Consider the following 142471-nt stretch of genomic DNA (forward strand, 5'->3'; position numbering starts at 1 on the left):
GCAAGATCCTGCCCTTGGAGAGAAGCAGAGCAAAGAAGAAAGGGAACCTCAAGGAGTGAACAGTGCAAGAGTCTTAACAGTGTATGAGACAGGTAGCAGAACTCGAGATTGAGTGAATCCACTCAAAAGAGTGAATATATAATGGATGAAGTCACCCTTGCTCTTCGTTGTTGCAATTCATCAGACCAAAGATAGACTTTCCTAGCACAGATATCTCCATCTGAGCAAGTCACCCTGGGTTCCCTTTAAAGTCAACACAGAAGATCAGAGACTTTGCGGGCATGCTTCATCTCATCCTAAAATAGAGATCTAAAACAGATCAGCTGACTCATGCCCTAAAAGAGTATGATTTTTCCCCACAGATTATCAAGGGAGTTTACACACCTGAGTTCAGATTGGAAGTCTGCACTGCAGGAATATAACTTACTTAAGTGCCATGCTGCCTGTCCACCCCAAACACTGCGGTCTGAACACGGGAGCAGGGAACTGGTATCAGAGATGAGCTAAGACTGGGCAACCTTGCTGTGGGAAAGAAGGGCAGAAGGGTCAAAGGTAGAAGAGACTGAAGAGTGGAGACAAGACAGAGGTGAGATGACTGAGCACAGAAGACAATTCATTAATACTGGTCACCTGGACTGTGGGTTTATGGCCAATGCTGAGGGAGAGCAGGCTGCTTCAGAAATTGTCATCAGAGAAAACACAGAAAACTCTCGAGAGTACTGAGTGTGCGGCTCCTCTCGAGAGTGCGAAAGTTGACTAAGGGTTGCAAGTACGAGACTGGGGCTCCTGAAACAGGAGCATGTGAACATGTGAACACCTGCATCTGAATGAGGTGTCTAAGCTCCCTTTAGGGTCAACTAAAATCTGAGGATCAGTTCTGCTGCCCAAACATAGGCATCGAGTGTTACTTGAGATGCCCAGTGGTATCACATCTCCATTTCCATCAGGGCACAGGTCTCCCATAGGTCTGGTGTCGAATTTACCAGCTCTGCACGGATGTCTTGGGCACTCTGCTACATCTCAGGTGGCACTAGATGTACCTACTACTGCGGGTAGGTAACAAGAGTTGAGTCCAGTGAAGTGTAGGAGTGATTCAACTGACCCTGGAGTCGATACCCATGTGTCGGCAGTTGAATGCATCAGGAATCACTGAAAGCTGCTATTGCAGAAGGGTGAGGGACCTCCCCCACCAGCTCCAGGCAGATGTGGAAGTCCTCGGACTGAACTAGGTGCTATTTTTAGGCAACTGGATCCCATCCTGCATTGTCACCAATTGCAGAGGGGTGTAAACACACAACCCACATGTAGGAACCTCTGTGGAGAGATTTAACCTCAGGTTTAAGTCATCTGTCAGCTGAACTTCACCCTTGGTCTGTAATTCAGATACCCTGAATGCCAAGGCATGAGGGCATTGGCGTGACGGATGGACTCAGGAGTCTGCTACAGAAGAAGACAGATTGAAACAGACTCCTCAATATTTCAAGCATAAAACAGATGTCTTGGCTTCCACAGGCACAGCCTCAGAGCCCTGATGCTACTGCAGATTTTATCAGGGCAATCAGTCTGAAGAACTAGGTAGCCCTAGCACAACCAGGTCCAAAGTGCTGAATGTATTTCTGGCAGCCCTGTGCAGCCCAGAAAGTGCGGACTGAATGGGTGATGGAGTGCGAGCGATTGTGCTGTCAGGGCAGAAGCACGCTGATGGGATGGCACAGACAGAAAGTGTACTGCAGGAGCTATTCTGAACCTGTGGGTAAAAGAAAGACTCCAGTTTCCAGCACTGCCAGTTTGTAATTTTTCATCCCCCACTAAATTCACTTATTTATTTTCTTGTTTAAACTTAGCACATAACTTGAAGAACGTACCATTTTAGCTTGACAAGTGGTTTATTCAGGCAGCTGATTTACCAATTCAAAGGCTACTCCCTACAGACTCCTACCAGAAATGTAAGCGTTCAGTCGTAAACCTCTGATTTAATTAAAGAAAGACTTAGACCGCCAAACATTATCGCAGCTGGAAAATCCATAATTAGTTGTACATTTTTCCGAAGGAACTTTCCCCTGATTTGCCTGAAACCTGGGGAAGGGCTCCATACATCTATCATAATTTCCTACCACTTTCAGCTCAGGCATTAGAGACGCTGTGTGGGCAGATTTAATAGGTTCTTTCTCGCTTCCTGGTGAGGAGAAGGATTGCATAAGATATGAGTCAAGACACCAGTCCTGAATCTGTGACTGTGATACTTGCAGGAGCTGCACTGTCTGCTTGCTGGTTGGGATGGCAATAAACAGCACACTTTGCAGCAGCGGTATCAGCCTACTTTGGGTCACTGAAGAAAGGTTGACTAAAATGTTCTCTTTTTGCTTGAAATCGGGGGCTCGGCATGACCCACTCTTTGGGAGGAAGGCACTGGGTTTCCTTTTCTCACCCCAGCTTAGCCTTTCACACTCCTAGCTGCATCCTAAGCTTTCCGACCTCTGAGATAAGCTAAAATAAGCTAAGATAAAGCGTTCTTTGGTGAGGGGCCTCTTGATCACTCTCTCAGGGTCCCTGTTTATTCCCAGTCGCCTCTTTGAGGTTGTTTTCCACCCAGGTCCAGAGCCTTTCGACACAGGGTTTTTCCCCCTGTATGTGGAATAAAATTTTAAACATCTCATGCACCACCGACAAAGAAATGTTAAGCTTTCTCCATGTTCAGGTCCCCAAAACCTGGGTCTATTTAACCTAATTTTGGGCATCTTCCCACAATACCTAACTTATGTGCTTAGTTATCCTAGGCACCTTCTGATACTGGAAGGAACCATGTACCCTCAGAGAGTCCATCTTAGGCACGCCGAATCTTTTTTTTTATTGTGAAGGTGGTGAGACACTGGCCCAGGTTGCCCAGAGAAGCTGTGGCTGTCCCCTCCCTGGAAGGGTTCAAGGCCAGGTTGGATGGGCCTTTGGGCAACCTGGGCTAGTGGAAGGTGTCCCTGCCCATGGCAGGGGGTTGAACTAGATGATCTTATAGGTCACTTCCAACCCAAACCATGTTATGACCCTGTAACTCGTTAGGGACTGTGAGGCAACTGTTGTCCCAACTTAAATAGCCCAGTTAGGTGCCTGAGGTTTCGCAGAGTGATGCTGGGCCCAAGTTCCTCAGATAATTTTATCTCATTAAACAGTTTTCTCGGTTTAATCCCGATTTGCTCTTTTGAGATCGGAAACGGCAGTTAAGCCCAGATTCTGTTTATCCCTCAATCTGATTTAGACAGAATCAGCTAATAAACACTCCTGCTTTCTCCGATGGTATTTCAGTAATTATGGCAGATTGTTAGCGCTAGCGCAGACAGCAACGAGAAAAATCTTTTTTCAGCTTTCCTCAAAGTCATGTTGACCTACGCCGGTTCTCTTCCACCCGTTCCAGCTCCTATTTCTCCAGCCTAGTAAACCATGGCACATAGCGCAGCCTCCCCATTCATACATTTATTTCCATCATCCCCGAGCAGCACTGACTCTTTGGTGCCTGTGTCTAGTCATGAGCTCTAACTCGTTATTATCATCGTCATGCTAATACCTGGTTTCATGTCCTGCATCCGCAGTTTGAACTCCTTCACTTGCACTAATACATACACATTTCAGCTCCTCTTTTAACAGAGCACTCCCACTGTCCTTTCACTAATCGAATCACCTACTTAAATCAGTCTTCTTGTGTATAAGCACTTTCTTTCTCCTTGCTGCCCACCCTTCTGCCCACTGACACACTTTATCTTCACTTACTTGCTTTTTCCCTCTGTTTTTTTTTTTTTTTAATCAAGACTACATGTAGATTACCTCGGTCTCTCCCACTAAACCGCATAAATTTTTTCAATCACAAACCAAGAAAAAACAGAGTGGAGTTGGCTCTGTCGGGTATAAATGTTCTTGAGATGATACCCAAAACACGCAAACACTAAAACAACTGAGATTTTCCAGAACAGCTGAATAATCCTGTTGACCAGATCCCAACAATTATGGGTTTCCAACTACCTCAATGCATGCAAGCCTAAAAACTCAACTAGATCTTCAGCAAAATACTTAAAACTAATTTAGTATTTTGCTGGCGTGCCAAGAGGTTGGTTAAAAAGTGCAGTAGCTGGGGTATCACAACCATTCGTAGATCACTTTTTATCCTCTCAGGCTGCCTAGTACCATCGGTTGTGGTAAGGACAGGGACTCTTAATTAACAGGCCATTATATTCACAGTATTGTAGATCTGCTTTTATGAAACACATCCAGTGAGGTCACATCCAGAGTCCTCTCCCGCCTGGGTGCTTTTGCGCTAGATAGAAAGAATCCCCACGTTAGAAGCTTTGCAATGAATGTGTTATTGGCACAAGTCAGGACCTGATTTTTAAATATTCCTTTTTCCAAGATATTCGCAGTCAGGAGGGCCACCTGTATTTTATATTCTCCTCTGGAATCAGCACATTAATCAATCGCTGTATTTTAATACGTTATATTTCACCTTTAAAGGACTTTACATGGGGGAAGCTGAACTGGTCAGGCCTGGCTCGCTCTGAAAATCTTCCACAACGATGGCCTTTTTTAAAACTCCTCTCTGATTTTTATTTCAGGTGACATTTTATTGGAAAGGATTTTAGCATATTACATCTCAGACTGAGTAAGTCTCTGGATATTGTTAGAAAATTAATAAAGAATGTGAACAGCTTCCTGTATGATGTGTAAGCGATAAACATTCAGAAAACCCTTCCTCCTCCCCTCTCTGCCTGTGAATTGCTCTTCTAAAAATAAAGGGAATGACAGAATTTCTGTATTGTATGACAAGAGGAGCCCTTCAGTCACTTGCAGCAGAGAAAAGCAAATGGCAAGCTTTCTCACAGATGACATTTGGAACTGTTATTAGCGCTACAACGTACGGGCTGAATTCTGCTCTCCCTCGCACCGCTGTAATTAGGGGAAAATGGCACTGAAATCAAGCAGGCTATTCCTCCTACTTCCCAGGGAAAGCAAGCACGGGAGCGCTGCCTCTTGCAGCAGTTATTTACTTTTTTATTGCTGCCTCTTCTCTTCCTCACCCAGTCACCCCAGGCACGCACCCTGACACATGTTATTTTCTTAAGCCTCACTCATAAATTATAAGGTGATGATTTTTGGGGATGTGCATAAACTAGGATAGGCTGAGACCAGGAAATTTAATTGCATTTGTAATAGGAGATGGGTTCAGATACAAAGCTGCCTTTTCTTGTCATCATTTTAATTATTTTAAGGAATGTTTGCCTTGACGTACTTTAGCATTCTGATTTATCTAGCGCTGAAAAATAACACCCAATTCACTGCAGAATCAACGCAGACAAAAATGAACATACACTGCCTTTTGGGAGATGTTACGTTGGATACATGGCAGATAACTGCTACGAGGAGAATAAATAACTCAGGAGACAGAAAATGTTATGGAGGCGCCTTTATTTTTTCAGTCTACTTCTTCCCTCTACTTAGTAGAGAATGAAAACTGGTGCAGTTATTTATTTTCTTATATCCAGAGAGGTGGACAGTCTGGAGCTATATTCATACGGACAGCTGGATATATTGCTTATACCAACACCAGAAAAGCTTAATTGCTTTTGAGAAGGAGCTCAATAACTTGATGAAAGATTAAACGATGTTCTGTCTGTGAAACATGGATCGTGAAGCTGCAGTCAATGACCCTGGAGACTCCTCTCACTCCTCCGTACCTCTGGAGCGGTGGGGGAAGGACTGTCAATCCCTTCCCAGATCAATGACCTGCATCTTCTGCTGCTCCAGCTTCAACTGTACCTGCTCTTGGTGCTTTAGAGGAAGAGTAAGTAAATAAAACACAGCTGGACGATTGTGATTTTAGGGGGAGATTTCTTTCTTGCTCTTGCTGACACCCAGCTGCAACATGCTGCTCCATACTTGCACTGAATGCCTCAGGGAGTGCATTATGGCTGTCTCTGGGGAAAAGCGGAGCTCCTTCTTCCTTCATGGCACCCAGAGGGAAGCAGTGAACGACTGCAGGGAGCCCACTGACACCCACACCTAAAAGAGTCCTTGCAGAGGTTCATCTCAACTTCTCTGTCTGCCCAGGCAGCAGAGCATCTCCCCAAACAGAAGGCCTGTCCTTTTGCTGACTGGGAATACAGTCCCTGATCGACCATCACAGACAGACCACCTCTCCTGGGGGAGAGTTTTGAGCAAGCTGAATGGACTTCTTACCTAGGAAAATCACATCTCAGCCCCTGGTAACACCGCCACTATCTCAAAATGTCTGCCGCCAGATTTTAATGTATGCTCACCACCAAGCCCCAACGCTCACTACGATCAGGTATCAGCTCTCTACAAGTGGACTCTAGCATAGAAGAGCAAGGAAAACAGTTCCCTGTCACAGGAAAAGCAGGCAGCCACCCCACTCATTTGAAAAACCCCTCACGTACAGAAATTTCCCCTCAGCACGCACCTACTTCCAGATCACCCGATGCCTGCTAGCTGATGCCTGCAAGTTGAGGCCTGTAACAATTAGTGATCCATTATACCTTAAATATTAAGAAATTATTTTGCCAAACAATGTTTAACTTTGTATTTAACAGGGCCTGAGTGATTAAAATGTAGAGAAAATATCCTAACCTTGAGAATAGATACATCCTGGCAGAAATGGTCAAACAAGGCGGATAAGAAAGAACATCTTGGCCGGACAACAGAGTTGGGAAACATCCATGGAGAAGAAAATGTCCTCAAAAGACTTGTGACCATAAAAGGGAAAAAGGGGCTAATTCCCCAAACGACCACCTGAGACCCCTGTGCACGCATAGTGTAATTTTGCAACGCCAGCATTATGTAGATGTAATAGATACGCAGAACGGTGGAGAATTCTTAGCAAATGTATGAATATTCATGTGTTTAAGGTATATAAAGGATGAACTTTTGTTTTAGCGTATGCACATTAGGTGGAACGATCCCCCATGCACCCAGCGCTGCAATAAAGAATATCTGCTTACTAAAAACTTCAAACTAAGTCTTAGAGGGTTCTTTTGAGACTTTCCGGTAACACACCCTGACTCAGCAAGCGGCTGCGGAGAGCCGGGAGGGAAAAGGTTGGGGTTGGAGGTTGGTTGATGTGCGTGGAGACGCACCCGCCCCCCTCAGCGCTCCCATCCGGGCCCTCAGAGCCGCTCTGCCCGCCAAAACGCCGGCGCGCGCTCCCTCAGCCGCCGCTCGGCGGCGCCCGCCCCGCCCCGCCCCGTCCCGCCCTCCAATGGCCGCTGGCGGCGCGCGCAGGGGGCGGTTCCCGCGCATGCGCCGCGCGGGAGCGAGTCCCTAGCGACGGAGTGGGTTGGTAGGGCGGCGGCGCACGCGCAGTAGGGCGGGGCGGGTTGGCGCCGCGGCCCCGGGGCGGCCACCGTGAGGGGAAGGGGGCGGCCGGGCGGCCGCTATGGAGCCGGGAGAGGGGGAAGCGGAGGAGGAGGAGGAGGAGCGGGTTCCTGTGAGTACGGGGTCTGCGGAGGGGTTCGGGCAGGCGGCCTGTGGGGCCAATGTGGCAGGGAGGCGGTAGCAGCTCTGAGCAGCCCCTCAGCCCGTCTCCGGCCTTGGGGAGGGGGGTGTGACAGGCTGGTTGGTTCACTCGTGTCTCTCTTTCCCTCTCCCCGGGCAGGGGGAACTGTCCTGATCTCACTGCCCCGGAAAGGGGATATCACTGGCTGATTCCCCCCAGAAAAAGGGGGGATGCAACTGACCTGAGGCCCCCCCCTTCTCCTGTCCCGGAGAAAAAGGGGGCTGTGACCGGCCTGATCCCTCTCCATCCCCTGCATTCATCCCTGGGAGAAGGGTGGCTGTAACTGGCCTGATTCCTCCTCCCCTCCTGGGAGGAGGGTGTGTGTGTGTAATTGTCTTCTTTCCTTTGTGCCTTATTCTGCCCTGGAGAGGGGTGGGTGCAGTTGGCTTGGTCGCTAACCCCCCCTGGGAAGCCAGAGCCAGTGGGGCTGGAGTGGCCTCAGGGAGCCATTCATGCCCTAGACGGGCTCATACATGGCTCTGTGCTCTTTGCTGTGTTCGTATCAATGCTAGAGATGAGGAGGAGGAGATCTCGGGAGATCGTGGATGTCCCATCACGTCCTGCCACCTCCATGTACTGGAATCAATGTTTTTCTGAAGTTGCCCCTTGTGAGAGCATTGGGAAGCTTCCTTCCAGTGGTGTTGCGCTGTTCTGGCACCTCGTCTTAGCTGTCCCGCTGTTCTCATGGTGGTTTCCAGAAGTGTAAAGGGCTTGTAGCACCTACACAAGTTCTCACTCTTGCAAACTGTTGGGAGGCATCTTTGTGCAGGGTGCTTGAACAGCTCATGTTGGCCACTGGAGTCTGGAGAGGTTTATGGATATCACATCCACCATTCTGTGTTAGGAAAAGTGTAAGAATACAACCCAAAATGAAAAGTTACAAGGTGGTGATCACTCCAGAGCTTTGTTCCAGAGCTCTGAAGGAGGTCAGAGGCGCAACAGCCAAATGGCAACCAGTGGTAGATGCCATACCAATTCTACAAACGTTCCCTGGGAAGAACCATGGATTGGTACAGGTTTCAGTCTGATCAGGAAAAATGATAGAAACTAAATCAAAGAATGGAAACGACCATGTGAATAAATATGGCATGTTAAACACCTAACAAATATGTGAATATGGGAACTTGGATAGTGTAATCTTAATTCATTTTCCAAAAGCCTTGTGCTGAAGGACCTTTACCATATGTTTTCAGGAAGGCTAATTTGCCACAGAAGGGGCAGTTCTTGCACTACTGTGTAGTCTTGTAACTAGAAATGAATTGCATTTGAATGCTGATTTACAGACAAATTTCACAGTTAACTTTATGATTCCAAACTGTATGTGATGTTACAGACCAATGAACTTGCCTCCTGCTCCTTGTTTTACCTTCACAGTGTTCATCACAGGTCAGTTTGTTTTGATCCTTTCTGGGTGTCAAGTTTTGTTGTTTTATGGCAGCTATTCCTCCCTTTGCTGTGTTTGTTTTGCCTGGTGGTTTAACTGCTGCTCTGACAACCAGAGATCAGCTCTGGGAATACCAGATGGAGCTGAGCCAAGCTTGTTGCTAGTGTACTGCTGCTCTTCTGGGTCAAGGGGGTGCAGGTGCAGATAGATAGTAGGCCAGGCGGATCTTCTGTCTGTTGTAGAATGGCTGCTCTTACACCTTTAGTGTATGTTTCTGTTGCAGGAGACTATTTTAGCTATAATCTCAATTGACAGAGAATAACATTGAAAACGGATGTTTGTAACTTGTAACATGCAGGACTGTAGCTTCACCAGTGCCTTATAAACCACGAAGCCCCAGCTCACCTCTCTGAAGTGACCTGTGCTGCTGTGTCCTGGTTACTTTTTGTTGCCTCTGTGTTGTTTTGTCACTTACTCCAACAGAGAGAAAACCAGCGCAGCTAGGCACTGGACTGTTAACCGCGCTTAAAGCTGGCTTAAGAAACATCTACTCAACTCTTACCTCAAGTTTTTGCTTACTGAAGAGAGAGTGGGACTGTATCTTCCACCAAAGTGCCAGTTTATGATCATTTAAAGGCATTATGGAACTTCTGGCATCAGACTGTTAAGAGTGGGAAGAAATTCTGTAACCAGCATAGTGATACTTTTTACTGTTTATACTATCTCTTGTTTTATCAGTGAATATACTTTGTCCATTTCCTCTTTTAGTTTATTTTTGATTTTGAGGATGATTTAAGCCCTGTCCTGCAAACTTTTTGATTTTGCATTTAGCTAAGTGTAGGTATTACAAATAAGATCCAGGAGGATCAAGTTTTTGTTTCTTATTCTTAAATGCTCAAATTGATGGCTGCATTCCAGAAAGCCCATCATTAATAGAATCCTTTTCTTTTTTAAAGCTAAGTAGAAACATCAAACTAAGGTACCTAATGACAGGAGTGCCTTTTATTTCAATGGTAATTTAGTGTGGTAAAGATAAAGGAATGAGCATTTTCTTAAAACTCAGAGGACAGTATAATACAAATTACAGATCTTGTAAGTATGATCTAACCAAACAAAAAAAAATATCAGGGGATACTCAGTGCTTTTTCAGTGGTCCAAACCCAAGAATTTAAAGAAGTAGTTGACCTTCAGGAACGCTGTTAAATGTTCGTATTGGAGTTATGATTTGGACAGCAACCAGTTAAGGGATTTTTGCACAGGAATGAAAATAAGCTGCCTTGTGTGAAACTAAATTTTTTGTCTTTATTTGTAATAAGTAGACAAGAGGTTGATGCTTGAGGGAAGCTAATGGTTTTGATTAATAACTGTTAGGTTGCTGAAGGTGCTGAAGCAGTGTTAACGTATTAGGAATTTAGTATGTTCTTATAATTGGAAATTAGGTGCTCGTCTAGGTTCCATGTCCCACAAGAGGTTGGACCAGATGATCTTTTGAGGTCCCTTCTAACTGACCTATTCTATGAAACCCAAAATGATTAGTTCTGAATCAATAGAAGGAGGAATCCAGCTTCAGTTGCAAAGAAATGGGATAAACCCATAGTTTCATTTAGATTTTCCTTACTCCGTGTGCCCAGTAGAAGAGCTTGTGGGTGAGAGGTAGTGCCTGGGGTGGTGGAGGCTTAGGTAAACGACATATGCAAGTCCAGAGGGCTGGACAGGGTGGATCTAAGGGGGGTGGTGGAGCTCGCTGATGTCATGAAAGGCCTGTCTCTATTGTCTTTGAAAGGTTGTGATGACTGTGAGATATCTGTAATAACTGCAAAAAGGTTGGTTACACTCTTTTTCAAGAAGGGCAGGAAAGAGGCCCTGAAGAACTACCACACAGTTAGCCTAGTCAGCTGTTCAAAATCGAACTGGTGGTATTCCTCCGGGGTCAATCCTTGGGCTAACGCTGCGTAATGTCATCAATGGTGACCCAGGGAGACAGGGTGAATGCACTCGCATCGAATTTGTGGATGACAGCAAGTTGGAGGGAGTGAATGATATGCTGAAGGACAGGGCTGCCATTCAGAGGCACCTTGGCAAGCTGGATTAATGGCCCAAGAGGAATCTCGTAACCTTTAGCTGTGAAAAATGTAGAGTCTTTCTCACTGAGGAAGAAAATCCCCGTACATCAGTACTGACTGGTGGCCCTTCAGAGAAGAACCTGAGGACCTGGTGGATGGCAAATTGAATGTGAGTTGACAGCTCACCCTTTGCAGCCATGAAGGCCTGCCATGCATTGGGCTGCGTTAATAAGAGCAGAACAGGCAGCTGGAGGGAGCTGAATATTCCCTTTTCCTGGCCACAGCTGGATCCTGTGTCCTGTTCTGGGCTGTCAATGAAGTGGCCCGAGGCTGGTGGAGGCCACCAAGACACTCAGGGGGCTGGAGCATGTGGTGGATGAGGAGAAGCTGTGGAGCCTGGGTTGGTTTGGCCTGGGGAGGAGGAGGAGGAGGCTGAAGGTTGTTTGGCCTGGGAAGGAGGAGGAGGAGGCTGAAGGTGAGGATCTGGCAGTGGCACTTCCCTGCCAGAAGGAGGGTTTAGAGAAGGCAGAGGAAGACTCTTCTTGGAGGTGCACGGTGCCAGGCCAAGCAGCAGCGATGTGTTACAGGCAGGAGAAATCCGAAGAGGAGAGGAGGAAGCCAGTTCTTCAGGAGGAGGGTGGTGAAGTGGTGGACCAGGGCCCTGCAGAGGTGGTAGAGCCGGCCTCCTTGGGAAGAGTCACAGGTTGAGAGGCTGAGGCCTGAGCAACCTGATCTAGCCTTGAAGTTATCCCTGCGTCGAGCAGGAGGTTGGTCTAGGTGACCTCAGGAGGTGCCTTCCAACCTCCGTTACGCTGTGATTACACGGGTAAAACTCTGCTCCAGGCATTAATGTGTATTACAGTAATCAGCTTTCAGGTTGCCTTACAATGCCCACGGCCGAGGCGTGACTGAACAGAGCGCTGCCAGCCTTGGAAGCTTTACCTTCCTAGGAAACTGAGCAAAAAATAGGCAGATGTGGTGCAGATCAGCAATGATTAATTTTCCGCTCGTTTTAGGACATTCCATAAAGTTACTGATGTTATAATCTTGACAGTGGAAACAACTATTTTTGAGAGAATCAAAACGATGCGCTGACAATCTTTGAAATGTCAGTGTATGTTGTGTAAATACACGTTACCCTCCTGGAACCCTTTCAGCACATCCGCCCCAGTTTACTGTGTCATGAATCTTCCCTTGTTACAGTTGAGCTTTGCTGTGCTGGTTCTAATCTCTCGTGGCCATTCGAAAGCCCAATATTTGTCACACAAAAGTAATAAAATAGTTCAGAATTTACACAGCACCTGGTGTACGGGTTGGTGGTGCCTTTGTGCCCCGAGTGGTGTGGGTCTGGAAAGTACTGCTAGCATGCCAGTCCTTACTGGAAAAACAAGGTACGGCTTAAATAATTTGTGTTTCTCATACCTGACAGCACCAAATCATTGTTACATTCTTCTGAATAATATTTTTGATATCAATATTATTTACTGGTACGTTCATAGATGATCTTCCAGTGCTGAATTATTTGCAGATAATGAGAATTTTGTTATTCATTTCACTAGCTGGACTTAAATGCTAAAAATTTTCATGTGATTCGTGGTACTGGGCTTCTGGCCAAAAAAAAAATCTCTGATGTCAAAAACTTACTCTTCATTTGAATGAGACTTTTTTTGTTTGTTTTTTTTTTTTTTTTCACTTTGTCTTCTGACACACAAAGTAGGGTTGACACAGACTATAAAGCCACAATAAATGAAATTGTTGGTTTATTGTGAAATGCAATCGCGTTTATGTAGCGTTAAGGGAATTCTGAGTTTGTGTGTAGCCTCTGACGTGCTGCACAACAGTTGCTTTGCCTGTTCATTACAAGCTGATAATTGTGCCATGAAATGAGCAGCTAGGTATAAGACAGTGTGACCTACATTCGTAGTGTTCTGGCAAAATCGTTTCTTTAATCTGCAGGGACACAGTGGTCAATTCCGTGTTTTAACAGGTAAATATGTGCCTGTTTCTCCCCGTTCCTTTGTTCCTTCCGCACAGCTGGGGAAGACCTTGCCCTGCAGCAGCGGGTTGCTGACTCCAAGTGGCACGAGGCTTGCACTGCACATCAGGTGATGGGAGCTGCTCTCACCTTGGCTTGCTTCAGTCAAATTCATGCTTGTCTGAAATATAAAATGTTTATTTAATTATTCATTAATTGTGGTTTTTATATTGTATGTGTGTTTATCCACTAGGAGTAGGCGATAAAAGCACAGAAATGCAAGAATTTAGAACAAACTATTTGAAACCACTCGAAGTAAATTGTTAAGAAAATACCCAGTGTGACTGTTAAGGACAATAGATTTCAAACCTGTTTAATTATTATCTCTGAGGGGATAAGTGATCTAGTAGTCAAAGGGGTGGTGGAGTGTGATTGTATCGTGATCTCTGAAGAGTTTTTGATCTTGGGACAAACTAATCAAATATACAGCAAGTTTGGAAGGCATTTCAGCTACAGTTTTTGATGTATTTTCCTGGCTTGCTCCTGTTAAGTATTTTCATTGATGAATCTCATAATTAGTAGATGGTGAGACTCAGAAAATAAGTAGATAAGGCTGGACTGGGGAAAGTGATAAATGCTCTGGAAAACGATACTGGAATCAGGAATGTTCTTGACAGAATGGGGAAAAATAAGCCCTGAAATTAGCAAGAGGGAATCCAGCAAAGGCAAATTCTGGGTGGGATCTGCCTCTAGCGCTGTTATGACCTGATCACCTTAATTTGGTGTGAATGCTTTCTGATGTTGGAAGAGTTGGTCCTGAACTCCACTGCCTGTTTTTGCAGAGCTGATGATTTTGCAGCTGCCTGTTCAGCTGGATAAGGAAACTGAAACACCGTTTTAGACTGAATTAACCTGGCCAGGTACCTCTGATTTTTAGGAGGGAGAAATGAGATGAAATGAAGGGTTTGGAATAAATGATGGTCTCTTTCTGATGTTTTGGGGAGATCAGATTGTTAGAATTACACATCTAGGGAGCTCTCTTTCCCATATCTCTCTACATCTTTGTTGTGCTGTGTTCTATTGTATGATATTTTTACTGGGATATTTTCGGTGTTTTGTGGGTCAGAATAAAGTAAGGAGAGCTAAGCCTGGATATTCAAACTTCCATAGTTCAAAACTGAGAAATGTTCCTATTTCATTATGAAATGCAGCATCAGTTAAGAATGCCAACAGGAGCTGCTGTTCCTACCATTTAAATTAATGGCACTGTGTTGTGTGGAGGTGGTTGTAGTTTTTCAGCTTTATTTTTGTCTTTTCCTCTCATTATGTATTTAGCAGCAAAAGCTAACTTTTGATGTATTGGATTTCAGGAAGAAAAACCTTGTTAAATTCTCTTCATTTGAGTTTAATTATATGGAAGCCCTCAGAGATGATTATACTAATTTAGTAAATCCTAACTTATTTCTCGCTTGCAACTGCTTTGTTATGTACCCTGTACCCTGGTACACACAGTGCTAATATGTGCCAGATTTCTTCCATTGTGCTATTTCTTTAATATTGCTCTTCGGTATGAGGATTAAAAATGAAATAATGAAGCAGAACGTGCTGTTGCCCATTTGCTTCCTTCCAGCTGCTAACCCATGAGGTCCTAGTGACTTGGCTGTCTTTGAAAAGGAGAGATTATTTCCTTTATGGTGTTTTGTTAATGCCGTGTCAGGTTTCTTTAAAGAGCGATGCTAAATGCATTGCACAGCCTTATGTATGCAAGCATGAGCAGCTACAGCTGGTGAGTGTGTGGGCCTTAAGCCTTGCCTTTGAGCTGGGGCATTTGTTATGTGAAAACACAAATCGAGCTCGGATGCTAGCAGGAGAATCCTACTGGTGTGGGAAGTATTTGACTGCAGGGAGTGATCATCTTTCCTTAAGGTCTTCCTATTACTTAAGCATCTCAAGTTTTTGATTCGCTTTGATTTAGAGCATAACATTTGGATATACGCAGTCATAGATACAGGCAGTTGTATAAAACTTTGCATTTTTTTCTTTTCTTTGAAGGAAATTTTGAAAGAGCAAACTCCAAAGAAGTCTTAGGTTTTTCTGGGAAGATTTTCTGAAATGTATTGGTTTAACTAATACAGTTTGAGAGAAACACAGACATGGTTCTTGTGATGCTGAGCGAGAGATGAATGATTTAATTAGTGGGATTGGAATGGGTAACTGTGTTGGTTTTGCTGAGCGTTTGCTGGGTGGGCTGCTCTGAAGCTGGGGTGGTAGGATTGCTTCTGGATTTGTAGAGCTTCTGGCTTGTTTTGAGTGTCTGGTTTTTCAGGATAGTTGCCTTCCTGGGAGAATCAGTCATTGATGGCAAAGCTTTCTTTCACATGAGATTTCTTGGGTTGAACATTACTGATGTTTTCTGAGGAGCATGATTCACTAATTATAAGTGTATTCCTTTCTCAGGGTTCCTGCTTCATCTCCCACCCCCCGATTCCAATCCTCTTCCCCTCCCACCCCGCAATAGCGTTGCAGACAGATCAGAAGTTTATGGGTATTTTGATAAGAAACGCTGACAGCGAACTAGAAATTGGAACTGGTAAACCTGGATGGAGTTGGGAGACTAACAATGAGTGTTTCTTGCTTTTCTGTCATATTTTTTTCTGCTTGCTTAAGCAAAAAAGAAGTATGTTTCTTGTTTAGATCAGGGAGGTGTGCGCTGCAAAATCATTTGAATTATGTTTTAACAGGAATTGACTCTAAATATCTTTTCTCTACAGTTCTGCCCCTTTCTTCTACAGTCTGCCAGTGTGCAGACCACCTTTCCTGGTCATGATGCTATAGCATCACTGTGACAATGACAGCAGCTACTTACATGAAATATTAAAATAGGTAAAGGCTATCACATTATCTAATTGTGATACAAACATTTATTTCATATCTTATTTCACGTTCTCATTCATTCTTTAATCTCCCTGGCTTATGATGCTGTAGGTGTTCTTCTTTTTGACTTTCTCTCATAACCTACAGGCAAAGACAGATGAAATTTTAGAGCATCAAATAAGAGATGTGCATTATGGTCAGATCAGACTACTTGGGGAATCGGCTCCACCGCTGATTTGCCATATTGTTGTACACTAAGTTCTCTGTGCCTAGTAAAAGGAGGATAAATATTTATCATGCACATTCTAAAGCAGTGCTGTGAATCAGTGTTTATGAAAAAAAGGCGCTATGTAAGTACTCTTAGCAATAGTAATACTACTTTGATTCCTTCCTGCTCTTCTGGGTGACTGAGTATTTGAGCCTTTGGTAGCTCTGGATATAATTATACTCTGAATCTTCTAGAATATTGCTATTTGTAGTAATCGCATCATAACTCATTAGCATTTCTTCACCAATTTCTTCTTGAGAAATCTGCATATGATATGTCTTTGGCTCTGTTTTCCCAAAATAAGACTGGTCGAACCTATTCCAAATTCTAATGCAAAATGAATGGGTTTTGAAAACTGTAAGTGCTAAGGGAGCATTTGGGAGGATGAAGTACTTCTGGGAAAGAAATTTTCACAAAGTAAAAACTCAGTTGTACTTTATCCTTCTGTACTCTCATTTTACCCCCATTTGTCCAAGACTTGTTCAAGGTAAATTCTCTCTCCAAGGAAGTTTCTTGCTGACTTCAGGTGACAGTGAATTCTGCTTTTTTTTTTCTTTTTTTTCCATTCTGTGATAAAATATTTTGGTAAAAGATTAAGATATGAAGCTACAGGTAGAAGAAACCTGTTCAGATTATGTTCTTCATGTTATTTTTCTTGCAGTGTTGTGACAAAGAATATGTCACTTCAGGTGCATTGAAACTCTACGGGAAAAGGCTGAAATTCCAAGTTTGTCTGTAAGGTTTAATGAAATTATTATCTTGGTGATATTTTGTTTAGGTTGCCAGTCAACTTTTTTTTTTTTTTTTCCTGAAAGCAAGTTAATCAGTAGGCTTTGGGAACTGAAGAATTGTCTTCATGTGAAGTGGTTCCTCTGGCATGCTGGTGGGTAGTGAGGGAAGTCTGCGATGCAGCTGCTGGCGGCGTAGAAAAAGGATTATAGTTAAGTGGCTGACAGGTATACGAGTAATGAAATGATTATGAGAGGAATTGCTCATCATAGGCTAAAGAAGGTCATTTTAAAGGGGAGAACGAAGAATAACACGTGCAGTTTGGTTGTTTAGTCTTTTGTTCATTGTGTGCATCTTGAATGCTGTCATTACTCATCCCTTCTGATGCCGTCTAGAACACCCACTTAATTAGCTGTGCTCAGCATATCTAAATAAAATCAGTACCTTTTTTTTGGAATTAGTTTTCTAATCACACGATAGGTCCCTTACCTAACGCTATTAATTTCCAGTACCTAATGCTATTAATTTCCAGTTGGATTAATAAAATTGCCCTTTTCTGAAGATGCATATTGTACAACCAAATTTTCAATAATGGGCCGTAATTAAATTACCAGCTTTGCCTTCAGAGTTATTGTCACATACACTTCAGTGCTGCTTCTTTTGATGACTTGATTAATATGAACAATAGGAACTAGGGGAATGCAATAGGCGTTGAATATATGCATACAGGCTATAGTTATTTAGTCCTGATACAAAGCCCAAATGAACTTATTTTGTGCAGGGAATTAATTTGGAAGAGTAGTTTCTGCCTGGTTGAATCCTGGTTTCATAGATGTGATTTGCACGTGATCAGTAATAAACATCTTCCTTTTGAGTGCTATAGCTTTTTTTAAACTTGGACAAAAATATTCTTGTCATTCCGAGTTAATTTACTTGGCAGTGCTGACCTGTATAGAAAGCTACGTCATGTTTTTATTTCAGTGATGCTATTTTGTGGAAGGATTTAAGATGGCATATGGTACTGAAATTCTGGAAATTGTTGTCCTTCCAAAAGCTAAAATTTGTGAGATTACTATGTAGAGTTGAGGTTTTTGTAACTGTGCCTGAAAAACGCAGAGGTGTTGCCCCGGTGGTGTTCTTTAGTTTGCAACTGGACATTTGAGCAAGTGGCTTATTTTAAAGGAAAAACTGGGCATTTAAGGGGTAAAAGGACAAATCTTGAATTGGAACTCCATCTTGCAAGTGAAGTGGGCTGCAGTTTCCAGGGAGGAAGAGTTTAAGGGTTACCTGTTGTTCACGGGCAGAATTTGGGCTTTGCCAGTGGGTCTTGGCAGTCTCCTGACCTAATGCTCTTTAAAGGCAGGAGAAGTTCAGCTTATCTTCAGCTCTGCATGTTCTCAGACTTAGTAAGGCTGAAAATAAGCTCTTCACTGGAAGCTTGGATGCCTGGTAATTGGGAATTAGAGGGAAGGCCCAAACTCTCTCTCCGTAGGTGACAACCCAGCCACTGTGGTGGTGATTATTTCAGGTGTCTCCTCAACACGTGAGTCAGAATTGAAGGGGTTTTCCTCAGCTTATCTCTGAAATTTGTAAATTCACTGTCTCCGTGGTAGAATTAATGGCTTCTTAGGAACATAAGAGATGGATAAAGATTCATTTGTGATGGCTGTAATTTATATTTTTGTAGATGGTTTGAAGATGTTGTTATATTTTGTAGAAGAATCACATTCGACTGAGGTGCCATAAATAGTCAAGAGTGAACTCACCTTTCTGAAGTTCCAATATGGACTAGCAGTCTTACAATAAATTAAAAAAAATACCAAGCTTTTATTCACATCTTTCCAGCTTTTTAGGGCATAAGAAGAATGAAACAGAATTCATGTGTCAACTTAGCTAATGTAGTAAGTAATATTCACATTTAAAGAAACCGATCTCAAATGTGGAATTTTGCGTGTTTCTTTTACATTGAAACAGGTCTGTATTCTGGACTTTTCTCTAAGTTTGTGTCCGATCTCCTTTTTTTTTTTTTAGAATGTAATTAATATTGTCATGAAAACTCTCATGGCTTGCGGTGTTTGTTTTTGTTTTTTTTTTTTTTGTGATAAAGGTTGCAAATGGTATGCTCAGTCCATCAAGGTAGATCTGTGCTACTGAATGGAAGTTTCTAAATGAATGTTAGACTGATTTATCAGAAAATCTATTTAAAAAAAAAGGTAGTTGTCCCTGGAGGACTTCATAACTGAAGGCACACATCCAACAGTATTACAGTTATTCATGTAGAAGACAAGCTTCTGGGAAATCATTTGCTGCTTTCTCACTGACCCTCTCCTTTTCTCAGTCTGTGACCTTTTACTCCTGCCCTTCACGCGTCGCTTGCCCACATGATGGGCAGTTGTATTTCTCATGGCAGGCAGATACCACCAGACAGCAGATACAGAATTCACAGTACAGGAGGAGGTCGCAGGGAGCTTCCTCCTGCCCCTGCTTCCGTCACATACCCCCATTTGCTGCCATGGCCACTGAAAAATATACCTCCAAGGCTAGCCTGGCTTTTTAAAATATTATTATTAGTGGGTTAAATTTGAACTAGAGTTGACATGAGGAAGAGGATGAGGGCATGGAGGGGTATTAAAGAGGTGGGGGAGCTACAAGTCTTTCTTCTGGCTAAGGCTTCATGTTAAATTACTGCATTAATAATACTACCTGATATTCTCCAGTGCTAGTCTCCAGGTTTTTGGTTTTTTTTTTTAAACTACTTTCCTGGAACACTTTTGTTTGGGCTGAACCTTGGTGTTCCAGAAATGTCTATTTTCACAATTATATACCATTATGTTTGAACCTGGCTGTCTGTCTTGTCTGGGGAAAGCTGTTAGAGTCTCTGTGACCTCAGGCATGGGATATTATAGAACAGAAATTTCATTCTGACTTCAGAACAGCTTCCTCTGTTACCTCGTGGGAAAAAAATGTTACAGCTGCTTTTCTAGGCAGAAGTCCAATTTAACTTCAAGTCATGCCCTCAAAGTATGTCAGGTATTGCTAAATTATAATATAGAAATCAACCTAGACTTTCTTTAAGTTACATACATGAGACGGCTTTTAAAATTTAGTTTACAACATTGATAAATAAAAACCTTCTGTTTTTAGTAAAATAATAAGTACAAAAAAATAAACAAAAAAATTACTATTAAAAGATCCAGCAACCACTGTTAATAAACCAGATGCCTGACTTTGATCAAGGTGATGAGTCTTTTCGGTATTTTGTGATTTACTTGGAGCTGTATGTACATGGGTTGGAAATGAGAAATAAATTTCTGGCCCTCACAAATGATTGGCTAATGTGCAGAAAATCACGCTCACTGTTTTTTGGGATCTAAAGTGACAAAAAAACCCTGCCTCTTTTAGTTAAGTTTGGCTCACTGAATGGAATTTAGGTCACTGCCTAAGTATGTTGAGGTAGATGCCCAACTTTCGGCGTTGGGGGTGGCTGGAGTTTTTTATATATTTCATTGTCTGTTACTTAAATATACACACATGTTGAAATATCAAGACATTATTTTCTTTTTTTAAAACACATATTGTTTCTTTTAGCCTATTGCAACAACTCCACCATGTCATGGCTGGAAGGAGGAATCCTTAAGCCGCAGCAGTAGCGAAACGCAGGCGTCGGTGACCAGCGGGATCTCCCTAGGAGAAGCGATACGTCAGAAAACTGCCATTAACTGGGTATTTCTACTGTGCTTTGTTTTGCTTGTGGTTGAAGGTTAATTATGCGATTGCAAATAATATGAAGTGCTTTATCTGTATAATTTAAACCTCCACCGTCCTTGCCCTGTAAAGGTATGCGTTTCTGTATCCTGGAACTGCAGAAAAATAGGACTGTTGTGAACTCTGACAGGTCATCTAGTCTAGTCTTGATCCAAGTGCTACAAAGCTTTTTGATATTTATCATTCAAAACTGAATCCCCAGTAGTTCAGCGTGGTTTTATTTATTTGTTTATTTTTCGCTGCCTTTCTGTTTTCTTGTTAGAAACCTGTTATATTTTCCAGTGTAATGTTTTCTTCTTTGCAACAGTATCTTTGATCTGTATTCAGTTTCTAATGTGCTATAATCCTGGTCCTGCTACTGCCTCTTAGACTGTCAGATCTGTCTGCCTCTTAAATTGTCAGATCTGTCTACCTCAAAATAGCCGATTTACATGTTAGCACAGAGCCATGCTTCAGTTCACGTGAAATCTGACTACTTTTAGACCTTGGTTTTAATGACGTGTTCCATATGTGATTAAGACAAACTGTACTGACATCATGGTACAGTCATAGTAGTTCTAACTGATGGATATGCTGCTAAATATTTACTCTGAGAATTGCATAAGATCACAGGTGTTTTGATAAGATTGAGTTGATCAAATATTTTATTTCCAAATGATTATAAGAATCTTGTGCAAAAATTATAGTTCACATAGCAAAATTCTGATGTGAAAAGTAGCTTTTAATACCTTAGTAATATTTCAAAATCTAGAAGAGCTTGCAGTATTAAGTAGGGTTTGTACTGTACTTCTGCCAATTCACCGGGATGCTTTCTTGCTTATATTAATGTATATGTAATTATAGGTTATATATGCTGCTGATAATGGTTTGCCATATAAATGATTGATATTCTTAATTCTCTGCACTCAAGACTGGTCTGTGCCTTTTCCATAATTAAAATTTATCTGTTTAATTACTCCCCCAGTAATCCCAGTGCAAATTCTTTAATGAATTGTGTGAACTAAAGATGCTTCTTTTCATTTGAACATGATCTGAAAGTCTTTTTCTTAAAATATACCAAAGAGTTGGCTAAGATTCTCAGGCATTATCTGTGTGAACTCAGAATTTATGTAACTAGAAACTTTCTTTAAAGACAAATCAAACTGTTCTGCTTGTTGCTCTGCAGTTGTACAATGCAAACCATCTTTACTATGCAGTGTCAGGAACTGGGTTGGCCCAGCATCCTACTAAAGCATTTGTCCTTAACAAGATTTTTCTAAGTGACAAATTTCATTCTGTTTGGAAAAAGTCTTCTGGGGTGGATATCTCCAGGATTTGGAGATGGAGCTCAATTTCAGTCAAGTGGTGGAAGGCTGGTCATCAGATAGTAAGCGGTGACAACTTAGGCAGTAAGGACAACTGATTTGTGGACTTCAGCAGTTCATAGAGCATCGTAATTCATCTACATTAAAAACTGAGTATTTGTATAGGATATACAATTTAGAAGCAATAATTCCATTGTTTCACAACTTAGTCCTTATTTCCTTTGTAAACATGGCTTATAAAACTTTCTTGATGCTTGAGCACTTTTTTTTTTCCCCTCCTTACCTTTTCTTAGGGAATTGACTCATGGTATCAACTTCCACCAGAAGTGGATGCCAGCCATTTAACTGCTGCCTCAGAGACTAAGCTTGGCCTGACTTGTGACAGAAATGACCTGACAGAGTTCCCTACACTGGAGGAAGGACTGTTGCCTTCAGCAGAAGCATCTAGAAGGCAGTCTCATGGAGACAGAGCACATGACTTACTGCTGGGTATGTTCAAAGCTGCCTTTTGTTTAACTGCTTTACTTTTCTTTTTAAATCAATTCCTGGATTGTATCAGCACTAGCGTGGCCAGCAGGGACAGGGAAGGGATCTTACCCCTGTGCTCGGCACTGGTGAGGCCGCCCCTCGATTCCTGGGTTCAGTTTTGGGCCCCTCACTCCAAAAGGGCCATTGAATGACTCGAGCGTGTCCAGAGAAGGGTAACGGAGCTGGTGCAGGGTCTGGAGCACAGGTCTGATGGGAGCGGCTGAGGTAACTGGGGGGGTTTAGTGTGGAGAAGAGGAGGCTGAGGGGAGACCTCATGGCCCTCTGCAACTGCCTGAAAGGAGGGTGCAGAGAGGGGGGATGAGTCTCTTGAGCCAAGGAACCAGCGGCAGGCCAAGAGGGAATGGCCTCAAGCTGCGCCAGGGCAGGGTCAGACTGGCTCTTAGGAAGGATTTCTTTGCAGAAGGGGTTGTTGGGCGTTGGAATGGGCTGCCCAGGGCAGGGGGGGAGTCCCCATCCCTGGAGGGGTTGAAGAGTCGGGTCGACATAGCGCTGAGGGACGTGGTGTAGTTGGGAGCTGTCAGTGCTAGGTTAACGGTTGGACTAGATGATCTTCAAGGTCCTTTCCAACCTCGATGATTCTGTGTAATCCCTAACCTGGATTTGACTTCTTTTAGTGAGAACTGGTGTCTACAAAATACGTTCTGTGTCATTTTATTGTCAAAGCCCATCTTCAAAATGAGATAGAGGGCTTGTGTACCTGCCCTGCATCTTTTAACAGGGAAACCGATTAGCTTGTGTTCCTTCAGAATTAATAGTAAGTAGGGTGCTCTCTAGGTGAGGTGATAGTTCTCTGTGTCCTTAAAATCTGTATTAATTTCTTAGTCAAAAATATTTTTAATAGTAAAGGAGATACAGTTGCATTGATAACATAAAAAACTATTTGATAAGAGTGTGTGCATGCTTGCACCCCTTTTCTCATGTATTCAAACTACTGTGTACTGCTTCTGTGTTTCACTGCTTTTTATAGGATTTCTTTATAGACAAAGTAATCTTCAAATACAGTTTTCAAGGTATTCAAGGTATTGAATACCTTTCTCAAGGTATTGAAAAAGAGGTTTTCAATAGCCCTTTACAAAGGTATCTTATAAGTGTTAGTGTTCTTTAATCAGTATATGTATTCCTTTTCAGATAAGAGGAAAAACTGAGAAATTATAGCTAGAAGTACTGTACTACTGCAAGATTTAACCCAAACTATCCAGATAAAGGGAATTACTTATGTGGAAGTTAGCGTAACAAAGGCTACATGAAAGGGGAAGGTGGTGATTATTTACAAAATGTCTTAAGTAAGTTGATGTTTACCTACTTTCCCTGTTGCACTCACAAGCACCAACTCTTTTTTGTGGGTTTTTTTTGTTTGTTTTTTTTTGTTTCCCCCCCTCCAAGTGGTGTAGCTTGCCTGTAACACCACAGCCTATCTATACTAGTGATCAGGTCCTGGGGTGGTGCTTTGCGGTAGCCGGCTGTGCTGTTGGGCTAACAGAAGGAGGAGCTGTGTATGTGAAATGCAGCAATCTTGTTGTCATCCTCCCGTTGTCAGAGCACAGGACCTTCTGCTGATGAGTGTTCTGGTGCTTAAACACAAGTTTATACACACATTCTTAATTCAGTCACATCAATATTAATATCTTTGTTACACGTCCTTACATTTTTCTCCGGGTTTGGACAATACCCATATTGACATGTACCACATGAATGTGGATATTGATCATCTGGGCCTCAGGATGTTTTTTCAATTGCTGTGTTATCTTCAGTGGTGTTAATCATAGCGCTAAGAAGTGAAGGTCTGTGTGTGGTCTATTACAAATTTTATCATTGACAATGCAATTTGAAATGCAAAAAACCCCAACCTGTGGGGTGTTAAAAAGCTAATTGTAATACAGCTGTGAGCATCCTTTAAGAATAATACACCGATGGTGAATAGTTACGGTTTCTTCATCACTTAAGTGTCATAGTGGTTGGTTTTCTAACATAATACAGAGTTTTCTGACTTGATGTTTCCTTGTACTTTAACTCCTTGTTCTATTTATTGTGATTCACCAGTAACTTTGTTCCAGCCGTACCAATCCCAGTGTAGCACTCTTCCACGTTATATAATTCTGATATATAATATCAGAATATGTAATTCTGATACAATATCTGATGCATGATAGGGGTGGACACCGTATATGTTTCAGCCTGGATATATACAGGAAGGACGTTACTGTTTTTTCCACATGGGGTTCAGTTTTCTGATGTGATTCCCACCAGGCTGAGTACAGGGAAAGAATGTGCATGCAGCCATTTCCAGTCTCAAAGGTGAGAGAAACATTAACTGCTAATTGCAGGGAGTTGTTGCTGCATTCAAGGCCAGCATTCTTCAGGCTGTATTCATGTAGGACAGATGAATTTGTTCTAACTATTTTTCATAACATGTTTTTAGCTCTATTAATACACCATTAGTGATGCATCAAGCTCTCACTTTAGGTATCCAAAGCGACTGATGGATTATTTTTGGTAATGCTAGTGGGGATTGTGCATCTATTATTTGGCAGTCATCTTTATTTTTGACATAAAATATGCTGGGTTTTATTTCTCCTAATGACATGGTTGTATTCTGTTTCGTGCCTGGAATTTACACCAATCTAGGCACTTGGGTTTTGGTTTTCTCTGCTCCCTCTCCCCCTGCCCTATGACTGTTCAGTTTATTTATATTTTTGTGACAATAAACCACTACTTATAGTGTTTAATATTCTATTAGTAGTCTTTATTTCTACCACTTGCATTTCAGTGCAATTTATATTCCTGCCAGTAATACTTTCCAGTTCTAACACCTCTACTTTAGAAAAACTAAGCGTTTCTATTGCTTCTTTTCACATCTAATCATCACAGCTTAGCTGAAGATTGGTTTGAGAAGTTCCAAGATTTAATATTTCACCTGTTCACCTTGGTTACATTCCTTTTCATCTGTGTGGACTCAGAGTGTTCTGGTCAGTTCTGGTGGTATCATTTTTAGTCTGCTGGTAGTAGTACATCTTTGAAAAAGAAAACTTCTCTTTATAACCCAGCGTTATTCTCTGCATTTTAAGACACAAATCATATTACTGATTCTTTGTAATAATTTCTAATAATCCTCAAAAATGGTGCAAATGGAGATGCCCACTTTTTTCACTCATTGCTGTTAATCATAGGAAACACATCTGTGCCCAACAAGATAAATCTGTTTCTCTTGGAAATAAAGCCAACTTTTATCAGATCCATTTTTCTTTATTACCTTTATTTGCTCGTATTTTCCTCTTGCTTTTTAACTTCAAGCTTCAGCTGTGGCAGTTAATCTCTAAAGAATTCTTTCTCTTTTTGTACATGCACATTTAACAGCGCCAAAATCAGCAAAAGCAGAACTAAGCAATGCATAGTTAATAATACTCATGGCTGAAGTGGTTTACTTTCTCTTCTGTGCTATCTGTGGAAGACAAAACTAGCCAAAATGTTATCAATAGCTGTTTTAGTTACCCAGGCTAGAACACTTCCCTTACTTGCCTTACTGCAGTTGCGTTATTTCCATTTATTGCATTTCTGCTTCCTTACACATCCAAGCTACTGTGCTAAACAACTGTTCACCAGACCCCCAGACGTGACTGTTATTCACTGATTCCACTCTTAAATTAGCAGTTGTTGCATTTAGGCATAGATTTCTTTTTTTTTTTAAACTCTTAAAAGCTAGTTCTGACATCAGATTCAGTCATACACTGTATGTTAACTTTGGCTTTCAAAGTTACCTCTGTCAATTCCAATTGTGAACTTTTCCTGCCCAAACCTTTGTGTATGTATACTGTAACTTACTGTTAAATCATCTGTTAACTTCTTACCTCCTGATAACACTTGTTTTTCTTTCTTCTTTACTTTTATCACATTGCACCTAGACTCCTTTTATGTATATATTTGCAGACACTTCCTTGGAAACACGTAACTTAACAATGCTGTTACTAAGCCCAAAGTGTTTCTTTTTTGTATTGATATCCCTTAGAGGATCACTCTGCAAAATCAAGTGTTACCCCACCCATTAGGTTATTATATTTGTGACTCACTTTTCCAGGACGTAACTGAAATTGCTGAATAAAGATGCTTCAAAAGCTGCTTTCACTTCACCATTAGGCTAGATTATTTCACAAACAAACAAAATCATTGCAGGCAAATAACATGATTGCTTGTGATACTTTAAAATAAACCTGTGTTGCTTCCAGTTCAACTTGCAGTTTATCATTCCTGTACCTGCTTGTGTAATCTTACTTGTATGTAGGTTGCTTTTTGGGTTTTTTTTTGTTCTGAAGTTAAGCAACTGCTTAAGGGGATGGAGTTGAAATTGCCTTGGGAATAACCTGGGAGACATTCATGACAACTCCTCAGGGTTTTATGAGTTTGGCTGTTACTACAATGTGCAGCTCTTACTCCTTTTCATCAGTTTTTGTGGTTATTTTGATAATGCTTTGATCCATCCTTTGTGAAAGAGTCTGTAAGGGGAGAGAGAACGTTTCTGGTGGATCTGGATCCAGAGGTTCCATTTCATAAGGAACCCCTCTGAGGGCCAAGGCTCAGTGCCTTCCACTGTAGGTCCTGCACTGATGGCTACAACTATTCCTTGTGTCTCCTGTTAGGCTTTCTTCAAAGATTGAATTTGGGATTGGTAACTTGGATTATCTGGTTCAAAAAATTGCCATTTCTCTGCTTGAACCTCATGTTTTACTCATTCAGGGATTCTCTTGTATATGGTGGTGAATATACATGGATTTCTGTGAAGGAAAACAAGACAGGAGATGACTTCTATCTGTAAAGGCAGAATCTGGGACAAGATTAGCTTTGGTAGAAGTAACACTTCTGCTGAAGAAACTTTTAAAATCCTGTGGGTGATACGGAAGCATTAAAGGAAAGACCAGCACTTTTTCTTGTTTCTTAGAAACTTTGGATAATGTACTGGAAATCCCAAATATTTTCCAATACAGAGTTAATAGACTGCTTTGAGTCTACACTGGACACTAAGCCCAGTCCCTTGCTGCCCTAAGCCTTTTCTTTTTTTTTTTTTTTTTTTTTTTTTCCTTTTCATGTTAGGAAGATTAAGTGAAGTTCTGTATTCCAGCATAAGAACACAGGCTGACAAGCTTGGTATGGCTGAATTAATTGCTGGCTGCTGTGGATTTGAAACTATTTCTGAGATGTTTTTGAAGAGGTTTTCTCCTTTATGAAATAAAAAGCACTCTTGACTCTCTCATGTTTGGGCCTACAGACAGCTTTGTAATTAAAAGCCATGTGTGCATCACAGTGAGCTCCTATCTGGCTAGAGTTGGTTAATATTGAATAAAACCCCATTTTTTATGTTTTGCCATGTAGGAAATTCAGGTTTAAGACATACCAAAAAGTGGAAGGACATGGCAGGTTGGGCATGCTTTGGTTTTGCCTACGTCCTCTGTATAGGATTGCTGTATTTAGTATATTTTATAGCATTTTGTCCACATTATTGTGGTTTGCAAAACTGGAATCCCTTTCATCAAGAAAAATTTCCTGTTATTTGTCAAGGTTTGCGTTTTAAATGCAACTGGAATTAAAGAGAAAGCATAAGGCTTTTTAGTATGATACAAAGATGTAAGAATTCTGTATCCTGTTGATATTTTATTTGTTGCTCTCTAGCAAGTGTGCCAGTAGCTACAGCCTTTTTGTATATGCACTAAAATTTCCAGATATGGGAGAAAAGGTGAGAGGGAAGGGAGAAACATAAGCTATAATACTAATTTATTCCTTCTCTTCAAAAAGTGTTTTGAATTTCATTTAGGGAGGGGGGGAAATCACAATGACAGTTGTATTGAAATTGCTCCTGCTACATTGTGGAACAGATTGACAAAGCCAAGAAGGTTTTGTTTTTGTTTTGCCTTCCTTTTTTATCTCCACAAATGGTAATTTGACTCTGGCATTCAGAATTGTCAGCAGGCTGTAAGATAAAGTAGCATGCCCAGCTTTGCTTGTTCAGTGAATTCAACTGTGAGGAAGCTTTTGACCTTCAGAGCGACAGCGGGAAGAATTACTGTTTTGACACAAGATGCTCGAAGAGTGTTGTACTGACGTCACTTGCTGCTTTAAGCCTCGAGCACCTGCTTCTCTGCCTGCAAAACCTAGGTTATGTCTGAGCATAATGAGCCCCTAAATCATCGTAAGCATCCGAAATATGATAGTGATGATCTTTCTGCCTCCTGAAGAAAATAAGTTACTGAAAACATCAGAGTTCATGCGCTGTAAGATTCAAAAAAAAACTGGAGGAGGTAGAACAGGTGACATGGCTGAAGTTATATTTTATATATATATATAAAAAAATCAGTTTTGTATTCCCAGTTAAATGTCATCTATTGAACTCCATAAGGGTGCTTTTACAGGTCGTCTCTGCAGGTGCTGCGGGGTGCAAGCTGGAAGAGAGGTGTTCTACCGAGGATGTGGCTGCAGTGAATCTTGACTATTCTCTTTCCTCCTTTTTTTTTTTTTTTTCTGTTCCCTTTTTTTGTCTCACTCTTCTTTCCTGGCCTTGTCAGTCATTTGCTTCAAGTCAGTGATCACCACCACAGTTCTTCTGACTGGAAACCTCTGGGGAGGGTCGGGTACTGTCAGATTTCTGCTACATGGCAAAACCAGAACGCTCTTTGGAGAAGTCAGGGGAGCAAGATTGCCTGAAATGGAGGCTAGGCTGAAGGTACAGTTTCACAGTGTATTTAGTCAGCTAAACTGCTACTGAAAAGCAGGAGTCTGGCTTTTCCTTGTTCTGCTGTATCCCCTCTGCTAAACCCACTATGTGAATCGGTGCAATCAGATCAGCTTGCTGTTCAGACTGGTTGGAAATGGAGATGGTTACGCTTCAGCTGGATCAGAGTCCCTTGCCTGTGCAACAAAAGGAGAGGGAAAAACATCTCTGGGCTGGGGTGGAGAGATTGGGGCTGTCCCTTCTTGCTGAGGTGTAGTCTTACTGCTTCAAGCGGAGACGGAGAATGCGGAGGCTTTTGTTCAGGACTACATCTAAGAGGCTGAGGAGGGAGGGAAGAGATTTATTTGTGCTGTTCAAATAACTGTTGAAGCCATTAATGATCTATCTAAACTGCCTTGCACGTTTTGTAGAGAGCCAGCTATGTTGTTGTATCGTATCAGCGCACTCAGAAATGTCACCTAGGCTTGCATAGCTTCAGTGTTTTACATTGGATTCTTGTTATATATTATCTAAACTGAAATGCTGTTAATGACCAAATTTCTGTTCTTGCATACGTACATACAAATGTAATCAAGTCACCCTTAATCTTCTCTTTGATTATATTACACAGATTTAGTTCTAGGAGGCTCTTGAGATGAGGCATGTTTCTTCAATCTTTTCTCTGATCCTCCTGCGATGTTTGCAGATACAGAGTTATGGTCATCAGATACCATTTCAATAGTAGTTTCAGTACAAGGTTGGAAAGGCTAGTCCTACTTACTACTAATTCACTATTCTTCTTCTTATATGTATGAAAAATTTGCTTGCCATTTGGGATGCAGTATTGCACTGGCCTATCGGTGGTTTGTTTGTCATGACCCCAAGTCCTCATCCGAATTGTTGCTTTCTGAGGTAGCCCTTGACTCTGTTAGGTTTGCTGGGCTGCTTTATTCCCCTCAGCGTGTGACTGGACTTCAGTTGCACTAAAACTTGTATCTTTTGCCATGCTGTGATGCCAGGGGACTCAAACTGCCCCTTATCAGTGGTCTGTGCAGGGAGATAGTTCTTGCTTGGCAAATAATCTGCCTCATCCATGTGCCTTCACTGTAAGAACTTGGCTGTAAAATCCTTATTTCTGAAGTTTCCAATAGGGCAGGGACAAGAATGGCTCTTGCAGGGGCTGCCTAGATGTGTACCCATGCAGTGAGGATTTCCTGTTTATAATTCTGCTTGGAGAATGCTAAATCATTTTTCATCTGTTGTAAGTGCTGGGTTGACTTTTCTTAATACAAACGTTGAGTGGTACTTAAATTTTTGTTGATATATCTTTAAAACTGATTTATCAGCCAAATGTTGTGACTTCTGGGGGGGGTGTGTGTGTATATGCATATATGCACATTTATTTTATCAATACATGCGTAGTTACATTAAAAAATTGTTTGGCAAGATCTGTTTTTGACAGCGTTTGACAGCTTTCTTTTTTTTTTTTTTTCAATTATTTTTGGTTCTCTCTGTCAGTCTTTTTTATTTCTTCATTTACAAAGACAGCACCCAGTCTTTATTGTGCAGAAAAGCTTTTTCTTTAATGAGTCCTGATTTTCAGTTTAGCTTGAAAACACATTTTCATTCAAAGTGAAGAAGTTAAGCTGAAAATCAGGAAAGCTTATTTTCCTCTAATATTGTATGAATAAAAATGAGATGCCAGTTCTGAAAACTTGAAGTGTATCATGATGTGAGATGACAAGTCTAATTTGATAACTGCAATTACTATTGCCTTTATTCACTAATATAATTTTAAATGTAAAACAAGATTTGGGAGGATAAAAAGTACATCTAACACAACTGAGATAGTTTAGATTCCAACTTGCTTGATGTTTCTCAAAATACGTTTTTGCATCTTTAATGCAGTTCTGTATCCAAGCTAACTATAGTTAATCTACTCAGTATTTTCAAGTATAATGACAAAAAATTTGAGTGAATGCACACTAAACAGAATAAATGCACTGTAAATACTGTCTACTCCCAGTTAGTGGTTGGGAATAAGGAATCTAATGTGCAAGTTCTATTTGGTTCTAAGTCAGTATAAGCTACTGAAAACAAACCTCTTTGTTTTCTGTAAAGTACATTTTAAAAAAATGCTAAGGAGATTACAGTGAATTAGATCAGTCTCCTGTTCCATGATTTTTAAATCATGATTCTAATTGTGATTTAAATCACGTAAGTACTAATCAGTCTGGTACATTAGACCATAATTGTCGTTGTGCCCTGTAATATAACAGAGCCCTGAGGCAGTGTTGTATTATAAATGAGACATCCCTGACCTTGTTCCTTATTTTCTTGGCTCCTGCTCCCCCTGTGCTGATGTTGCCGTTTTCTTCTCTATGTTTTTTTACACTTCCACGTGTGTTATCATTATTCTTTCATCCAGCTTTGCACAGGTGCTTACCAGTCTACGTTGGAGCCTCTTCTGAATGCCTCCTCTTGTCAAGTTGCTCAGGAGTAGCTATTTGTACCTGGTTTTTTTAAGATACATATAATTTCTTTTCCTAGAAACTTCCAAAAAAGCAGGTGACTTTTAAAACTTTTCATTCATGTTTGGTATTGCACATAGTTAAGACGAAAGTGAAATGGAGTGGTGATTAGTGCAATGCCTTTAATAAAGTAAGAGGGAGAGTTTAGCTTCAAAGAGGTACTGGGTGCTAGAAAAACTAAGACTCCCCACTTAAGTTGCTACAGTGTGTTTGTGCCATCTGTACTACAGATGCTAAAGTATAAATTTGGCTTCCTCTAGGAGACATTAGGCTGGCCATGTGGTGGAGACAGCTGCCCAGATAGGATGGAATCCTTGAAACTGTATCACAGTCGCATTATGAGTTTTCTAGCTGCTGCTGAGGTGGGACTAGGGGGCATCCAAATTTCGAGCCTGTGTCATGTAGAATTATTTCTATCCATATAAATATCCTCTTACTACACAGTGTTCTAAGTAATTTAAAAAATGTTGATTGGAAATATTAAATTAAAAATGAAGCAGAAAGGTCATCTTGTGGTTGGATACCACTCATCGGCTGATCTAATACAGGCCGTAGAAAGCCTCGGGATAAAGCTGACGTAAGGTAAATCTGATTTTTTTGTATGAAATGGTCATCTTATCTGATGTGATCATGCTTCTGTAAGTGATGCAGAGTATAGCTTGGCTGAGATGGTTGAAAACTAATGAACCTAAATTAAATGAATATGAATTCTGGTTCTGAAAGTCATACTCTTGATGGCAAATAGCTTTTTTGCTTTAAAAAAAAAAGCTTACGTAGCAAAGTATTGGAAGTAATTTTTTTTGCATCCATCAAAGGTGTATGTAATCATTTACACTTATCAGATACCAGCTTATAGTTGTGTTTATTCTTGTGGTATAAAACATTTCTGTTTGTTTTTGTAAGCAGTGAACTGGGAAAAGAAGTGCCAACGACCTCAAAGAACAAACAAATATATGATCGAAATTAAAATTTACTGCTACAGTAGTAGACAGTGGTACTAGTATAATTGTGATGACTAAGTTTTATTGTTATTATGGAAATATTTATTTTTAAATAGTATTAGTTTTACTATTATTATTGAAATATTTATTATTGAAACACTAAAGAAAAAAAACCTATGCAGCCTTTGCTATAATCAAAATTTATGGAAAAATGGAGACTGGAGAAGGCATCAGTGGGGATTCTTGGTTTTTAAAGAGGTAAACGGTGATCTGGGTAGAAGCCCTGTGGACATTCTCCAACATGTACAGACCACACAGAAATCACATGGGGAGGTGCTGACTAGTGAGTGGAAAAGGACAGGGATGTGCGCAGAAAGAAGTTTAAGGATGAGAGGGTAAGTTGGGGATGTCAGTGTCATGTAACGTTTTGGGATTGACGAGAAGAAACCTGAATTCGATACGTGGTAAGAAAGCTGAATTTAATACATGAGGGAATATGCTTCAGCAGAGGATTTAATTGATGGGATTTACATCATTTTCACTGCAGTTGGCATGTTTTTGAATTTTGAAGGCTGTATTAGTTGGCAGAGCAGTTGAAAGAGGGATTGCCTGGAAAGCTTTTATTACTGTGTTATTGTTATTTTTAACAGATATTCAGGACAGTCAATTCTCTCCCCATCTTCCGCTGCTGGTGTATTCAACACAAGGCCAAAGATTGTCAGATGAGATGCTTCTCCAGCAATCAGAAATGGATTTTTTTCCCTTAAGGTAGGATAAAGTTTCCTGGTGTCATGACAGAATGCAAACCTTTTTTCCTGAGTGGCCATGAATTGTCCTACATTTGAGAATTAAATAATTACAGTTTTATGGTCACAGAAATAAGACAAAGGTGTGGTTTACTCTTTGTTTTGAATAGACAGAAGGCATTGTCAGAGTTCTACTAATCTTTTTATTTTGCCTTCAAAAGAGTTTGAACAAGAGAAAACCAGAACAAGCCTCTTCTGAACTTGTTATCCTAATGTAGCTGAAGAAAATGGGAAAATGAGGAACTCCACCCTCTGACATCTTTTTAGCTTTCTTAAACTCTGACATAAACTTCGTGAAATTTTGGGGACAAAAATCAGATACTACTTCTATTTACAGTAGTAAATACATTCATACATATACATTTAATAATACTGTAGTTTGTATGTACTGGAGTAATATATATTATGTGTAATTTAAAATACATATTTTTATATAAAGTATGAATACATAAAGAAATAGCTATTTCAGTAAAAGTCTTTGTCCAAGCCTTCATTTCAAGGTGTGATAAATGATTCCTTTTGTGCAAAGAAGAGGAAAAAAAGAAAGTGTGCATATAAACACACATATTTACAGTGTCATTGATGTTTAGGCTTCCTTGTACTTTTTTTTTTTTTGTGTGACAGGAGGCAGATTTGTTACCTAAGGGGATAAACTGTGACTTCACTTTGTGGATCAGAACTTAGTTGCACCAGAGCTGGTGGTCTACTTGCATGAAGTAATATAATTGGGGTTTGATGATCATTTTCATATAAAATAACTATGATTTCAAAATCCACAATAAAAATATTAGAAGTTTATAGGAATTTGTTACTTGTCTTCATCTGGGACCTGGCTTATTTTATATCCTTTAAAGAAATAATTGATATAATGAAACTGAAGTAGGTGATTTATATTAAAAAAAAAACCAACACAGACAAATTTCCATATGTAAGTAACTCCTGTATTTTATTTAATAATAAACATCCTGTTAGTAAAAAATACTTGCAGTTCTAAATAGGTAGAAAAATACTGACATACTAAGTAGAAACTAGTATTATTTTCAAACCTTTATTTTAAAGGGCTTTTTTATATTGTTTGGACTTTCTTTACATTTCTTCATTTTGGCCTGTTTAGGGGATGTATATATGTGTATGTTATTAAACCCCAGTTATTTCTTTGAGTGAAATTCTACTTTTGCCCCTTATATTAAAGCAGAGAATATGGCTGTTAAAATAAAAAATATGATCAGAAATTCACTTACTTTTCTTGCCTCTTACAGAGGAGTCCCTGATGTTTCTGGTGTGTCTGAGGAGCATTCAAAGCCTTTGCACACCTGTGAAGCTGTGTCACTGACAGACTCTCCCTCTGATGCACCCAGCGACTGCTTTACTTTGTCCCAGCATCCTTTTTCGTTCAGACTTGTGGAACCTTGTGGTGCCAGATGCAGTGGTGGTTTGTCTCAACAAACCTCTTTTTCTGGACAGCTACTTGTGAGCAAGGAGGCAAATGAAGACTGTAAAAATGTAACTAATGAGGAGGCATTGATTCCCCCAACAAGTGACAGTTTAGCAAACTCCACCTCCCAGGTGATGCTAACCAAGGCATTTAGACTGAGCGTAATGGAAGCCTCTCTTCCAGTGCAGACCTGTAGCACGTCTGTGAAAGATGAACAGTTCTTCCGTGACAGCACTGTACCAGCTACTGGTTTTGAGCTTCCAGAGAAAGAAGAAGGGTTGCTGAGGCATGATGAGTTCTCATCTTCAGGAAACTCCTCTTGTAAAACAGCACTGACTAAGAATTCAGAAAAAAGTGAAAGAGAGGTGCAAAAAGAAAAGGTAAAAATGGCTGAGAGTGAGTCAGAAGGGTGCATGAGGCAACTAGAGAAGCTGGAAAAAGCAAAGAACATTCCTGAGATTGATTTGTCTGATAATTTATCTGATGGTTTGAGGAAAGACAATTGTAAAAATTCAGATGCACAAGATGATTTTTCTGCAAAGACTTCCGAAATAGCCAAACTGCCGAAGGAACGTGAAGTGGATTTAAATGGCTCTGAAAGCTTGAAATTCGCGGCTGCTACTGAGGAACTCCGGGGAGTTTTCCTAGATCACCAGCAGAAACAACTACCTCCTGCTGTGAGATTTGAGAAGGGGGAGTTTATCCCTACCGTGACAAGCACCAGTGATTGTGCATCTAAACAACTAGTTGTGACTGACATGGAAGCTCCTTCTTCATGCAGTGAGGATGCCCCAGTGGAAGTAGAACCTGGAGTGAGCAGGAGTGAATTAACTATTTCAGATTTTTCCATAGAGAGGGGCCATAAAGTTACAGGCATTTCCCCTTCCTTAAATCTTGTAGGTGATGGCTCATTCTCTATACACTTTGCTCATCCAAGCTATCAGTCTACTCCAGGGATACTTCTACAGAAAAATGTTAAGGCAGAAGAACTTGGTGTCCTTGTGATCAAACCAGATATTCAGGCCTCTCCTTCCTGCTTAAATGAAGAAACTTCAGGGAACTTGTCTACCAGGACACCTGTATCTGTTGAGAAGCAACATGCACTCCAATGTGCTCGGAAAGAAAACAATGAATATTTTGAGTCCTTAAAATTGAAATATCCCCACACTGGAAGAATTCAGTCTCTCCCATCGCTTAGCTTCATGGAGAAGGTAGGGGCTTGGAACATGAGCCAGCCAGAGGAGGCAGCTGATGCAGTGATTTCATGTGACCCAGGTGGAGTTTCTCCTAGAAGGAAAGCCTACAGCGCAATTGCCAGTTCTTCAAACAATATTTCGTCGATACAAAAAAGTGGTAGAGATCCCAAAGATTATGTTGCTGCTTCCTCAGGAGAGACAGGTTCCCTGGGAAGTTTGCATTTTCATAATAAAAACTTACTCCTTGTCCACCCTCTTACTAGATCTCAGTCTGACAACGCGGTAAATGTTTGCAGTAACAATATGTCCTTGGTTGAAGTTACTCCGCCAGCAAACTCAACAGAGGCAGTGCAGCCTCTAGAAGAAAAAAGTAATGTTTTAGTATCTGAAAATAGCTTAGGAGGCTCTGTGATACAAAAGTTTATAGCTGAAATTGTTTCTGGATCTAGTGATGAAGATTCAGAAATTAGTAGTAGAGGACAAAGTTCACACCCAAATGTTTTTATGGCCAGTGCAGGAGTTGCTCAACTCCTTAGAGAGGACAGAAACTCTCCAACTGATGACTGGAAGAATTGTGATGCTCTTGAAAATCAGTCTTGCACCCTAAATATTCCTACTGGCCGTGTCAGCATGGACAATTTCAGTGATATTTCCCCAGATAGTTTGAATCTTCCTGTTAGTTCTGGAGAAAGTAGCCACGGGGGCTTGGGCTCTGCAGGGTGCTCTTCAGTGGTTTCCAGGCACCACTTCACCACTGCAAAAGATGACAACTTCATCCCCGTTGGAGCAACTTCTTTGGAAACTCCAGAGAAAGAAGAGCTTAATATTGAAGAAAGGATCCCAGTAAGTTAGTTTTTAATAAAAATTTCTAACTCTTTTTTTACCTTTTGGTTATGAAGAGATCAGAGTACTCTTGGCTGTCATAGAGTGAGGGACAGAAGTGCAGAAGGTACCGCAGGAACGAGACACTGGCATGGTTATAGTTTGCTTCCAATATCCAGTCACGTTGGGAGCCTGTCAGGCAGTAGTTCATCTTCTAGAAATATTAGCAAATACATCTTTTATGTAAGCCTAAAAAAATCTTAAAGGACCCTTCAGAACAGATTCTAATTTGAACTCTCATTTCAGAGTTAGGCCATTTTTTTTCCCCCATTGTTCTTTTAGAAGATTTTGGTAAGATCTACATCACTACAGACTAAATTAAATGGTTTTACAGTGGTCTGTGCTACTGGTGAATTTCATCCATGATACTAGTTCAGCTTATCTTAAACACAGAGGTGGAAAAAATAACTTTTAGGTAATATTTAACATGGGCAAAGCAAGCATTGGATATGGGAAAGTTTTTTGTGTTTTTTTCCAGGTATAGACGATAGTATCATGGTAACAGAATGCAAGAAAAATGTAAAGATTGGTGCTCTTTTAGCAGAGCATTGATAAGCCATTTCTGATCTTCCAGATTCTTTCAAAAGATCAGGTTATAATTATCCAAACATGAGGTTGAGACTCAACTGCTGACTAAGGAAATGCTAGGCTGCAGAAAAGAGAGATGAACTTCACACACCCACGGATCTGCAATAATAGCAAAACCAACACAGAACTCCTTGGCAAATCAAATTGCTTTTTTTTCTATAAATACTGGTTTTGCTTGTTCACTTTGTTCCAGTATCTAAGGCATAAATTCTTGATTCTTTGTATATTGCTCATAAAAGATGTTTGAAGCCTCTATATACCTTTCCTCCTTTATATCTCATTTGGCTAATGCAGATTTCTTTCTTCCATTCCCCATTTTAGGATGGTTGGTGAGAATGGAGGGCAGACTGTGGCAGCCATGTTAACTATACTAATAGCTGTTGAGTGTTAGAGAAGATTAAATGCAGATTTATGTTAATGATAAACATGTAATTATCTTCTGAGTAAGTGGCTGTTCCTCTCACAAGATGACTCCTATAATCATTAGATCTTTGGAACTGTGTTTCAGAAGCACTCTTCTCTCAGTTGTCTTTGCAAATACGTGTTGAAACAAATATAAATATTGTAGGGAGGATATCTTAAATGAAATTCATGAGATGTAAAGGTTGTCTGTTACCTCCTTTTTTTTTTTTTTTTTTAAGATGGCTATAATTAGGCATGTTCTCCAGCCCTAGTTCTGAGGAATTATGCTCTCATAAATCACTGACAAGGTAAAAGAGATTAGGTCACATATATGGCTGTTAATATGTAGGTTTATAATAAAATAATAGGAAGTAGATTTGGCTAAGATCTATAAGGTAATTTATTTCCTTTTGTTGGCTAGTTTAAGACATACTATAGATGAGTTGAAATTAACTTGCTCCTACAGGTTATTAAGTCAAGGCTAATTTTGTTTTTTTTTTTTTTTTCTTCATATAATGTCTGTATATAAACTTAGATGCTCTGTGAAAAGGGAAGGAGTTACTTTCACAGGAGATCTTAAACAGTCTTTGGTAGGCTCTTACCTCCATGAGACTCCTCCAGCTTTCAAAATATATTAATACAGGGAATGATGCTCTGTGTGTCTGAACCGACCATCTCCTGGGTGTTGCACAGAGAGAGTTGGTCTCATCCACATAACATTTTTCTCTAGTATGTCGCAGAGTTTTAGGTTTTGAGTATGATTTTTGTTTGGCTTCTCTAAACTAACTGCTTTGTTTAATGTTAATGAAGTTATACTTGGATAGTGATTTTTATAGATAGATATATATGTGATATATAAATAGTGCTTGTGTGTATTTGTTCTGTACTTATGGAAAAGGGAAAAAGACATGCATTTTGTGCCATCTTTACTAAGAAGGGGTTATTGCTTTAGCTGCACTAGTAAAACTAAGTCTTGGTTGTACATAGAATTTGTACTCTTGAGTATCCTATGGTTTATAGACTTAAACCAGTGCAATAGGTGGTTTCTAGAAGTGGTTTCATAGCCCAGGAGTTTTTTGAGGTACTGCTGAAATTTGTTCATTGCATGCTAGGCCACTGAGTAGACGGGCCATTACATATTAGACTACTTGTGTTCCTTGGCCAGTACGAGTTTATTCCCTACAGCAACATCACAAAAGCTGTTTCATGATGTTTTTTAACCAACTCTGATAAAAGGGTTCCCAATTATTTGCCTTGAAGACTAGCCCATAATAAATTTGTTCTGAAGAGTGAGGAATTTTCCTGCTGCCTAGCTGGAATTTCAAGTTCTGACAATGTTTTCTGTGCAGCTATCATTTGGGGAGGAAAAAGGTTTTTAAACCAAATATTTGTGTTCTCCTTCCAGCTGGCAAATGTCATTTTAGACAGGTGAGGCTGAAGTTTACCAATCTCCTCTGAAGTATCAGACTTGTTGCTCATGCAGTGTACAGAGCGTGCATTTGAGTAAAAAGACTATAAGCAGTCGACTCTTGTCACAAGAACAGGATATGTTGCTGCTTCTTTGACCTTTTCCATCGTTTCTGGATCCTGTGGAAAGGGCTGTGCACTGGTTTGGTGGTAGCATGCTACTGCGAGTTGCTATCTTTGACATGTGATGAAGAAAATGTCAGGAAAGCCCCAGGAAGAAAACTGTTGGTGAGCGCAAGCACAAGGAATCACCAGCAGAAACAGTTCTTGCCGCTTCTGTCCGAATTGCTGCCAAACATAAATGAATGAGGACTAGATTGGAAGATGTGTCAGTTGTTCTGCTGGGCTGCCCGTGGCTTGTGAGGTGCCCATTATGTAGACCTAGTCATACTAGCTAGAAAAAAGGCTTGTCACTCACGGTCCAAAGACTAGAATAAGCTGGAGATGATGTCTCATATGTGACTGCTTTAGTATTTTGGGTGAACTGTTAGCGCGAGTTGAACACGATGGAGGCTTAAGATGTTTTAAAGCAAGTTGTTTGCATTTAAGATGACATGGAAAATGAATGCGACTTCAGAATCCATTGACATTCTGTGAGAGTGCCATATGTCTTACTTATTTCTTCTCTTGGCAGCTTTATCTTCGCAACCTTGGCATTGATCAGTCACCTGGAACTATACTGATGCCGTTTGTACCCCGAGGACCCATCAGGGAGGTTGAATTTTCCCCTTCAGAGCTTAGAACGCTGAAGGACTCTACTGACATGCTGACGAGGGCCGCTCCGCAGCCACAGGGTATGGGCAAGGAAGACCTTGTGCTTAGAGTGCACAGAACTTCAGACTCACCTGTGAGGTTGCTCTTGACCTGGTAGTGTCAAGAGTGTTTCTGCTCATGCGATGCTCTGTTTCATTCATATGAGTTGATCTTCTTCCATCTCAAATGTAAAATGTTTGGCATTGGAAAAGTGAGCCTTTTAAGGCTTTTAAGCCTTCTCGCTGAGGGCTCATGGCTATGTGGCATGTTCTAGCCAGTGCAGTGGCATTTTATCTTTTTTTTCTTTATTTTTCTTTTTATAAGAGTTCTTAAGAAGGAAGTGTGTTGTATCTGAAGATTAAAGAAATGTTACCAGACTTTTTCTTTCTGTGAGAGAAATGTCTCAGTTTCTCTTTCTTTCTGATACTTATTGGTGTGTTCAGTGTGACAAAAAGTCATACACATTTTATAACTGTGACCAGATCAGTTCATAAATCCATCCATCTCAAAACATAAAAAAAAAAAAAATCAATATGACCTTAACAAGTGTTGAGTCATTTCTATATGAAGAACTGAGTGTGCTCAGTTAGGGTTAAGATGTTCTTTGGTGGCATGCCCATGCAGTATGTCATTAAAATGTGAAAATGTGCATTGCAACTATCTAAAATACGTATTTTCCTGAGCATATTCTGTTTTGGCATTTGAATCTTGTACCCAGTGGGGAAGAGCAGATCTGAAGGCTCTTCCCAACAAGTGCCTGTCTAACCCTTTGAATATCTGTGGCTTCAGGAATCCTGCACTGACCTGTTTTTCTGACCAGAAGTGATTAAATGCACCTCTTCTTATGCCTGTTGGGCTTATTTTCTTTTATTATTTTTTCCTTCTTTAAGCAAGGTGGGAGACTTGGCAACTGAAACAACTTGGCAATCAATACAGGGGCAGAGCTGTCCTCAGTAGAGAGATTATTCAGCTGAGCTCCTGACTACTTAATGTACTTGAAAATATATCAGAGTTGGGCCATGAAACAAAATTGTGTTTGAAACAAATAAAATTACTGTTGGCAGGCCTACCTGGGAGCTGGCTCTTCACTGTTGTGTGTACCTGCCAACATGGATTTAAGAACAGCATTTGCACTTAAGTTTGGCTGCTTTTTTTTTTTTTTTTTAATAGAAACAATTAGGTGTTATATATCCAAATTCTGTAAGTGCATCTTGTCTGCTTTTGGACTTTTCTAACCAGTAGTGGGAAGCAAGCTTATCCATAGTGTGTCCTTTGCCTTATTCCAAAAGGATATTTTGGAAATACCCTCAGCCCTTCTGTTTCTTGCATGGATACTTTTATAATCCAAGTGTTCATTTGGATATTCAAGCACCACTGTGTCCTTTATCTAAGAACATTTATTTCTAGTTTAAGCATTTATTTAAAAGCAAGTTATTTAAGTCAAGATCTGTAGTTTCTTTGATATTCCCTATTTATCCAAAATGGTCTAAGAGATTTCTTTCAGTAGACAATTCTCATGCAAATCTTAGTTCAAGTCTCATTCTGAAAACAGTTTCCTAAATGTTTTTTGATATTTTAATTCTTCCCTTCCTTTACAAGCCCTGTAGTACAAGAAAAAGTAGTCTTTATTGATGCAGCTGTTTTCTGGAGCCCCAAACTTAACGAATCTTCTGTTTCTTCGTAGATAAATTGCTGTCAGCAGTTGAAATTATGCAAACAAGTTTTAACTCCGGCACTTCTACTCTCAGTATGTCTATACCAATGAATTCAGAAGTTGGCTCTGATATTCTGTCACCCCGTGAACTCTCTCCCCGCTTCTCAAGATCTTTTGGAGACAAACCAGTGAGTCAGTGCAGTATGTCATGCCACCAACTGGAGATCACTGCTCCGCTTTCCCTGCAACGGGCGGCAGAATGTTCAGCTGTCTCCAAAGCAGCTGAACCAAACCAGCAGCCGCAGACTGTTTCACCTGACTGCCATTCCGACAGAGAGAGTCCCATGCTTGTTGCAAAAAGTGTTCAGGATCTGCTAGCTAAAAATGAGTCAAAAGATGTGAATAGCAGCCCGCAGAGATGGACTGCCAGATCTTTGGCTGGAGTTACAAATAAGGTGGAAGTTGACAGAGGATCACAGACTTCAAGTGTAGGTAGTAAGAGGAATAAGGGTCAAGAAAGTGGTTCTTCAATTGCATCTGGTGTTTTGCAAGAAATATGTAAGCTTTTGGCAGAGGCAGACGATATATCTGGCAGGTGGCATGATCCTGTCTTTTCCACTGCCTCTTCTAGTGAAACTGGTGAGTCTTCCCCAGCGCTGATTAGAAAGGAGGATGGCACCAAAGATTCCAGGTTAGTGAAAGACAGAGTCCCTCAGTTTCAGAAGATACCGTCATGGGATGAGACTATGACCAGGAGAAGTATGCAAGAGGAGGGGTTGGTAATAAAGCCTCTGAATTATAACACATGCAATTTAAGATGGGAGAATTCTTTTGATATTAATTTGCACAATAGTGAAGAGACGATGAAGGAAATGACCAAAGAATTTAGGACAGGTAAATCTGTAGGAAGGTCTGAGCCAGAAGGTTGTAGTAGTGTAACTACAGACAGAAATCAACCTGGTTTTGTGGGTCTTGAACAAAGTGGTGGAAGTAGTGAAGTCAGCACTGGAAGAACCTCAGAGTTGGGGAATCCTTCTTCCTCAGAGCCTCTAGGCAGTGTCACCAGTGTCGCAGGAGGCTTCCAGAGCATGTTGTCTAAGGGTAGTGCAGCCAGAAGCAAGGCAGGAGGCATGCGAGAGCGCGATGATAATAGCAGTGGGGATTCAATAGCTGCCTATGTCAGAACCCTTCTGGGGAATCCTTCTTCCTCAGAGCCTCTAGGAAGTGTTGATGTCGCAGGGGACTTCCAGAGCATGTTGTCTAAGGGTAGTGCAGCCAGAAGCAAAGTAGGAGGGATGCGAGAGAGCGATGATAGTAGCAGTGGAGACTCACTAGCTGCCCGTGTCAAAAACCTCCTGAGGAATCCTCCTTCCTCAGAGGCTTTAGGCAGTGCCACAGATGTTTCAGGAGGCTTCCAGAGCATGTTGTCTAAGGATAGTGCAGCCAGAAGCAAGGCAGGAGGGATGCGAGAGAGCGATGACAGTAGCAGTGGGGATTCACTAGCTGCCCGTGTCAAAAACCTCCTGAGAAATGGATCACCTGTTGCACACACAACACAAATTCTGAAGAGCACAGATGAAGAGGAGAGGAAAGCACGAGGTAATGAAGCATCTCAGTTGGGTGTTATCAAGTGATGTGTTAGAATGGCAAATCTTTAGGTATATGTTTAAGGGATTACTTTGAAATGAAGGGGTATGGATGTATGAGGACCTCTGAGGTCATCTGAGTCTGCTCCCCTGATTTTAAAGGTGTTTATATTAATTTATTAACGATAAGCTTTAACAGGACAGGGCTTAAATGTTCAAAGTTTTTTAGTCATCTTACGTAGTATGGGACAGAATTGAACTTTCTCAGTTTGAATACCTTCTTCTGCTTAACATTGACACAAAGAAGTGTTTTGTCCACATAGCTATTAAGCATGTGCTAGGGATTAGGGACTGTGTGAAAGAGTGTTGACTTGAGTCTGAGACTGTAAAGATGACAGAACCGGGCAGTGGGTCTTGGATTCATCTTTCCAAAGAATGAAGGTGGCTGGTAAGATATAAATGTATTTTTCACTCCAAGCAAAACAATGTGTCACTGAAGAATACAGATTGTTGAAAACTATGTAACTGAAAAAAATGCAGCCAGTTTTATTGTTGACAAAACAATGTACTATAAATTTAATAGAAACTGTTCTGTAAAATACCTGTTGAATTTATAGAGCTGGCCATTTTTAAATTGTATTCCTGGTCAGTCTGTCAGCTCTGGTATTTGATAGTGGTCTTTGTTCCCTCAGTCACAGTAGCTAGAAATGCATAGTAAAGTTTTGATTATAAGTTATAAAACTGTTATCATACATGATGTGAGAAAATGGAAAAGGAACTACTTTCTGGTTTATGTTCTTTGTGTAGCATGGGTGAAGCTAAAACTGGCCAGCCGATCTCAGGAATCTGTGTCAGACTCGAATGAAGAGGACCAACAAAGACTAGAGGAAATAAAGGCAGAGCTGCTTCTGAGTGCCAAGAAATCTGCACTAGCCAAGGTACAAAACAGACAAACTACCTGCTCTGGAGAAAATTTTTGAAGTGGGAGATAAATGCTACTGTCTTGCTTGTGATCTTAAAATGATGAATTATATTCCTGCAATAATTTTGAAGATTGGTAGCTAGACAGGGAGAGGGGGATGCAAACTCATGAGAGCTGCTTGTTTCAGCTTAGTCAGTTCCTACACATGTTTTAGGACCAGCCATGGCACATGCTATTGTGGGTGTTTTGGGTTTTTTTTGTTTTCCTCAGGCAGTAGTTAGGTCTCTTGGGTGAGGGGGGGTGGTTTGGGGTGCAGGGGGTGGCACACAACTGAAGATATTCTGACGGAAGGTATGAAGGACAGAGATGAGGTCAGCAATGATGTGATGGGAGAACTGGTGTTACTATGGGGAGAAAGTGCACACAGCTCATGATTCTTAATTGGCTTAATGAGTTCTGCTTTTCACAAAGTATTTATGCATATGCTGATTGTGCCTTGTAAACTCCTTCTGTGGAGTTTACAAGGCAATATCATCTAGGTAATAGCTGTATTTGTTGTGTTACTTCCAATGTGTTCTGAAATGTTTACAAAGGAGTGTGATATTTATTTTTGCAAGGGTGTTTCAGGGAAGGAGGGAGTAAATTGTTCCTCCTTTGTGTTGACTGGATCAAAGATAATGGGCTTCGAGTTCGAGGAATAGTCATCTTAGGAGAGAAACTCCTTAATGGTAAGGATGATGAGAGGAAGATTATGGAGTGTTAGTCATAGTATGTTTTTAAGAAGAGCTTGGGTAAGTATCTGTAAAGAATAAGTGTAGTTAATGCTGGTTTGGGGCAGGGATATGGACTAGATGAGCTTTCAGACTCTTACAGCTCTATTTTTCTGTGAAAACTTGACATTGAATTGTAGTCATGTGTTGCATATCTCCTTTGGAACACTTCTAGTTCATTTATTAACATATAATATATCTGGATTGGAGTTTGTCTAAGTAGGAGTATATTACCTTTGATTTGACTTTAAATATCCATTTTCAGCATTCATCTGATGGCCAGTCTAATTGTGTCATGAATTCTAGGGGCTGTCTGTGTGTCCCAAGATAGGGCACAATTCATAGAGAGTATTTTGATTAAAAGAACAGGCTGGAAAAATGTGGAGATGCTTATATACCACGAGTGGTGGATGGATGAGTTGGTGGAAGAGAGACTGGATAATTAAGCAGAGCTAAAGGTTGGGGCAGTTTCTGAGGAGAATGTAGAAAACTTGCATTTGAAAATACAATCTTGATCTGTCCTTAATCAGGTGTTTCCGAAAAATGTCCTTAGCTTTAGCAATATATTCCTTTTTTTTTTTTTTTTTTTTTCTGTAGACTGCCTGCCTCCTAGGAAAAGCAGTAGGGTTTTGTTTGTTTGTTTGTTTGTTTTAAAAGCCTTGCATCATCAAGAATGAAAAATAGTGTTTCAAGAGTAGTCCGTGTTCACAGAATCACACAATCATCTAAGTTGGAAAGCACCTTGAAGATCATCCAGTCCAACCATTAACCTATCACTGACAGTTCCCAACTACACCATATCCCTCAGCACTATGTCGACCCTGTTTGTGTTATGGTTTCTTGGGCATGAACAGTGTTGGTAATACAGACATTAGCTTCCAAAAACCATCAGACTAACTTTTCAGTTATTCATGTATTGATGTAATCTCAGTGGGGAGCCTGGGAAAAAAAAAAAAGGTAATTTTATTTAATTTTAGAAATTCAGACAATTCTTAAAAAAGAGAAACAAAACACAAATACATTTTTTCTTCAATCTACTCAATGAAAAACTAGAGGCCCTGAAGCTTTTTTCCCCCCAACTTTTAGATTTTTGTTAGATCACAGCTTTGTCCCTAACACTGACTTGTTACAGCCTGGAACCAAGTATCCTACCTTTATGTGATTCAGTGTCAGCTATGAATTGTTTTATCCCAATTTAGAGTAAGAAAAAATTAATCATAGTTTTGCAAACCACGATTCCAAGAAATTGCTTTAGGTCAACCACAGCATTTTTTGCTCTGATCTTGATAGTATTTTACTCTATGATGGCTTTAATTTCAGATAAAAAATGGCTTTGAATTTGCAGAATGAAGGTGGCTGGTAAGATATAAATGTATTTTTCACTCCAAGCAAAACAATGTGTCACTGAAGAATACAGATTGTTGAAAACTATGTAACTGAAAAAAATGCAGCCAGTTTTGTTGCTGACAAAATAACGTGCTATAAATTTAATAGAAACTGTTCTGTAAAATACCTGTTGAATTTATAGAGCTGGCCATGTGCTGACTTAGAACAGAACAAAGATTATGAAAAGATATTTTCCTTCTACTAAACTTTAAAGACTGAGAAAGACAAACTGTTCCTAGCACTCAAGCAAACAATTCTTTCGTCAGACCATCATCTTTATTTAGTGCTTCTGATGCAGGCTTATGATGAGTGTTCTTTCTGGAAAGTTTAGACTCTGCCTCTTGTTTTTATAGGTGACAACTCAAGAAATATAATGTACCACTGTGATATTTTATTGTTTCCAACAGGAAGCATGTGAAACTTGTCTATAAAAAAAAAAACAAAATGCAACAAAGGAGCAGGACAGCTTGGGAGAGTTCTTCTCAGTGATCTTTAATCCAAAGATTGTTCCATCTTTTGAGATAGTCAAGTATCAGTTTGATAGCTGTTTGTCACTGGTGATGTGTTAACAGACGCGCTAAAAAAGAAGCATCATAATGATTTCTCAAGTTCTAGCTGAGCAGAGTGTTTAAGGAGGTGATTGGGACATATGCACATAAATGGGCTCCAAACATGTACTCAAGCGCTCAGCTGAATAGTGGCCCAAAAACGAGAACATTCAGTATGAAAATTTAATTTTGAAGATGTATCTCTAATAGCAAACAATGCTCATGAGTGTAACTCAGAATTGTATTTTCTTTACTTTCTCTTTGGTAAGATGGACAAACCTTGAGCAGTGAATCTGTTCTCTGTACACTTCATCTGTGGAGTCTTTCTGTTGATTTATCGCTCTTCCCTTACACAAGGAGAGAAATACTTACGCTGTTATGCTTTTCTAGTAAACACTTAAAGTTTGACAGAAATGCTTAGGAATAGATGGCAAACATGGAACTTTTTTTTTTAAATTTCATACTGATTCCGTTTGATACTGACTCTTCCTAAAGGTCTTAACTGGCCATTCATGGAAAGAGAAAAGTACAGTGCCTTGGCCTTGCTTAGGAGGAAAAGGAAACAAAGGCTGTGGATTTATTAACTGCAAATATTTTGTAAATGGGCAAAAAAAAATGTCAAATTTCAGATTGTCCAGAGATGGGTCTTGTGAAACTTATGATAAATTGATGGCACTCTCCTATAAACCTGTTTGTGATGAAGAGAGGCAAAGAGTTGCCAAGACATTCCTATAGATACGTTACTGCTTGATGAATAATTCCTACATCTGTGGCCATGCTTGTGTGGCTGCAGAGATCTGGTTTTCGCTGGAGGAGGTAAATTGGCAGTAGGGTATTTACTCTTTTGATAGGCTTGAGGAGTTTAACTCTAAGATGGGTGATGCTCTTCAGTCACAAAGAGCTATAAGCAACATGAAGTTTGTTGGAATTCTTAGGAAAAACATATGAAAAGTCAATCATAGGTTCCAGAAATCAGCCCTGTTAACTGTTCTTCCACTGAAATCATTGGAGTCTTTCCAGATAGATTTTCAAGAATAACAGGGAAAAGCCAAAGACTTGTAGGTCGTCTTCTATCTATTCCAGGAGCATTGTCTTTCAAATTTAACCTCCTTCTTGTGCATGTGCATTTGATTTGGTCCCCCAGTTGAGATTGAGGGGTTTTGAGTTGCTGTTAGATGTAAGTACAGTTTCAGCATATTAAACCTAAGAATTTTCCTTCTAAATTGAGGACCTTATTACCCCACCTGTATTTTTATGGGTGCCAAATAGCTCCCTCTTGACTTACCTAAGAGCGTTCCCCCTTTGTATACAGTATTCTTCCACTATATGCTGTATTTTTCCACTCCTTGTACTTTCTCACTTTTTCAGGAAGTTCACTGAGTTGTAGCTATAAATTTGCACTGCAATCTCTTGTGGATCATATGCCATACAGATCTTTTTTGGAAAGATGACACATAACAAGCACAATAAAACATGTGAAAGGCTTGGGAAGATGAGTTTATAGCAACTTCTGTGCTTGCTTTCAGTAGTAGGAGTTGCTGTGTATTACTTCAGGCCGTTGAACTGGGATGTGGTTTAAGGAAGAGATCTCTCACCCCTACCCTGGCACAGGACTGCTCTGTGTCCTTGCATTCTTCTACAGTCCCTTGTTGTCCCTCTTGGCTATAGGAAATACAGGAAGCCAGATAAACTAGTTTAGTTGCCTTAGAATAGATAAGGCCACAGAAAAGTACAGTTTTAGAATAATAATCCAGAGCTTGCTAAAATAGTTTACTGCTAATGACATCTGGGATGTAGAAAGGAAGGAAAATCTGTTGTGGAATACTTGTTTATATTTTGTGACTGACACCAAAAATGTTTTCTGACTGATTTCCAAATTCCGACTAGGGTGTAATCATCCAGGGACCTGTGTTGCATTTTATTAATGAAATATACTCTGCTGTTTCCACAGTTGTTCCAATCAGTAGGAAAAAATAAATATAGCCTCGATTTTTATTTTTATTTGAGTAAGCTTATCTGGCCCATCTCCATGGCAGAACATTTATCTCAGATTTGCTCTCTGCACCTCAATGGGAGCATTGTAATTTTTAATGACACTTAAATTAGGGAAGTGCAGATACTGATAAATTAATAAAATGATGATGACGCTTAAGAAATTCTTTCTAAAGAAGGCTGGTGGCCTGTAGTTTCACATACACTAAGATGAGCTCAGATGATTTGGGTGTAAGGTTTGCTGAAATTATTTGTCTTTTGTCTTGTCCATTCCCAGTGTTCACTAACCATGATACTGCCTCTGACGCTAAACTGACCCATCCAAAAGAATTGGGGTGAGATAATGTAAGAGGGAGCTGCTTTCTAGCATGTTGTGTGAAGTGTGGTGTGGGATTTTGTGTCAGGAATGGGACTGACTGTATGATACCTGTTGTAGTGCATGTCTAAGTGAGGGGAATCTCAGTGTGTAAATAAGTGTTAATGTCTCTAGAATCGATACAGCTACTTCCAAAGGTTAGCGTTTGAGTAGTTCTGTTACTGCCCCTCATTGGAGCTGCAGTGTTAACAGATCAGGTGAGTAGTTGCCTTAATTTGCTTCAGGGCAAAAGCTGTTGCAGTTTTTTGATCAACACTGACAGTAATAAATTACTGTGAGTGGTAACATAAGGTTTTCCCAGTTGGACTTGCAAGGCTTTCTCTTTCTGCTCTTAGAGTATGCATGCATCTGGGAGTGAGATGTTTTATTCACTTGTTAGTAGTGTGATCTTTGATCAAGAGGTATTTGCATTTCTTTTCTTCCAAACTACCTTCTCCTTACACCAGTCAGGTAAGTTGCTGGAAAGATCAACTGTCAGCATTTGGGAGTTTCTGCTGTAATGAGAGAAGTCTTGGAAGCAAAGGTCCCATCCTGTGATCGCTCCACAAAGTAGGGGAATGAGGGTGGTGAGAGAGAAGATCATGTTTTGCTTATCTGTCTTGATGATCTCGGTAAATCTCTGCAGGCAATGAATGTGCCTTGTTAGTATCTGCTGTTTGTAATGAGTTGAAAGAAAAGTCTGGAATATCTAAATTTCCTCGAGTGTTTAGACACATTTATTTCTACATTTCTTGGCAGGTGACTAGAGCCATTTGCCGAACCCTCCATATTTTTATCTCTGTATGGTATATTTAGTGCCTTGTGTGCAAAAGGTGTGTTGAGAAAAATCAGGTTACGTTTTGAGATGCCAGGAGAAGGTGTAGGTTCCTTAGCGCTGTAGCCCTGGGAATTTTCCAGTTAGCTGCAGTGTCAGTAATTTGCCTCATTAAGAGGCAGCTGAAAGGCAACACCATCTGATGAGTATGCCTAGAGAGTAGGGTGTGGATTTTTTCTGTCTGATTCTGCTGAGGGGCTATAGCATATGTTGCTTTAGTTTTATTTACCTGGTATGATAAATTACTGTTGATTGTTGCTGTTGGGAGTTTTTTTTGATGGTCGAATGGGGCTTGAGGTGAAGGAGAAGATGAAGCGATGAGGACTGGAGAGCATGCTGAAAATGGGAATGGTTAGTAAAATCAGGCAAAGAAACCAGGGTAGAAGTTAGTACTAAAGTAAATCATTAGTTTCAGTTTCCTAAATGCCCACAGGCAGGTAATTTAAGACACAGTATTTTATACTGCTGTGTAAAATACGAGCCAGAGATACCTGGATACATGTAGCAGAGCCCTAAGTATAGTGGCTCTGATACTGGGGGGTGATACAGATGTGGGACAATTTGCATGGTCAGACAAAGGTGTAGATGTCACTTATTTTTAAAAATATGAACAAAGACAACTGACAGTGAACTTCCTTGTTTTTGATGGGATTAAGGTCTTATCTGTTGTGAGAAATACCTCCTCTTTTTTGCAGTATTGTCATCAGCTTTCCAAACAAAAAAAACAGTATTTGTGGCAAACATACCCATTCTGATGGGAGAATGAAAATGATCTGCACCTGAGAATTGGAAAGTTTTTACAAGTTATCATTTACCTTAAAGAACAAATCAAAGCTCTGATTATTTTCAGTCATTTTTTAATTATTGTCATCAGTGGGCGGTGACCGTAAAGATAGAAAGATTTATTACAGCTCTTGTCTGAGAGGGAAATTGGCAGACTTGTTTTAGGGGAAAAAGGAAGAGCAATTATGGAAAATTAAAGCTTTTCTAATTAAATATTTTCTTATGCTTTGTAAAGAACAGCTTTCTTCCCACTTGTTTCTGTGTAACTGAGTTCCTTTCATTTTAGTTCTGCTTCATAAACGCTAGAGTCAAACAACTCAAGTGCAAGGGAAACCCTTTTATATCAAGTTTTCTGTTTCATACAGTGATAGTTATGGCATAGCAAAATGTCAGATGCAGAATTATCCCTGTAACTCTAAAATGTCACGTAATGTAGTGCTTTGATAGCGTGGAGTTTGTTTGGATTCTGGCAGAAACCAGAAGAGGTTTAGTGTGTGTCTGCTCCCTGATTTCTTGGAGGTTGCCAAAACGTTAACATTGCATACTTCATTAAGGTTTGACCACATGTAATTGGAAGTAAACACGGGTTTCTGCGTTGGTTTGGTTTTCCATGGAGCTACGAAGGGACACCTTTCATCAGTCATTTACAGATCACAAGTAGTTAAGTTGTATACACAATCACTATCCTTGGAGATTTTTGAAACTTGACGGGACAAGGCCCTGAGCAACCTGTTCTGATGTTGAAGTTAGTCCTACTTTGAGCTAGACTAGAGCTCAGACTAGAGACTTCCAGAGGTCTCTTCCAACCTAAGCGTTTCTGTGATTTTGAGTAGCTAATTGGCTCTCTTTTTAATTAATAAGATTATCAGTGAAATTATAAAGCTTTAGCAGGGTGTCTTTGTCTCTTCCTAAATCCCTTTGAACTTAGATGGTGAATAAATATTCGTTCAAAAGAGTAATTTTTCTCAGTACATTATGAACTGGGTTTATGATAAATGTCCAACTCTGTATGAAGCCAACTGATAGAAAAGAAGAAAGGTTTTTTTTTTGTGTTTTCCAGTGAGTGGAGTGATGTTGAGAGGTATTTACAACTTAGTCTAAGTAACAGAGTTACAACTTGATAGTTCACAAAACTAAATGGTTCTATTATATATGTCACTGCTGCTGTTTGTTATAGCATCAAAATCATGTTAACTAATTTGCTGGCACTTAAAATATGACAAATTTTTAATTAGTTCCATTAACAGATGAGTTCCAGAGAAAGCGTATGCTCATTCCTGATGACAGACTCTTGATTATTGACAGCACTAGTCTGTCTTTGAATTCTGCAGTCCAGATTTTGGCGAGGGCAGGAAGTTGTCCACATAACCTATGTGAATTCTTCTATATTTTTCAGGATCCACGAGTATGTGTTTTGGAAGCTGCTTCTGAGTATAGCCATAATCAGGAACAGGACGTAGAGTGTTTCCAAGCTCCAAGTGACGAAAGATTTCAAACTGAGAAACACACACAAGCCATCAGGACTAAGGAGACTGTAGAGTCAAGCTTACAACAAGCCGTGCCATTACATCGAGCTGATTCTTCTGATTGTTGCCTGCTGAAGGATATGCAGTTTAAAACTTCAAGTTCCGTTCAGACACCGATGCATCGAAGAGTTACAACTAGTCATTCTGATGCTGTTGTTGAACTTCATCCCCCATTGCAGAAGGAATGGAACGCATGCGCAATGAGGTCTGCAGCTGCGTCAGATGTTCAGACAGACGTCCGTTTACCAGCTCAGAAGAAGCTGTCTATGGAAGAGTGTTCTGAAGATATGGCGAAGCAAATTACTTCTATCACCTTTTCATCCCGGAAACGTTTGGCTTCCATGGCATTCGGCTGTAGTCTTGCTAGAGATGGCCTTGATGGGATAATGCCTTTGGAGGTTGACTCTGCTAGCCCTGAGGAACAGAGCCATGGCAAACAACACTGGGGAGGATCTAAGACCTGTCCTCCTTCAAGTCCAATGCTTGCTGGCTCAGTGTCTAATGAGATTGGTTTTGCTGCTGAGGAAGACAGGTTTCATCATGTCTTTGCTGACAGTAACAGAGTTGGAGCTTATCAAGAAACAGACTGTTTGTCAGATCAGGATTCTGTAAGCATCCATGCTGATAAAAGACAGACCCTTAGTGCAAAAAATTCTAATGTTCTGCCTCAAGATGTGAGTGAATTGGGCAGGCATAGTGCCAGACTGGTGGGGCTTGACTGTGATACAAGATTCAGTCAAGAAATTAATAGATTTAATGAACCCCATTCTATAAGCTCTGACCAGCAGGAGAAAAGAAGCCCAGCTGGTCACATCCAATTGTATGAGAGCTTAGAAGGTTCAGCTCCAGCCAGCCAAACTGATTTGCTGAAGGGCCGTATTAAGTTGTTGGCAGAAGAGGAGAAAAGTCCTTCTGATAAAGTACCTCTCGTTCAGAAAGAGGCTGCGAGAGAGCAAATCGGTACATCTCATCATTCATCTACAGATGAGATTTTATCCACCACGTCTGTATCTCATTCATCACCAACTAAGAAAGTACTGTCTTGTGTCCACATAACCCTTTCCTCAAAGTGTAACAACTCAGAGCTGCGCAGTGACATGACTACTGAAAATGAGATGAGATCGGGGAATAAACCTGAAGTTAATGCTCAACCAGTGTCTTTAAAAACTCCAGAAACTTTAATAGAAGCTGTTTCTAATTTACCAGCTGCTAACCTTATTCCAGAAGATCAAAGATCTTTATCTTTCCCAATGCCAGTGTCTTCAGCAGATCCCTGCCTGGTGCTTTCCTCTGTTACAAGCACAGCAGGGCAAGAGCAGTCTCTGCAAACCACTGAGAGACCACAAGTCACTGTTCGGGGTTCAGGAGGGTGTAGTCTGAAGAATATCTTCAACTCTGTAGTTCCTGCAAAAACTGCGAAAAGTACTTCTGATGCTACCACTCAGATAACAACAGAAAGTCCTGAAAAAACAACCTTTTCAGCAGAAATTTACATTAATTCACAAGAAGGTGAAAATGCTGTCCACCAGTCATCTCTCCCGAAAGCACATGAACTTCCCAACAATGCAACTTCATCTCTTAACAAGATTTCCCCTTTCCCAAGGCAGAGTGGTGAGCAAATTAGCATCTTATATGTATGTGTAGACTTTCATCTATTCAAGTTTGAGATATTTATAGGTATTAAAAACCAAAAACAAACCCAGCATTTTTCCGGAAGCAACATTTTTGAGATAATGTTGATATTTAAAGTTGCTCGTATGGGAAAAAAACCCAACCCTTAAACTTGGCCTTTGCAGTCCTCTGGGTAGGGAGTTGTATCAATACAGTTGTGATTCAGCTCAGGTTTATCTGGAACTGAATTTGTTGTGTTCAAGTCTGGTTCAAGAAAATTTTCTGACATCTGTTTCTAGATAATTTGAATTGCTTCACTGCTTAGAGTTTATCAAGAGATATATCTGATTACTGATTTACTCTAGTCAAGGTAGTACAAAATCTAAGAGGAAAATATGCATGTTGCTATTTTCAGTAGAATTAAAATAGCTTTTAAAATCTGTTGGCAGAAGAATGTGGATGTTGCACAGTGTTTTCCCACAGTGGTGTTTTATACTAATGTGTATGTAGACTTGGATACTTTTCCTGATTTTTTTTTTTTTTTCTTCTGGGTTCCAGGCTTTGTATCTCTATTCGCAAGGTGTTTAAAATAGTATGAGTTGAGAGAACAGATTCTTACAGTATATCAGAGTGCAAAAAATATTTCAGCTATCTGATCACCTCTGCTCTTTGCTATTAGAAGTCAGCTAATGTTCTGGTCCAAACATTTACTGGAATTCTGTTATGACAGCACACTGTTTTTATTGACTTGAGAGACAGATATCTGTGCTCATTTAAAATGATTTCATTAAGCATGAATCAAGTGAGAGCTATGTGGATTACGTGAATTGGGTTTTTTTTAAGTCAGTGTTTGTCACCCTAGTCAGAAATTTAATATTGAATAGGTAAGTAGGCTGTTTTTTCTAGCTAAGCAACAGTCAACCTTCTAAGCATTTGGTGGGTATTAAATAATTAAATAAATAATTAATAATTGCAATTTATTTTCCTAAAGAATAGGATATTTCTCTGGATTTACTGCAGTGAACATCTTCAGCAGTCTCCTTGGGTCCTGATTTGTTGCTTTTATCTTCAGTTGCCTTAAAGGATTAAGGCCTGACTTCTGCTAATTGCTTTGCCTTCCTTCCCCACAGATCAGCCCTTATTGCTGCCATATAAACCTTCTGGAAGTACTGGGATGTATTATGTTCCTTATCTAAAGGCAAGATCCAAAATTTCTCCAGATGGGTCAGAAACCAGTGTTGAGAGCTCTCACTCAGGTACTTATTTATCTTAGGTCTTCCATGAACTACAACTATCACTTTGCATTTGGATCAAAATACATCAAAATATAATTTCGTATGCAGAATTGTCTCAGTTGAGCTCAGAACTCTTCTGTCCTACCGGTTTAGAGCAAGTGCATTGATTTTAATAGAAATATGTCTTTGTTCATGTTCACACCACTTTATAACACAAAGATGTGTATAGTCCTGACTGAAGGCTATGGTTTCAATTTCTTTGATGAAAGGGATGTTAGTGCTCCATTCTGGCAGTGAAAAGAAGCAAGGCTCAGTATTTTACAGCTTGATAATTCTTTACTTTCCTGTGGGAATTACTATTCAGTTTGGTCTCTTTCATATTTCTGCCAGCTCTCCTCCTTTTTAGTTCCCTTATTTATGTACATTCTCCCCCTTTTTTTATTAATTTGTTATGCGTGCATTCTGAAATATCTGCATGACACAACACGCATTTCAGATAATAGCTTTCTCAGTGCTGAATTTCTTTCCATGTTAGGGGATTCCAGTGTAGAAAGCCTTTCTATAAACAATGTAATTCATAACTGTGGTTTAAAATACATATTCGCCTCTTCCCCACATCCTCCCATCTCCCAGTAAAAAACACTTCCCATTTACTAGGGGAAAGGATGCTCTGTGATTCATCAACTTCTTTTGCTTTGCCTGCTGTTATTTTTCAGTTCTCTTCTATACATAAAGATCACATCACTTAAGCATTGTAGGTCTTATTTGCAGGTTGTTTTCAGTCAGATCTTTCTGACATCCAAAGTTATTTGTAGACAGAACTACTATTACAGAGGTGTCCAGTTCCTGACAGATGTGTCCCAGGGGAGTAGGTTGATACAACAGTGGCAATAAATGCACAGGTTAGTCATTATAGTCACAAATTGTTCTTGTAATTGTTTATGCATCTCTGCTCATTATCTTTTTCCAGTCTGTCTGTTATAATATGGTCAAAATGAGAGAAACAAATGTGATGCGAGTCTGTTGTTTTGCAGAAACTTATGATGCTAGATATAAAAATTCAGTATGCATATGAGGCAGTGCAAGGTTCTAGAAAGAATTGAAAACTAAATTTTGTTTTCTAAACTCCCTGCTGCAGCTGGGATTCTTAGCTCATGAGCAGTAGCTAAAGGAAACGGAGTTGAGCAAGTCTGCTGAATGTAACCAGGTGGTGTTGACAAGGATGGTAAATCAGTTAGGGGCCATTTCAGATTTCTAACATTAGGAGACAGCGATATGATAGTAAGAGAGCTCTGCTGTTGTCTTGAATTCTTCTGTAGAGGTTATACAGACCTACTCTAATCTTCCAGTTTTCCTTCATTGCTATTCTGAGCTCAGAAAATAGATATCTACATCAGTCAGTGAAATGTCTGGAATTTTAATGTGAGCAAGAGGGAGCCTGGACATTCCAAGTCCTGTGTCTGGCTTCCTAGCAGACTCGTCTAATGCTCATTTTCTTGTATTCGTGTCTGCTCGTTAGTAGAATAGATAAATTCTAGCTACCTCTCAGATAAGAACCTTGTCACCAAAGATCATGGAAAACAACGTGGTGCAATACCTCCTGCTGCTGTTACTCACTAGAACCACTCACTAGGAATCATGATTGTTGGTTGGTGAATATACTGGCACCACTACTTGGATAATAGGCTTGCTTTCAGACGTTGTCTTTGTTGTGAAATTTCTGTATCTATTTTTCCTGCTTCCTCTTTCTACTCATAGTTATTGCTTTCTTTCTCTGCAGAGTCAAATGATGCTCTTCCTCCAAGGTTTCCAGCAAGCGTCCTTGGTTTAAGGGATGATAATCCTCCAGACAGTACAGCTATCAAGTGTAAAGAAGGAATCTACACGAAGAGGGCCAAGCCCAAGCTAGCCTGGGCCAAGGACCAAATGATACCACTGGAAGCTTCCCCAGGTAGTTAGTGTGTGTTTAATTTTACATGTGATTTCATACACATGAAACAAAGCAGAGCAAAAGAATTACATTGCAGGTTCCAAGATTTCTGGTCTCATGAGATTGCTAATAGTCTTCCTGAAGATGCTGAATTTGACTCGTTTTTCTCTTCCTTATCTTTCTGCTTCTCCCTGACCGCCCAAACATTTGGACATTAGTATTTCCTAGCATTCCAGTGGCTCCAGTGCTTATCAGAGCTTTGTAAGATCTTTTTGGGTTTGGTGGGGTTTTATTTGGGTTTTGTGTTGGTTTTTTTTTAAGGCACTCTTAAGTTTGTGAAGTGCAAAGTCTTGTTTAAGTGTAGAAAGGATGGTGGTGTAGAAAATGACAGAAATTCCCTGGTAAATAAAAGCAGGTGGGATGGTTCTGTATATTGGGTCGGGGTTGTGTTCCTGCCCACAGATACACCGCTGTCTTGTGATGTCATGGAAAGTATCTCTGTAATGTTGGTATTTAAATGAATTTTAGTTTGATTTAACTGATGTCTCCTTCTTCTTCCCCTCCATTAACCTTGCTGGATGGTACTCCTGAGGGATGAAGGTCAGGGTTTACCACTACAGTAGCCTACTTTAAGGCTTTATTTGTTGAGAATGCTGACAAAATGAAATGATGCTGTGCTAACTGACATTTTGACACTGTATCTCATGACAGTAGCAAAAATTAGTCCTGATGGCCACTCCTTTTGTACAAAACCTCATTCTGTGATTTTGAGTGGCTGATAAACTTCCTCCAGTCTGTGTAGAGATGAGGATTTTTGTTGTGTTTGAGAATTGCATCTTGTTCCTGGACAGAAGTAAACAGAAAATTGCTGCGTGTTTGCTGTCTCTCCTAAATGCAGCTATTAGTTCCTCAGGGAAGCTGTTTATTGCACAGTACAGTATTTTGGGACATGTGCTATATTAAACAAAGAGTGAGCAAAGTGCAAGGGGGTAATAGAATTGTGGCTGTTAATGAGGGATAGGACGCAAAACATGTGAACTGCATAATGGATTCTGAATTAGAGAGTTCCTGCTCTCTTCTAAGCAGTCACATATATAGGGGTTTTGGGAGCCCATTTATTTTTCTTAGTATCTCATAAACTTGTTATATGAAGACATTCAATGAAACAGATTTTTATGAAGTACCTCAGCGTGATTATTGTTGTCCTTAAGCAGGCAGCTCTGTATGCCTGGGATAAGGTCACCCCACAGGGCAGTGCTGATGTATTGGTAGGGATTCCTTCTGATGATTTTAATTCTTTTGAATTAATTCTTCTCTTCAGAATGGAGAGATTTTGGTATTTCCAGAAGATGATTTTTATTTCCAGAAGGTAATTTAGAATGATTGCATGAGACACACTGAACTGCATTATTTTATGTTCATTTTACTTTTTTGGTACATAGGACCAATAGTTGAATTAGTGCAACAATAAAGACAATGTTGTCTTAACCTATTTTTTCTAATGGAATAAATAATTCTCTGTGAGCATTTATGAAATGCAAGGATATGGAAACAAGTGGAGTAAGAGAGAAAAATGCTTTTCTTCATTCACTGTCGGTAACTCAGAAGAGGAATGCTCAGTCATGGCAGTAGAACTCCAGAAAGAGTGCATATATAGAAGTGAGCTCGCTGGACAGGAATCTGCAATAGCAAACAAAATAGCATGTTGGAGCAGAGATCAGTGGATACTTGTCTCTCTGAACAGCCTGCATAAAAATGAAAGGGGAACACAAGTGTTAATATAAAATTATCTAATAGTATTTTTCTGTAGCTGTGGTGGTCTAAAGCCACAGGCAAGAAAAGAACTGTAAGTAGAACTAATCTTTTGTTAAACCAGCCAGTACAGCTGGAAATTTAAGCAAGCTTTCTGAAGAGACTTGCATGTCTAAAATCTTCTCTGACTTTTCAACTGTATTTTTAGATGGTCTAATAAAAGATTACTTCTACCCACAGAGCTTGTCTAGAGCTTAAAATTATGCAAGTTATGTATTTTTTTTAAAAGTTTCTCTGTATAAACTTATTTTTATTTTTTGCCTGTTTGCATTCCTTCCATTTTGTTGGTAACTTTTTAAAAATACAGAAATAGCAAAAATTCTTCATAGTATTCCCAAGCCTGATCTCATTTGTCAGGAGGATGTGGAGGAATCCTCTTACATGAGTATATAAACACTGACCTTGTATGGAAAGACAAACTCCTCCAACTTCAGAGTTAGTGAGACTGGGTCTGATTATGCTATTCATGATCTTGACATTGCACTGAAGTGTCTCTGTGTCGGGAAGGGAAGAAATGTATAAAACGTAAGGAAAACAAGTGACTAAATAAAAGTAAGGTTTATGAGGCAGTGTTAACAGCATGAATTCACGCAATTGTGACCCTTCTTGAGATTATTTTGCATCACATCTTCCTATGTAGAATTGAGGTTTTATAAAAACCTAGCTTGTGATTCTTGGTGAGGTAAATAGGTATTTTCCTCCTGGGATAGGGAGAGGATTCGCTGTGGGACTTGCCACCCTTTTGCTGAACCAGTGGCAAAGCTTGCTCAAGTGAAAAAAAAGAAGACCTGCTTTCCGGTTCTGTTTTCATCAGTAGATCACAGTCACAGAAACAAGAGTGTTTCAAACCAAACAACAGAAATACAAACAAAAAAACAAACTTGGGAGAAAAGCTAGTACGAGTGTGATTTCTGCCATTAATGGAGCTTGACAGGCATTTGCTGACAGCTCCCCACTACCTAGTCACTGGTGGTACCATTAGTAAATGAACTGTTCTTTTTTTTGTATTAACTTTTTTGTTTATACTAAAGCTATTACTGTTCTATAAGGCATCCTTAAACAACATACTTGGCTAAAATGACATGGAATGTCTTGCAATAAGCATAGAGGCTTGCGAAATCCTTCTGGCACTAGCATCTATAATTCCTACTTTCTGCCTTCATGGTTCGTTATATAATTCAGTCTGTTGTACAAAGAGCATAACATGAAACACATTTTTACTTTTTTAATTTTGATTTTTTTCTTTTTACAGTATATTACAAACAGCTTTAAAATTATTTTGGAGTATATTCCTGCTAGCACGTGCTGCATGTGTACTTAATATATGTCTATTACAAATGAGTTTATAATTAGATTTCTGCATATAGTTCTTTGTGATTTCAGATAGTAGCATATTCTGGGGGGATTTCAGTGCTGCTTTGAACTAAAATGTGTCATCTGAGCTTGAAAGCAAAGCAGGGCTAGATCTCGGTATGCTGTCAGAGACAGTTCTAGGAGCTGTACAGGAAATTATATCGGTTGTTCTGAGTTTGTTAAGGGATAACGTTCAGGCATAATCTTAGGGGACATTTGTACTCCCTGTGCATTGGTCTGAAAAGAGGCAAACTGAGTTGCGGCTGCCTGTCATGAATTTCCATAAATATAAATAAAGATTGAGTCCAAATTTTGGTCAGAGTAATTACCTGTGGTGTAATTATATTCCTCCTTCAGATTCAGTTGGATATAATATTCTCTTGGATTCCATGTTGCAAATGATAGAAAGTATTATTTATGTACTTTCAATAATGCTGCAACTTCATTTCTAAGTTTGTTGCATTTTTGGAATTGGGTACAGCGATTCCTGCTTTTAATCCTTTGAAGGGACTGGAAAGTGTTAGAATGAAACTCATCCTGTTTATGATTTGCTGTTTGCTACTTGCTTCCCTGTAAAGAAACAAAAAAGTAAAATGTTTTCCTCTCTTCTAGAACGCACAGATCATTCGAAGTCTGTAAAAACCACTCATTCAGTCTTCAAATCTGCACGGTTCTACCTTCATCATCCAACGCCCATCTGTGAGAGCTACTTCCTGTCTAACAGCGAGCTGTCAGAAGACAGTTCTGGTATTGGACATGCTAGACCTTCCTCAAGTGCTATCTTGCAGAATTGGAAAAAAGCACATCGTCATCCGCGTGTTTTCTCTGTTTGTCATAACAAAGATGGTGGAAATGAATTCTGTCCGCTCGCTGCAGAAGCAGATTACAGCAACAGCGAGTATCTAAATGTTAGCACATCTTTGGGGAATGAAACGCCACGGAAGCAGCTACTTCAACGTGGAGGAAGAGAAGCAGAACAAAAGGCAGCTAGAAATTATCCTTCACCAAGTAGCCAAACCACTCGCCTTAATGAGAATGTGGAGAAAGACCTACCACCGAGACAGAGCACCCACTCCACTGGTAGCTTAGATGAACTCTGGATTAAGTTTTTGGAGTGCCAGAAGAGACACCAGCACCGTGATTTTAAGAGTAACAGTGAGCTGTCCCTTGTTGAACGCCTTGATCGGTTGGCCAGGGTCCTTCAGAATCCCATTCAGCATACACTAATACCAACAAAATCTGAAAATAATGTCTCTGAGAAGAAAATAAAGGGAAGAGAACAGAATAAAGTAAAACTGCCAGAAAAAAACCTGTCTGAAAACACCTTAGAGCCTAATGCAACACATGTGGAAGAAAGACCACGAATAACCCATGATAAAAATAACCTTGTTGAGCTCGGGAAAAATAGGTCAGGAGAGAAAATTATCCGCCACATGAATAAAATTTTGGAGCACCAGCAGTACTTGGAAACTCCTAGTGACACTTCCACGGAGACAAAGCTTAGTAGAGATCACAGCACCACGATCAGTTCCACCACCTTAGAATCAGATGTGATGACCCAAACAGAGACAGAAACTGCTACTCAGACTGAGGTGAGCAGTTCCATTTCCACCATTGATACTGCCAGGCTGATCAGGGCTTTTGGGCATGAAAGAGTGCGGCTGTCACCAAGACTCTCCCAACTTTATTGTACAATCAACCACCAGAAAAGTCGGTCTGAAAAGTGGGACAAGGGAAGTGGCGAAGAAGTGGGTGTAGAATATCCAAAGGTCACTTCTGAGAGACACAAGAAAAGGAAAGATATCCAGGTATGTGGTCGGTTAGACCAAAAGATAATTTTAACTGATCTTTACAGGAACTCTTAAACTGCTGTACAGCAGAGTTTGTTAAAATTTTCCAGAGAGTGTTGTTTATACGGTAGGCTTCTGTCTTTGATCAAACAAGTCCCTCTGCCTTTCCAGGAGTAAGGACAAGATCAAAATATCTTAAAACATCAATTGTGCTTTCTTTCCCTTTGTTCTTATTTGTCTTTTTTCTCTTCCTTTGTCTTGGGAAGCCAGATCCTGCTGTATCTGATTTCTAGTTACCTGCAGGTGCTTTGCTGTAGCAATCCTAAAGACAGTGGTGGTAAGTTGAGGTTGTAGATTTTGACTTCGTATTGCTACCTGAATATCTCTGGGCAATGATAGATACCATTTCATAAACAGGGGAATTATTATTTGAATTTTATTACTGTTTCTCTATCTCAAATGTTGGAATTACTTTGTCTTGATGAGTGTTGGTTGTAAGCTTCTTCAGTTTTTCTATTTGACAGTTTAGGTGTATTAAAAGACCAATTCTTGACCCTAAGGATTCTAGGTGAAAAGTCTGGAGTAAAGCTGTTTTAAAGTGGAGAAAAATCTTTCCCATCATTTTAGTTGAATATGTCCGTTGCCCTTTGGAGGAGAAATTCAAATCAATTTCCCAAAAGGGAGCCTTGGCATTGATTTGGTGATTATAGTAAGAAATTACAGACTTTTGGTGTTCTGTAATATACATTACTGCTGAAAAGTACAGGAACAAGTGAGAAATATCTTTCTTTTTTTTGTACTACCAGAAGAAAGTGGTATTGTCATCATTACTAATAGATTTCATTGAAACGAGTTAGGGTTTTTTTATAGAAACAACTCAAACTCGTTCTATGTGTCAAGTAAGCTAATGAATGCATGTCTGGGGGAGAAACAGTCTTTTTCAAGACTAAGAATGGTTTAAAAAATATTGTTATTTATATTTTTATTTGTAATATTTATTTAAAGGTAAAATAAAGTGGTCATAAACATTGCAACATTAGGACCATTAACCAGAACACTGACCATCTAACAATGAAATTAGGATCCAACGTTTCTCGCAGGGTTGTGGTATTTAGGAGATGATTTTATTCCATGGCTATTTGGACCTTAAAACCAACGTCTAATCTTTTGCCTGTTAAAATCACCTGTGAAATAACTGATTGCAGTAGTACTTATCTGAGAATAAAGGCTCACTGTTCCCAGTGCTTGATGTTGCATTGAAGCCATGTGGCTTTAGAAAGTAGTATCTTCTATTTGCTGATGTAGTGTTCTTTTTAAAAATACATATAGACAGACACATGACCCACCTTAAATAAGGAGTGAGAGAAAATTGATGACAAAATGGCGAACTTAGTTTAAAATCAAAATTTTGGTAATTTCTGTGATGCTTGGCTGAGCAAAAATCAAGCTTTATTTTTTTTTAGTTGCAAATATCTGTGGTTCAGAGACAGATATTTATTTATAGCAGGAGCCCTACTCCTAGAGAGACTACTGTATGAATCTTTCAGGCAAGTGCTGCATTTTGTAGCTCGTTTTTTTTATGACAGCCTATTGTCAGCTCTGCTTCCAGAAAACTTGGTTACAGCTTTTTTTATTTATAGCTGCTGAACCCACCCCAGAAGGTTTTTTATCTATTCCAGTTTCTGTTATTTCTAAAGCACTCTTCAAGCTGCCATCTGGTAGCAGGTACAAAGCTAAAGGTTGTGCTATTCAGCTGCTGAAGGGCTTTGAAAGCACTGCACTGAATATTCTAGTCCAAATAGGAATGTGCATGTCAATATTCAGTATTGAATGGCTGCTTATATTTATTTCTGCGGGCTGATATGCATGTGCATGTAAATGGGTTATCTTGGGGTTTTTTTCCTTCCTTTATACTCCCTTTTGCTGAGCACATACTCGAATTTGCCTCTGTTCTCTGAAAGAAGATACATATCTACAACATCTGTCTAGTGCACTCTGCTAGAGCTGTAATAGTTTTATAAAACTAAAAAACCAGTTCTTGCCAGTATGCGTGAGAGTAGAAATTGCCTCCTTTTAATGTTGAAATGAAATTATGTTTAGCATTGAAGTGGTGATAGCAGAGGTTCAATAAAAAGGTAATAAAAAAACCTCTGCTCATTTCCATCATGGCTAGCGTTATGAGTTACTAATAGGATACTAATTGCTATGATCAAGGAAAAAAGAAATCTGTTTCATAATTAAAAATTAAATTCAGCGGAGTTGCAGAGATCGGTCTGTGCTGCACTGTTGGATTTGAAGCCTGGGGAAGCACTGTCAGTTAATTGCTGTTAATAAAGCACTAACCTTCTCTGTATTTTATATAACCAGAAAGCTTGTGGACTAGATACATTACACTTACAGAGTATATTCCTTTCTAAATGGCTGTAAAGTTATAACATGTCATAAAATTGAAATTAATTTATTATTACAGAGTTGTGCTGCTTACATCCCCGCAGCTGGCACTTCTGTTTGTGTGAATGGTGAAGATGTGAAACTGGTGTTTTGCCTAAGTCATGCTCTTACCACCTGTCTTCTATTTCTTGTTTTTATTGAGTTTAATTTTCTTCACCTGGAGAACTTTGTGTAATGAGGGTCACAGGGTGAGACAACTTCCCATGTTTTGAAAGGCCTTTGCTCTTTCATGCCAATGGTACAGAATTGGAGCTCATTGTGAATTTACAAATCAACATGTTCATCTTTCAAGGCAATTTGTCCCTCCAGCAAACCAGCAACCTTTAAAGGCTTTTTGTTTGAGAGGGTAGGAATATAGGATTCAGTTTAGAGGTTATTCTCCTTCTTTCCAAAGTAGTTTGCAGCTTCTCATGGAAGTCCAGCCAACAAATGATCTTGCCACAGCAAAGGTTTTTTGTAAGTCTGTCTTGACAGGCCACATTGTCCCATGAACTTTGAACAAATGAGTTGGAGGATGCTCAGCACTGTACAGAATCTGATCACAGGCAAGCTCTTGCCTTACAGAAATAGTGCACTTTTCTTACTCTAACAGGATGCTGAAAGTGCATGAGGATAAAGTCAAGGCTGGCTGTTGTGTGACACAGCAATAAAAGACACCAATCAGCCTGTGATAAACATCTAAATAACAGAATGAACGTACAACAAGTAAAGAGTGATGGCTATAGCTTTTTTGCTGTTTAAAACCCACTTTCTGATCATTTTGGTTAGTATTTCAGGAATTTCTCTTTTTGTGCATGTTTGTTTTTTCTAGAGTGCAGTCTCCCTTTCATTGGATTCAGCTTCTACAAGCAGCAGTTCTTGGGGGCCAAGCTCTGCTCTTAGTAACAAGCGACGGACTCGGATGCTAAACAAAGGTATCCAAGCAGGTGAGTTGTTGAATCCCAGGCTTCTCTTTTCTGTATTTGCTTCTGCCTTTCATCTCTGGAAAACACTCTCCAAAGCCTGTTGCATGTTTCTGGTGATGGGTATGTACAAGCAGCATTCTTCAAATTCACTTTGAATGCTTTTAGAGAGAGATGTCATGTTCTAAGTAAAATGAGCCATTTCATTTCCTTTCTTGGTCTGCTTTTAATAGCCAGTTTTGTCACTTACTTAGAAGTTTATTAACCTCCTAAGCTTCTGATCCCTTTCAACAGCAAAGGTGGAGTAACTGTATTTTTTTATACGTTGTTTTTTCTGCAAGATATCTGCTACTCACAGAATGTATTTTGTAGGCATCCTTTACTTCAGAAGGCAACTGCAGTGTTTCATATTCTTCTTGGTAATATTTTGGATGTTATATTCTATTTAAAACAGAAGCTGATCCTGGACTGATGCAATTCTGCATTTGGGTTTTTCTGGTGGCAATTATCAGTTTTTTCATGGTTTTCATTTACATGCTAATTTCCAGTCATCAGATTGAATAACAGCTTTGTTTTATTCATCAGACATCAATTATTTGTTTATTACTGCTTTTTTCTGTTTCACGTGCAAGTGGGTTGAATCAGAAAAGTATTTTCATGGCTTGTTTTCAAGATCACATTATGACTTTTTGAATGTTAGTTGACACCTTCCACCTTATATGTTTCTGTTAAATATTTGTGCTGGCGTTTCTGTTAAACATTTGTAGTGCTGTGAGCAAACCAATCTTCTATAGCTAAAACATAGTTTCAGATGGGACGCACTGGATAAACTAATAGGTCCATGAAAACCTGCAGTTCCATTGTCCAAAATGTAAAGCTGTGTGTTGAGCTGCCATTGGGTCTTTCAGCAGTGGATTTGAAGTTGGTTCTTCTGAGAGTCAACTCAGGTCCCCAGCCAGGGGCATGGTTCAGGTTTAATTCCTGCCCCCCATATATGTGTGTGTATATATACATGTGTGTGTGTGTGTGTATATATATATACACACACATATATACATGCTTGCTTTGCTCGGGGCACTTTACACCACTTTAATTTTACTCAGATTATCATATAGTAACAATCCTGAGTCACTCTAAACTCTCTTTGAATTGGAAGTGGGAATAGAAAAGATTTTGCCTTTTGAAAGTGGGGTAAAGAAAGTGATCCAACTAAAAATTAAGGGTCATCCCCTGAACTATGCATGTCACGCGTGCTGATGTCGGAAGTCCTTCCAGCTTCTCTGGAATAAGATGTTCTGCTTCATTTTCAACTACAGGAGACTTGGAGATTGTGAACAGTGCAACTAAGAAAAACACTCGAGATGTTGGTGTGACTTTTCCTACCCCAAGGTCTAGCCAGCCAAATCAACGGCCACAGGAACCCTGGCATTGTGTTGATGGTATTTTTGGAGAGTCAGATGGTGTGGTCACAGATCATCAGGCAGCAGGAAGCAAGGATAAGCAGAAGGGACAGCCAGGCAATTTTTTTGTGGAGAAAAGGACTAAAAAGAGCAGGCTGCATTTACCACAAGGTCAGTCCAAAATACACTTTCGCTGCAGACCAGAAAAGCTGTACATCTCAACAGCAACCAGCAAAATATGTGAAGAGGATTAGCTAGGACACAGAGTAGTCTGTCAGTAGTACAGTCTGTCACTAGTACAGTCAGTTCTTATTCTGTTTTTAATCAGTGAATTTTAAACAGAAACACTTAAGTCAAGTGAACTCTCTAGTGCTCTATTGTGATGGCATTTTCAGTCAAGCTGTTAGAAACAACCTAGCCAGTAACGGTAGTAGGTGAGAAGCAATGAATAACGGAAGGAAAGATGAATGAGATGGGAATCATGTAGATACTAAATTTTGATTTTCAAGGTATAAAAGGTTCTGTTAAACTCTGGGTAACTGGTCGCTGTAAGTTGTACTTACTGTTTCATGTACTGAGGCTTCAAAGAACAAGTATTTTTTCAGGAGTACTTGAGGGAAGATTGTGGTACCTGAAGAACTAGACTCGTCTCCCTCTTTTAGCTAGAGTTGCATTTTTGGGCCGATGGTGTAGCCTCCTCACTTTTTTCTTTTTCTTTTAAATTTCCTGTCAGTCTTCACAATGTCATGATTAAATGTTTAAAAATATTTTCCTTAGTCATCATTGCTGTTGTTGTAGGGACAAATCATACTCTCTCATACTGGTTTAATTTAGAAATTTTAGAATATCTACTCAGAGTACTAGCTGATGTATTCAAATCCCATTATGTATGTAAACTGTGAGTAATCTAATTCTTGTATACATATTTAACATTTAGAAGATGTAAAGCATTTGATCTTCAAAAATATATATAAAATGTCATAGGGCTTAGGACAGCAGAGAGGCTCCTTGAAGAGATGTAATTGCTGATAAATAACTATTCTGTCTATAGAGAGAAACTTGCAAACTAAGCTATTTTGTGCTTTTTCAAAAGTGTTGTTTGATAAAGACTTGCTGGTTTTCTGACACTTGGCAGAGAAATTCTTTTGAAACTGCCAAAGGTGTCTGCTACAGAGTCCCACTGTTATTAAACTGAAGTGAGTATTTATTGCAGTGTTAAGCCACTGATTGGATTTAGCTAAGACCTTGGGCATTGTTGGGGTTTAAGCCCAGCCGGCAGCTCAGCCCTACCCAGTCGCTCGCTCACTCCCCTGTTGGTGGGATGAGGAGAGAATCGGAAGGGTAAAAGTGAGAAAACTCGTGGGTTGAGAAAAAAACAGTTTAATAGGGAAAGCAAAAGCGGCGCACACAAGCAAAGCAGAACAAGGAATTCCTTCACCCCTTCCCATGGGCAGGCAGGGTTCAGCCATCTCCAGGAAAGCTGGGCTCCATCACACGTAACGGTGACTTGGGAAGACAAACGCCACCACTCTGAATGTCCCCCCCCCTTCCTCCTTCTTCCCCCAGATTTATGGGCTGAGCATGATGCCATATGGTGTGGGACATCCCTGGGGTCAGTTGGGGTCAGCTGTCCCGGCTGTGTCCCTTCCTGACTTCTTGTGCCCCCCGACCTGCTCGCTGGCGGGGTGAGAGGCAGACAAGGCCTTGACTCTGTGTAAGCCCTGCTCAGCAATAACAAAAACATCCCTGTGTTATCCACACTGTTTTCAGCACAAATCCAAGACACAGCCCATACTGGCTACTGTGAAGAAAATTAACTCTATCCCAGCCAAAACCAGCACAGGCATAAACGGTCGTAGATGGGGATGGAAAACAGGCACATATATTGTGTACAAATCTTGATTCTCTTCTGTGGCCTTTTAACAGGGATTTCATGGTTCGTCCAAGCAGAAGACTTGAAATCTGAATCTAGGAAAGAAAACCATTCCAATTTCTTTTCTGGTCCTGGACCATCTTGGTTTGAACCATTGACCAGCACAAAGCCTTGGAGAGAACCTCTCCGGGAGAAGAACTGGCAAGAGCAGCAGCATGGCAACATGATTCGGCCAGCAGTTCCGGAAAGAGATGCTGAGCACAGGTCCTTGCAGCCATTCGTGAAGCTGACGCTACAGGTAAAGCCACACCTCGCTATAAGGCTGCTGAGATCTCGGTAGGGTTGCAGCAGTTATGCTGAATCTTTTGGAAACGCTTTTCGTTCCTTTTATTTTTTTATTATTTCACCTTTATAATCATTGGAAGTCAACGTGTTACAAACTGTTCCCGCTTAAAAAAAGAAAAGTCAAAAAAATCCAGTAAAAACAACAAATGCATCCTTTTTGCTTAAGGTAATCTGGCTTTCCACAATATACTTGTCTATTTGAATTGATCTAATATTTTAGGGCTTAAATCATTTGGCTTCAGGAACTAGAGGGAATGCAACTGACATAATATCAAGTCATACTTGCTTCCATGCAGAAATAATACTGTGTGATATATATAGTACATGATTAAAATGGGCTTTAATTCATACAGTGCAAACTCTGTGTGTGTGTACAAACACACACGTGCATTACGGTGAACACTTCAGATCAGGAGTGATTACTCTAAATACCAGTGGAAAAATACCAGATACACTGTACAGAAATATTTTTGAAAGAGATCATCCACGCAAATGAAATGTAAATTGGGAAGTGCTAACTAAGGTCTGAAGTTTATCTAAGTTCAGTTGCATCTGTTTGTGCACTCAGAGACTGCCCCATGATGGAAGTGGGAGTGTGGCAAATGGAGATGGCTTCCAAAATTCCACTTCTTAACCAAAACAAATTCCTAATGTTGATGTGCCCACTAGTTTATAACAAGGGAGATTGTAATTTATAGAATCTTCTGTCCTATGGGCTCAACTTTAACTTTTTGCTGTGCTTTTTTGAGAAGAGGTTTATGTCCCTTTTCCTAATCATTTTAGCAATTTTTTTTTTCTTTCTGCCCAGTTAGTTTTCTGGTTGCTGACAAACAGTTTGTTTAACACGTTCTCTGAGGATCTACCCAGCATTAAGGATGCAAGATTTTGTACTTTATAACAAATACTACTTTGGGATTTTTTTTCCCATGCTTTGCTAATGGTGTTAAGATATTTTGTTTATTCCCTTCCAGTTGTAGGGAGACAGTCTGGCCACTTTAGACTTTGTTTTGTGTCATCCCGTCTTAGGAGGCTCTTGCAGTGCATCGCCCCGATTTCATCTCCCGTTCTGGAGAGCGTGTGAAGCATCTGAAGCTTGTAATGGAGGAGAGGAGGATACAGAGTGTGCTGCAGTCTGAACGAGAAGAGCTATTTAATCCTCCAGAGAAAAGAAAGGGCTACAGGAGTGCAAGTCACATGCTGTCTGACAGAGGTACCTTCATGGTTCTGCTTTGTACATTCTATAGAAACTAGTGAATTTCCACATTATCCTTAAGGGTGTGTGTATTTTTAATAAAGTATTACAATTACTTAACATTATTGTCTATAAGAATCCATAATTTATAAAGGAGTCACATTGTTGCAGTAGTATTCTTTGTGAGAAGTAGACTTGTTCATTCTTATCTCAAAAATTTTCCATTTAGGTTTTCTGATTAGCGAAAAGAGAAGAACAATTCCAAAGAGTGAAATGGTTCAAAGATCTAAACGGTAAGGTTGAGAAAATTTTGTTTCAGGAGGATAAGTGACCTGGGTAGAAAAGATGGATGAATGGTGTCTGCGGTCAGAGAATTGAGTGTTGGGGATAACTCAGCTTTTTCAGTGCAAGATGTAGGCACCTTATCAGAGGGACAAAGCACCTATTTGGAAAATCTGAGAAACAAGATCATTTTGGACAAATGATTTCTGTAAGTAAACCTGAGTATTCTGCTGTAGTGTCTGCCATCCAGGCACTACAGCAAACTCTGCAAGTACTGGAGCCTGAAAGGAGAAGAAATGTAGGGTGTGGGCCACTAGAGTGTCTGTATAATTTTAAACATTAACAAACTAGGTAATTGGTGCAAGAAGTGAGGTTTCATTTCACCAAATGAAAGTAACTTGATGTAAGAAATAATTACTCACAAAGGAATACAGAGGCTTTTACCCTTGAAGAAAACCACCTTACGATAGATTTTTTTTTTTGCCTTATTTTTGACTCAATTCATTATAAAATGCACAGTGCACTAACAATGTATTAAATATTTGGAGTATCTATACTACAGAGAGAGCATGTGAAGGTATAATAAAAAATTGAGCGTATTGCAGCTAGATTCTGAAACAGTAGTGGGGTCAAGAGGAGGTGGTTTGGAAGAGTACCAGTTGAGAAACAGCATAAATACTTAAAAGTAAATTGGGGACTTATGAAGTCATCTCTGTTAAGTTGTAAAGTTACATAAAAATACAATGATACTGTAAATTTTTTAGAGTCAAAACAAAACAAAGGTCGAATGTACCTTGAGGCAAGGGATATTTTAAGTAGTTGGGATTTCAGCATATATGCAAGTGCTTTGTGGCGTTGAAGTCTTGAAATGTGCAGGCAATGTGCAGGGAAGGGTTTGTGCTGTGTGAAAGGGACAATACCATGGGCCAGGACTGTTTCACAGCATCTTCCTCGCTAGCGGCAATGGGATGGAGCACACCTCAACAGGTTTGCAGGTGACACTGAACTGGGAGGACCAGTCAGGGTGCTGGAGAGTAGGTCTACAGTTTCTAGAGATCTCTGGAGGCTGGAGGAAAGGGTGAAGAGGAATCTCATGAAGTTCAGCAATGACAAATACCAAGTGTCTCCATGGGACAGAAACCCCCTCCAAGGACACCCCGGTGGCAGTGTCTGAGGACAGACTGCCTGTGGAGTGGCCCTTCTGGAAAGGGCCTTGGGGGCCCGGGAGCTGCTGGGCAGCAGATCGAACACGAATTGGCAGTACGCTCTGGCAGGGATGAAGGCCAGCTGCACGCTGCATGTCATGCAGGTGGAGGGAAGTGGATATTCCCTCTGCTGAGCACTCATGGGACCACAGCTGGATCCTGTCTCCTGTTCTGGGCTGTCAACAAAGTGGCCTGAGGCTGGTGGAGGCCACCAAGACACTCAGGGGACTGGAGCCCATGGTGGATGAGGAGAAGCTGTGGAGCCTGGGTTGGTTTGGCCTGGGGAGGAGGAGGAGGAGGCTGAAGGTTGTTTGGCCTGGGAAGGAGGAGGAGGAGGCTGAAGGTTGTTTGGCCTGGGAAGGAGGAGGAGGAGGCTGAAGGTGAGGATCTGGCAGTGGCACTTCCCTGCCAGAAGGAGGGTTTAGAGAAGGCAGAGGAAGACTCTTCTTGGAGGTGCACGGTGCCAGGCCAAGCAGCAGCGATGTGTTACAGGCAGGAGAAATCCGAAGAGGAGAGGAGGAAGCCAGTTCTTCAGGAGGAGGGTGGTGAAGTGGTGGACCAGGGCCCTGCAGAGGTGGTAGAGCCGGCCTCCTTGGGGAGTCACAGGTTGAGAGGCTGAGGCCTGAGCAACCTGATCTAGCCTTGAAGTTATCCCTGCGTCGAGCAGGAGGTTGGTCTAGGTGACCTCAGGAGGTGCCTTCCAACCTCCGTTACGCTGTGATTCTACAAAATGTCTACTGAATATATACAATATATATGTTGTTATATATGATGGTAGAGTCTAAAAATAATGTTTTATTTCAATTTTAAAGTATTTTTAGGGCGTTATTAGAGAGGTGACAGAAGTGGTAAATATGGGAAATATGTCTGTTCCCCAAGGAACACATCTCCCCATGTTTTACCTGAAGTAGAAGATTCAGGTTCGGGTCACTTGGACTGTGAGATCGATGTATCTGAACTCGTATATTTTCAGAAACTCTGATTTCGTAATAACCAAAGTCAGCAGGATTTCTATGGAGACTGATTCAGGCAGTCACACTTGGTGACTTTTTTTTGTTCTTGCTGCTGTCATACTCCAGCTCTCAGTTGGAGCTGAGAAGTAATTTATTCTGTACCATTCTTTCGAAATCCACACCTATAATGAGTGCAGAAGCTTTTTCTTTTTCTCTGTGAGGGTATAAATGGAATTTCTCATGGCAAATTAGCTAGAAGTAATGAAAACAATTTTTAATGAATTTACCTATAATTCTGCATTGCCCACTTCTTGCTCTAAACATCTTTATGGTGGGATGGTTTGTCAGGGATAAATCTTGATCTTGTGTTGAGGGGAGCCCTAGAATGGCAAAAGCATTTAGAGGATGGTGAGGTGGTAGTAAAGCAAAGCCCCAAATCTTGGCGGTATCCCTCCCTCCATCCAGTAACACACGCATAGACCTAGCACCCTCTGCTGCCTTCCAGCAAAGCATAGGAGGAGTAAAAGAAATGTGAAAATGTGATTTATTTTCTCTTTTCTGTAGCGGTAATCTGGGTAGTGACATTTTTAGGAAAGATGACCTCCTAAGAGCAGCTGCAGAGAGTAGGAAAATAGGGATCCACAGGAAGGTAGGTCACTGGAAGGAGTGCAGTTTCTTTTTTTTTTTTTCATTTTCTTTTTTTTTTTTTTGGTGTTGGATGTGTATTTGCTTGCTTATCAACTCCACTGTGAAGTCTGATGGACTGGTAAACACATTTGTGTGGGGGACTGTAGAAGCTACAAACATTTTTGGCTCTCCCTAGCTGATGCTGGTGAATTAGACAGGAGGGAAAATTCAGTCCAAATTGAGATTTGGATTTGATTCCTTGCTTTTGTGATTCTGCCTACTTAGTTATGCATTATCGTAGAGCTTCCTATTTGTTTTCCAGCTAACTTCTCATCCTTCTGTCCTTTAAAACATGCAAGTGACACCTAACTTGTGCTGATGAAATAGCAAATGCCTGCAAACTGATACACATTTGCCTCCCTCACTTCTCTTGCTGGGCTGAAGTATTATTTCTTTTCCTGATGGAATTAGTACTGAGGCAACTGTCAAAGGTGCCCCTCCTGGCTGGTGGGCTGTATTGATTTGCAGCGTTCAAATGAAGTGTGTCAGAGTGCTTTCAGATAATATGAGTTGAAGGCATAGATGTGTTTACAAATATTTTTAAGTGCCAACAGTAATTATGCAAAGATATACTGATGTAAGAATGAAACAGTCTCTAAAGGAGCATAATGCAGTATTGTATCTGTAACAGGTTGGCTTTAGTGTTTTTTTCTATTTGCTGATTATCAAATCAGCATGTTAGGAAAAGAGTTAGAGTAAGATCTGTCTTGCTGGAAATATTACAGGACTGAAATTTTTGGACATCATCAATTTTCACCTCCCATAAACCACAACGTTTTTGAAGCTGCAGATTTCTTGGCAGCCACTGTCATGAAATTAGTAAAGCTTTATGATGTCAGAGGAAGATTTGGGGAAGGCAGTGTGAGCCATACGCTGCCATCCAAGCTCTCGGGTTCCTCCTTTAGATGGTAGCACGTAAAGCAGACTGGAATAGTGCACTGACTCTGCTGAGCACCTTCTGTTCAGCTCAAAGCATCCCTCACCTAAACTGGGGCAACATTGTTGAATGTTGAAAATACTAAAATATTGAAAAGATGCCTAAATGGCTTAGCTCAGGTTATTCTTGTGATAAAAATATTGCTATTGGTGGATAAACATGTTGCCCAGCATCAGCATATCCTCAAAGCAATGGGGCTGTTCTGTACTGAAGATACTGAAGCTCTACCTTTCGCAGCTGGGTAATCACATCAGCTGTCTGGTCATTTTAGTGTTATAAATATTCCTTTTAGGAGGGTGCTGCTTGTAAGAGAAGGGCATTATGGGCTGTGGGAATTTCCGGTATCACAACTGCTATATATTCTGCATTTTCCCTGTGTGACACTAGTAAACCCCCAAATAAATGTTTCTATGCTGTGGCTGGCCAGTAGCCTTTAACAGAATGTGAAGATAAACCAGAGGATGTTGTTTTTATATCAGTAAGTTCCTTCCTTCCAAGTCACTATTTTTGACTTTTTGTATTTACATTTAAGGATCTATGAGCAGCTGCCAGAGGTGCAGAAGAAGCGGGAGGAAGAGAAGAGAAAAATGGAATATAACTCATACCGCCTGAAAGCACAGCTTTACAAAATGGTAGGTGTTCTGGTCAAGTATTTTTATTGGAACATTTTAGAATCTTTTTTTCTTGAGGTCACAAGTATTGCAGCATTATAGTAATATTTACTAGATGTTAATTCTGTGGTGTTATTTTGCAACTTCTAGATGGATAGGATATATCAGCATTTAATCAGGGTCAAAGCAGTCAAGCTTAGCAAAACACGGAACACAAAAATCCCCCTACGTAACCTGAAATCCTTCCAGTACCTACACGTGGTGTATGGAAAAAAGACAAGGAATCATGGTCCAGATTAAAGCATACAAAAAAGGTCTTGGGCAGTCTTGAGGGCAGAACAGAGGGATTGTGGAGCATATTTAAAGAAGATATTCCATGGGCAGGCTCTTTGACCTGAAGGCTGCCGGTTTTGCTCTTGTGTACCCTTGCTGTAGGTGGATTTAGCTTACCCAATTCACAGCCAACTTTGCAAACAAATCCTGGAGTCATCATTCTTAATTTTTCTCCAGTGGAGTACTGGCAGTCCTGGTGGTAATTTGTTAACTTTGGGGGCTGTGGATTTCATCATTAAGTGTTTGTTCAGCTGATGGTGTGGTCTTACCACACTGGCCTGGATCAGCCTCGAATCTCCTCTGTCTGGCAAGTTGTAGAATAAACCAGTGTCCCTAAGTGTGGGTATGACTAACTTTGAACCACATACACTTCTAGAGCAGCTCAAGAACGGTTTCTGTGCTGGGGCCTCACCACGTAACCAGCAGCAGCGCAAAGGTGGGGTGAGGACTCCAGGATTTTGGTGAGCAGGAGAAGGAAACTGGGGGCCCGTTTTGCTGGGTTACTCTAGGACTCTGCTGAATCCTGCCTCAGTCTGCCTGGAAGCAATGAGATCCCTGCAGAGAGCTGTTTCTGTCCCAGCTAACAAGTGCTGCTAATGCTCTTCCCCTCTGGCTCTCCAAGCTGTGTAATGTGTTTAACAGACAGACACAAAGCACAGCTTTAATTAATGATAGGAAGATTGAAGAACCCTGTGCTAGAGATTCACCTGGGTTGAGCACTGTAAGTAACAAGGAAAGAGAGTGTTCTGTCCATATGCCCTCCCATGTGCACACATCTGATTATTTAGTATTTCTGGATAACAGGCAGTATCAATTTATACACAGTGATGTGGTGAATGTCCTGAGGAGGCCCATTTGTCCCCTCTGAGAAGTGCATCTCCAAAACTGACCAGTGTATCACTTTGGAGCTGCTCTTAGACATCCATATGCTTAAGCTTTCTCTTAAGACTTAATAAGAACTAAAAGTTGAGAAACAACAGTTTGCAATAAACACTGAGGTTCTAATCTGATTTACCTTCTTGCTCTTTAACTAACCCATACCATAAAATGTAGCCTTCTGGAGAACTCTGGCAGCAGGCAATAAACTGCATTATAAGCCTCAGTAGTTTAAGGACACGCATTAAAAATTAAAGCTGTGGTTTTTTTTTTTTCCTCTGGATCTTAAGGTTGCACTTCAGTTTTAGCATTGCAGTTTTTTCATGGCTGAGTTGTCCTACCAGAGTTGGAATAATAGGGCTAGTTATTTGTTGGGAACAGCAGTAATTGGATTTGAAAAGTCAGGGCTTGTAACACGATGTATTATCCAGAATACCTTCCTAATCTGATTGTGGGTATTTACCACTAGAATTACTTGAATTTGATGCTATGCTTCTGCAGGGTATATTCAGGATGGTTTTTTTTTCCACTAGTTTGAGAATTTCAGATGCTGGTACAATAAGGTCTTACGAGTTAATGAATGCTGTCAGTCATTGACTTGAAGTAGCGCAGTCATCTGGAAGCAGATAAGGAATCAGATCAAAAGTTTTGTATATAAGTGTGGTTTTGATTGGAAGAGGGATGATGATTCATTGCAGTAAATATTGTAATCTTTTTGTCTGCCTTGATGATGCAGAATAGCTGTAAATACATTGAATGGTTTGTTTAGAATTTGGTTAATGTGTTGCTGAGAGCATCAGTTTCTAAGCGGATCTGATTGTGCGTGAAAAAAAAGAACCGCAGATTTTGTGGCATGACTCCAAAGATGACACAGAGTATTAGGAGAAGAAAAACGGCTGGTACAAAAGCTAGACTAAAACGGTGTGTAATCTAGGGTTGTAGCATCTAAATGATTTGTAGCACTGTACCCAGACTGTGGGCTGAGTATCTCTCATAGCGGCAAGTTTGTGAACTGCCGACGTAGAGCAGCAGATCAGTACTCTGAGTCTTGTTTTAATTGCAGTCGCCTAGGGGAGTCTTGTTGTGCCTTATACAAACCTAGGAGGGGACTGTTCCTTCCACGATCATTTGGCATATATCCAGACAAAGCTTGGGAAAGGAGCAGGGGGCAGAGAGTTGAGTGTCCTGCTCGAGGTTTTTGTGTGGGTCAGTGGTGGAGCCAGGCATAGTACTCGTATCCTCTGACTCCCAGGTCAGTGCTTAGTGACATGACCTGTCCCTAAAGAAACCTTTGTCCTTCACTCTTTGGATTTTGATGCTAGCACTGATCATCTTGATGGGGAAAAGGTACACTCATGCCCCAGCCACTCCAGAGTGCACCTTACTAGGTGAAAGTGCATGCTCAGGCACCCTGTTCTGGAGTGTCCAAGGCTTATGCTCCTGTTTTCTTGCCTGACTTTGCACGGTGCAAATGTTAATTCCTGGTAGAGAAGCACTAATGAAACTGCAGGTGGGGAGGTTTTAAACTGCAGATGGGGATGTCTTAAACTGCCAGACCAGCGGGCTTAGCGAAGGAGAGTCTGAGCACTTATTCTCCTCTCCCAGCACCTGTGGCTGAACACTCTGTCTTAAGAGTGAAGTGTGCTTATATCCTAAATTTATCACATCTCAGCCATGATGTAATGTGGCCCTGGGACACTGGTTGCTTCTATTTCTGTCACTGATACCAAAGGAGTAGACATGTAAAAGTAAAACTAGGCGTACACCTCCCTAATAGCAGTACTGCTGGCTCTGAGGATGGGATTGCCTAGCAGTGCAGCGTGCGTGACATTTCTACAGGGTGTTGAGGGCTCACAGGTTAGGGGTGATTAAAATTTGGGAAAGGAAGCAATGAATTAAACATGTACACTGCCAGTCAGAGCTGCCAGTCAGAGAGGGACCTGGGGGGTGTTGATTGCCAGCCAGCTGAACATGAGCCAGCAGTGTGCCCAAGTGGCCAAGAAGGCCAATGGCATCCTGGCTTGTATCAGCACTAGCGTGGCCAGCAGGGACAGGGAAGGGATCTTACCCCTGTGCTCGGCACTGGTGAGGCCGCCCCTCGATTCCTGGGTTCAGTTTTGGGCCCCTCACTCCAAAAAGGCCATTGAATGACTCGAGCGTGTCCAGAGAAGGGCAACGGAGCTGGTGCAGGGTCTGGAGCACAGGTGTGATGGGGAGCGGCTGAGGGAACTGGGGGGGTTTAGTGTGGAGAAGAGGAGGCTGAGGGGAGACCTCATGGCCCTCTGCAACTGCCTGAAAGGAGGGTGCAGAGAGGGGGGATGAGTCTCTTGAGCCAAGGAACCAGCGGCAGGCCAAGAGGGAATGGCCTCAAGCTGCGCCAGGGCAGGGTCAGACTGGCTCTTAGGAAGGATTTCTTTGCAGAAGGGGTTGTTGGGCGTTGGAATGGGCTGCCCAGGGCAGGGGGGGAGTCCCCATCCCTGGAGGGGTTGAAGAGTCGGGTTGACCCAGCGCTGAGGGATCTGGTGGAGTTGGGAATGGTCAGGGTGAGGTTAATGGTTGGGCTGGAGGATCTTCAAGGGCTTTTCCAACCTGGATGATTCTGGGATTCTGTGATACATACTCATATCTGTACATACATAAGCATGGATAAGTGTTTGCTGAAGTATCCTCACCCCGGAATTTAAAGGTGTGTTAGGTATAACTGCATATTGATGCAATTTATGGGCCAGTGCTTCAGAAGAAAAATGAACACTAGCTTCTTAGAAATGTATTGTGAGGAGAAAACAAACAAAAAAACTTGTGTGTTTCCAGTGTGAGCTAGTATGTGGGACATACTGCTCTCTGGAGGCAGCGTGTGTCTCGTCTTTAGCTTAGGGAACCAAGAATAATGATCTTTGTGTCCAGGTTGAGGGATGAGATGCAACTGAGTTTATTTGGCTCAAAATAAGCCCCCGAATTAGTGAATATATATATGAATAGAATTGATATGAACAAAATTTCCTTACCTTTTGTAAAGTACAAGTGAAAATACTTATACAGGACACCTGAAATTAAGGGCTGGCAGTGTTGTTTTAAGGCGTTTATGTGCTACGGTGACAATGTGGGGCAATGCAGCGGGAGGTGAAGAGGGAATGAAATCACAGGTTTGTTAGCACTGAGTGAGGAGGGCACCCTCGGGAGGAAACAGTATGGGCTCATATATAACTGGAAACTTACCCAAATCCCTGTGCTAGAAGGCGAATGAGAGTACAGGCATCCTTAATTTTTCGAATTGTTAAATACTTTATTAAGACAGCAAAGTTATTTTTGTCACAGGATGCACGTGGGGCTGGGCTGATGTTCTGTCCCAGTATGCCTTTGCTTTTGTACTTTTAATTTCAAATAGAGCATAAAATCATATTCATCAGATAAGGGGATGGTGCATGCCCTTTAATTTTGGAAACTGTGTAGTTGAGACAGATTTCTGATCTGATGGCAGCATAAATCAGAACTCTTTCAACCCCAGTGAAATGAAAATGAATTTTGTGAGTTTATCAGATGCAAATTTGTTCCGTTACTGAAGCTTCTCCATTAGATGTAGTCATTTTTATAAATAGGGAGCATGGGAGAAACCTCCATAAAGGGGATAGCGAAATTATTGCTTTATCTATTTCCTTCTATCCCTTAAAAAAGAATAAAGATAGCATTCAGGAACACTAAACACTCTTTTGTTTATGGATGGGACATGTCCTTGGAGCCTATACAAGGTAGGGGCCACAAGGTGTCACTACCCCAAAGGAAAAAGCACATCCTTCGAGAGGTGTGAAACTGAATTGCACTTTACTTGCTGCTTTACAGTAAATCTTTTTTTTTTTTAATGTTTGTTTTTCATCCCCTTGGCTACATTTTCCCTCCTCTCAGCGACATGTTAGAGTTTTTTGTTTTGTACTCATTTCCTGGAAATGGAGCAAAGAAGCCAGATAACATCTAATTGCCGTCTGGGTTTGCTTATTAGGTTGCAAAAGGGCCTTCGAGCTGTTAAGACTGATCAGAGGTTTTGTGGTGTGAGACGTTTTGAGCCCTACTGAGGCTTGATGAAGTACTGAGGGCAGATTCCACACTGAGATTCATGTCAGCAGCTTTGTTTTTTCTATGTCTGTATGTAAGCAGAGTATATTCTGTACTGGTTTATACACTATAGTATGTGTATGTAGTCTGTACACACACAGTGCATACTCTGCGTTCGTATAAATAGCTGAGCTGTGTGTTGCGTTCATCTGTGTGATGCAGAAGGTCTCGTCAGGTAATGGCTGTATCATTCCCACTGCTGTTAGTAATATATGAGTTACCCAAAGCTTTTCCTTTATCCTCCACTCCTCTAAAGCCACGTAACGTGTATTCCACGCTTCACAACGTCAGCGATCTGCTGGCTGAGCTAGCAGAGTGATGAGGGTTTCGCTGGCCGGATCATCGCCGTAAGAGTGGGTCACGCTCGGAGGAGCCTGGGGAAGAACGCCCTAACAGAGCCACCATTAGCAGTGCTTCCTACAGATACTCAGTCTGGTGCGATTTGTGTCCAAGGGGCTTGGAATCTGTCTTTGGATTGATGTTTTTGTGGTTTTTTTTTTTTTTTTCTTTCATGAATTTGTCCAGTTGCTTTGTGAGGTGTAAATGTCTGGTGTTCGCAGCACCGCAGGGCAGAGTTCCACAGTTTAACTGCACAAGGCAGTGACTCTTCACACAAAGTATTCTGTGGGTTTTTTGGTTTTGTTTCTTTAAAATCTATTACCAGTTATTTTATACGATGCCTCCTCAGATTATTTTTGGAATAGTCTGCAAATAATGTTACCTTTTCACCTGCTTCAGGCTGCTTAGGATTGTACAGACTTTCCTCTCTTCCACCTCAGTCATGGCTCATCCCTCCCACTGTGGTGAAGAGTCCTGATTTATTCAGTTGTTTGTTGTAGAAAACACTTTCTGTATCTTCCACTCTGCTTGTTACTCCTCTCTGTAACTGTCTACTTTCCCTGTGTCCTTTCATAAATGTGTCGCAATCTGGGGAACACATGACTCCCAGAAGTCTGGATTCAGAAGGTGAAGGGAGAGATATGCATCATGTCTTAAGGAAACAGTCTGTCAGCTAAGGTCAAGATGTATTCTGACTCTTTAGACTTGTTCCTCACCATTTCCACAGCAGCCAGCCCAGGGGTATTCTGGTGTTTTTCATACTAATGAGTGAGAAAAACCGAGGCTGCTTTAGCTGTCCTAAAAGGTGCAAATAGCCCTTTCTTAGTGTTCTATTACCCTTTGATATTCTGTTCAGAAAACTTACTAACAACAACCTCATGCTTAGCTTTTTAAATTTTTAGACGAATAATACTCATCTCTCTCGCTTTGTTTCTATCTTTCAGAAAATCACCAACCGTGTCTTAGGGAGGAAGATTCCTTGGAACTGATAGAGATCTCCTGTTCAAAGGAAGGTGTATTGTGCTTAGCAAACTTGCGGAGTAAAGGAGATTGTGATGTGAAAAAGATAATACAGTAAATACTTGTGCAGTGTACGTTTTGTGGTGTTCAGTTGTGTTATTTTTGTACTAATATAATCTTGCCCTATTTAAGAATCAGTGATTTGATATGAATGTCAGGTTTTAAAATAAAAGGCTGGTTTTTGTAGTGGTGTTATGCACTTCTAATGTAAACATAGTTTGGAACTACTTGGTTCATAATGTATTTATAACAACCTGATTGGAATAGCAGTTTTATATATTTATTTTAAATTGTTTTTAACAATGATTTTTAATTTTTTTTAAATTTTCTATTTCAATGTAGAAAACTTGTGAAGTTTTGTACTGCAAAAACCCCTTAAATAAATACCATCAGATCAGTTTGTAGTAACTATTGCAGCAATCATGACATGTATTTTCGCTGTCTATACGGACAACATCTAAAGAAACCAGGCAGTGATCACCTCTTTCTCAACACAGAACTGAAGAACTTCCAGGGTAACTATAATGACTGTTTAAACTGGACGTTACTAGCACTAAGAGTGGAGGAGTTGTGACTTCACTGACCTTTTGCTTGGTTCACTGTCTTTCTGTATGAACCAGGAGAGTCTAATCAGAGAAATTTTTATGATGCTGGGAATTTTTAAGCCTTGCCCCCGAGAGTCCCCTTCACTTCATTAGGGGCTTGTGTTCTGACAGGATACTTGGGTGTGCCCTTAACTAGCAAAAGATGAAATATAAAGGTTGTGGTTCTTGGTGATAGAAGCCTGAAGTCTCAGTTTCATTTGCTTATCATGGCAGAGTTCGTAGGATGTACAAACAGGAAAAGACATCTGAAAACTAAGTGGGTGTGAACAGTGGTTTCCTATTTTCTGTGCTTCAGGTGTTCATAGTAATTTAGTTCAAGGAAAAGCTATAACGGTAAATGCAATTCTGCAGTCGGTGAGGCACAACTCGGAGATTTTGACCTCTTGTGTTCACTAAGAATTTCATAAAACTGTTTCACCCCTTGGCTAAGCCATCCAGCAGCGGCTACGGTCCAGCTCTGCCAGATACCCTTGGAGTTCACATTGGGGTGTAATGAATCAAATCTCCAAATAAGGGGAAATAATGTGATTCCCTTGAAGGTCAGTAGAACTACACTGAATTACACCAGACAAAGATTTGACACAGCATTTTTCAAACTGTGTCCTGTGCTGGTGGTACCACATGCTGCTAAAGCAGCTGGCAGAGCTGCTGCAGAATGTGAGGATATATCCAGGTGTAAAATTTGTAGTTTACCTGGATGTACTCATCAGAATAGTGTGCAAAAAAACCCAACCAACACAAAACCACGATCTGGTATGTTGGAAGGCATAGCTGGTCTGGTCTTGGAAATCTGAAGTTTAAAAGTGCAGGTTAAAAATAATACAGTATCACACGGCTGTGATAAATCATCTCAGAGAATGGCTTATCTCTCCAGAGCTTTCCACTTTTCAAAATCTCTTTTTACCTATTTGCTCCTTCCACTGTCATGTCCTTGGGTTCAGTTTGGATGCAGGTTGCTGCTTTCCCTTTCGAACCGCTCTTCAGGGGCTAAAAAGCAGCTTTGTAGTTGCTGAAGCAGAAGGTGCTAAAACTTGCTGCTGCTGACATTTCTCGTGCGATTCTCTGATATACATATGAATAGGCTTGTTCCTTGCCACAAGAAATTCAGTTGTGTTGGAGTCATGACAAGATCTTGCCTCACTGAGTGCTCATTTAAAGCCAGTTAGCTTCTTAAATACCGCTTTTAAGCTTTCAGCTGATGAAAAAACAAGAGAGTTTAAGGGCCCTGCTGATGCCTCAGGGGATTCTTGGAAGTCTTCTTACAGTGAGATAACACAGCCCGTGGTTGTTTTTATTTAAATGTCCGTAGTGTGCCTGTTTGGTGCTCCCTAACAAAAAGCACAGAGGCCAGTAATCAAGCACATTGCAAAACAAATCAAGGTAGAGGCAGGTCCATTTCAACTACTGGAAGTACCCGTCCTCATCGAAGTAGAGAACTACACACTGTAAAACCTTTCAAAACAAAGGAAGAGCTGCTGCAAATTTGGGTTTTTTTGTTTTACCTCGCTTAAAAATGTTCACTAACTACCAAAGTAATGACAGTCGCTGTCGTTCTGTGAGTTGTTAGAGTTGCACCTTGAGAGATTTAGCGACAAGTAGCTGTAATTCCTCATTTGGTAATAATACTGTAGCTTTTTCCCTTTGCTAAGGGAGAATTATTTGCTTCTGCTAAACACTTTTGCTTTGGGCACGCTTTAATATATCAGAATGTGCGATCTGAAGATTGTGCTTGGATGTTTCACGCCGGTCTCGGGCTGCACAAAGCGTCTACATTCTGCTTTCTGAGATATTGTAAAGCAAACATTCTCTTTGCACACACGGGGGTGGGGGGGGAATGAAGGTTTTGTAGAGGAACACTATCAGATTGTTTGACTTTTCTCCGCAGAGGAGCGAGCACCTGCAATTCCAGGTGAAATCGGGAGGAGCTGAGGCTTCTCAGAACTTCTGAAAATGAGATTCTGCGTGGCCAGGTTTAAAGGAGGCAGGTCTCCTCCTCAGCCCCGTGCTCCACCAGCGTTATCATCCGTCCTTCTCTTGATTTCTTCATGAGGGATGTAGCGAAGCTGACTCGCACCCATTCCACTACCATTCCTTGTCATCAGGTCAGATAAAGCTTGTGCTGGGGCAAAGCCTCCACTGTTTATAGTTCTGATGGAAGGAAGCTGCTGACATTTGGAGTCATTAGTTCCAACATGCAAAACTTGTTTCCAAAAACTCAGGAAATTATGCTTGTCTTGTGTTGATTCCAGAGTGGAGTCATCTCTTCTTAATCCACTGCTACACAGAGACTTTTAGGGCAAGTTCTGCAAATCTTTGGAAGTTTAAAGAGGACAGAACTATTTTTTTTTTTTTAACCCTCCAGGAGCAGGCTTTTGTTCTTAGTTAATCAGAAACGTTCTTTGATCAGCATTTGCCATGCCTGCCCCTCACAATGATTATTGTGTAGATGCCTGTTTGAGTCTCACCGAAAGGCCAGCTATCGTAGCTGCTGTCTCAAAAACTGGGGAAGGCCAGCACAGTTGTCTGTTGTCTCCAGAAACTGAAAGCAGCTTTGATCACTGTTCATTTGTACCTTGTTCATCATCAGGTAAATGCACTGGCTGGGCTTTGGCTTTGGACTGCCTGTAGATGTGCCGTCTACAAACTGAACGTGAGGTGGGAAGCGTGGTGGATGCGGACGAGGCAAGGAAGCAGCAGAGAAAAGGGGTGTAAAAAGCCACCTTAAGCTTTCAAAGGTTCCTTATTTTAAAATAAGAGGCTCGTTTGGCCTCCAGAAGCACCTTTCATTTCCTCTTTCATGACCATTTCCACTAGTTCTACCTTTTGTGCTGTAAATTCCACCCCTACGGACCTTTTATAATAACATGGTAAGTCCTCTGGTTCTTGGCGGATGTTTTGGGGGTCCTTTCTACCGAGAACCATTCTCAAGTTAGAGATCTGCCACGTCAGGCAGTGGATGTCGTTTGGGACATGTTCTCTCATTGCTGGCAACTGGAAAGATCACCATGGAAACCAAGTGCGGGGATGATGTAAAAATATAGTTGAAACGCACAATTTCCTTGGAAGTGGATATTCCCTACAGAATATAGTCGTGTCACTGTACATCTGTCTAGATATGGCCTGGTCTGGGGTGGTTGACTCCTGGAGGACGCTTCCCAGAAGGACTTTTGCTCTTTGCTGCTGTCGTGGTGGATTCAGTAGTGGTCGTGCCTGTGGGAGAACACAACCAAATGAAGAGGAGGAGCCTGAAGACAGATCTGCCCCATGCGAAAACAGGTAAGCTAATCTCTTCCACTTATCCATGAGAGCATCCTGGTTTATAATTCACTTTTCCTGAAACAATACCCTAATGAAGAAATGACTTCCTGGCTGGCTGTTCGTTAGTCCAGATCAAACTTTAATCCAGTAAAGAAGATTTTAATATATCACTTCCTTTATGCTGCATTTATTAATTGGCCAGCTGGGTGGCTGTACTTCTGTAAAGCTTAAAAGTGTAACGTGAAGTCATTGGACATCCTCCCCATAGGCTTGGGGAAAGAATTTGGCTGAACTGCTGTAAATGGAAAAGTCACGATTCTTTCACACAAGCAAGGTTTGAAAGTCAAACTTTTATTAATATTTTTCTCCCTACATCAGCAGATAAACTGAATCCTCCAGGCCAAATTAGACCCTGCGGGAGGGTGAATGACCTCTGCATGACAAATGAAAGCCACGTTGATTAATACACTTCTGGAAGGCACTCAAATTCCACGGTGATGAGGACAGTTGTGATGTCTTGATAGGGGAGAAGGTTGTGGGGTTTTTTTAATACAGTCTAATTTTATTCACGTACCCATGTGCTGCAGCCCTGTCGCTTTCTAGCTTTGTCAGAAGCTACTTCAAACTTGTCTTCATGATGTAAAAGAGAGACTCCAGCTCCTTTCCCCGAAGTTGTGTTGGCTCCCCTACCCAAGTTCGATTCGGTACTTCCCGTGAATCACCCTGCTGCCGGGGGCTCGCTGCTGGCTGCTGCCCAGGCTCGTTGAGTCATCTGCTGAGTAGCCAGCCTTGACCTTCCTCCGGAGACGGGTAAGTCTCTGGACTCTGCGACTCGCCAGTTGGATCTGGAGGAAGTAGTGTGCCAGGTACACGCCGTGGCCTCCTGAACGAGGAGTTAAGTTCCTGTGGCACTGTGTGCAGACTGAATAGTCATTTTAATAGGAGATGATGTGAAATTTGGCCTAAGCAGGCCTTTTTTGGGGGTCTATCAGGGCACGGGTTTTTACGAACAGTATAGAGCTGTTTTACTATGTTACAGCTGTCCTTGTCCTTTGCAGAAGGACCCATAGCAGGCTCAGAGTGATGGCATTTGTGCTGATGAAGCAGTGATGGAAGACCCAAAGTGTGGGTGCCCTGAGCACACCTCCTGGGCTTGTCTGCTCCATGCGCTGGTTGTCTCCCTCACAACTCTGAAGTGCCTGGGAGGACAGAAGCACCTTGAAAATAGATATGGAGGGGCTCTCCCTGTCTTTAGTTCCATGTTGTGAGTGTTCCCCCGCCCTTGCTTCACACGTGCTGCTCTTGGCTTAGGCAGAAATCCCCAGTCTTGGGCTCAGCTGCCAGGCTGTGTGACCCAGCTGCAGTCCATGGTCGGGTGCCACAGCCTCTGTCGGCTTTTGTCAGCAGAGAGATCGAGTGATCGAGGCAGGGGGAAGAACGCCTGTTCCTTTGCACAAAAAAGCCTTTTATAAGCTGCTCTGGATAACCACCAGCCGTTGCCATCCCCAGCCCCATGGTGGGCCATGTACTCCACGGCTGGTGGCAAGCAGACATCTGCCTTCACCGAGCCCCAAGACTGTGCTATGTTCAGTAGTTTGTGCTGGTTGAGAAAGTGAAGGAAAGAGGAAAAATGTCACGTAACGTAGTAACGGTGAAGCTATGCTGGGATTGATGGGCTGCCAGGGGAAGGCTGGAGCCTCTTGCGTGCCCTGGGTTTCCTCTAACTACTCCATCCCAGCCCCTGGCTCACCCCTCCACGGCAGTCCTGGCCACCGACTGCCCTTTCTTGGAAAGACTTTTCGCGGCTCTCTGCAGCTCTGCGCAGCCTCGTCCCTCCGGACGTTGCTGCTGATGGTTTCCTGATGGCTGAAAGCCCCGTTGTGCATCTGAAATCTCGCCCAGTTGTGTGCCAGGCTGCTGATTTACAGCAGCTCTACACAACTTCCACCGAGCTGCCTGGATCCAAGAAGGGACAGCAATGCCCTGTTTCTCACCACACTTCCACAGCTTTCTTTTTAGGAGTGACTTTATTTTTTGCAGTGTTTGGCCTCTCATGGAAGTGGCGGGACCTGCACAGCCCCTCCATGGTGAGCTTTAGCAGGAGACCACCTTCAACTTCAGCGAGTCCTTCCTGGTGCTCTGCAGAGCTGGACCCAGAAAGGGTGGAAGATTCTTGGGAGAGCTTGTGGTGAGAGTGAGATGTTGCTAAACGCTATTAACCCACCTGAAAAACGCTGTGTCTGAGGCTAAAGGGGGCTAATGGGGAACACTCGTTAACACTGTCCAGATGTTTGCATCTGCTGCTTGCATCTGAGGGTAACAGGACCTCCGTGTGTGTTTGAGTGCCAGGAGGGCTCCAACCACACTCCTGCAGCCATGGCTGTGCCATTTCCATTTGCCCTTTGTGCTGGGAAACCCCACAAAAGTCCCCTGTCCCTTCCTCTCCCAAAACGTCACCTTGAGCAGGCATGTCCAGAGGTGCCTAGAGCCCTTCGGGTAGGGCTGTCCCCATTTTTAGAGTAAAATAATTTAAAAAGCTTTCATTATTAGCATTAATCAATATTATTATTAGGGCTTCACTAACTATTGGTGAATCCTTGCCCTGACCTTAGGCGGAGAGTTGGGTGACCCCAGGAAGGGCCTGGAAAGGGTCGAAGCAGAGCAGGGACGGTGCTGCCTGTGTGGAAGAAGGAAAGTGAGTGGCACCCCCTCCCCACGCTCGCTGTGCGGGGCCCTGAGCTGTGACACCCCCCTGCTTTGAGGGGGCTGGCTGCTGGCACCCATCTGTTAGAAAAAAATTATTATTATTATTAATAATAATAATAGACAACTGTGGAGTGTGTCGGGTGCAGAGGTGGCTCTGGGCTCATCCATCCTGCTGGGATGGAGGGGGTTATTTCATTGCCTTTTTTTGCCCCCTCCCCTCCCTTGTGCAGGCAGCCTGTCGTACCCTCCTGGAGCAAAGGGGGTGAAGCAGCGGGGGGGGACCCCGGGGGGGGAGTGGGCGGCTGCCGGCCCGGCTGCAGCGGGATGCCCCGGCGGGGGGAGCCTGGGAGCCGCCTTCTTCTCCCGTCTGGTTTTCATTAAGCGGCCCGGCTGGGCCAAGAAACACAGCAATAAATAAAAGCGAACAATGCCGTCCGTCCCCCCCCCCCCCTTCCCTCCTCCTCCTCCTCCCCCTCCCTCCCGCCGCCCAGCCCCGGATTCAGCCGGGCGCCTGGGAACGGGGGCTCCGGCCGCCGGGGCGAGCGGGACCGGCTGGGGGGCGAGTGAATGGGGCTGGGGGGGGGAAGCCGGGCGGAGGGGAGGGGACCCGAGAGGATAAGAGGGGAAGGGAGGGCGGGCGGCGGCGAGCAGAGACGGTGACAGCCCCGGGGAGCGCCGGCATGGCCGGGCGGCCCCCCCGCAAACCCTGCGACCGCGGGGGCTCGGCTGCTTTTTGGGGGAGCCGCATCTTTTTTTTGGGATGGTGGTGGTTGTTGTTGTTGCTGCTGCTGCTGCTCCCCGGGCGGGGGGATGCTGCTGGACCGCGAGGTAAGGAGTGGGGGGGGTACCCCAGGGTGCGGGGGGGCACCCCGGGGTTTGCAGGGGGAGCATGGATGGGGATTTAGGGGGGGGTGAGGGTGTCCCTGGGCTCGGAGCAGGGGGGAAGGCTGCGGGCAGCGCTCCCTCCCTTCAGCCCCATCGCCCCGCGGGGGATGTGCCCCCCAAATCCCCCCCTCTCAGCGTGTCCCCCAAAAGCCCAGCGCTGTCAGGGCGGCGGGGCTCTGCGCTCTGACTCTATTTGGGCTGGGAGGGCTGCGACCAGCCGCCCCTCCCGAGAGAGGGGATGGATTCGGCTCCTCACACCCCCCCGCTCCCCCAGCACCCCCCGAACGGCAGAGACACCCCTCGTCTCCCCATCCCGCACCTCCCTTGGGTCCCCGCACCCATCCCAGCTGCGGGCGGTGGCACCTTGAAAGGCAGCGGCTTGTGCTGCCGAGGTATGTTTTGGGGTGAAACTTGGCTTTTTTCTGTTGTTGAGGAAGTACGTTATTTTCCCCAGAGGTTCCTATTACTTTTCAAATAGGAGGAATAGGGGGGCTGCCAGGTTGGGTTCAGCCTCTTTTCTCCATCCCTAATTCTTTCCACAACCCCACCAGGAAGCCGGGGCTGATGCTTCTCCACGCAAAGCACCATTTTTATTATTATTTTATTTTACTTTCGAGCTTTGCTGGGTTCGCTGCTGCAAATAAGTTTTCCAGCAACTCCAAGAGAGACCCGTGCGAGCGGCGGAGCTGGGAGAGGAACGGGGAGGGTGGTGGGAGCCAGAAACCTCTGTTTGGATTTAAAAGAGGAGAGGAGGAGCGGACCAGGAAAGCTGCCGGCTTCGGCTGGAGCCTGGGCACCGCGGGGCTCATCGCTGGGCTCGGGCATCCCTGGCCGCAATGATGTGAACATCCCAAAGCGCTGCTGTTCCCCACGCAGCTGGGAATGAGCGTGTTTTCCCCGGGAAAAAAAAAAAAAAAAAAGGAAGGGTGGTGGGGAACCCCCTCTGCACTACAACTGGGTTTATTTGACTTAGATTTTTCAGGCCCTGTCTCATGCTCTGAGGGTCTCTGATTCCCAGAAAAAGTTATAGTCAAAACAGCGAGAAGCTTAATCTAATAACCAAGAGGTTTTTACAACGTGGCCCAAAGCCCAGCCCTGTAATCCCTGCAGAACGGCTGCCCCTCACCTCCCATCCTCTCCCCAGACAGCGTGGGAGAAAGACAGGCTCTGCAGCGAGCCGGGAGAGGCAGCGGCCTTCACCCTGCCCTTCTCCCTCTGCGAAGAAAAAATATCGTTTTGTTTTTTCCCCTTTCTGTGAAACGGGAAGGCAGCAAACCCCACCGGAGCTGCTCGCCCTGCGTGGCTGAATGCAAGTCGCATCACAGCCGTGCCTCAGTTTCCCCACCAGAAAACGAGGCTTAGGTAGGGCTGGGGGGTTGGAGGGCCTGGCTAAGGCTTTCAGAGGAGGTGAGGAGAAGAAAACTGGGCTCCTGCCACCACCTTATCTGCAGTTATTCCCGGAATCTGATTACATGCTATATATAATGAAAGTTGATTAAATGCCACCGTGTGATAGCGCCGGGCACGTCCCTGGTGGGAGGGATGTGGCCGGCCTGGGTAGCTCCGTCATGTTAAACAATCGCTCTGCAATTCCCAACAACTCCATCTTTTTTGCTTTTTACTTTTCAATAACTTTGTCTTTCCTGAAGCCAAATCCCCCCAGATCATTGCACGGGGAACCAAAACAAGCATATAAAATTATAAAGCCATCAGCCCTGTTATTCCACTCCCTTAGTAAATAACTTTGCCCTTTGCTGGGGAAGGTTACTAGATCCCAGCTTTCACTGACAACATTTGGCTTGGCAAAGTGGTCCAAGTCTTGACATTTTTGCTAGACTTCATCCCCTCTCTGCAGCATCTTCAGATTTTTGTTTTTTTCCTGTTGTTGTCCAGGCTTAAGTCATCAGTAGCTGCTCCCTCTGCTGTAATCAAATACAGCCACACTGTTTCAGGGAAAAAAATAAATCTTAGAAAGTCTGCCCGTGGCTAATTGAGCCAAGGAATTGCTTGTACTGCTCTTTTAGCTCCTCTGCTCGAGCCCAGCTCTGGCTGGAAAGATGATGGCTCAATTTCTGGGTGATCGAACCACGCTTCCCCATCCCGTAAATGACGACAATCAATGGTGTAAAAGCATAAAGCCAAAAAAAGAAAAAAAAAAAAAAAGGAAATAAAAAAGGCTGTTTGTGTAATTCAGGAGAAATGGAGCAGGCAGGAGGATGTGCTGCTGCCTGTGCAGCCCCTGCCCTCGCCCCGTGCTGGGGTGCTCTGGGGGTGCTCCCTGGGGTTTGTGTGGGCTGGTTGGTGACAGTCAGGATGTGAGCGGGGCCAGGGTGGTGCCACCCATGTGCCAGCTGCTTCTCCAGGGTGAGTTTCAGGGGATTTAGGCCACTGGTTTGGGACCTGAGTGAGCAGCAATGCTCCCAGGAGGCTTCCAGGAGCGAGGCTGGGCCGGTGATGAGGGTGCTAGCCTGGGGACGGGGTGATGCTTTGGCGTCATGCTGGTGTCCATCCCCCAGAAACACCCAAGAGGTGGCCTTGGATGTTGGTCAGAGTCCTCAGCTCTCCCACTTCACTCCTGATGTGGCTGCGGAGGAGCTCCTGCTCTTGGGGGCTTGCAAGGTCTGTTCATGTGCTCACCAGGTCTTCTCTTGCCCAGGGCCACCATCCCACGGAGAGCGGGTCACCCCACACTGGCTCCTCAGGGGTCGTACCAGACGAGCTGTCAGCCTGGATGAAAAGGTAAAGACAGGGACGGTTCCTCCCCCGGGCATGGTGCAGCCAGGTCCTGCACCTGGAGGTCTTCATGGTGGGACTCGGATGAGAGGTTGAATTTCAGGTCCCTTGTCGAGTAGATATGATGGACCCATCACCCTGTTCAGATGATGGACAGATGATGGACCCATCACCCTATTCAGATGATGGATGCAACAGTGAGTTAATTAAGTGTGATCTTAACTATTGGGCAGTAGGATGGATGGCCAAGAGCTGTGGGGTGAGCAGAAAGGAGCTGGGCAGTTCAGAAGGAGGAGGTGGAGCTAATTTCTCACAGTGCTGCTTTAGCTGGGGTAGGCAGACCAGCAGTATTAGCTGAAGGGAAGGTGCTGCGGGATTTAAGAGCAATGTCCTTGGGAAGACTGCGGAGAAGCTGGGCCCAGGCTGCGGGAAGGAGAGGACATCTCTTCCCAGGGCTGCTCCGCTGGCCTGTTGCACCTTCCCCGCCACCCCCAGTGCCTCCAAATCCACTTGATGAGGTGCTTGTGGTGACCCTTGCCTGAATTTGGCACCTTGCCCAACTCTGGGGTCAACCGACTCCGCAGCTGCCCATCGGCCACAGCAGCTGGTCGTACCCAGCAGCTGGGAGGGGCTCCGGGGGCTGCGGTCTCCTTCAGGGCGGATCAAATCGCTTCCCAGCACAACAAGCACCGATGTGGATGGTTGTGGGAAACCGTTGGGTTTTGGGGATGAGCAGATTTGCTGCTGAGAAGATTCAGTGCTGGGAGTGACCTTCTCTGGTGGCATCTCCCTGGAGCAGGGGCTGAGGACACAGCTTTGAAGCCACCTGAGGTGCCTCCAAGTGAGGCCTCCTTGCTCCAGGCAGGAGATACCAAAGGTGGAGTCAACCCCACTTCCCAGTTTGTGCTGCTCTGACTCCTCCGAGGGGCTGGACGGTGCCTTTTCCCAGGGGAATTGTGAGCATCGCTCCCATCGGTGCTGGCTGCTGGGAATTGTGCTTCTCTGTTAGCTGAAACAGCCCATCGTGTTGGGGATGCTGTGGTCAGCCTGCAGAAATGTCCCCTCCCTTTCCAGCAACCCCGGATCACTCTATATTTAGGTTGGAGGGCACTTGAGACAGGGAACGCGTGGCAGCGGGAGGTTTATTTATACTTTTGCTCACACTCTGCTGCCCAAAATTGTGCTGGGTGGGTGCAAATCCATGTGACGGGGGACATAGGGCTGGGACGGCCACTGGCCAGGGTCGGGGTGGCTGGGAAGGTCCCGGCGTGTTTCCTGGCATCTGCTCTGCCTCCGCTGGCTCCAGCCAGCCCAAAACAAGGAGGCTCCTGTTCCTCAGAGAGGGGGGAAGGCCAGGAGAGGGAGGGTGGTCGCAGCCGGGAGCAGGGAGGCTTCATGGGGGAAGGACGGTGGCAACCAAAGGACGGGGTAGGGGTGAGTGGACTCCTCGCTTGCGGGCAGAGCCCCAAACCGGCCCTTTTTGCCCTGGTAGTGCTGATGTGTGTATTTTTAGGATCAATTTAGTCTGCCCCATCCCTGGCCTGTCTCCTTCTGCCCTCTAGCAAAGATCCTGGAAATAAATACAGCCATGTGATTGCCGCCAGCCTGCTCTGTCTGTCTGGGCAGGGCTGGCTTTCGGAGCAGGAGTCTGCCCCGAAGGAGACAACATCCGAGCGTGTGAAATGACGGATTCAAGTGTGGTGACAGCCCTGAGGCTCCTCCGTCCCTTCCCTGGGGGCTGCTTCTCTGTGCAGCGGGTGGGATGCTGCGGGGTGGCCCCTGTCACGGTCCTGGGGGATGTCACCGCGTCTCCTTTCCCTCCTCCCCGAGGAGCAAGGTCGAGCCAGTGGGACGAGGGAGGAGGAGGATGGTGGCGGCGGCCCTGCGGTCCCATCGTGTGCGGGCTGGCATGGTGCTGGGGGGGGCGGACCCTGCCTCCCCCCTCTACACCCTCCTCTCTCCTATTGTTTGGGGCTGAACTCCCTGCAGGCTTGACGGCTCCCGACACACATGGAAGTGATTTTGGAGAGGCCGGGGAGGAGGTCGTGGGGACCCTGATTGCAAACAGCTCCCTCGTTGCCACTGGCTTGAGGTGGGATCCTGCCCCACTGCTGCTGGCATCCTCCTCCTCCCGCTCCTTCCCTCCAGCTCAGGGCACAGAGTGAAAGCTCCTGGAGCTGACCGTGGGCTTTTCCAGCCCTTCGGAGCTGGAAATGGAGGTTGGGCCCAGTATCCTGGCCCAGGCGTTCCACCAGTATCTAGCCCCAGAAGTCCCCTGTCCCCACCCTGGGGACCCGCCCAGCCTGTCACGCTGCCTGTGGTGTTCCCTGACTTATTTCTTTTTCCCAAGTATGGTTTCTCACTGCAATGGTTTTAAACTGAAAGAAAACACCTTTAGACTGGACATAAGGAAGAAATGTTTTACAATGAGGGTGGTGACGCCCTGGCACAGGTTGCCCAGAGAAGCTGTGGCTGCCCCCTCCCTGGAAGGGTTCAAGGCCAGGTTGGACGGGGCTTTGGGCAACCTGGGCTAGTGGAAGGTGTCCCTGCCCAGGGCAGGGGGGTGGCACTGGATGATCTTTGAGGTCCCGTCCAACCCCAACCAGTCTGAGATTCTATAAATCACAAGGACTGAGGTGCACCCAGGCAGAGGAGCCCCTCAACCTCCCTCCGGGTCTCTCCTGGCTCCCTGTCCCTGTGCGGGAACACACCTTGGCACCGATGGAGCATCCTTCCACCCACCGCTTCCCCCCACACCACGGGCTCGTCTGCTGGGTCCCTGGAGCAGCCAGTGTCTCCCTGTCCTGGGGGTGGGATGTGGCCATCCTATTCCTCCTTGCTGACAAACGCTTGGAGCATCCCCTCTGGTCACGGTCAGGGTGTGATACCCCGGGCCCCTCCCCAGGAAGCATCGCATACGTGTGGGGTCACAGTCCTGCTCTGGAGGAGGAAGGGAGGAGAAAGGGAGGAGAGGGTTTGGGGTGGGCTGCAGGTGCCGAGGACACGCACTCCCACAATCTGTTTCCTGCAGGGAAGCCCTTTTCCCTTTGCAAGGTGTGGCAGGACTGAGCAAACCCTGATGTGGTCCCTGAGCCAAGTTGGCTTCAAAATAACCAAAATCCTGCCTCTGCCTCCAGGGCCTGAATTGCCCTGGTTCCTCCAACTCCCCTGGAGCTGGCTGCCCCCAGGATTCTTTTCCAGCGAGCAACTGGAGTGAGAGGTTTGTCCTTGAGGTCTTGGATCCCGATCCTGGTGTGTATTTAGGACAAGGCAGTCCCCAGGCTGTGTTCTTCAAACCTTAACTCTGCTGCTCAGATCCAGCTGCCTGGCGAGGACCTGGCTCAGCCATGATGCTCCAGCTGCAAAACCCATCACCAAATCCTCTACGGAGCATCTCCTGGTACCTCCGATCCCTGTCTTCCTCCTTACATCCAGGCCTGCATGTGCTTACTTAGGAAACCAGGGCTTATGGGACCTGCCCGAGCAGATGGCCGGGCTGTGATTTGAGCTTGGCTTTTGGATTTTGGCTTAACTAGTGATTTCCCAAGGGGCTCAGTGCTCTCTGAGGCCGCTCCTGGGAGAGCCACTCTCCTGCAGGGCAGCAAGAGCTTTTCCAGCAAGGGTGAGGAGGGAGCCTGGGCAAGGAAGATGGCCAGGAGCTGTGGGGAAACAAAGATCATCTTTCCCCTCAAAGAGCATCGCTCTTGGCCTCAGCTCCTCTGCAAACATCGCTGCGGTGTTCCTGATCAGTGGATTGAAAAAGAAAAACAGACTTGAGCTCGGCCCAGTGGGTCTTCTGGGCTGCTCATGATCTGGGTCCCAGCCAGGGCAGATTCATCCCAGCTGCTCTTTGCCTCTCCCAGCCCAGCCCCTGGTGGGACTGGCTTTACTGGGATGGCCTGGAGAGGCGCCATCACCTCCACATGCAGCCAGGGCCGAGAGAAGGGGGTTCCTGCAGCCTGTGGTAGGGACTGGTGCGTCCTTTTCATGGCTGCTGGAGAGAGGAGGTGGTGGTGGTTGGGTGGGGGAGGAAGATGCTGGAGCCCAGGAAGGTGCTGGAGACCCAGATGGTGCTGAAGCCCAGGATGATATTGGAACTTGGGATGATGCTGGAGCCTGGGACAATGCTGGAGCCCAGAAGGTGCTGGAGCCCTGGATGGTGCTGGAGCCTGGGATGACACTGGAGCCCAGGAGGATGCAGGAGCCTGGGAAGATGCTGGAGCCCCAGATGATGCTGGAGCCTGGGATGGTGCTGGAGCCCTGGGTGATGCTGGAGCCCAGGATGATATTGGAACCTGAGATGGTGCTGGAGCCCTGGGTGATGCTGGAACCTGGGAAGGTGCTGGAGCCTGGGATGATGCTGAGCCCAGGAAGGTGCTGATCTCCACTCATTCCTGGTGCACCACACCTTGGCAGGCAGCTCATGGGGACCCAGCTGCCTGCCAGTTAGGCTCAAGGCAAAATTATCAGTGTTTAATTAATGCAATAACCTTTCCTGGCCTTAGAATTGGGTTATTTGACTCCTCCCTGGTGTGCGTGGTGCTCTCACCCTCCTTCTCTCTCTTTTTCCTGCTATTCATTTCTCCAGACACTGAGCTGGTTTCAGCCCATCCCAGCTGAAACCAGGATCAGTCCCCTGCTCCCCACTGCCTCTCCATGTGCTCTCAGGGGAAACTGAGGCACAGGGAAGGGGAGAGCTTGCAATGCCTCACCTCGCAGGGGGCGGACACAGATCCCATTAGCAGCGGTTTGTTTTCCAGCCTTCAGCAGCCGGGGAGACGGGCCGGTCCTTGCATGGGGAGCTGTGGATGCCGGGATAACCCTGTACAAACACGTGTCCCTTTAAGACGGCAGCTGGGAAAGAGCATTTTGCCAGTAAAGGCCCTTAAGTCGAGGCAGGGAGTAATTGCTGGGGAATTTAAAACCGAGAAGGAGCCGGCAGGGACTTGGGGAGAAGGAGGAGGAGGAGGTGGACTGCGGGGAGTGGGTGTTAGGGAGATCAGAGACGGGGAGAAACAGGCTTGAAAAAAGGGAGGGTGAGAGGGGGAAAGAAGCGAAACGGCAAGAAAAATGTACAGACCATGTTTGGCCAGGGAGTGATGTTTGTATAAGATCATGTTCTAAAAATACAGCCCATTCCCACCATCACTGAAGGAGGGGAGCCCTCTGCCCTGGCTTCCTCCTCCTCCTCCCTGCATCACACAGGGCCCCTCGCCAGGAGTGGGGGACCGTGGCCATGCTGTGACCATGGCCGTGGCCATGGCTGTGCCAAAGGGGCTCGCTGGGAAGCAGCAGGACCTCGAACTCAGCTCGCTTTGCTGTTGGGTTGTTGTTTTTTTTTTTTTTTTTTAAAGCAGTGTGTCTGGTCTCCTTTTTTGGAGCTGGGAAGACTGTTGGAGGTGGAGGGGGGGCTCAACCAGGCCGACTCTGTCACTGCATCCCCCTGGGATAACTGGCACCTCCCTGCCCTCAGGAAATGGGGCCATAAGGACTCAGACCCACAGGTCTCCTTGGGGTCAGAAGCATCCCCATGGCCAATTTGAGCAGCTTAACAGGGTGCCTCCATCCCTAGAGCTCAATTTGGGGTGGACCTGCAGGAACACCCATCCTGGGAGCACAAACCCCATGTCTGTGGTGCAGCAGTGTTGGTACCTGGCTGCCCTGCACCCTGAAATACTTTGTCCCGTAATGCTGCCCCTTATAAGCATGATGGTCCCTGGGGGGGGGGGGGTGACTACCAGGTTGAAGGTCCCCCAGTCTCCCCATGGGGTGGGGACTGGGTTGCATAAGGAGCAAAGCCCTCCCGGCCCTCTCCATAAGAATGAGAGGGGACAGCAGGATCTGACCTCTGGTTTAGCCAAAGCTGGGAATCACCCAGCTTTGCCCCCGCCCTGCTGCATTCCTAATGAGTGGCTGTAAAACCCCGTGATGTTAAGAGCAACCCAAGCCAGAGCTGTGCAGGGATGGCTCCTTCCTCTCCCCTTTCTCTCCAGAGCTGGGAAAACCTCTCCAGCTCACAGCCAGGGTGCTGGGGCCCCGCAGTGGATCCCGAGCTCGGGGCCGAGGGCTGGCAGCCCGCTGGGCTCCCTGCATCCATCATGGATGGGGAGGGACCGAGTAAGGGAGACAGAGCCACCCACGCTGACCGGGCCATAAACAAGAGACAGGGTGATGCTTTTAGTGTCCCCAGGGCTGGAGCCAGGGAAGGGACATTGGGACATCAGAGGAGGGCAGTACTTCTGGCCTCCAGCCCATCCTGTCACACACAGATGAGCCGTACTGGTGTGGATCCCTGCGTAGGGTTCCTGTTTAACGCCCTCCAAAATGAGGGAGTGAGTAAAGCCACTGTCATCCTGGGGAAGCTGAGTCAATTGTTTCCTCTTGCTGCCCCGCAGTATTTTTAACGGTGCCCTTATCCGGTGCCTGGGTGGTTACTACTTATTTCCGTACTCCTCAAGGGTGCACGCAGGTGCTGACCCCACCAGGGACCAGCCTCTGCAGGGGATGAAACCCTTTTCCCTGGCTCAGGATCACCGGTGGGATGGAGCCGTGGTGGGATGGAGCACACAGAGACCCTGCTCAGGATGCTCATGGTGCTGCTCCCTGTCCCATATCCCGTCTTGGTTCTCCCTTGTTGCCTTTCCCTGGGGAAGCTGCCAGCCGAGTTGGGACTTACTGTCTCACCCCATCCTTGTGGGGTGAATCTCAGTGCAAATCCTCTTTTATCCCCTGCTAGGCTGGGAATTCATGGGAAATCAAGCAGGAGGGTTTATTTCTCACCTTCCACGGGCTTGCGGCAGGGGATGGAGTAGGTGGAGCAGATCCACAGAGGAGAGGGTGGGATGCACCCTGAGCTGGGGAGCAGAGGAAGGTGCTGGGGACAGGGATGGGCAGAGGAGATGGTGTCTGGTGGGAACAGCACAAGGTGCCCCATGGTCTGTTGCCAGCTTGAATGGAGGGACTGAGCTTTTGGGAGGAGAGAGGTGGTGCATGTCAGTGGGGGATGTCCCCTGCAGAGTGACTGGGGATGCTCAGGGACCTCCTGGCCCCCCCCCTGAGTCCCCACTGATGCCCGCCCCTGCCCTGCGGCATGTGTGCTCACTGCTCCTGCTGCGTTTTTGTAGTTGGAAAAGCAACTCCTGCTTTTCCAAACAGCGATGGGGCTCAAAATCCACTGCACCTGCTGCCCTTTGTGTTGCTAACAGAGCAGTAGGTCCTACAATAGTACAGGCAGGCAGCGGGATGGACAGGCAGGCAGCATCCTGGGCTCTGTCTTTTCTAACCCTGTCCCTCCTTTGCTTCCTCCATAGGTGCCAGTGCCTGCCCGAGCAAAGGTGGCTGTGATGGCTGAGGGCAGAGAGCTCATCCTGGTGCTGGAGAAGAACCAGTAAGTGTTGGGTCTGGGGCTGGGGAAAGGTGTTGGATGTCCCTGGCATGGTCCCACCTGGACACCCTGTCCTGGCTCTCCTGCCTGCAGGGGAAGGGACAGCTCGGTGTGGATTCCTGCCAGCTGCAGCTGATGTGGCAGTTTGGGCCGAAATGTTCCTTTTTCCACTGCCCACACCCGTGTTGTGCATGAAACAGCCTTGGCTCAATGCCGCAGTGCAGGATGCAGCACAGGTGAAGACGAGGTGGGGTGCTTAGGGGATGGAGATGTGCCAAGCGGAGGCTCAGCAGGGTGGGCTGCTGTCCTGCTGGGTGGGCTGATCCTGTGAGGTCTTTGGAGGCGTCTCATGGTGGGCACTGCTGACTGCTGGCAGTGATTTGGAAACCTCTGCTGCTCTTCTGCTGGTCTGTTCTGGGGGTTGGCCACCATTCCTGGGTGACCTTGCCATGCAGCCTCGCTCAAGCCTTTCTGGTCTCCTTCTTTGGATGCAGGTACCAGCAGCATCTGTCCCTGTGATGCTCACCCAGCCTGGCATCCCCTCGTGCCAGGGCTGGAGCAAGGAGAGCAATCATCTCCATCTCCTGCCCTGCTCTCCTTACCCCTCTCCCCAAGACCTTGTGACATTTGTCCCCTTGCACATTCAGGTCCCTCCCAGTGCCAGGCGGCCCCGTGATGGAGCAGGGTAGAAAGCTGATCTCTGCAGGACGGGCTTCTGCTTCCACTTCTGCTTCTTGCCAGCAGCTGGGGGAGGCTCATGCCTGGCAGATCCCTCTTCCTGCTGCTGTTTGTCTACAAAAGCAGCCACCACTGTGTCCCCCATACAGCCCTGCTGACCTGCAGAGGAGCTTTTGGTGTGTTGTTTTTTAGGACTGTGGTCAATGGTGGGGTTGGCAGTGGGGGTTGAAAGCTCATGTGCAAAGCTTAGCCTTGTTTCTTAGCCTGGTGCACCAGGCCTGGAGATGTTTGCATGTCTTCTCATGACGCTAATTCTGGCTTGGTTCCACTTTGCCATGATGGATGAGTGTGGCCAGAAAATGAGTGTGGCCAGGAGGGGTGAAGGGCATCCCTGGTGGCTGTGGTGCCTCTGGCAGGACTGGAGGATTGTGGGGCATTGCAGGATGCTGAGCTCTGGATGAGGGCAGAGTGCAGCAGATTGAGGGGGTTGGTGGCAGCAAAAGGGAGCAGAGCACCCAGGACAATCCATGGTACTGGGGATCATCCATGGCACCCAAAAGCATTTGTGGAACCCAGAACTGTCCATGACACTCAGGACTGTCTGTGGCACCCAGGACTTTCCATGGCATCAAAGAGCATCCATAGCACACCAGACCATCCGTGGCACCCAAGACACCTTGTGGCACTTGTGATAGTCCATGGCACTCAAGATCATTCCTGGCACCCAGGTTATTATGTGGCATCCAAGAACATCTGTGACACCCAGTGCAGTCCATGACACCCAGGACGGTCTATGACACCCAAGACATGGCACCCAGGACCATCCATGTCACCCAAGACCATCCATGGCACCCAAGGCAGTCCATATGGCACCCAGGGTAGTCCACGACACCCAAGACTGGCTGTACTGGTCTACTGAGGAGACCAATACAGCCCTGGCTGTCTAAGCTGCTGCCTTGTGCCAGCTAACAGGGCTGCCTTAGACCTGGTAGCTCATGGGCCAGTGAGGCCATGCTAGACCTCAAATCTTCTTTTTTTCTGGTACTGGGAGATGTGGTTGGCCTCCAAAACCATCCTTTGTGGTGTTTTCCAACAAGGCCTTCCCTTGAGCTGGAGGAAAATACACATCTCCTCGCCCTTCCTTCCCCGGCACTCCTGGACCTTGGCCTGCCCTGGAGAGGACATCCCAGTGGTCTGAGCTGTGCTGGGACTCACTGTGCCCCTGGGTGGGTCTCACTGTGCCCCTGGATGGGGGATTGGCTCAACCCTCCCAGTTCTCCCTGTTCCCCAGGGATAGAATGGAGGTTTTTGCCTCTCTGCTGTCCTCAGCTGACCTGTCCCCATCCCTGTCCCCATCCTGCATGGGCAGCTGCCCGTCTGCCCCCGCACTGGCCGGACACTTGTCTTGCCAAGCTGCCCACGGGTCCCTTTCCAGGAACCAGGCTGAGCTGCTGTCTCCTTTCTCTGCTGTAACTGGAGTTACTGGTGCCAGGCACCCACTCACAGGCAGGCTAGGAAGGCAGGAACATGCCCACAGCGACATTTTTGGGGCCAAACTAGTTGCAAAATAGAAACCAAGAGGCGGGAGGGCTATTCTGGGGCTGGCTGCTTGGTTTATTTTCCTCTGCTGCAGAATAAAACCTCTGGGACAGGGCCAAACCCCACAAATAAAGGGCCAAACTGTCAGCAGGGGTAAACCCAGCCCTGCTTTCTCCTTCTTTGGGTGGCCAAGACCCCTGCATGTGTGCTGTCCCTTGGGAGACCTGCTGTCCCCACAGTGCCTGCAAGCTTGTGGTGGAGCGCCCATCACCCTGGCATCTGGGCAAGGCTGTGCAGCCTTCAGCGGTGTGGGAAACCTCTATTCCTTTCTCTTCTCTCCCACCACCCGTGGGGTCATTTTGCTCTGAATCCCTCCCGTCTGCTCCCTGGGACCCCCAGGCCCTTGCACTTGCTGGTTGCAAGCTCAGTTCTGGCTCTTCCCCACGGCAGGAAACAATTTGTCATCACAAGATGGGGCTGCGACACGGGCGGCCCTGGGACTGGCTTTGGTGGGTGTTGGCTGGCAACTGAGGGGAAGCTGAGGCACATGGGTTGAAGGCAGAGGGGTGCAGGTTTTGCTAAAAGCAACCTGAGCTTTCTCATGATCAGCTCTGTTTTTTTGGGGACCCCCCCCCCGACTCTGTTGCTGGGGTGTTGCATCAGGAGCATTACCCTCGCTGTGCCATGAGTGAGGTGAAGTGACATGCCTGGGGCTGGAGGGATTGGCTGTGTTGGAGACCCCAAACCTCCCGTGTTCTCAGCTGGACCCCGAATACTTCTCCCCTTCTTCTGCCAGTGGGATGCTGGATGTTGATAGTCCCAAGGGGGCTTTGGCGCTGATGGAGAAGCTGTCACCCTGCCCGGCTGCTCATCCTCGGGGGTGATGAGGTGGCCCCTGAGCCAGAGGTGGGTGGGCAGCTGGGCTCCTCTGATGCAGGTCCCCTGTCCCAGACCAGTGGGACCTTGGAGCAGAATGGGCTGAGACACAAAGGGGGACGTTGGGCTGCAATTCATGTCCCACTGGCCATGGGCAACTGCTTGTTGGGGACCAGCCCTGAGGCAGCGGTGATGGCCGCACTGCCAGCTCCGCTGCCCAAAGCTTTGCAAAGGGGGGCAGGGAAGGGGGACCATGCTGATGGCTCAGCCCTGAGTGGCTGCCCAGGGCTGGACACAGAGGCTCAGTGTCCCTGTGCCAGGACACCCAGAGCAGCAAGAGGGTCCTCACCCCTCTCCCCTCTCTCTTCAGGCTGCTGGCGCCGGGCTACACTGAGACACACTACACCACGGACGGGAAGCCTGTGATGGTGACTCCCAACCACACGGTGGGTGCTGGGGGATGGACGTAGCTCATCTCTGCTTTTCGGGGTGCCTTGGCACTTGGGACGAAGCCAGAGCCCCACCAGGATGAGGCGCGGTGTTTTCGCTGGCAGCATCCCCGGCGCCTGTCGGGGGAGGAATGCAGCAACACGTGGCTCCTGTATCTCTTGGCCGCGATACAGCACCTCGGGAAATAAACACAGGCAGCGCCGGGCTCGAGCAGCTCTCGCTCTCCCCGACATCCCCCCACCGGCTTTTTGTCACCCTTCCAACACGCCGAGCTGGGCGCGGGGCTGTCTGTGTCCTGGGCTGAACTACTGGAGCTGGCAGCCTCCTGGCTCCGTCCCTCCCGTTCCCTGGTGCAGAGGGGACACCCCTCGTCTGGCTGGGAAATGCAAAATGGGTGGTTTTTGGGGCTGAGCACATGGGGTTTGTCACTGCCCAGTGCTGTGTGGGGGTTTCTAACAGAGGGTTCCATCGCCTCTCTCCAGGACCATTGCTACTACCATGGGCACGTCCGGGGCTACAGTGGCTCCTGGGTTGTCCTCAGTACCTGCTCGGGAATACGGTATGGAAATGTGCAGGGCGGGGGGGTTGTGGGGCTGGTGAAGAGGGGGATGGATCTGGCTGCCCCCTTCCTCTCTGCAAGGACCCCCTCTGGGGACCCCTTGGAGCAACACCGATGGTCCTGAAAGTCCAGCTCCAGATGCTTCACAGGGCTGATTTGCCACCTCTCCCCTTCTCCCATCCTTCACCCCACCCCGGGAGTGGGCAGGGAGGGGGAGAGGCCCTTTTTCTGGCAGCACAAGCTGCCTTCAAGGAAATTCATCTCTGGAGGAAGCTAGCTAGACCCACCACTCCACAGCAGGTACCCCAGAATTGAGCATCACCCCGTTGCAACCACCAGCTGCCATCCTGCGTTCACGTGATCTGACCGGCACAGAGGTTTTAGTGCTAAGGATATATTAGCTCATAGGGTTGTACTGACAAAGACCCCCATCTCTTGTCTCTGCCCCCACCCCGGGTATGGACCAAGCTGAGGTGCAGTGAACCTGTGGGGCCTCAGCAGGGGCTGGGGGAGACAGAATGAAAGCACCACAGGAGCCATCGGGGACTGCTCTCCATTGCCAGGGGCCTGATAGTGCTGAGCAGCAATGCCAGCTACTACCTGAAACCTTTGGGGACCCCTGAGCCAGGCCACCACATCATCCACCGAGCAGAGCACTTGCCCATCCAGGGCGGGACCTGCGGCCACAGTGACGATTTTGGGAGCACCATCGCTGACATCGCTCGGCTCTTCCAGCCGGTGCACCACCGGGTAAATCCATCCTGGGGTCCTTTGCTCATGGAGGGGCAGAGGGCTGGGAGTGGGGCTCTCTGCACCCCTGCTAGATGCCTGCAGCTTGTGTCGGGGTGCCCATCACCCTGGCATCTGGGCAGGGTTGTGCAGGCAGATGAGGTGTGAGGGGTCTGGGTGGGCAGCTTACCTGGTTAGAGTTTGGGCAGGAGACCTCAAAGGGAGGACGTGTGGGTTGGGTACCAGTGCTGCGCCGTACGGGGTAGGACATGCTGCAGGGTGGCTTTGGGAATGGCACTGTAGCCACACAAATTTTCCTTGTTGCCTTGTGCCTCAGTTTCCCCTCTCGGCTGTCCTTCTTGAGCAGTGTCTGGGAAACCTGAGATGCCCAGCACTGTGGGCTGCCCGCTCCTTCACTCCTCTGAGCCTTGCTTCTGTCTTGCAGGCGAAGAGAGATGCTTGGAGAACCATGAAGTACATGGAGCTCTTCATCGTTGCTGATCACACACTGGTGAGTGCTGTGGGGGCGTCTGGTCCCCTGCCGAAATGCTGGGACCCCTCTCTGTCTCCCTCCCTGCTTTTCCTCTGGTGACCCTTCCCCATCCCCATCTCTCTGCAGTACAGGAACCAGAACCTCAACCTGGGCCACACCAAGCAGCGCATCGTGGAGATCGCAAACTATGTGGACAAGGTAATGGCCAACAAGAGGGACCTGCTGGTCCCTTGTGACCACCTCCATCTTGTGACCACCTCCATCTTGTGACCACCTCTGTCTTGTGACTACCTCCATCATTGAAAGCACATGTAGAAGCACCTGAGCTTGGGGCCACCCTGGTGGTGGCCCTCAGGGACTGTCCCCATGTCACTAAGGCTAGGAGTTTAGATGACAGATATGAGCACGTGGTGGAAAATGTTTTGCCTTTTAGGCATTGTCAGCTGATGGGTGGTGTTGTGCCACCCTGACTGGCTCCTGTGCCTACACCTGTGTTTGTACAGCTCATGCTTGCAGGTGGATTGGGACAAATGTGTCCCCAAGTCACCCAGCTGGAGGGAAAGCATGGAGACCCACCAGCTGAAATGCTGTGGTGGGGATGAAGGATGTACAGCAAATGCCAGTCCCCGTCCTCTCCATCCCTGTCCCCTCCCTGCAGTTTTACAGGTCGCTGAATATCAAGGTGGCCCTGATCGGCCTGGAGGTGTGGACAGAGCGGGACCAGTGTGCCGTGACCAGCGATGCCAATGCCACGCTCTGGTCCTTTCTGCAGTGGAAGAAGGCGCTGAGGTCACGCAAGAAGCACGACAACGCCCAGCTGCTGACGTGAGCACCCCTGTGGACCTGGGGGTGTTGGAGCAGGGGGGTCCCAGCTTGGACTGGGGTCTCCAAACCACCCCTGGGGTGCTAACTGCCCCTCCGTTCTCCTTCCTGGGCAGGGGGAAGACCTTCAGGGGGACAACCATCGGTATGGCCCCGCTGGAGGGGATGTGTAGTGTGGATAACTCTGGAGGCGTCAGTGTGGTAAGAGGGGCATGGGAGTCCCTGCTGCTCCTCCCAGACTGGGGGACCCCATTGCCACCCTGTCTTGCTGGGGTTCTTCATGGGCTTGGAGGACCAGCCATCTGGGGTTGGTCTTGGGATGCAGCCTGAGAGGGGATGATGCTTCTGATATCCCCTCACCCCTCTCAGATGTTGGCCAAGTACTAAGGAGGGTGGGAAAGGGCTGGTTTAAAGGTCTTCTGCCCCATGTACACCCCCAGGTTGCAGCTAGCAGCAGTGCTGGGATCTCCTGCGTTGCTTCTGCCCCTCATATTGAATAGCCCCTGTTTGTTCCCTGCTTGTGATCTCTGGTTTTGTAGGGTCATCACCCCACATAACTCTTCTCCTCCTCCTGATGGGGTGATGGTGGCCCTGGTGACCTGTGGTCCCTAGGTAGGGTGCTGTTGTGAGGCACCGAGGTTTCTGGGTTTTGGGCTGTACCTTCCAAGGCCCCAGGTTTTCAGCAGTTGGGACTGGCAAAAGAGCTTCTCAACAGTTCTGTGTGGGACTTTTAGGAGACCAAACCCCCACTTCTGCCATGAATCATCCTCCATCCCTTTCTCTGTCCCTCCCATGGGATCCAGTTGCAATCCCAGGGATGTTGTGATCCCTCCATCACCCTAACCCCATTCCCTGCTGTCGGATCACCCCTCTCCATCGCTCCTGGCTGCTGTGCTGATGCATCCCCCACCCCTATGCAGGACCACTCGGAGCAGCCCATTGGAGCAGCCGCCACTATGGCCCACGAAATTGGCCACAATTTTGGCATGAGCCATGACAGCACGGGCTGCTGCGTGGAGGCCACCCCGGAGCAAGGCGGCTGTGTCATGGCAGCAGCCACAGGGTAAGTGGCAGTGGGGATGGGATGTGGCCCCTGAGCTTCCCAGAAGGTTGTGGGTGCTGTTTGCAGCTGGGGGTGCTGGGGAGTGGGGAGGAGGTCCTGTCCTGCAAGGCACCATTGTGGGTGTGGTACCCTGTTGCAAAGGGGGAACTTGGCTAGTTGCCCTCCTCCCCGTTTGCCTTGCACATCCCAATTCCCTGGAGCAAGCACATCCTGGGGCTCAGGAGCAGGCAGGGCTCGTGGTCTCCAAGGGGTAGGAGAGGGTAGCAGAGGGGTAGCAGCCCCATCCCAAAAGAGCCAGGGGTGGAAGCAAATGGATGTTATCTGGTAGACACGTTACAGGAATTCAAGGCATTTTTCTTGTGCTAACCCACACCTTGGCACAATGAAATTATTCTTTATTGTAAGATTGGAGGGCCATGGGGCGCCTAGTCCCCTGTTATGCTGGTGGGACTCACAGCAACACGGGCCTGTGGTGGGGTGAACTCACATCCCCTACCCCAACCCCACTAAATCTGGATGTGGGATGCTCCGGAGTGGCAGTCATTACGTTTCATGCCTTCTGGCATCCAGCCAGGGTTTGTTTTCCTGTGCTTTTGCCCTTTAATTCACCCCAAAGCACAGATCTGTATGAAATTCAGCCAGTCGGTGACACTTTCCCTTCCAAAGTCCTTTTCTTGTTGGGTTTTCCAGCTCCCAACAATACAGTCATCCCAGATTTCCCTGCACTGCAGAAAAGCAGCTGTTTATTCTCCATTATTTGAACCCACTCACTCTTTCAATTAATAAATAACAGTCAAAACCCACGATGCGGTGTCAGGGTGTCCCCAGGCTGTTTTCCCGTGGCTCTTGGGGCTGTCAGACCATGGCGCTGACCCCGTGGGGTTTAGTCTCTGCCTAGGTGGATTGTGGTGGGGAAAAGCACCGGCTTTCCAGGATGAGGCAGTTGTGCACTTGTTTGTTCAGTTATACTACTAATTAATTATCCTGCCCCCACCCACCAGGTCTGGATGCAATGGTGCAAAGCAGTAGCAGATGCTGTAGCTCAGCTGTGCCCCTGCTCACCCCCGCAGGCAAAGCTCTCTGAGCTGATGTCTCCCCGTGACATTTCTTCCTTCTTATTTTTACCGAAATATTTTTTTTCCCCACGTGGTCAGAAAACACGTTTTTGACTGTCTTCCACCTATCCCTATTTGCACGTTCATGAATCAGCTTATTTGGTACATTTACTTGCTCACCCTCCCATAACTTGCATGGATTTACAGCTTTCCTTACAGCTCAAGAGATTTCCCCTCGACTTCAAAAATACTTTTAAAAAAACCCCTCTGTGTCATCTCGGAAATGAGATGTTCTAATATGAAATAAAACTTTTTTCAACGACAGGAGGAAATGAAACAAGCACCGAAGCAAAGGACAGTGCACAACTCTTACTCTCTGCTTCCTCCTTCTTAGTACATCACACACAAAAAACCCACAAACTTGTGCAAAAATATAGAACCATGCTCAGAGCTTCTCTACAAAATCACCATTTCTCTCCAGCTTCTTATGGGACAGACCAGTTAGGCTGTTAGAGAAATGACCTTACATGTTGTAGGCTCTGATTTTTATTTTTTTACTGCTCAGGCCTTCTGAATGATTTAATAATTTTTTTTTTGGTGTTTCTTTTCCCTTTTTCTTTAATTTTTTAGAGGATTTTTCTCCATTTCACCCTCAGGTGTATTTAAATAGCCCCAAACGGGTATTTCCCATCAGCGGTTCAGTGATAGCAGGCACATATTTAGCAGACATCCTGAGCAGTCGCTGCAGATGTGGAGACCCGCCTTGAGGTTAGGACGGGGGGGTCTGGGGTGTCCCAGGTGCAGAGGAGCAAGGCACAGAGGTGACACCTCCACCAGCATCAAGCTGGCAGAGCTTGCAGGCGTGGGTGCTCCTTGGCCATGGGGGTCTCCAGTCTCCAAGAGGCCTCTTGCTGGAGGGCTGATGCTCTGGGGGTGGTGTAGAGCAGCTCTGCTTGTCCACCCCATCCCATTCTGGAAAATATTTGGGCTCAGTGTGGTGTCTCCTGGTTGTTAGTCTGGTACTCAGCCGTGCAAGCTGGAGTGGGAGATGTTAGCGGTCTTGATGCATCTGGCTGATGGTGGCTTCTGCTCTTGGAAGGGTTTGTGCCAGTTTGCCCATGTCCTTATTTCCCAGCTCTGACTGTGGTTTTCCACCTTCTCCTGGCCCTGATCGCCCTGGTTCCCATCCCTCCCCATCTGTCCCCTGCGCAGACACCCCTTCCCTCGCGTGTTCAGCTCCTGCAGCAAGAGGCAGCTGGAGAACTACTTCCAGAAGGGAGGTGGCATGTGTCTCTTCAACCTGCCCGACACCAAGGACCTGGTGGTGGGACGGAAATGTGGCAACGGCTTTCTGGAGGAAGGAGAAGACTGTGACTGCGGGGAGGTGGAGGTACGGTGCTGGGTGTTGCATTGCTTTCCCACAGAGTCTGTTGCAGCTCAGCTCAGCTGCTGGGTGGCAGGACATGGACCATGTGGAGAAGGGTATTTCCAAGGGAAAGAGGTTTGCTGGTGACCATAGGGACTCCATCCCAAGGGCTTTGCCCAGTCCCACCTTCCTAAATCCATTTAACCTGGTGCTGGCTTTCTTCTTGATTTTGCCCTAGAGTGCTCAGGTCTTCCTCATTCCCCTCGTGCCTCAGTTTTCCCGTTGGCAAAATGAGAAGAGCAGTGAGTGGAGAAGGGGCTGAGGGCAGCCATGGGGAAGGGATGGACTCGCTGATCATGGTGGTGTCTTCTCCCCATGCAGGAGTGCACCAACCCATGCTGCAATGCGCACAACTGCACGCTGAAGGCGGGGGCCCAATGTGCCCATGGCGACTGCTGCCAGAGCTGCAAGGTAAGTCCCCCACCGTGCTCCCCACCGTGCCCCCCCCACCTGCCCATGAGCTGAGCAAGGAGAAATGGCACCCACCATTCCCTTGGGACTCATGTCCAGAAGGTCAAACCCCCTGGTGCCAAATGAGGGTTATGCGTAAACTAGTGTCTGCAGGGGAGTCTCTGCTGGCTGCTTTGTGGCTGGGGTCCAGCCCAGGAATTTACCTTTATACCTTGACAGCCCCGTATAGTCCTACAGGGGACGTTATAGATGGTTTATGGCCCCAGCCTGTGCCAGGAGACACAATCCCAGCTTGTCCCCCTTGCTGCTGCTCAGTGCTGATGTTTCTCTCTCCTCCTGCGGCAGCTAAAGGTGGCAGGGACGATCTGCAGGGAAGCAGCAGGATCCTGTGACCTCCCCGAATACTGCACAGGTGCCTCACCCTACTGCCCGGCCAACGTGTACCTGCTGGATGGCTCATCCTGCGCCTATGGCGAGGCTTACTGCAACAATGGCATGTGCATGACCCACCACCAGCAGTGCGTCCAGCTCTGGGGACCAGGTGGGTCCCACCACCTCCTTACCATCCTTCTCCAGAGTAGGATCCATGTTGTGGCTCAGTGCTGGGTCTGCACATGGGGTCCCCGTGGCCCGTGGGGCTGGAGGGGTTGTGCTGTCCCCATCCAGGGTTGGGGGCTGCATCCGTGGGGGTCTGGGGGTGCTGTGCACACACACTCACAGGTGTCTGGGCCTCGGCTGTGCCCATCCACCCACTGCCTATGGGTCACACACTGCATACAGCCCATACATTATATACAGCCCCTATGCTGCATATAGCCCCCACCATAGGGTACCCTGCCCCTGTGCGCACTACGGTCCCCATACCCACAGTCCCAACACCCCACTCGCACCCATGTACCCCCCTCTACTGCTCCCACCCCATACAGGGCACATAGGTCCCCATTTGCATAGCAGTGCTGTCACCCCAAGGGCCAGCGCCTGTGGGTGCCCCAGGAGAGCTGCAGGGAGCACAGGGAGGAATCCTCCCCCAGGGCCAAAATCCTCCACAAGACCCCACAGGAAATGGGATTTCATCCCTCTTGTGATGTTCTTGGCTCGGCACCTGCAACAGCAGCTCTCCCAGAAACTTTTCCGTGGTGTTTTCTCCATGAGCATCCAGATGCTGCTCCTGGTTTTGTTATTTCTCCCCGCTGGCTGCTTTCCCCATCCCATGTGGGACCTTTCTCCCTCTCTGCAGGTGCCTGGCCAGCCCCAGATGCCTGTTTCCAGGATGTGAACATGGCCGGCAACACCTATGGCAACTGTGGCAAAGACAGCCAAGGGCGCTATGTGAAATGTGACAAGAGGTGGGTGCAGTGCTGGCACCCATGGGTCCCCCATCTCCTCCCACACTCACAGCTCCCCGCTGCCCACCCCTGTGAAGGGATTGGCAGGGTCCTACCCCAACCTGCTGGCATCACCCCTTGGGCCAACTCTGTTTTGGACCTGAGGAAGCCGCCAGGTCCTTCCTGGACTCAATCCCCATCACTGCTGGGAGGTTGTCCCACCATGCATCACCTCCCAGCCCAGCCTGAAGGGAAAATCAAAGACACCATCAACAGTAGATGCTATCTGGGGAGTGTGTGCTCTCCAGTATTCCCCGTTAGACCAGGGATGTTAGAGGGACCACCCCTGCCTGTTCCCTCCAGCATTTCTCTGTGCTGTCCATCATTTATCTAAGTCCTTTCTGCTGAGCCTCTCCCATCACAGCCTAACATGGCCATAAATTCAGAGGGAGATGAGCCAGCAAGGAGTGGCACAGGAGGCGATGAGGCAGTGAGGGGGAGGTGGCTGGTACCCACATCTCCTGCCCTCACCTCGGTGGTCCACTGCTCCCAGGGATGCTATGTGTGGCAAGATCCAGTGCCAGAGCTCAGCTAAGAAGCCCCAGGGGACCAACACCGTCTCCATTGACACCACCATCCGCTTCAATGGGCGGGAGGTGAAGTGCCGAGGCACCTACATGTACACCGCGAAGGACGACGAGGAAGACCTCTCCGACCCCGGGCTGGTGATGACGGGGACAAAATGCGGAGATGGGATGGTGAGTACCTCTTCCTAGGGCTGGGGTGATCTCCTTGGCTCTTATCCCAGCTCCAGTGTCAACATTGGCTCTTCTCTTGGTTACAGCTGGGCCATGGGACATGGTTTCCTCCATGCTTGCAGATATTGCCCATTGACATCTCAACCGGGGCATTTCTAGGCATCATCAGATGCTTGTGTGTAGGCCACCGAATTCTCTCTGGCCTCCATGATTCTTTATTGATTTAATGCACAGTGGAGCAAACCCAACAAGAATTACGTGCCCCAGGACTTGATGGGTGAGGCTTCCTCCTATGAATAAATTGTTTCCCAGGGGAAAGCTGTGTTCGAAATCAAGATGGCAGATCCAAACAGATGCTGCTAACTGAGCATTAGTCTCTTTTACAGCCCCTGCATCTCCTAGTGCTTTACAGAGCAGCAGTTCAGCTGAGAAAGGGCAGAAGCCTGGTAGACAACATGGTAGTAGGGATGCATGCCAGAGCTGGCTGCGGAGAAATGGCCTTTGCTGTCTGGCATTTCAGTTGTGAAATTTTCATCCCAGTTTGGGATGGAAGGCCAAAATGTCAACATTTTCATGAGAAAGAATGGCTGGTTTTGAAATCCAGTGTCCTTTTTTCTTTTGGCTGGTTCCTGCCTTTTAGGGCCAGATGGGAAATGCCTTCTCCAGGAGCTGCCAGGTGGGTTGTCAGGGGAGGGAGGTGGGAGTGGTGGTGGCTGCTCTGCTGAGCCATCCTGGATGGGGAGAGGCAGAGGTTCCCTGGGCTCTGCTGAAAATTGGAGTGAAATGCGTTGACCTGGAACAAGATGATTTAACCAACCTGCATTTTCCAACGGACTACATCCTTCCAGAGGACTCCTATCTGTAAAGTCAGAAGATCACTGTCCCCTCTCTCTCGGGTATTTCTCTAATCTCAGCTTCTTGGCGCTCTCTCAGGTTTGCAAAGATCGCCGGTGCCAGAATGCTTCCCTTTTTGAGCTGGAAAAGTGCGTTTCCCAGTGCAATGGCCATGGGGTGAGTTATTGCCTGAGACATACAGCAGGTTCCTGAGATGAGTGCAGATTCTTAAACAAAACCAAGTGTCTCCTGCAGGGATGAGCCTTGCAACACAGCGGGCATCTGCTTTTCGTAACTCTCACATGCATCAGCTATGGGGAGACTGAGCTGAGATCTTTGCTTACCCACGTTCAAGTTAGAGGAAAAAGATCATTCATGACGTAAGGACCATCTGCAAAATTTGGATCAAGGTTCCATTTGAACTGGAGAGTGTTTAGAGCTCAGAGCAGGTGCCTGTTCTCTCTGAGAGCAAAGCAAGAGTTAGAAACACAACTGGGACTACAAAAAGGCAGGGAAATGGTTCAGCGAATAGAAGGAGCCTCTATTGTCCAAAGCTTAAAGGCTACAAAGATTTGACCTCTGCAGAATGCAGGGCTTTGTCAGATAAGGCAACAAGAATGTTGTGGTTTAATGGGAAGAACCCAAGGGGAAGACGTTTAACAAACTTCTGGCCTCACAGAAAGTATTAAGGGTGTCAGGCTTGTCTAGTCAAGTGGTGTGAAAGCTGAGGGTATAACATACCTGTTTTCAAGGTTTCTGCAAAGAGCAAGGAAATGAAAGTGTCAACAAAATATTTCTGTACATTGTAATCACAGATTTGAGGGCAACACAGATACGATTCAAGTGATGTGCAGGGGGTGAATATTGGCAGGGGTTAAGCTCCTTCAGCTCGGACTCCTGCCATTGGCTGTCTGCTCTCACCCCCACTGTATAGACCATCGTTTCCATACATTCCTTGTGTCTCCAACCCTCCTCTTTCTGCAGGTCTGCAACAGCAACAAGAACTGCCACTGCGATGCCGGCTGGGCTCCCCCCTACTGCGAGAAGCCGGGCTTGGGCGGCAGCGTGGACAGTGGCCCTGTGCAGCACGACAGTGAGTCACGACTTCTCGTGTGGTGACTTGTGACACTGGTGGGGCTGGAGCGATACCACGAGATGGGGAGATAGGGCAATAACACTGCTGCTGACAGCTCTGTTGGGTCCGTTCAGACAGACTCACAGCCTGTGCCCAGCTCTGGTTGCTTGGCGGCCACCCATTTTTATCAAAGGTCACTGGATGGTACTGCTCCCTTTTTGGAGGTGTGATCAGCAAGGATGTCTCTAGCCTGGGTGGCCAGGAATGGGCAGATGGGACTGACATTTCCATTGAGTGAAGCCAGAGGCTGCTGGCTCTCCCAGCCCCATACTCATCTTTGTGCTTTCCCTGCCAGATCACGAAGCCATCTTAATAACCCTTCTGCTCATCTTCCTGCTCTTCCTTCCTGCCCTGATAATGAGCATCTACTTCTGGTACCGGCGGGAGAACTCGCTCCTGAATAAATGGATAAAGGAGATGAGGAGAAGGAGCCAGGAGACATATAGGTGGGTGATGCATCCTCAGGCCTTTCTCTCTTGAGGTTCTAGTGAGACTCTGAAACCTTGTTTTCTTGCCACTGGCATCATCCAGGCTGGTAGGAACTTTTGTGGGGGAGCTGGTGGTGCACAAGGTCTATTTCAAACTGGTGTGAGACCTGGTTTGAGATATGAAGAGCTCTCTCTCTCCTGGGACAATCTGAGGCTCTCAGATCTTCCCTGAGCAGAGAACAGGAATGATCAGTTGGACAGGACAATCCCAGAGAGTGATGATGAATGTGGCCTGGTACCGAGGAGCTTTTTTGCCATCTGCTCTTAGCAGGCTGCAAGAGCTGGAAGGGCTCTGAATTTGGATATTCTCATTATTTCCCCTCCCAGTAATGCTACACACACACACGTACCTCAGAGCCCCTGCAATAATTTGAGAAAAAAAAGGAGAACCAAACAACCTCCTTCATTACCCTCATTATCTCAAGACTTGTCATCCCTGCTCACCCAGCACTGCAAGACTGTCTGTTAATGATCTGTTAATGGAGACAGCATCTCGCTGATGTGCAGCATTTCAGGAGGCAGCTGTTGCAAAAATGGTTGCTTTATTTTGCAATCTGTGATTTACATTTACGATCCTGGGCAGGAACAAAACCATCAGTCGAAAGTCAACCGGTGGCCGTCCCAAAGCTGCTTTCACCTTGCGGAACATTTCCACCTCCAACCACACTAATAAAGTAAGTAATAACTCACCTTCCAGGTTTGCTTTCCCACTCTGGGGCTTGATACTTGTGGGTGATCGCATCTGCCACTAGCAACTGGGCAAACAAGTGGTGCTCCATGCTGGTTTTCCTTTGTGTCTACACTGAGAGAACCTTGGTCCGTAGTACACATCCCTCCTAAAAGTGAGTCTGTTGAGCTCTGCCTGCTCAAAAAAACCCCAGTGATTGCCAGGAGCCTCTGCCAAGAAATTGCCCATCACAATGGCAAAGCTTAGCATGGGCTGTGCAATCCCGCTGATGACTTTGTGTTGGGTCTCCAGGGAGACAGATGCTTCTGCTGCTGGTTGTGTCAGCTCTGGTGACCTTGGGATGGTAAGCCTGGGGCTGAATTTAGGAAGAATTTAGGTTTTTTGAGCATGGCCACAGTGGCTGAGAGCGAGGCAGATGGATGATGTCTCCCGTCTGGTGGAAATGTGGTATGGATTCACCAGAGCTGTCCATGCTCCAGATCATCCAAGATCAGCACCTTTCTCATCCCTGTGTGCTTTCACATGGTTAGTGAGGAGCAAACATGTTCAGCTTTTGGATGGGATGGTAAAAGTGGTGGTCCCAGAAAGTGGAATAAATACCCAGTGCTCCTCCTGCAACTTGCACCCAGACTTTGCAGGACATCTACTTTTCAGCACCAAGGAAAACACACCTAAGGATTTTTTCCATACCTCTGCTTTTCTCATCCCCACAGGCAACACGAGCTGCGTTCCCCTCCAAACCCAGCGCTCACCAGCCCGGCTCTCAGCCTGTCAATGTTGTCCACCCTCTTCGCCCAGCTCCCCACTCCATCCCTCCACGCCCAAGAGACCCCAAGCCTGCCAGGCCACCTCCACCACTCAGCAAATCGCCCATGGTTCCCACCAAAACAGTCGTCTCCCAGGCTAAGTTGCCACCTCCAAAGAAACCTCTTCCCTGCAGCCCTGTGAGGACCCCATTGGTGAGCTTTGCTGGTTGGCTGTGCTTTCCTGCCAGATTCATAGAAATTCTCTGTTTTTTGCTGCCTGTGGCTCTTTTGGGTTGGGACTATTAAGGAGCTGTCACACCATCCAAAGAGATGAAGCTCTTGCAACGGTGAAAGTTCATTAGATAATGAGAACATTTTAAGGTAGTTTGGGGGGTGTGGTTACATGCTTTGAAACATCTCAGCTCTGCAGCAGGTGAGAGAGGTTTGTAGGAGGTCACTGGATGCTCCTCTAAGGATACTGTCTCTCCCCATACACTTTGTGATCCCAGATCGTCCCAAAGCACCAGCCCCCCCGTCGGCCACTGCCTGGAAGTCCTCTTCTGGCCAAAGAGCTGCCTCCTGCACATGGACAGACCCTGCTGGTCATGGTCCCTCCTACCAACTTCAAGGCGTTGGGTACAAGGGCCATTAGCCACCCCACGAGGCCATTAAAGTAAGTTGAGGGAGGAGTTCAGCTATCTCCCACCACTGTTGGGGTCCTGCAGGTGGATGCAGTGGGGGGTCTTGTGGGTCACGTCTGAGTGGGACATCCCAAATGTCACTGTGGTGTGCTCTGGTCTTCCCCTCGTGGTGTCTTCACCATGTCCTAGGTTTCTCCTGCTCCTTCCTGATATAGCTGGTGTGTACAGGTCAGGCTGCTGAAGAGCAGGAGAAATGGATGAGGCTTTGGGCAACTTCATCTAGTGGAAGGTGTCCCTGCCCATGGCAGGGGGTGGGACTGGATGATCTTTAAGGTCCCTTCCAACCCAAACCATTCAGTGATTCTATGAAATGCTCTGTGCTCTGGGCTGTGTGGGTCTGTACCTGCTGCTGTAGCTACAGAGGAGTTTGAAGCCCACCAGCTTTGAGGTAGCTGGTCTGTAGGGCACTGGGGATCTTTGGTACAGGGTATCTGGGAGCAACAGCAACAGGTAGAAAGGAAATCAGAAGATACGCCAAATCCTGCTACGGGGGGAGCAAGCACAACAAAAGTGTTTGTCCAGATGGGGACCTTACGTACGTAAACAACCCCTTGCACATGCTCCCTCTTGCGTGATGCAGGAGAAAAGCCTGCCCACCTGAGTGAGGTACCTGTGGTGTCTGGGGTCTGCACTATGCCTCCACCTGGCAGGATCCCACAAGGTTTGGCCAAAGTTGGCCAGTGGGGACCGAGGTTGGGACTTTGGGTCTTATAAGGTCCTGATGGACTAAGGGAGAGGTCATCGTGTGGTGGGTGCATGTAGCCCCTTGTCCTGGAGCATGGAGGGGGCTGTTGGTTTGCTGCTGGGGGACCGTGGAGTGAAGGGATGGACACTGATGCTCTGTTTCATCTTTCCTGCCTACAGACCGATGCCACCTCAAAGGTGAGTCACAGACACCATGTAACACCATGTGGGATGGTCTTTGCTGCTTGTGGGGGGATGGCCTTTGGTTAAACACTGAGCTGGGATGCAAGAGACTGTGGGTTAAATTCCCCCCTTCCCAGAGGCTCTTAGATGAGCAGGACATGTACCCAAACAATAGCAGGGCTTGGGCACCTGTGTCTGAGGGAATGGAGGACACAGGCTTTCCAGTTTGGAGCTGGGAGATTCAGTCCAAGTCCTTTACAATATCACCACTACTTTCAGCTCTTGCTGTATTGCTAAACCCTCTGGAAATAGGTCTGTGGAGCCTCAGGGGATCGTGCTTGCATCCACTCCTGCTAGCCAAGGCTGGTGGGCCATATGCAGCCACGGAGAGGAGGCACCACGGTGGACTGAAGTTGGCCCTCACCCCAAAACAGTCTGCTTTAGTAATTACTGCTTTCATGTTCTGGGACCAATTTAGGTTCCTATGTCTTTGTAGTTGCCACCACAAGGAGGCTGAATAAGTCCCAAAATTTTCTCAGTGTAACTCAATCCCTACAGCTCATCTCTTCTAGTAAATAAAACAGGCTTGTTCTGTGGTCCCAAAAGAGGAAGATTTGGCACATCCCAGCAGCCAAACTCAGCTCCCTCCCCAGATGGGGTAGTTTGGTTCTTGCTGCCCACTGGGAGCAGTCCCTGGCTATCTTCTCTTGAAACGGTGCCCATGTTAAAAAGTGTTGACTGGCAGGGCTAGACTTGTGCCTGGGAGCAGGATGTGCCCATGTCCTGGTCTGGATTTGTTACTTGACACCACCAACATGGTAAGAGAGGGCCAGGGAACTGTTTTCTTTCCTGGATGGACGAGATGAGAGATTCTGTAATTCCCAGGATGGACTATAGGATCTGCATCAGGTTGGTTGATTTGATGATGTCTCTTGGTAGTGCACGAACCACCTTGGCAGTTTTTGGGAAGCTGAGAGCAGTAACCCCTTCAGGGACATGGTTCCTGCAGTTGGTGAGCTCACAGTTCTCACCACTGGTTACTGCCTGGTGCCACCACATGCTTTGGTGGATTTTGTGTCCTATCAATCCGGGTTTTGAGGCTGCACCAAAGGAAAACACTTCAAAGGGATAAAATTTGGGATTGTATTTTTGAGAGAGGACGTGGGTGACCGTGACAGTCCCAGGTCCCTTCTGGTCTCAGGGACAGCAGCTGGTCTGGCTTCCCTGAACTGTGGGAGGATGGTTGTGGTGGAGGTGGTAGATGCTTGATCTCTGCACTCGAATGAGTTGTCTCCTTTCTTCTTGCTTTAGGCCAGTCCCAGCCATCAAAGTCCAATCAACCTCCTTCCCCTTGAAGAAGTGACAAACCAAGGACACCTTAAGCCCATCCTTCCTGAGCTGGCTCTCCTGATTTGCACTGCTGCTGGCGACAGGGGTCTTTTATTCTTCTCTTGTTTTATTTGTCTTTTGATACCAGAGGACTATTTTTATAAGACAGAATATGTATTCAGCACAAAAACTGTAGTGGTGGGGGGGAGGAGAGGGGAAATCGGTACCATGACATAACTAAGGGTTGGGGTGGGCTGGCGGTGGGGTTACCACGATGGAGACTCCACCACAGCTCCTGGCATCACTTCCTTGCCAAATTACCCCCCAGCTTTAGTTTCTTCTTGACATTGCACGTGGGCTGGGATGGGGTGACTTGGGATCAAGAAAACATCCAACACTGACTTAAGATGCTGATGACAGTGGCAGCGAAAACCGTGTAATATCCTTCTAGCTACCTCCTCCTTCTCCTCCAGGCCTGATGAGACCCTCCCCACCACCCACTGACACCAGAGTTCAATGCTGGGCATTGTCTCCGGCAAGAGCCGGCATTTGCCATGAGAGAAAAGTGGTTTCCAGTTTGGACTGTGCCATACAGTGCTGGGACATTTCCGTGAAGGATCCAAGTTCTCAGGCTCCTCCTGGCCTCCTGCCTGATTGCACAAGACAAAACAGTGACAATCCTGGGGCCATACCTGGAAGGAGAAGCTGCCTGGGAAATGGTTTAATGTCTGAAGTGCTGGTGGCAACTGGTTACCAGGGTGCTTTTGAGGGGCTCAGGAGCCCTCCATAAAACATTGCATGTTCCCTGCTCATGGGGCAAGCCCATCAGTGGCTCTGTGAGCTGCTAACACTCTGCTGTCCAAAGGGGGAAGGAGCCACAAGCCGGGAACAAGAGCAGGAAGACCTCTTGCCCGTGTCATTGGCTTGCCCAAAGGCCTTGGCCAGGCCATTGCATTTCTCTGTGCCTCAGTTCCCCCCGTCTGTAAAATGGGGGGGTAATACCTACCTCACAGGGGTGTTGTGAGGTTTAACAAACTGATGTCTTGAAAGGGCTTTACAATCCTCAGATGAAAGGTGCTGTTGACCTGCACAGTACTATACCGTGCTACTTTCCTATGACTTGACATGCGGCTCTGTCAGGGTCTGAAATGAGAACAAAGGCTTTGTACAGTCCCCTGGCTCCTCTGGCTCTTTTCTTGCTCAGAACTTCCCTGACCCTTTAGACACCAAGGACTCTGGGTCTCCCACCACACTGGTGCAAACAGATATCACTGAAACCCCTTCTGTTAACCCTTAAACCTGGGATCATTCGGCCCAACTGTGTGTGACATGTCAGCTACTCTGGTAGACATCCCATCTGTCCTAGGACAAGTTTTTGAGCTGTGTCCAATCAGTGTAAAGGTTCTTCATGATGTAGGCTCAGGGACAACCCTCAGGAAACTGTTCTGGTGTTTCATTATCCCCAGTGTTACAAAATGGGCTGCTAATTGCAGGTTGTGGTTACAGCCACTTTAACCTAAGCTGTCCTTACTCTCTTATTTTCAGGCTAGTTTGAAGTCTTTGGTCATGCACATGGATCTTCCCTGAAGCCTCTCTGGTACCTCCATATCTAGGTGGGATGTAGGATCCAGCAGCTCCTCTTACTCTGATAAGAGCTCACAAAATCACAGAGTCGTTTAGGTTGAAAGGGACGTCTTGAGATCATCCTTTGATGACCTCCAGAGGACAGTATAAATAAACTGGTCCCTAAACCTTCCCAAGGTCCCATTTTTAGTGATCTCCTAAGGACTTCTGACATGGTCAGACTTGAGGAAGAGCCTGTGGAGCTTCTGGAGACAGGAAACCCTGCTCCCTGCCTATGAATGCCCTCCCTTCTACTGTCCAGTATAGGTGCTAGCAGAGGGTTAAACAGTTGGAGAGGATTTGGAGAAGTTGCTGCCATGATGAAGTGATCAGAAGAAACTTTTCTCAATAAGTCAGACCATCTAACTTAATGACAAAGTGAGAAATGACAGCACTGCAGTCAAACACCTTACTGTGAGACCAGTGATTGAATGATCACATCAAGCTTCTACAATGTCCCTGGGCCTGTATTCTTGCCCATTAATGTCACCTACGTGGCCATCACACTCCCCTTTGTCTCCTCCTGTTGCCAGTGGGGAGATACGGAGACTTCACCTTCTACAGCTATCCAAACTTCACCAACAGTGCAGAGCTAGGACATGCACATTTTGGGGCTAAATTTGAGCTATTCAGGCTAGAAAAGAATTGATAGAAATCCCCATTTCTGATCTCAGGGAACCTGCAAAGATGTACTGATCTAGGGTTCTGCTCAGCAGCAGAATCAGTACTCAACAATGATGTTTTCACACTTCTCAAAGACTTTTTCTCTGCCTGGGAGATGTTCTTACATGCACCAGCAGATTTTTCTTGAGGCAGACTGGCTGTGCCATGGTGCAGAATGGCCCGTCATCCCTTTTCCCCAGGCAGGAGCAGCAGTGCTGAGAACAGCCCTCCCAGTCCACATGCCCAGGCCAACTCAGATCTTCTGCCCCTGAACTACAAGCCCATTCCCCTCTGGGAGCAGAGGTACAAGGGGGTTGTAATTCAGGGATGGTGCACAGCGGTCTGTTTGCTGGCTCTGTCTAACCTGAGATGGTCACAGGGAGTGCAGATGGATGATGTCCATCCTAATCACCCACAAATGTAAGGCGTGGCCTGTGGTCCATGGGATGGATGGGACTTGAGGACTGGTTAGAGAAATTCATGAATCCAGGCAGGGCTTTTGGGTGTCCAGAAGACACTAGATGGCAGCAGATGACCATGAAAGCCTCTGCTCAGCCCTGTCTCGGGATTGTGGCTGGGATTTCCAGGGACCAGATCCTTAAGTGCAGATTTACCCCTTGCTCTTTCTCCCCTACCCCACCACCTGCAATCCCATTAAAAGTGTGAGCTGGGCATGAAAACTGCCAAGTGCCTCTGATGACACGTTGAGCTTGAAGCCCATCAAGTGGAGCATTCCCCTTTATAAAGGGGTCCACTGCAAGCTTGGGTACCTTTGGAAAATGATGGTGGAGAGCAGAAAAAACCACAGCTCTTCACTGTAGTGTGCTTTCAGCATCAAAGGCACCTTCTTGGCTAATGGAGCCTCCCTCAGACAGCATGTGCTTGGTGAAGGGTGAAGGGGAAAGGGGAAGCGGTGGTGGTGGTGGTCTTGTCTCAGTCATTTCACTGAAACCTGGGGCACTGAGACATGCATCGTGGTCCCATCTGCTGCTTAAATATCTTTTAGTCTCCCTAGGGCTAGGAGGGGTGGGTGTGAGATAGAGGATCAGACTGTTTTGCTTTCATCACCTTGACATTTCTGTGGGCTCATCCCAGCTCTGCTGCTGTGTAGGCAAACTCATATATCATGTCTGTCCCTGTACATACTTTACCAGCACCAGAGTGAGTACACTGAGCGCTATAACCTGATTTAGTCCATCTGCACTTTTTGGCATTGGTCTGGACAGCTCTTGCAACAAAAGTGTCCACAAAATGCTGCATCTGCTGGGAGGTTGGGCCTCACCATTTCCCCTCCGGTCAGGTAATGGAGAACCTGGGACCATGATTATGGAGATGTATGCTGAAACTCTACTTCCAGTAAGCTCTTGAGCAAGGGCTGAGGCTGAGAGGCTCAGGCTGATGCTTTGCTGGTGGTTTGAGAGATCCTTTCATGTGCATATTTCTCATTTATCCATGTGGCAGAGTTTGTGTGATTGAAACGGGGAAGACTAAAACCTCCTGGCTGGCTCAGGAGAACACGTCTACATCAAACAGCTTTACATTGTACATGCTGGGGAGAGCAACCACGCTTCTAATTCCCAGTAGCATTTTGGAAGACAGGTTAGGTCCATCTCCTCAGTCCATCTAATCTGATGTCCAATTGTCAACAACAGTAAGATCCAGACATTTCAGAAGTCAAGGTGGAGCAAAGCCCAGCTCCTTTCAGATTTTAACCTGATCTCTGATGGAGCCTGGTGTCAGCTCTTTCCTCTGTCCTGGTATAATTGCCCTTATGTTCTTCAACCCTTCAGCGATGGAGAGCCCACAGTGCTACAGGGAGCATCTTCCTGTGCCTTCCTCCCCATGGTACAAATGTTTTCTCCAGCTTTGGTCTGATTAACAGTCTCCATCTTCCTCCTGCACTGAGATACTCTAGGACCTGTGCAAATGAAATAGGGGAGAAGCTGGGTAACTTGGGTGAGCCATCTCCAGCGATGTCTCTTTCTCTGCATAGCTGCTCTTCTCTTGCTATGTCTCATTGTTGTCAGCATCCTTGCCAAGACTTCTGAGGTCCTTGCACACAAGGCACTTTGCAAACAACAAAACCGAGAGCTTGTGATCCAGCCTACTACGAAATTAGTAGGGGGCCTCTGGGCTTTCTGGATGGTTTCACTCTTATCAGGGCTGATTAGGGGGTGTAGGAGTGTGCGTGGAGGTGTTTTAAAATCTCCCAGGCTTCCTTTTAACATGGTGGTCTCCTTGGAAGTAAACATCTAGGTGATATGACAGCCTCAACCCATGAAAAAGTCCTGCTGAACTGGTAGGGCTCATTTGGGCCCATTCTGGTCCTGGAGGTGGCCAAGGATATGTGACACTGTAGGGAAACATCTCAGGTAGCAGTGGAGGGGAGGTTACAACCAGCTTCATCTCCATGCTGGCAACTCCACACTGAGACCGAGTTATTGGTCACAGACAGACCTGGCCGGGACACTGGGCCTCAGTTAGGTCCTGTGTTTGAGGCAGGACTGATGTAGCTTGCTGGAAGGAGGACACCATGACTCTGTGGATGTCCAGATGCAGAATATCTTCCCCAGCACATTAATGGACTCATTGGGACTGGCTGCTTTTCCCTGTGGAGCAGAAGTCAGCTCAGTTTTCAAAGGGACTCAGGACTGTACCTCCCTGCCCATTTCAGGGGGCTACTGTTGCCCACCACACTTGTGGTGAAGCCAGCAAGATGTCCTTGACCAAGGGCAAGTCGTTGCCTCTGTCTCCATGCCTCGGTTCCTCTCAGTTTGAGAATGGAGCCATCAGCCCTTCATCTGTCCCATCCGTGTCCTGTCCTGCCCAGTCACACTGTGGTGCAAGAACCAAGGCAAGAGGCCAGATCCTAACCCACAGCAGGTCCATGGGCTTCTGGCCTGCTTGGGCTCTGCAGGGGTTTCCAAGGGATGAAGGGTGATGTGGAGGAAGGGCCAAGCAATGGAGGGGACAAGGGAGAGTCCCCAGCAATTGAGTGGCTTCCAGTGAGCTTCAGAAATTGGGGGGCTTTTCTGCAGCACACTGGGGAAGTCACCTTGGTACAAGAAGTGTCATCCTTGGCTCCCTGGAGCCTGAATTTTGAGGTGCACCAAGTTTGCACTGAGTTTGCTGTGGGTGTCCTGGCACCAGGCAGGCTCTGTCCCATGGGATGCAGCCTGAGGTGACATTGCTAGTGTAAAATGTAAAACCACCTTTTTTTTATATTTTTCTCATTTAATGCTGCATCCTGGGGTGGGAGAGATGAGGGGGATGGACAGCTGAACTGGAAGTACACAGCTGCCGGCAGGCATGACACTCCCAGTCATACAGAGCACAGGCAGACAGACTCATGCACAGAGCCAAAGGAAAAAAAAAAAAAGCAAAGAAAAAATGGAAAAAAAAAAGGCAGTGAAGCAGTTAATGAAGAGGCTCCTGCAGCCGAAGAAGTTGAACCATTCATCATCCTCCAGCGCCTTTTCTTTCCTTTTACTTTATTTGTCTTTGGCAAAAGACGATTGCTCTCTCCACCCGTTCCTGCCGTTCAGGGGCTGATAGCTCTCTCCTTGGAGCCGAGAATGGTCCCATTAAAAATGAAAGTATAAAGCACAGCTTGATTTTAATTCACTGCGTCAACATTTCTATATATACGGAGGGAAGGAGAGAAATAAATTTATAATATTATACACACACATGCTAAAGACTGAGGTCCTGTTGAGTGCTGTCACTGAAGTGTTGCCTAAAGCTATGTCTTATCTCTCTAATTTCCAAGTATTTCTTAAAGAAGTGAGTGTCTTTCAAGTCCCAGCACTATGAAGTACAAAGTGAGCTTGGAGATGGAGAACTTCTGTGTCAGCAGTGTCAAAGCAGGATGCAGTTCTCCCTCTCCAACTTTCCTTTCTGTTTTAAATCCTTGCTCGGAGAAACAAATGAAGAAATCAGTGCAAGTTTGGGCAACATTTGGAGCTAAGGTGAAGCTTTACCCTGTGGCTTCGTGATGATGTGGCATCTTGATGTGAAGACACTGCTTCTGCTGTCCACTGTGGTTTGAAGAACATGGGCGAGCGGAGGCAGGGCTGTACCTGGATATCAGAGAGCACAGTGCAACGTGCCTGTTTTGGCCCCAGATGCTCAGCTGAGATAGTCAAACCAAACCATTCCAAAGAAGTAAAATTAGGAAGTTGGAGAATGTAGAAATGGAGGTGGAAACAGTGTGGCTTCAAATGCACTGCATGAGACCCAGGTGTTCAGCTCTTGTCAGCAGATGAGATATATAAATGAAGGAGTTGCTCTCACCTAATTAGCAAAGACAAACTGAATTATTGCCTTGAGAAACACATCTCAAAGCTCTTTCCTGGCCTCCTTTACACAGTGGCCACTGGCGATATGCTATGAGATGTTTGCAGGAGACAATCATGACTAGCCAAGGGCTGAATGGGGCTGACAGTGCCCAGGAGAATGGCTGAGTTTGTTGTCACCCCTCCAGCCCACACCTCCACTGTGCCTGCCTGCAGAAAAGGGCTGAAGGTCAGGATGTTGCTCACCTCGAACAGGGAAAGCTGGTGGGACACTCGCCCAGGGACAGAGGGCTGTTTGTTGCTATTACTGCCTCTTCTTTAGTACCCAAAGGTGCTTTAAAGAAATAGGTATAGACGAAATTTTTGTCATAAAGAGACCATTTTATCTTCATTGGGTTTGCATAATAATAAATAAAGACGCTGTTTCAGTCCAAAGTAGCCCACTGTGACTGAGGGACTTCCTGCACTTTGTGATCCCAAGGTTTGCAGAGCAAGGAGCTTTGGTCATCTCTATGCTTGTAGATTATAATGTGCTTGAGAATGTTTTGGGGGTCCTGAGGCCAATGGCACAGAGCAGTCTTCATCTGTGTTATTAAATTCTCCTACCTTCAAAACAAAGTGGCCATCAGCAAACTGTCTGCTGGGATGATTCATGGGCCACACGAGTGGCTGAGCTATGCAAGAATCATATAATGCTTTGTGCTAAGGCCAAACGTGGGTCAGGAAGAACTAACAATTCAGCAGCTTGAGTTCAGTCCAGTGTACAGTTCACAAGTACAGACACAGATTTTGGGACTAGTCTGAGAAGGAATATGTTTAATCTCTGTGGCTCTCCTCAAGCAAGGATGGTCCATTTTCGGCCCTCCTACTTCTGGCTGTGGTTGGTAGACAAGGGGTGAAGGCAAAAGAAGAGAGTCCTTAAGCCATCTTAGACAACATTAGTGCAAAAGGACTGATCTAAGAGGTACCTCTAGAAGTCTAGAGGAGGAGTCACCGGTGCCAACATCCACTTTCATTGTGAGAAGCCAGTTATTTCTGTGGTCACTGGTGTATATGAGGAACAAGAATGTTAGGACCTTTGCAGGGACCCTTTCATTTATAAATAGTCACCTTACCAATCCCAGCCGGATCAGCTTGATACAGCTTTAGGACTAATTTTCTAGCAAGGTGTGAATTTACCCTTTTGGATTCACAGCAAGACTCTGCTAACGTAAAGAAGAGCAGAAAGCACAAGGGGAAGGGCAAGGCAGAGTTTCCAGCTGCGGGACAGGACCTACCATGGCAGGACTGAAATAGAGGGTATCCAGAGCTTGAGACGCACTCTCACATGGTAGCCCTATCAAGATTGCTCCTGCTGTGTGAAGATCTCCAGCCATCAATGTATGTGTTGGGGCAGGACCTGAGCTGAGTACATACATCAGGTCAAACATGCAGGACAGAGGTACAGGTGTCATCCAGGGAACATGTGACAGGAGGTACCTGGTCTCCATTGGACTTGAGGTGACCAAAGACCAGAGACCAACTTGTCAAGCCACTCTGCTGGCTTTGCTTAGTGAATCCAAAATGAGTCACAGCTTGGATAAACAGCCTTATTTTCTCCTGGGCATAAAAATAAAGGTGGCTTTTTCAACTATTTTTTCTTCTGCTTCATTTTGTTGGGTTTTCTCCCTCTGATTGCCCTTTCCAGAAAGAAAAGGCATGACCACAAGACAAAGTTTAGTCATTATTTGAGTTTCAAATCATTCCTGGCATGATATTTTCACCACACAGTCTTCTCAACAGTCTTTCCCAGGAGGGATTTGCACATGTGAAGCTTTTGTATTGCAAGCCTCTCAGGACTGAGTCAAGGTATTATCATCCATTCCTGTGCCTTGTCTCTACAGGGCTCTGTTCCTGGGCACTTTATTAGCACTAGTCATGCAGTTTCGTATTTGCATGTTTTTCGTTTTTATACCAGCAGTGAAAATAGCTCAGTTCCCTTTGATGTTCCCTTGGATGGAACGCTTTTTTTTTTTTTTTTTTTCCCCTCTCCTTTTAGAGCAGAAGCAGAAGAAAATCAATTTAAACAAGATGCAGAAAGGTTTCAAAACACAGTCTTAATCAAGTCAGCTTTGCCTCCGATCTTCCTCCGGCTCAGCTCTGAACCACCCCCCAAACCTGGCAGTTAATGACAAAAGAAAATCAACAATGACACACTTTGAAATCCTTGGCACTGAGTGACATGCACAATACTTAAAAAAAACCCAACAGACAATTGGCTGGAGAACTTTCTCCATTGAACTTCAAGAAACACGTTGTTTTCTGGGATGGGAAATGGCTGCTCTTCTTTTCTGCTCTGTCTTGTTAGAGAACAGGCCCTGGAGTACAGCTAAACTGAGCTCTGCTGTATGTTTAGCTGGGGGTCAGGATCTTCTCCAGGACTTGCAGAGCTGAGACTGGGACATTCCAAACATGCAGATGATGTTGTCCCTTTCAGATGCCCTGCAGCACACTGGGACTGTCCTGTGGCAGGGTTTGAGGATGGAAGAGCACAGGTAAAAGTGGCATGACCACCCTTTTGGATGCCCACATGCTGGATCTCCAACACTATTCAGACAAAAGCTTGGTGTAAAAAGAGCTTTGAGAGCTGCTGGCCCTTTTTTCTGTGAAATGGTCTTGGTAGCTTCACACTGGGTCTGAATTCTGCTACCTGGACCTTGCTAACCTGCAGAGAACAGAGGTCTTTGGAGATCTTTCAAGTAGAGTTTGCAATCCTGGCCTCTCCTTGAGAGCCAGGGAATGACCATGGGGTTGTCCTGCCTCTGATCAGGCTCCTCTGGTGCTGCAAAGTTCTGTGACCCTCTGGATGAGACAAAGCAGAATGTGTATTTCATCCATTCCCAAGGAATACAGAGGTGCTGGTTGGAAAGGCCCTCTGTTGGATGTCTGGAGTGTCTGCTCCAAGCCTTTCCTCTTTTTCTTTCCAGGAAAAGGCTGGTGGTGATGGCACTTTGGTCAATGCTAACATCCCTGCCAGCTTCAACAAGGGAGTCTTATAAAACCTGGTCTATGCTGGAGACACAAGTGTCATGCAGAGTAAGAGCCGGTTCCTCCTGGTAAGACTCCTCAGGGCCCCTTTCAGCCCCTGTCCCCTGAGTGACAGCGATATGTGCATGTGTGTGGGTTACACCGTCTGCTATGGTCAGGTTGTTCTGGCTCCTATGGTGGTGATTCACTTTTTTACCATCACAGGTCTGCAAATAACACAAGGACTCTGCCAAATGCTGACCCAGCCCCAAGGCCTTGAAGATTGCTAGCTTTGTCACCATCTACCTCCAAAATAACATCACACTTGAAGTCTTCATGACTCCAGGGCTGATTAAGTCTCTGTCCCAGTTATTTCCCCTCCTTGCAAGCACACAACAGGAGTTATTGCATTTAGGACACTGCTTACTTGCTTACTCTGCCAATGAAGGAGGGCCGAGCAGATTTTGTGCAAGAACTGATGAGAGGTGGACTCTGTACTTTCTCCTTGATCCCTAATGACCAGCAAAACTCAGTCTGGAGTGAAAGCAGGAGACGGAAGGTTTGCAGCAGAATACCAATTTTGATGATTATACGCTGCACCGACACACCATCAGAATAACGGGGGGCAGCTGATGGATTTGGTAGCGTCGGGTGCTTAACGTTCTGCCTTGTTTTGCCTCCTGTCATTTTGCGGTGCTAATGGCTTCTCCGTGATTTGTTAGATTACACAACCTCAAGGACACTCAGCTCCCTCCTTCTTTTCTCTTCCCTCCTTCTCTTCCTGTGTGTGCGGACGTGCACTTTTGTTTTAATAGAATCTAAATGACATGTCTCTGCTTTGGATAGAGTTCAGGAAAGCCATCGCAAGGACAGTAAAACCACAAGCGTTCTGTGAATGATTTCAGCTCTCCCTTGATAAGCAGGTGACCTGTTCCAGCGATGAAGCTGGGGGGCTATTGATTCAGCTCAGGGCAATTGTGCAGGTTTTCGCTGAATTGGCTTGGCACGTTGGCTGAGATTACACCTATTTTCATGACAAGAATGAATAGCTGCTCAGCTGTTCTGTTTGCCTGCTGCCCAGCAGGCCTGGGAATGGAGGAACTGCTCCAGGAAGAGTCAGGGTGTCAGGTAAATACTTGATGCATTTCCAGTCATAGACCTTACTTCACCATCGCCAGCTCATGGGACAAGAGATGGTGCCTGGGCTGGGGAAGCCAAGATCTTCCCAGTTCCCAGAGTGAGAAATATGTCATAGCTAAATCCTATGGTCCATGTAGGAACAAAACCTGGGCATGCATTGTGCTGCCTCACAGCCCTCTCTTGCTTTCCAAGAACAGAAAAACCTCTTGCACAGTTCAGGGGGAACCCTGCATGAGTACAGCCTGCAGAGGCGGCAGAGGAGGACCCCAGCTAGGGGCAAGGACAGACAGACACCTTTAATGTGTAGGTCCAGCAGAATGGACCCTCCAGGCACACTGCATCCCTTGTGCTTGTGCCTACCTTCAGGTCATCTCCTGCAAAGGAGTATTTGAAGGGGATGGGAAATAGAGACAGGTTCTGTGATACTCTGGAGGTGGTTCTGGAGGCCACTATGAAATTGCCAGTCTTTGGGTCTCACCTGGCTGTTCTGCCGAAATCACTCGACCAAGTTCTCTTCTCGGATGACATCGTGGCAGCAAATGATTTTGCTCCAGGACCAGTCTGAATGGGTGGGTTTATGAACTGTCTCTATGTGAGGATCAAGGGCTTTTGCACAAACCACAGAGCTGGACCATGGTATGGACAGATGTTTAGGGCAGTTTGGCTCTTGTCCCAACCCTGCTGACCCATCTGGCCTGGCCTCACCATACTCTTACCCTCCTGCCCCTAAGGCTGGGAGGAATCCAGCAAACAGCTCTCCCTCTTCATTCCATTTAGGTTGACCATGAGCAAGAGTGGCTTCTTTTCTCCTGCTGCTCTGCCCAAATTTTGCCTCTCCTCCTTAAACCAAGCTGTGCCTGTCTCTTTTGGAGGAAGCTGGGTAACTCACGCTGCACATATCTTGTTGACATAGAGTAGAATTGCTGTTTAGCACACATTAAAAAGACTAATGGGGACAGCCATTATCTATTGGGAAGCTGGTGTCTCCTGAGATCAGTCATCTAGATCTTATGTTGATGCCCTGGTGTAACTCATGTGTCTGCTATGTGCTGCTCCTGAACGATGCAGGTGTCTTGCATACCTTTGGGCATCTCGGATGGCCCAAGATGCCTAGAATCATAGAATGGTTTGTGTTGGAAGGCACCTTAAAGCCCATCCAGTCCCACCCCCCTGCCACAGGCAGGGACACCTTCCACTAGCCCAGGTTGCCCAAAGCCCCGTCCAACCTGGCCTTGAACCCTTCCAGGGAGGGGGCAGCCACAGCTTCTCTGGGCAACCTGTGCCAGTGTCTCACCACCCTCACAGGGAAGAATTTCTTCCTTAGATCTGATCTAAATCTTCCCTCTTTCAGCTTAAAACCATCACCCCTCATCCTATCCCTCCCCCCTGATCAAGAGTCCCTCCCCCCTTTCCTGTAGCCCCTTTAAGTCCTGGGAGGCCGCTCTAAGGTCTCCCCGGAGCCTTCTCTTCTCCAGCTGAACCCCCCCAACTCTCTCAGTTACTTCAGGTAACTGAACTGAGCCTTTGGTCTCCACTGGCTGTGACAGGAGTGTAGACACCTACACATAGACACTGAAATTTATGTGTTCCCATCTATCAGTTAATCCCACCTAGGGATTCAATGTGGTTGTTAATAATAAGTGTCTAGCAGGGCAGGAAGGGAATGTCTCAATTATTGGGCTTATTCAGCCTTGAAAAAATCATTGCTGCGCTGTTGGGCACCTGCAGCGACGAAGCTGCTGGCAGGATGTCTCAGGAGATGGTGAACCCTGCAGATTAGCCGTGGGGGGCGTTGGCTTGAGCATCTTGGCTGGGGTGAAGCACAGATGAGACCTTACAGCTGTCATGGAGGCAGCAAGGAGAGGAGATGGAGAGCCCACAGCTGGGCTTTGCCTTGTCCAAGAGGGGCAACGCACATGTTTGAGGGGCTGGCTTGGAAGTTGCAGCTGCAGCAAACAGAAGTGGTCCCACACTGCAGACCTGCCCCACTGCCTAGTACGGAAGGCAAAGGGATTGATGTGGAAAGCTGTGGACCAGTCCAGCCCCTGGGTCCCCTCTTCCCTACAAGGTATAATCCTGCTGCCTTTGCAGCAGGACTCACTTTGCTCCCACTCCCATTTTACTCCTTGCTTTGCTCCCACCCTTGCAAGAGGAATTACTGGGTGGTGAATAGCTGCAGAGTGCTCTTCTCCGGCATCGGCGGCTCAGTCAATAACAACAGCCCCCCGTGTTGTTCCCTCTTACCGCATGGGACTTTTTCGTTTCTCTTTTGTCTTCAACTTCCAGATTCCTCTTAAGCTTCAAAACTGAAAGATCCCCGTTCTCTGTCCTTATCTGCAAGGTGAAAGGAGGGAGAAATTGTCTTCTGCCTTTGGGAAGATAAGTCACGTTGGAGTCTTCCTCTTTAGAAAACTCTCTAATACCATTTATCAATTAATTACTGGGTTGCATTTAGGTCCATTAATTCCCCCTGCTGTCTTTCATTTTTGGAAAGGTCTGTGATGCTCAGGAACTAATTGTCCTGGTCTTACACTGCTTTCTTTCTCATTTTCAAGTTAAGTGGATGTCAGAGCCTTCTAAAGCTGCTCTTGTATTTCCCCTGCAGATTTCTCTGCCCCCCCTTCTCCTCCACCCCAGTCATGCTCAAAGCAGATTTGGCTGGGTTTGTGGGGAGTGGATTAAACTGTGTGGCCCAAGCTTTAAATCCTAATTCTGTTCATGAATCAATTGTTGCTGAAGCCAGGAAAACATTTTCACCTGGAACTTTTTACGCTGAAAGATACACTTTCAGGTCACCTGCAACATGCTGTGGCTTTATATCAATCTTGGTTCGTTGTTTGGGTTGAAATAACCAAAACAGACAATTCTGAAAAAGAAAAGCTTCAATTTGCTTCCCCCCCTCCCAAACAGTTTGATGTCTCTGTTTGAAACAATATTTAACTTGCTTCACTTCAACTTAAAACACAGAAGTATTTATTTTAAATGGAAAGAAGTTCCCAGGTAAACAAAATGGGCTTATTTTTTTCAAATTATTTGCCAGTGAAAAATTGAAAAGTATACCTTTCAGATAGGTCCAAAAGAATGGTTTTCTTTAGTTCAATCATAAACCTTTTCTCATCACCCCCCTACCCCACAATCACCATCCCTGATGTCACCGAGAAGTGCAGAAATGCTGATGTTTAAACCCTGTTTCAGCAGGGAAGGATTTTCTAATCTGTTTGTTGTTAACTAAGCCAACTTTTTAGAGACCTGAACAGGGTCAGTCCCCTGGGGCAAGGTGGCTGATACTGAAATTCAGCGAGAACTCAGCATTTGAGGATCCTTTTCCCCGGGTGTCCCATGGATATTGGAGGACATCATATTGACAGCCAATTAGAAGAAAATCTTTTATAAGCCCCCTAGATTTGGTCACAAAGAAAACGGATGCAATTTTGCTAATGCACCTAAACCCCATTGGATCCTACTGAGATGCAGATGTGTCTGGTGGGCACAGATGTGGTTGTGCCACAAGCCGGTGACATTAAAGCCCTGTGAGTTCTCCTGTTGCCATGTGTCTCTGGAGATGAGGAGGAGATGAGCTGTAAAACAAGGAGAGGGCTTTCTTCCAGGGTGTCTTCACCCAAGACCATGGGCAGGTGGTTGCTTTTGCTGTCTCCAGCACGTCATTTATCTTAAGTGGGGAGAAACAGGCATGTCTGTGGTTATTTTTCCTCATTTTAGCCCACCAAAACATGAACTAAACCATGCTGATTGCTCTTCGGTAATGACCCCAGGAGCCCAGACAGCTCAGCAGAGCTACTGGTGCACCAGATACCTGAAGCAGAGCAGGTTATCCTGCTTGTCAAGTAGGTTCAACAGTGACTGTGTGAAACCAATAGCCTAAAATACAGGTCATTGCAATGCTGTAACCCCCCAGCAGGTGGGTGGTTGGGCAGACTTCCATGGTGCATCCCGTAAGAGCTGTGGCACCAGCCGAGGTTACTGGTTTGGAGGTGACTGGGATCTGGTCACGCTGGAACACAGGGGCCACAGGGCAGATAGATGCCCCTGGTTTCCTTGCTGTTGCTATGGATAAGAAATGCTTCAAAAAGGAGAGGATCCAAACTCATGAGGCATGAATACAAGTGCAGCACTCAAACCAAGTGTCTGGAACTGGGAAACCATCGTAATCCCTCATATTGGAAGGGTTCAAGGCCAGGTTGTCTGGAGCTTTGAGGAACCTGATCTAGTGGAAAGTGTCCCTGCCCATGGCAGGGGATTGGGACTAGGTGATCTTTAAGGTCCCTTTCTAAGCCAAACCATTCTATGATTCTATGATGTTAGAGGTAGATAAGCATGTCTGACCCAATTCTAACTTTGGACTTGCTGCTGGGATAGCTTGCTGAAGAAAACAGAGCTGGCGAGATATGTGGGCACCACACTGCAGTTGTTCAGAGGACTGGCCAGGTGAGCACATAGGCTAAGAGGTCTCCCCATGCCAGTGGCTACATGGGGAATGCATAAGGCTCCTCTCCAGGAGGCTCAGAGCAGGGAAATCGTAAACAGAGGTGCTGAAAATCCGATTAAGTCTGAAAATTAAGTATTACAAGAAAATTAAGATTTACAGGCTCAAAACTCCCACTCCAGAGAAGGGGAGCTTTATGTCTGGGTTTTGCACATTCAAAAATATTCATGAGGGGCTGTCCCTTGGGTTGAATGGGACATATATTTAAAAATTCACTGTTGGATGGGGTGCAACAGTTGGGCAGAAGCAAGAGGTCCTGCTGAGGTGGAAAGGGGTTAGCAGACTGGGAGGTACGAGAGGGAAATCCATATCTGCACGGGTCTGGTACGCTCATTATGTTTTCAAATTCAGGTTGAAATTGTGCGCAGACCTGATGCAGGCTCTTACACTGGGGGTGAGCTTCACCTGAGGAGAGCAACAAAAGCATCCTGGTAAAATAGGATTGTGGCGAGGCTTTAAGTTAACTATCTGTCTAATTAGTGAGTCTCATTCCCCATTTTCCACTAAGCCTCAGTGGCACTTGAAAGCAGCTGCTGCCAACGGTGGCTTTGTGCCTGCTGCCTCCGTGAGCAGCCTTCTAGCAGCGGCAACCCAGGGAGAGAAGCAACTAACCTTTCTTTCTCGGCAGCTAATGACAAAATTGGGCTGTTTGAAAGCCTTCCGAAATCCTGGGAGGAGGTGGTGGTGGTGGGAGCAGAAAATGCAGTGCTCCTCGCTTAGGTCTGATCTCCTATCTACAGAAGACAGCAATCATTCTTCAGGGACTGAACTGGGGTGAAAAAAACTTTCAGGTACCATTAACCCCAGAGATGCTGCACCCCACAGCCAAAGCCAGCACCCTGGGCCACCTCTGCAGCAATTCCCATTTGCTCCCTGCTCAAAAGAGATTGGATCTCTCACCACCCATCTGTTCTTTGAATCCTTCCAGGGTGAGTTATTACAGGGCAGTGCATCCCTCTCCCAGATTTGCCCCTCTACCATGGGAGGATTTATGTGCACACATCCCAGTTGGGCTGTATTAAGTGGTTGCCCCTACACTTTCAGGTTCCTCACCAGCTTCACATCTGGTGCTGGGTTCCTCCCCTATGTGGGAACATGTTGCTCGACAAATGGAGAGCCTTGGAGGACTCAAAGCCAAAGCCATCCCATAAACATCACCCTACTGTTATTTTTTATCATGAAAAAGCCGATACAATAAGGACCTAAAGCTGATCCTTGCCTCTGTGTCTCCTTGTAGGTGATGGTCAGCTTCTGGTTGTGCTTTCAGCCATCTTTCTGTTGCTTTTGTGGAAAATTAGATTGATTTTCTAAGCTGTGGATGTGGTTGCAATTGAGAGAGTTAGCAGACTCTCACTTTGTTTGAACAGGAAAAACAAAACCAGCACTATCTGTTCCTGCTTTTACTGAAATAGGGGGGAAGTATGAGAAAAGGAGCATTAACTGGTGTTAGCTCAGTTCCTTCAGGGTGGAAAGTGAAAAATGAAGTAACCCTGGCAGCATGTGGCCACGCTGCCTGGAGAGCCATTAACTACCCTTGATTGTCTTTGGTTTCTCATGTCAGGGTGGAGCAAAGAGTGGACACAGCAGACAAAGCCAGTTCTCAGCCTGAGAAAATGGAGTTTCTTGTTGTTTTGCTGGATGTTTGAAAAATGGTGGGATGCAACTCAGATAGGAACAAGTTGTGGAGGAAGTATCATGGGGAATATACATGAATTTCCTTTTATTTCCTACCTCCCTGGGGTACCATGGTGGCAGAAGAAGAGAGAGAGGTCAAGCCGATACCTGAGGGATGAGGACAAGGTGCAGCTGGACCCTGTGATGTGTTTAGGAAGTTTCACTGAACTTTTTGAAGTGTGTGAAAGAAGACGAGGGGATCATTTACACCTGCAGTTTTCAATCCTTTTCTTTGTGAATACCCAATATGCTACAATAAAAAGGCAAACACATAAGGCCCTCCAAGCTGAATATACTTTTCTTGGGCATCTTGATCAGATCCCTAGAAAACCACAGGTCCTTGGGTAATCTGTAGGTTGAAAACCTTGGAGGACACAGAAAGAGGGACAGAGAGAAACTTGTGCCGCAAATCGTGGAAGGAGAAGACTAAATGTGGAAAAAGGATCAGCTGTTGCCATGCATTAAGCCTTAGCAAAGCCTCTTTCCTAGTGGGGTGACAGCAGCTTAAATAAATCACCTGGAAGGCCGGAAAGAAGTGGGACTGTGCTGTGCTCGGAGCAAGAGATTCATGATGCGCAGGTGGGCGGATGCTGTTTACACAGTGGGTTGAGCAATCTCCATCCGCCGAGGCTGGGGAGCTGCAGCTGGTGGAGGGGAAGCTTGTGGGGGCTGTAGGAAAGGTCCTTTGGGGAGGGCATCAGCAGAGGGATGGAGGAGCAGGTCAGTGAGGGAGCTCCTCTGCACCGGCAGACCTCAGCCCTGCACAAGGTGGGATGAGGAGTCATCATCCCAGCTTGCACCATTCCCCCAGTGTTTTCTGTGTGCATGTGAGGGTTGTGCTCTTAAGCAGTGCAGGCTGGGGCATGACCTGCTTGTGCACAAATGCCCAACCTGGAGGGTTAGAGGAAGGTGGAGAGGTACCATGCAGGGTGGGAATAATTTTCCTGAGCCCAGGATGGTCCTACTAAGTCCATCCATCCCGCCCTATTGCTCCCCCAGCTTTAGGCTCTGTGTAGATCCTGACTTCACTGCTCAGCACCCTCAAAACTAGATTAAGGGTGGCAAAGGACGGTTAGTTTTCTTAGGAAGCTGGGGAAGACCAGGTGCCACCTTTGCCCAGTTAATGTGAGCTGCCTTCAGTCAGCCTCGCCACCTGGATTTTAATTTTCTTTTCCAGACACTCAACCAATAGTTCCTTCTTCCCTCCAGGTGGGAAGGCCAGAGAGCAAAACCCATCCTTCATGCTGGCCCCTTGCCATCCATATTTTGCATTAGCAGCTGTTGGCCACTTTACTGCACAAACCTTTGCTTTCTTTCCTCTTTGCCCCCTTCACCCTCCCCCTCCCTGCTCCCCCTGCTCTTCCTCCTTCTCCTCCTCCTCCTCTGGCTGCTTGCCGATGCCAAGCCAGAAGCCTGACAGCCAAAGTGACATTGTAATTTTCTCCCTGGCAAGGGAACTGCAGAGATCTGGGCTGTCTGAGGACATGCACAGCAAAAAAAAAGGAGGGGAGGAAGGATGGGATCTGCTTTGTAAAGCTCACTGCAATTTTGGATGGAGGGGTTTGGTCTGCCCGGGGAGTGAGCTGGGTTGTGGTTCCCTTTGGACTGGAAAGCAGCAGATTTGGTGGTGAATGCTCATCTTTGGGTGATGAGTACTGGCCCCAGGTAATGAGTACTCCTCCCTGGAGATGCTGCAGATGTAGCTGTGCTGCAGCCCCACACCTGGTCTCCATGGGTAGATGGTTCATGGAGTCCTGAGGGCCCTGCTTGGATGTTCCTCCAGCTTGGGGATGAGAGGCTGTCCTCTCCTCTCCAGCAGCGTGAAAGGGGACACAGTGAAGCATGCCAGCTCCCTTTACCAACCTGCCCACAGCCTGGCACACTGAACTTCTCTGGAGCTGGGACCGTGGGGCCTCCTGGGGTGATGTGAACCTCCTGTGCACCCCCACTCTCAACCCATCTAGACAAAATCATTATAATCCTCCTTGGTGGGTGGCATTCATCTCCATTTTGTGCAGATGATACTCACTCTCTGTTAATGTCCACCTTAAATAACTCGCAGGGCGGTTCTGCAATTTTGGTAAAGGCGGAATCCGTATGTGTGAACGGGGGGAGACGGAGCGAATGTGTAATTGGGCTTAATCTTTCCATACTCAAGGAAGCAACAAAACATCTCTCTTTGTCTATTTAGTCAAAACACGGCGACATCATTGCTCTACTCCTCAGGAACAATAAAGATGCAAATAATGTCAACATCTCCCAGGCTTTTGCCAGGACGGTTACTGTGGAGAATATTATTGCGTTCTGATTACTTTGTATGAAATCCACTATCAGTGCCTGTGCGTGGCTTTGCTTCTTGAGGATGCTGAACTGAACTGGAATAAAAATGAGAACCATCATCTCTGCTGTTTGGCCTCCACGCTCTGACTTATGTTTAAGCTCTGGAGGCAGAGCGGGGGTCTTTAGCAGTGCTGGGAGCAGAGAGCAGGGTACATGTGTGGTTTGTGTGGCATGGCTTGTGCGTGCGTGTCTGGGGGTGGAAGGATGTCTGGTGCATGTGAAGGTGTGTGGCTGTATGGTGCAGACTGAAGGGAATGCAGTTAATAAATTTCCAGTCTCCTTCCAGTCTCCTTGGCTGCGCTGTGACTAGGTTTAACATGTACTTTTTGTAGGGTGATCTGGGATAGTCACTTCATCCCCTTCCCCTCAATCTCCTGGGGATGGGGAGTCTCACATGCTTTGAGATCAAAAGTAGATGGAGCCTCTCCACCTCCTTACCATGAGCTGGGGATGTACCTAAGGCAGGTCTATGCTGCAAACAGGAGTAGGATATGGGTTAGGATAAGGTCTATCCATTCCTGAGTGCTGGAGGAGCTTAGATGCAGCAGGAGGGAGAGAGGATGGGATCTTAGTCTGAGAAACAGTGACAGAGAGAGTTATCAGCTCTTCTAAGTTGCATCCAAGTTTTCTTTTCTCTGGCTGGGTGGGAATTTTTGAGGCCTAATTTTCCTTGTGTCAGTCCCTGGGACGTGGTGTTTTGGGGACTCGTAGGAAAACAGTGGGCTGATCTGTGATGAAATAGCTGGATGTCACAGCCGCCTTCTCTTCTGCATGAATATGTAAGTCAGTTAAGCTCAGTTGTATCTGCCTAATAGATATATATATGGACAGATAAATATTTATATCTGAGCAATACAGAGCCAGAGTGATGGGATAAGCAACCTGGGCAGGGGAAGGTGGGTTGGATGGGGATGCATGATGTGGCTGGTGTGGAAGGTAATGAGGTGGAGCTGGAAGGTCAGAGAACCTTTGAACAAGAGAAAACAGAGTTTTTCTGGACTCAGTGCTAAGTGAAGGAGGCTGGGGCCAGGGAAAGACTGCCCTGAAGGTGAGGGTGATCTTAGTAAGACAGGTTTTACTGCCAGCTCTGGCATCAGAGTCTCCTGCTGATGTAAATAACTTGCTGCATCCCAGGAACAATGTGATGGTGGGTCCCAGTGGCCTCTCTGTCCTGGGAGGATCCAGGAGCTGGTGGTGGTTTATGTCAGTACAGTAACTGTCAGCTCCTTCCCCAAAAGATTTTGTTACCCATCAACAACAGCCACGAACCGCTCATCACCTGTGACGCTGAGAGCTGCATCATATGACTTTAATTACTGCTGATAGGAGGCAGTGACAGATATTTATCCAAAAAAAGAATCCATTGCTCCTGAATGAAATATTTAGCTGAAAAGTGAATGGCATCTCTGATAGCGGAGTTGAAAAAAATTCAAGAAAAGAGGTAAAAAGATGCATGGTAACCAGATATCTGGCACATGCGTGAGGTTCATATTCTAATATCTAATGTAGGAGGTTTTCTCAGTGTCAGCGTGCTGCTCTAGCTGCGCGGAAGGAATAATTTCCCAGTAGCATGGGCTGGTTGACAAAACTCTGTTTTCCAAACACTCTGTTCCCAGAATAGTACTGATACAAAAGTAGAATTAAACTTTAAAAGGAAAGACTTGATTTTTTTTTTTTCCCAAGAAATTTAGAAACAAAATAAGATGTGCTTTTCAGTTCGGCTTGGATTTAATTCTTCCCATTTTTAATTGTTGAAAAGTTGTTTTATTGGAAAATGAAAGGCATAAGACTCATATTTGAAGTGCAAGAGTTTTCCTGGATATTTCATTAATTCCCAGCACGAGAATAAGAAAAGGTGAAACAGGAGCCCTCTCCCTAGAAAACAAAATTACAGTGAGATTTTCATTTGCAAACACCAATGTATTTGCATCTGAAATCCTGTTTGACTCTATCAGACAGACAGATCCTGTGTCTGCTCCTTTCCCTCTTGCTTCAGTTCATGTTTCTCTCTTCCCCTTTTGGGGGAGGAATTGTACGATAAATAGTTTTTTCAGTTATATCCCAAACCAATGAGTTTCAAAGGGACTGTTCAATTTGGTTTGTTTTCCTTCAGCACCGCAGGAGCTAAAGGTTGTGCTGTGTCATGTGTCTGCACTGTTGAAAACCAGTGAAAAAGGTCTTTAAAATCTGAAGGAAAAAACGACGCAGGTGCCTACATCTACTTTGAAAAGAGATTTAGGCTCCTTAGGTCATTTCTGTGTCTTGGACGTTCTTTGCTTAGTCCTGCTGAAAACCTGCAGGCTTTTGCTGCCCACCTGTTATAAATCACAACTGCCCCGATGGCCCCACTGGTGCAGCCTCTCCTGTGGTGTGTTTCCAAGCTCGGATGGTTTCTATCTCTGGCATTGCTTTCTTGTCCATTCTCTAACCAGTTCATGCTCCAGACTCTGTTTTTCTTTCCTTCCTCTCACTCCCCAGCCCTTCGCTTCAACCATTTATCTCACAGATGAAACCTTCTGAGATGCTTTTTGAAAAAAAATCACAAGCTGAGAGAGTCATTTTCTTCCAATACCGCAGTAGTGATGTCTTCAAAGACATTTGACAAATCACCTAAGTGAGACCTCTTGTCCCTGCGCTTGCACTTTAGTCAGGGCAGAATTTTATCTCGCTTTTCCAGGGTCTGCATGGCTTTCAGTGGTGTTTAACTCACTGAACACAACTGAAAGGTGAACTGAAAAGTCAGGCAGGTGGGTTATTTATTTCACTGTAAGACTGATGTCCACCCTGGAGAGGATAGCAGCTCTGGGAGGAGCACAGAAAGGGTTTGATTTTTTCTGCTGGCTCCAGGGTTACCAAACTCTCCAAGAATCAGGGACCTGTCTACCTTCTCCCCCATCCCTTACCTCCTTGTCACCCCCTGAGCCCCACGACACCTCTTCAACCATCAATGCCTGCCACTTCCTTCACTGTCTTCAGGTGCAACCCACATACTGCCAACCCTGCCTGTTCTTTTGTTGCATCTCCTCTTCCTCCTCCATGCCTCCCACCACTCCACCCCTGCCATCCACATTTCCCAAGATGTGGGTGCTTCCCACCATTCAGACTCTCTAAATTTCTAAAGCATCTGCTCAAGGGTGGCAGATATGATGTGGGACAAAGGGTGACTCATTTTAGAGGAGATGCTGGAGGGCAGATAGGACAACCAAGACCATCTCCAGTGGCACTGGATGCCCTGGATGGAGAGTTAACTCAATGCTCAGTTCAGTTGCCTAAACATTTCTACTGCCATTGAGCACTCTAAGGCATCCTGCTTGGCCTCCAGCTGCCCTAGGTAGGTGCCCAACTGTGCAACAAGTATTTAAACTCCTATGTAGCTACTGGAGATCTATAGATCCCCTCAACTCCCCCAGAATTAGATCTCTCTGGTCAGCAGAATGAGTCTCCAGGATCCCTTGACTGTGTTGACTGGGCCTCCAGTCAACTCAATCCCATGAGGGGATTAAATGCACCCTCAGTAAGTTTGCAGGCAACACCAAATTGGGCGAGAGTGTTGATCTGTTAGAGGGTAGGAAGGGTCTACAGAGGGATCTAGACAGGCTGGATTGATGGGCTGAGGCCAACTGTATGAGGTTTAAAAAGGCTCAGAGCTGAGTCCTGCACTTGGGACACAACAACTCCACGCAATGCTACAGGCCTGGGGAAGAGTGGCTGGAAAGCTGCCTGGCGGAAAAGGACCTGAGGGGGTTGGTCGACAGCTGCTGAACATGAGCCAGCAGTGTGACCAGGTGGCCAAGAAGGCCAGGAGTATCCTGGCTTGTGTCAGAAACAGTGTGACCAGCAGGACTCAGCACTGGTGGGGCCACACCTTGAATACTGGGTTCAGTTTTGGGCCCTTCACTACAAGAAAGACCTTGAGGTGCTGGAACATGTTCAGAGAAGAGTAACAAAGCTGGTGCAGGGTCTGGAGTGGCCGAGGGAACTGGGGGTGTTTAGCCTGGAGAAGAAAAGTCTGAGGGGAGACCTGATCACTCTCTACAACTCCCTGAAAGGAGGTTGGAGTGACGTGGGTGTTGTCTCTTTTCCCAGTAACAAATGATAGGACAAGAGGAAAGGGCCTCAAGTTGTGCCAGGGAAGGTTTAGACTAGATATTAGGAAAAATTTCTTCCCCAAAAGGGTTGTGAAGCATTAGAACAGGCTGCCCAGGGAAGGGGTGGAGTCACCAACCCTGAGGGTATTTAAAAGACGTGTAGATGTGGTGCTTAGGGACATGGTTTAGTGGTGGCCTTGGCAGTGTTGGGTTGACAGTTGGACTTGATGATCTTAAAGGTCTTTTCCAGCCTAAATGATTCTATGATTCTAAAGTCTGCAGTGGGTACTTAGACCCTTGGACAACTACATGGAGAAATCTAAATGTGGGTATTGAGATCAGTGAATTAAATTACATCAGAGAGGAAGGTGAGCTCTACTTGACCATCCACACTCAGATCCTGAGCTGTAACTTGGCAATCCCTTTGCTAGGCAGGAAGTGAAGAAACACTCTCCCCACCATCTCCACCTTTCATTGAAGGCCATGATGACTAACAGAGCTGGGACTCTTCCAGAAAACTTGGACAGAAGCAAGCTCTTGCAACATGCTCAAAAACAATTGAGCTATTGTGCTTTAAAGAGGTACCACCCAGTGGTAAGTGATCTCGTACACATTTAGAATGTGCTGGTTTCAGCTGCTGGGGAGCATTGGTAGTTTGCTCATGCTGAGTCATGGACCTGGACAGATCTCTGTATCTGTGGAAAGTGCCCTGGATTGGTTCAGGAGCCATTGGGGTGGAGAACCGGTTCCTTCAATCTCTGTAGTTTTGCAGCACAAAGCACTTAAGTTATTTAAGGACTCCAGAGGGAATATGGGTAGCTAACCCTGCATTGTCCTGC

The 142471-nt window shown here is 45.3% G+C and overlaps 2 protein-coding genes and 1 long non-coding RNA gene across 7 annotated transcripts; all 3 read left to right on the forward strand.

Annotated features, from left to right (window-relative positions):
- The first annotated feature begins 7408 nt into the window (after positions 1 to 7408).
- On the forward strand, positions 7409 to 82164 carry ALMS1 (ALMS1 centrosome and basal body associated protein). 3 transcript variants are annotated; one of them, XM_074821769.1, is made up of 19 exons: positions 7409 to 7480; positions 20431 to 20565; positions 22205 to 22400; positions 33277 to 33394; positions 34692 to 36906; positions 40037 to 40196; positions 41840 to 43408; positions 44203 to 44333; positions 52383 to 54123; positions 55254 to 55379; positions 57139 to 57309; positions 61066 to 62261; positions 65506 to 65620; positions 66913 to 67167; positions 68923 to 69167; positions 70241 to 70424; positions 70636 to 70699; positions 75003 to 75102; positions 81681 to 82164. In XM_074821769.1, the coding sequence occupies exons 1-19, from the start codon at positions 7430 to 7432 to the stop codon at positions 81723 to 81725; spliced, it is 8817 nt and encodes a 2938-aa protein (XP_074677870.1). In that variant the 5' UTR covers positions 7409 to 7429; the 3' UTR covers positions 81726 to 82164. The 3 variants fall into 3 exon arrangements, with proteins under 3 accessions (XP_074677870.1, XP_074677871.1, XP_074677872.1); XM_074821770.1 differs by lacking the exon at positions 66913 to 67167; XM_074821771.1 differs by lacking the exons at positions 7409 to 7480; positions 20431 to 20565; positions 22205 to 22400 and adding an exon at positions 23673 to 23743.
- Positions 82165 to 85929: 3765 nt separating this feature from the next.
- LOC141922519 (uncharacterized) lies at positions 85930 to 88315 on the forward strand. The gene is made up of 3 exons (XR_012623005.1): positions 85930 to 86429; positions 87660 to 87807; positions 88232 to 88315. It is a non-coding gene; the product is annotated as an uncharacterized LOC141922519 (long non-coding RNA).
- A 622-nt stretch (positions 88316 to 88937) lies between these two features.
- On the forward strand, positions 88938 to 119472 carry ADAM33 (ADAM metallopeptidase domain 33). Of its 3 annotated transcripts, XM_074821773.1 has the most exons (24): positions 88938 to 89153; positions 91867 to 91949; positions 99254 to 99330; positions 102791 to 102866; positions 103353 to 103429; positions 103993 to 104179; positions 104604 to 104669; positions 104778 to 104849; positions 105310 to 105476; positions 105590 to 105674; positions 106394 to 106536; positions 108804 to 108981; positions 109339 to 109428; positions 109774 to 109969; positions 110666 to 110774; positions 111307 to 111511; positions 112445 to 112522; positions 113330 to 113438; positions 113776 to 113926; positions 114552 to 114642; positions 115370 to 115615; positions 115912 to 116075; positions 116968 to 116985; positions 118282 to 119472. In XM_074821773.1, the coding sequence occupies exons 1-24, from the start codon at positions 89006 to 89008 to the stop codon at positions 118331 to 118333; spliced, it is 2868 nt and encodes a 955-aa protein (XP_074677874.1). In that variant the 5' UTR covers positions 88938 to 89005; the 3' UTR covers positions 118334 to 119472. The 3 variants fall into 3 exon arrangements, with proteins under 3 accessions (XP_074677874.1, XP_074677875.1, XP_074677876.1); XM_074821774.1 differs by lacking the exon at positions 112445 to 112522; XM_074821775.1 differs by lacking the exons at positions 114552 to 114642; positions 116968 to 116985; positions 118282 to 119472 and having other exon boundaries at positions 115912 to 116051.
- Positions 119473 to 142471: the final 22999 nt, after the last annotated feature.

The sequence above is a fragment of the Strix aluco genome, chromosome 4 (genome assembly GCF_031877795.1).
Source record: "Strix aluco isolate bStrAlu1 chromosome 4, bStrAlu1.hap1, whole genome shotgun sequence".
NCBI lineage: Eukaryota > Metazoa > Chordata > Aves > Strigiformes > Strigidae > Strix > Strix aluco.

Excerpts from the sequence above, each read along its gene's own strand:
- ALMS1 (XM_074821769.1), top strand. The coding sequence starts at position 7,430 with ATGGAGCCGGGAGAGGGGGAAGCGGAGGAGGAGGAGGAGGAGCGGGTT. Across the intron at positions 62,262-65,505 it reads AGAAAAGGAAAGATATCCAG|AGTGCAGTCTCCCTTTCATT; the intron begins GTATGTGGTCGG and ends TGTTTTTTCTAG. Across the intron at positions 75,103-81,680 it reads AAGCACAGCTTTACAAAATG|AAAATCACCAACCGTGTCTT; the intron begins GTAGGTGTTCTG and ends TCTATCTTTCAG.
- ADAM33 (XM_074821773.1), top strand. The coding sequence starts at position 89,006 with ATGGCCGGGCGGCCCCCCCGCAAACCCTGCGACCGCGGGGGCTCGGCT. Across the intron at positions 105,675-106,393 it reads ACTCTGGAGGCGTCAGTGTG|GACCACTCGGAGCAGCCCAT; the intron begins GTAAGAGGGGCA and ends ACCCCTATGCAG. Across the intron at positions 109,429-109,773 it reads ACTGCTGCCAGAGCTGCAAG|CTAAAGGTGGCAGGGACGAT; the intron begins GTAAGTCCCCCA and ends CTCCTGCGGCAG.